General features: G+C 40.6%; 8 protein-coding genes across 16 annotated transcripts; 3 read left to right on the top strand and 5 right to left on the bottom strand.

Annotated features, from left to right (window-relative positions):
- Window positions 1-3,902: 3,902 nt before the first annotated feature.
- LOC122835928 lies at window positions 3,903-9,811 on the top strand. Its single transcript, XM_044125418.1, has 3 exons — window positions 3,903-4,952; window positions 5,466-5,529; window positions 9,027-9,811. The coding sequence occupies exons 1-3, from the start codon at window positions 3,990-3,992 to the stop codon at window positions 9,365-9,367; spliced, it is 1,368 nt and encodes a 455-aa protein (XP_043981353.1). The 5' UTR covers window positions 3,903-3,989; the 3' UTR covers window positions 9,368-9,811.
- A 1,551-nt stretch (window positions 9,812-11,362) lies between these two features.
- Window positions 11,363-16,154, bottom strand: tmem168b (transmembrane protein 168b). Its single transcript, XM_044125394.1, has 4 exons — window positions 14,642-16,154; window positions 13,623-13,765; window positions 13,260-13,534; window positions 11,363-12,616 (listed from the first exon to the last, which is right to left on the bottom strand). The coding sequence occupies exons 1-4, from the start codon at window positions 15,776-15,778 to the stop codon at window positions 12,069-12,071; spliced, it is 2,103 nt and encodes a 700-aa protein (XP_043981329.1). The 5' UTR covers window positions 15,779-16,154; the 3' UTR covers window positions 11,363-12,068.
- Window positions 16,155-16,870: 716 nt separating this feature from the next.
- Window positions 16,871-26,215, bottom strand: bmt2 (base methyltransferase of 25S rRNA 2 homolog). 2 transcript variants are annotated; one of them, XM_044125393.1, is made up of 6 exons: window positions 25,895-26,215; window positions 21,707-21,848; window positions 21,308-21,421; window positions 20,001-20,115; window positions 19,393-19,721; window positions 16,871-19,283 (listed from the first exon to the last, which is right to left on the bottom strand). In XM_044125393.1, the coding sequence occupies exons 1-6, from the start codon at window positions 26,052-26,054 to the stop codon at window positions 19,070-19,072; spliced, it is 1,074 nt and encodes a 357-aa protein (XP_043981328.1). In that variant the 5' UTR covers window positions 26,055-26,215; the 3' UTR covers window positions 16,871-19,069. The 2 variants fall into 2 exon arrangements, with proteins under 2 accessions (XP_043981328.1, XP_043981327.1); XM_044125392.1 differs by having other exon boundaries at window positions 16,871-19,721.
- Window positions 26,216-28,291: 2,076 nt separating this feature from the next.
- ppp1r3ab (protein phosphatase 1, regulatory subunit 3Ab) lies at window positions 28,292-34,985 on the bottom strand. Its single transcript, XM_044125391.1, has 4 exons — window positions 34,187-34,985; window positions 33,670-33,737; window positions 33,466-33,563; window positions 28,292-32,471 (listed from the first exon to the last, which is right to left on the bottom strand). The coding sequence occupies exons 1-4, from the start codon at window positions 34,969-34,971 to the stop codon at window positions 29,865-29,867; spliced, it is 3,558 nt and encodes a 1,185-aa protein (XP_043981326.1). The 5' UTR covers window positions 34,972-34,985; the 3' UTR covers window positions 28,292-29,864.
- Window positions 34,986-37,446: 2,461 nt separating this feature from the next.
- Window positions 37,447-50,549, top strand: LOC122835912 (forkhead box protein P2-like). Its single transcript, XM_044125389.1, has 16 exons — window positions 37,447-37,534; window positions 38,188-38,356; window positions 40,308-40,424; window positions 40,790-40,852; window positions 42,267-42,324; window positions 42,457-42,610; window positions 43,051-43,158; window positions 44,317-44,404; window positions 44,879-44,992; window positions 46,664-46,838; window positions 46,936-47,006; window positions 48,877-48,978; window positions 49,068-49,189; window positions 49,719-49,788; window positions 49,880-50,004; window positions 50,108-50,549. Exons 2-16 carry the CDS (start codon window positions 38,201-38,203, stop codon window positions 50,226-50,228), a joined length of 1,644 nt encoding a protein of 547 aa, XP_043981324.1. The 5' UTR covers window positions 37,447-37,534; window positions 38,188-38,200; the 3' UTR covers window positions 50,229-50,549.
- A 4,459-nt stretch (window positions 50,550-55,008) lies between these two features.
- On the top strand, window positions 55,009-60,117 carry LOC122835913 (myoD family inhibitor domain-containing protein-like). The gene is made up of 3 exons (XM_044125390.1): window positions 55,009-55,054; window positions 57,599-57,847; window positions 59,578-60,117. The coding sequence occupies exons 1-3, from the start codon at window positions 55,009-55,011 to the stop codon at window positions 59,814-59,816; spliced, it is 534 nt and encodes a 177-aa protein (XP_043981325.1). The 3' UTR covers window positions 59,817-60,117.
- A 3,649-nt stretch (window positions 60,118-63,766) lies between these two features.
- On the bottom strand, window positions 63,767-96,370 carry si:ch211-272n13.3 (ankyrin repeat domain-containing protein 26). 8 transcript variants are annotated; one of them, XM_044125380.1, is made up of 42 exons: window positions 96,295-96,351; window positions 95,920-95,991; window positions 95,044-95,329; window positions 94,333-94,447; window positions 93,751-93,924; window positions 93,494-93,600; window positions 93,256-93,393; window positions 91,583-91,734; window positions 91,443-91,469; window positions 90,983-91,019; window positions 90,834-90,900; window positions 90,696-90,747; window positions 90,492-90,616; window positions 88,071-88,227; window positions 87,583-87,644; window positions 87,390-87,489; window positions 85,504-85,568; window positions 85,329-85,425; window positions 84,711-84,995; window positions 84,534-84,617; window positions 84,382-84,449; window positions 80,976-81,139; window positions 80,190-80,372; window positions 78,702-78,726; window positions 78,470-78,611; window positions 77,750-77,963; window positions 77,431-77,614; window positions 76,660-76,806; window positions 76,102-76,564; window positions 75,044-75,549; window positions 74,772-74,924; window positions 74,048-74,223; window positions 73,322-73,415; window positions 72,646-72,723; window positions 71,744-71,878; window positions 71,542-71,654; window positions 71,198-71,315; window positions 70,184-70,474; window positions 69,836-70,071; window positions 69,451-69,694; window positions 64,697-64,742; window positions 63,767-64,604 (listed from the first exon to the last, which is right to left on the bottom strand). In XM_044125380.1, the coding sequence occupies exons 3-42, from the start codon at window positions 95,238-95,240 to the stop codon at window positions 64,474-64,476; spliced, it is 5,952 nt and encodes a 1,983-aa protein (XP_043981315.1). In that variant the 5' UTR covers window positions 95,241-95,329; window positions 95,920-95,991; window positions 96,295-96,351; the 3' UTR covers window positions 63,767-64,473. The 8 variants fall into 8 exon arrangements, with proteins under 8 accessions (XP_043981315.1, XP_043981319.1, XP_043981316.1 ...); XM_044125384.1 differs by having other exon boundaries at window positions 84,711-84,974; XM_044125381.1 differs by lacking the exon at window positions 95,920-95,991 and having other exon boundaries at window positions 96,295-96,370.
- Window positions 96,371-117,430: 21,060 nt separating this feature from the next.
- cfap73 (cilia and flagella associated protein 73) lies at window positions 117,431-121,393 on the bottom strand. The gene is made up of 7 exons (XM_044125379.1): window positions 121,242-121,393; window positions 121,029-121,152; window positions 119,656-119,748; window positions 119,086-119,277; window positions 117,905-118,126; window positions 117,672-117,827; window positions 117,431-117,595 (listed from the first exon to the last, which is right to left on the bottom strand). Exons 1-7 carry the CDS (start codon window positions 121,277-121,279, stop codon window positions 117,488-117,490), a joined length of 933 nt encoding a protein of 310 aa, XP_043981314.1. The 5' UTR covers window positions 121,280-121,393; the 3' UTR covers window positions 117,431-117,487.
- Between the last annotated feature and the right edge of the window lie 14,033 nt (window positions 121,394-135,426).

Genomic DNA, 135,426 nt, shown 5'->3' with positions numbered 1-135,426 from the left:
TGCCCCTTTTAATTATTCTCATTTGTGATCTTGCTATTGGAGCATTTGCCTGCATGTCAGCTAGAACAATTTTATCTATTGTTTGCTCTTTTTTATCTTAATTTAAGAGGATTCCAGTTTTATGTTATCCTGTTGCTGCTTTTGTTATTTTAACATTTGATCAGCTGACCTATTTCCCTTATAGAGCTTCATCCTGTCCTGTGGTGTGCATGGCACGCTTACAAATTATTAGTTTTACCTGGCAGTTATATTGTTTGTAGGAGACGTGTCAGCAAAAAAGCAATTAATTAGAAATCTTACATGTAGATGTTGTCAAATTCATCAAGGTGGAACACTTCTGTCTTATTCATGACAGATGACACAACCTAGAATTGGCTCTTCTGTTTTTTCTTTGTTTTTTTTTTTTTTTTTGTTTTTTTACACTTTTAAACAAAAATTACCGTCCTAAAATTAAACCAAATCTAAAATCCTCTAATTCAATATTTCTTTATGAATTTAATAATCATCAATCAATCAATCAAACCTAGTTTAAACTTCAGTCTAGAAAATGTTATTTATATTCACAATCCTCAGTTTGAAGTAACCAGTTATTTAAATCAAAGTTTCCTTTAATCTTTTATTATATAGCAGTAGACATCTTTTTATAATCATTATTTATTAAATAATTAATAACTTCATCAGTTACTCAGTGCTTGAGTACAGTTTTTTTGTTCTCATAATCACACTAATTTTCATCAACCAAAGCAGCACAAACAGAAACAGAAACATTTATCTTATTTTCAGTTAGTCACAAATTTTCAGTCTACTTTTCTTGTTTTTCTGTGCTCAAATTATCAATTTTATTGAAGCTTCATAAAATTTCCAATATTAGTTAACATTTTTAATATGTTAATATTTATCTTTTAGTTGTCAGGATCTTGTTTTTGGGTAACATGCACATGTATTTATTTTGAACTATCTCAGACATATGTTAGAATCCAGCAGTAACTGAACTACCTGCTGCTACAGCACTTCAACCATTGTAATAAAATGTAAATTCATTTATAGAATGAAATTCTAAATTAACTGTTCAGTTTAAATGCAACAAATACTTTATAAACACTTCAGTCTCAATTATTTTCAGCCCTTAAAACTGTTCAATTTAATTTCAAACTAGCATGTATTACCAGAATATTTCTTCTTTTCTTTTTTTAATAAAGGAGAGAAAGTTTTACAAATCATTATTAGCTTCGACTCTGATAATTTTAAGTGGGTGAAATTTAGTAGCATAAATTTTGTTAGATCTTTTGCTGAACTTTTAGTGATTGTAGATTTTCTTCTAGTTATGCTAGTTATTCCCTCTATTTGCTCACCAACCATAAACAAAGGCCCTATACCCCCTTTTAAATCAAATTTCTTCCTGTCGACCTCGTCTGCCATGCCTGGAGCAAGAATCACCCCTTCTCTCCTCCCTGCCTTTTTGTTTGTTTGTTATAATTTATTACTCACACATACGGCGGAGAGCCTCTGTGTCTCTGTTTTTATTTTTGTTCTTCCCCTTTTATTTTGAAATTCATCATGTTCCGCCAGATAAGTCATTAGTCCGTCTATTTGTTCCCCGAGAGTCACCCAAGGGCCTGTGCCCCACTTTGAGTCGTAACCCTCATCCCTGGAGTCACTATCCATTTTGCAAATTCAGAAATCACCTTATGTTTTGTTTAGTGGGCACGGCGGCACCTGCTCGTACGGCGACGAGACAACACCACAGACAAAGTCAAACCCCTTTTACTGTCCGCACGGCGGCGGGACGACACACAATTGATAACCCAAACACGATCTGTTGTTTCGTGTTTAAATTACAGTTCACAAACACCAGAACACATCACAACATTAAACAAGCAAAGAAGCAACACATGAGAGCAAAAATGTCTGCAGCTCTCACACACACAGCTGACACACACACACTCCGCTCGGCGGCGGAGCTAACAAACAAACAGAGAAGTACACATAAAAGGATCCCCGCTTTTCAGCTCCTATTTTAGCCCTGGACGTTCTAGGTTCTTTCCACACAAAAGAACTCTTTTATCGTCTTCCCACACAGAAGACGTCTTTTCTTCCCACACAGAAGAAATCTCTTATTCTCTTTTCACTTATATTTCGTCCCAGGAACAGATCGCGATCACTTTAAACCTTAATTTTCTCTGTTCCTATGATGGCCAGTTATCACCACTTTTTGTGTTTCTTTAACGGGCACAGACTGGCTACGCGTTCTTTTTAGAGATTCGCTAAATCTCAGGGCTAAAACCGACAAAACCCAGCGTTTACCTTCCGCCGCGTCCGACGAAAAGGTGAGATCGCCACTTCTCGCGGACAGCCAGTCGCCAAACTTTTTTTGTTATATTTTATTATTTTTATATTTTTATTTGATTTTGTTTTTAATTAACTTCCTATGAATATGAGAGACTTTGACTAACAAACGGAAGCACCACAAACGCCAGTACGAACGCACACACACACACCGACAAATCAGCTTACTCCGTTAACCCCACAGAAATTACTACGTCTGATATTTAACTTTAGGCAGCCCCACAACAGACAGTGCAAATGCGTTCAAGGAAAAAGTTTCCTTACTAGATTTTTTGGGCCCAACGCTGTTACACTGTCCGGCCAGGCCGCAGCAGCCCAAACGGCTGGCCAAATCTGCACAACTCTGCACGTGTGTCAACATGCAACCATCCTCTACGCTACCAAGTTGTTGAACCAAATATACTATCGATGAATCGGAAGCATGTGATCACACGTGCAGAAAATCAGCCGACACAAATAATCAGACTTTACTTATTTTATTCTTTTTAGCGCTAAAAAGAAAGAGACGCTTACCCTCACAGGCTAATTGGTTGTGACGTGAATACACCGGGATTAAACAGCATCTGATCAAAAACGGACGATCCATTCTTTATATCTAAGACACGCCTTATTGGTCGTCTGATGAACTACGTCAGCTAAGGAATGTTATGATATCATGGTGTCAGCTTAAGTTTCACTTCTACTGAAAGCCTTTTGTTTGAAAGTGAAACATGCAAGGTCAAGTTCCATTCCTCCAAAAGCTCTCTGTGCATAAATGAAACATACTATGTGTGAAATACAGCTGTATGTGCATGAGTACACGTGCAACCCTGGATAAGCGTCTCAACAATATATATATATATATATATATATATATATATGTGTGTAGGTATATATATGTACATATATATATATGTACATATATATACATATATATGTTTAAACACACACACACATATATATATATACTGTAGATCAGTCGGTTTAACAACTCATGAAGTCGATCTGGGCCTGCGACTTCTTCATTTGTTGAATGAATAGCATAACAGAGGTGGACTGACGTCCCGCATTATTCTTTCACATGAAATGGCAAAACGTCACTTAATCACAGCGTTTCGTGTGAAGTAAATGCAAATATGTTGTAAATGTGACTAATCACATTATTATTGTGGTGTTTCACAAGCCAAGCCCAGCACTAATTACCACCAGACTTGTCAAATCAAGAAATTTACTAAAACAAACAAATCTATCTGGTGACATGAAATAAGACTTTTCAAAGAGCTTCATGCCTCGCAAAGTCTAATGGACAGTGAGGTTCTGTGGTCTTAGATGTGTACCAAAAAAGTTGCTCCCACTATTTTCTAGAAACAGTCCTTCCTGATGGAGTCTGATCATTTCCTGATGTTTTACCACAAGTATGGAAAACCACAAATGCAAAAATTAAATCATACACAAATCTATTAATCTCTTTACATTAAATAAATTAAAAAATATTGATTTTTATTTAAGTATTTATGACAGCTTGAGTCATGGAAAACTGACCTGATCGTTTCCATAGCAACGATCAGACGCAGACATTGCACCAGAAGTCCAGTGACCTCACTAATGAGGTCATAGATGACATCATGTACATCACAGTAGATCAAAGAAGTTCTGATGCTTGAATGCTTGAATCTCAGAGCATCAGTCAGATCCAGACGGTTCTTGGAGGTTCAGATTTGTGTGTAGCAACAATGTTTGGTGTTTCAAAAGCGTTCGTTCCCTTGTTTATCCCACTTGGTTGGGGCCTGGGATATGCTGTGACCACGGGGTTGAAGAAAGTTTTTGATCATTGCTTTCCAGGAAAGGATTCAAATGAAGGTTACCATCGGGAGGAAGAAGACGACTTGTTTTGGAAAGGTCTTCCAACCGACACCCAAGAACAAACCGACCCGGCTGGGAAGGTTTGTTCTGAAAAGGCGACAGAGGTTTGTGGGACCACAGACTCTCACCCAACAAGGACTGGACTAGAAAGTACAGAGGACAAGGGTACTGTCTCTGGGCAAACCGACCCGGCTGGGGAGGTTGTCTCTGAACACCCGACCAATGTCTGTGGGACCACAGACATTGGTGTGACAGAGACGGTACGAGACAGTACCAAGGACAATCGTACTGTCTTTGAGCAAACTGACCCGGCTGGGGAAGTTTGCTCAAAGACAACTGTACACCAGGAGGGTGAGAGAACGGTCGCAGAGAAATCTGACCCGGCTGGGGAGGATTTGTCTGTGGCTGACCTCGCAGCCAAAGCTCTGGCGGAGGTAACAGCAGAAGCTTTGGTTTCGTGGGTTCCAGCTCTGTCCTTTCCAAAGTGCTCTACTCTCAAGAGCACTTTTACAAGCGACGTTCCAATTCCACGTTCCCCGGATGGGGAACGTATCTCAGAAGACGATGGACTGATGAATTTGTCAAAGAAACCCACTCTACATGCAAGGATCACCGTTGCCTTGGAGGTTAACATTTCTCTGGATGTTCAAGCAGAACACAGAGTTGGCTTGGATCTCCCAGATACAGGCAGGACAGCAACTGCAGGAAACGGACAGACGGAGGAGAACTTCTTCAAGTTCTCCAACGAGCTCCAGAACAGCTGGGTGAGTGCTGCCTTCCAGAGCATCCTGAACCTGAGCGTCACCAGCAGGTGTCTCGCTCAGGAAAGGGTATTTCTGGAGGCATCGTCCATCCCGGTGTGCGCGAGTCTCATCCTCTCGGCTGTCTCAGAACCCCGCAAACATTTTTGTCAGAAAGACCTCTCCCCGGTTCTGATGGAGCTGAAGGAGAAGGAGCTGCCGTCAGACGTGGGAGGGGACTATGACGTAAAATGTTTGCTGGAGTCCATGTTGGTCTGGTTGGATTCCTTTGGAGGAGACACGGATAAAGAGTTATACAACCAAAACTCTTGCTCCAACTGTGGGACCACAGACCTTGAGCTACTGAGCAACGGCCCCCTGGTTGCCCTTCCACCGGCAACTTATCCAACTGACATAGCTGATCTTTTTAACAGTTGGTTGGATTTGGGGGGCAGACGTTGCTGTTCGGGTTGCGGGTCAGCCTTGGAGAAGAAACACTACATAACAGATAACAATGTGCTGGTGTTTTTTCTCCAGAGGCAGACCAGGATTCACCCTGTGGTAGCCAATCGGACCATGGACGTTCCTGCGGATTGTGAAGGTGGAAGTGAGAGGTACCACCTGTCCTCCGTTATCTGTGGAGATTTAAAGCCGGCTCAGTTCCACTCCTATTTGATAAAAGGAGAACAAACCGTTAAGGCTGACGACGAGCATGTCTTCACTGCAGACAGCGACTGCAGTGAAGACATGTCTCAAAATTCACTAATCTACATATATGAGAAGGTCAGAAACGATGAGACAACGGATACTACAGTTTCTCCAGCCCCTCCTCTGGAAGGTGATAAAGGAGCCTTTGGAGAGGAGCCAAAATTATTAAATTATGAAGAAGACAAAATTATTGAAGACCTAATTAGTTACTATCTTGAGGCTGGAGAACTGTGATTGGGACCAAAAGATGTCTGACTTAAATGTCTGGAACAAAAAGGGTAAAAAGTTTTGACAGGTTTCTCTCCGGGCGCTCCGGCTTCCTGCCACAGTCTGAAATCACGGCTCCGTAGTTTATTGGTCTCTAAATTCTGTTCGTGTGATTAAAAAGTTTATTTTTGTGACTAAAACCGTTCCCTGGGTTTGAATCCCTACCTGGGTTCTTCTGTCTTGGTGGGTTTGCATGTTCTCCAAGTGCATTAGTGGGTTCTCTCCGGGTTCTCCAGCTTCCCCCCATAGTCCAAAAAGAAAGCTGACCTTTGCCCCATGTCTTCTCTCCTCTCTTTTGTTTAAAGTAGTTTCAGCTACTAGAGCCAAAACTACTTTGAGCAAATGTCAAGAATACATTTTGCAATTAAATTTCATAAATATCAAAAGGTAGTTTCCAGTTAGCAGGTTTCTCTCCGGGCGCTCCGGCTTCCTGCCACAGTCAGAAATCATGACTGTTTAGTTAATTGGTCTCTAAATTATCCTTAAGCATAAATACAAACATTAATTAGTGAATAAAATATAAAACTATATATATGTGTATATATATATATATATATATATATATATGTATATGTACATATATGTATATATGTGCATATATGTATATGTACATATATATATGTATATGTACATATATATATGTATATATACATATATATATGTATATATATGTATATATATATATATATATATGTATATGTACATATATATATGTATATGTACATATATATATATATATGTACATATATATATATATGTATATATATATATATATGTACATATATGTATATGTACATATATATGTACATGTATACATATATGTACATATATACATATATGTACATATATATACATATATATGTTTAAACACAAACACACATATATATATATACTGTAGATCAGTCGGTTTAACATCTCATGAAGTCGATCTGGGCCTGCGACTTCTTCATTTGTTGAATGAATAGCATAACAGAGGTGGACTGACGTCCCGCATTATTCTTTCACATGAAATGGCAAAACGTCACTTAATCACAGCGTTTCGTGTGAAGTAAATGCAAATATGTTGTAAATGTGACTAATCACATTATTATTGTGGTGTTTCACAAGCCAAGCCCAGCACTAATTACCACCAGACTTGTCAAATCAAGAAATTTACTAAAACAAACAAATCTATCTGGTGACATTAAATAAGACTTTTCAAAAAGCTTCACGCCTCGCAAAGTCTAATGGACAGTGAGGTTCTGTGGTCTTAGATGTGTACCAAAAAAGTTGCTCCCACTATTTTCTAGAAACAGTCCTTCCTGATGGAGTCTGATCATTTCCTGATGTTTTACCACAAGTATGGAAAACCACAAATGCAAAAATTAAATCATACACAAATCTATTAATCTCTTTACATTAAATAAATTAAAAAATATTGATTTTTATTTAAGTATTTATGACAGCTTGAGTCATGGAAAACTGACCTGATCGTTTCCATAGCAACGATCAGAAGAGAGACATTGCACCAGAAGTCCAGTGACCTCACTAATGAGGTCATAGATGACATCATGTACATCACAGTAGATCAAAGAAGTTCTGATGCTTGAATGCTTGAATCTCAGAGTATCAGTCAGATCCAGACGGTTCTTGGAGGTTCAGATTTGTGTGTAGCAACAATGTTTGGTGTTTCAAAAGCGTTCGTTCCCTTGTTTATCCCACTTGGTTGGGGCCTGGGATATGCTGTGACCACGGGGTTGAAGAAAGTTTTTGATCATTGCTTTCCAGGAAAGGATTCAAATGAAGGTTACCATCGGGAGGAAGAAGACGACTTGTTTTGGAAAGGTCTTCCAACCGACACCCAAGAACAAACCGACCCGGCTGGGAAGGTTTGTTCTGAAAAGGCGACAGAGGTTTGTGGGACCACAGACTCTCACCCAACAAGGACTGGACTAGAAAGTACAGAGGACAAGGGTACTGTCTCTGGGCAAACCGACCCGGCTGGGGAGGTTTTCTCTGAACACCCGACCAATGTCTGTGGGACCACAGACATTGGTGTGACAGAGACGGTACGAGACAGTACCAAGGACAATCGTACTGTCTTTGAGCAAACTGACCCGGCTGGGGAAGTTTGCTCAAAGACAACTGTACACCAGGAGGGTGAGAGAACGGTCGCAGAGAAATCTGACCCGGCTGGGGAGGATTTGTCTGTGGCTGACCTCGCAGCCAAAGCTCTGGCGGAGGTAACAGCAGAAGCTTTGGTCTCATGGGTTCCAGCTCTGTCCTTTCCAAAGTGCTCTACTCTCAAGAGCACTTTTACAAGCGACGTTCCAATTCCACGTTCCCCGAATGGGGAACGTATCTCAGAAGAAGATGGAGTGATGAATTTTTCAAAGAAACCCACTCTACATGCAAGGATCACCGTTGGCTTGGAGGTTAACATTTCTCCGGATGTTGAAGCAGAACACAGAGTTGGCTTGGATCTCCCAGATACAGGCAGGACAGCAACTGCAGGAAACGGACAGACGGAGGAGAACTTCTTCAAGTTCTCCAACGAGCTCCAGAACAGCTGGGTGAGTGCTGCCTTCCAGAGCATCCTGAACCTGAGCGTCACCAACAGGTGTCTTGCTCAGGAAAGGGTATTTCTGGAGGCATCGTCCATCCCGGTGTGCGCGAGTCTCATCCTCTCGGCTGTCCGTAACCCCGGCAAACATTTTTGTCAGAAAGACCTCTCCCCGGTTCTGATGGAGCTGAAGGAGAAGGAGCTGCCGTCAGACGTTGGAGGGGACTATGACGTAAAATGTTTGCTGGAGTCCATGTTGGTCTGGTTGGATTCCTTTGGAGGAGACACGGATAAAGAGTTATACAGCGAAAACTCTTGCTCCAACTGTGGGACCACAGACCTAGAGCTACTGAGCAACGGCCCCCTGGTTGCCCTTCCACCGGCAACTTATCCAACTGACATAGCTGATCTTTTTAACAGTTGGTTGGATTTGGGGGGCAGACGTTGCTGTTCGGGTTGCGGGTCAGCCTTGGAGAAGAAACACTACATAACAGATAACAATGTGCTGGTGTTTTTTCTCCAGAGGCAGACCAGGATTCACCCTGTGGTAGCCAATCGGACCATGGACCTGGATTGTGAAGGTGGAAGTGAGAGGTACCACCTGTCCTCCGTTATCTGTGGAGATTTAAAGCCGGCTCAGTTCCACTCCTATTTGATCAAAGGAGAACAAACTATTAAGGCTGACGACGAGCATGTCTTCACTGCAGACAGCGACTGCAGTGAAGACATGTCTCAAAATTCACTAATCTACATATATGAGAAGGTCAGAAACGATGAGACAACGGATACTACAGTTTCTCCAGCCCCTCCTCTGGAAGGTGATAAAGGAGCCTTTGGAGAGGAGCCAAAATTATTAAATTATGAAGAAGACAAAATTATTGAAGACCTAATTAGTTACTATCTTGAGGCTGGAGAACTGTGATTGGGACCAAAAGATGTTTGACTTAAATGTCTGGAACAAAAAGGGTAAAAAGTTTTGACAGGTTTCTCTCCGGGCGCTCCGGCTTCCTGCCACAGTCTGAAATCACGGCTCCGTAGTTTATAGGTCTCTAAATTCTGTTCGTGTGATTAAAAAGTTTATTTTTGTGACTAAAACCGTTCCCTGGGTTTGAATCCCTACCTGGGTTCTTCTGTCTTGGTGGGTTTGCATGTTCTCCAAGTGCATTAGTGGGTTCTCTCCGGGTTCTCCAGCTTCCCCCCATAGTCCAAAAAGATGACTAGCTGACCTTTGCCCCATGTCTTCTCTCCTCTCTTTTGTTTAAAGTAGTTTCAGCTACTAGAGCCAAAACTACTTTGAGCAAATGTCAAGAATACATTTTGCAATAAAATTTCATAAATTTCAATAGGTAGTTTCCAGTTAGCAGGTTTTTCTCCGGGCGCTCCGGCTTCCTGCCACAGTCATAAATCATGACTGTTTAGTTAATTGGTCTCTAAATTATCCTTAGGCATAAATACAAACATTAATTAGTGAATAAAATATAAAACTATATATATATATATATATATATATATATATACACACATATATATATATATACACATATATACATATATATATACACATATATATATATATATATATATATATATATATACACATATATATATATATATATATATATATATATACACATATATATATATATATATACTGTAGATCAGTCGGTTTAACAACTCATGAAGTCGATCTGGGCCTGCGACTTCTTCATTTGTTGAATGAATAGCATAACAGAGGTGGACTGACGTCCCTCATTATTCTTTCACATGAAATGGCAAAACGTCACTTAATCACAGCGTTTCGTGTGAAGTAAACGCAAATATGTTGTAAATGTGACTAATCACATTATTATTACGGTGTTTCACAAACCAAGCCCAGCACTAATTACTACCAGACTTGTCAAATCAAGAAATTTACTAAAACAAACAAATCTATGAAGCGATTCGCTTTTAGCTGCATCTTCCAGAATGACGTGAAATAATATCAATGTGGTTGGGGATCATAAGCCGGAAAAGGGTAGACTGCCTTCTCCGCGTCAGAGGGTTTGTCCTGCCCCGAGTGGAGGAGTTCAAGAATCTCTGGATCTTGTTCACGAATGAGGGAAGAAGTGACCCGGAGATCGACAGGTGGATTGGCGCAGCGTCTGCCGTCAAGCGGGCGTTGTACCGGTTTGTCGTGGTGAAGAGAGAGCTGAGCCAAAAAGCGAAACTCTCGATTTACCGGTCGATCTACATTCCCACCCTCATCTATAACTGAACTATCTCTTCACTAGATAAGCAGCCTGTTGAGCTTCTTTGTTTTATTCCAGGAAACTTACTGGACGGTTTCAGGAAATAAAGCGAGTCGTCACATGTGCTAAATACTGCTCTTCCGCATTTTGTCATGTTAAAACCAAAACTTTAATGGACTTTAGGGGGCATATTTTTTAATAACAAAGTTATGTGTAGTTGAAAAATCAAAGGTAAAAAATATGTTTTAATTTTTGCAAAGATCTGAAAAGTGTGGCATGCACATGTCCCACAGCACCATGGTGCCACCAGGTTTTATCTTGGAAATTGGGTGTTCAAGGCAATGAGCGACGTTGCATTGTTTAGCACACGGTTACATCAGTAGCCACAAGTGTGTGATATCTAGCACATCATTACTTATGGAGTACCACAAGGTTTAGTGATCGGCCCAATTCAATTTTTAAATATATATATATATATACACTTTAGTTTTTAATCTGCCATGTATGATAAACTGATGAGGATTAACATCCTTCCACAACTTTAACATTTAACACTTCTTTTAGCATTTTAACAGCTGATATGTTCTATTAAATAAAATCCATTGATGTTTACAATTGAAACATAATTAAAATCTGAAAAACTTTAAAGGATGTGAATTCTTTGGCAAGAAAGAATCATTTTAACGCAGTTAAATTCCACTTATTTTATTGCATAGTGTAATCAATCTTTCACCAATCCTCACCATTAATCACTTTCAAACCTTTCATTGATTCTAAAAAAAAAATAAAATAAATTGCATAGCCTAAAAAACTAATATCCAGAAAGAATATTACATCTTCCTCTGGTTTATTAGAAGTACTGCATCTCTCATTATAGTGCTACCTGAAGAAGCTGGAGTGGGTTTAGGAAATCCTTCTTAAAAATAGTAGAAAACATTCTTAGGGACACAAAGCAGCAACCTGAGCATTTCAGAAGCTATAGGTATGAAAAAAAAGACATCAAAAAGAATAAGGATCATTTCTTTGAGCGTAGCATTCGGTTAAAAACTCATGTAGCCGAGTCACTTTGGTTCAAGATTAAAAAATAGCAGAGCAGGTCTTACATTTTTTGGATAAAAGGCAACATGTGAAGCAAAACAATCCAAGGCGGAGTCGGATTTAATAGGAGAAAATGTGCAAAACGGTGAGCTCAGGCTCATCTGGGAGCAACGAGTTCAATCTCACTGACCAACCTTTTGTTCTAAAAATATATATATATAAAAATCTGACATTTAAAAGAACTTAAAAAAAATCTAAATGGCTAACATTATTTTTTCAGTAACTAACAGGGTGCTGGTTTGGTGACGAGTAGCTGCCACATCAGTGAGATAAATAACAGCAGCTTCTGATTGGTCCCTATGATGTGACCAGTTTGAAGCCCTGCTGGGTGTCCAGGACAGCTGGTGGGAACCAGTTCAGCCTGATTCTCCTCAGGTACCGCAGGAGGAAGTTGCTTTCCCCCAGCAGGTTGAGGCCGCCGCACCACACCGCCAGCTGCACCACCGGGTAGGTCACCCGGGGGAAGTACATGCTCCAGTGGTTGGTGACGTCGCTTCCTGTTGGCAGGTGCAGAGTGTAGTCGCTCCAGTGCCCGGAGACGCCGTAGGCGGCCGAGACGACCCGGCCCCTCTCGGACCAGCGGATGCCGCTGTTGGGGTTGCAGTTGTACTCCACCCACTGAGCGGTGAAGTCCCCGAGCTGCGGGGCCTCCCGCCGCTCCGCAACGCCGGCCCGTTCGAGCGACGCGCCCTGCACGGCCACGTACAGCCCGTTCACGCGCCGGACGTCTTTCACCCAGGGCAGCGAGTGGTCGCAGTCCAGCACGACGATGAGGCGGGAGCAGAACCCTCCGTTCTTCTCCCTCCACCACTCCAAGAGCTGATCCAGGCGGAGGACGTCGCCACCTAAGCAAAGGCACAAAACCAGATTAGAAATCCGTCGGAGATCTCGGGGCATCTGCAGGTTTCAGAAAGCCAAACGTAAGAATTTCTAAGGCCTTAATAATGCCGCCTTGCATGTAATTTAAGACCAAAAAACGATAGGTTGGGCGATCCTGCTGTATCAAAGTTTCTGCAGGTTTCACCAACTCAAATTTAAGCCCCTCTGAAGATTATTTTGAACCTGTATCATGACAAATCTACAGTAGAAAAATTGTGTTTTATAGAGTAGCATGAAGCGTTTTTTTGCCCAGGATTCACTAGCATTGTACACTTTGGGAACAGAAATGAGCCAGTGGTGAACACAAGTCGTCCAGCCAACTGGCCATAAAATACACTGAAATAATAGATGCAAAAAAAAAAGCTACGTAGTTATGATGAAATGCAGTTACTGTGGGTTAGCTTGCAAGCATATATTAGCTAGCCACTGAGGCTAGTTAGCGGTAGCCTCAACTGCCTCAAGTCACAGAACGCAGTGAAGATGTCTGAATTTGAGACATTTTAAGGCTTTAATTTCAGATGACTGAGTGTATAATTGTGTAAGGATGTGCAGACACCCTGTGTCTTTCAGAAAGCAGATGAAGACCGTTCAGTTTGAAGGACGTCCCACCTGCCAGGGCCCACTCTCCGCTAGGGTGCGTGTGGCCGCTGTAGAAGATCACGTATGTGTCGTGGCGAGGCCCGTCTGTTGTGCGGAGCTCCAAGAAAGACTTGATCTTCGCCTGCAGGGTCTCCAGGGTGATGCCGCTGGTGGAGTAGTCGCAACCGTAGTTTTCGATCAGGTGGCAGGCGAAGAAACGCTGCACGCTGCTCAGCATGCCGGTGGAGCGCTTGTTCAGCTCCTGCACCTGGTCTGGCGGCAGCAGCAGGGGCTGGCCGTCGGGACTGACGGACCCAAACGGAAACGGGTTAGAAATTTAGTGGGCCTTGCCGTTAAAACTAAGCGGTTTGGTTCTTTGCAGCCCCCACATACCTGCAGAAGTTGGTGGGGATGACCACAGCATAGCCCACGCAGGTCCCACCCAGACTGTTCCCGAGCTCATAGAAGAGTCCGTGGAGCAGACACTCAAAGGGCAGGATGAGCAGAAACGTACTAATGAAGATACTGCTGGCCTCCTGCCGACGTGTCACACAAAGCAAACGTGAACACTCAGCTCTGCCTTTTAGGACACAAAGGTAGAGGTGTGCGATACAGAATAATTTTAAAATCCGTCTGATGCCAAGTAAAGAACCTATAACAGCGATAGATACATTTTTTTTTTTTAAGGTTTTTTTATCAAACTTCAAAACTTTAGTTGTCTTTGTGATTCATACTTTCAATTATTTTTGCATAAACCTAGGACAGAATTTGGACAAAGATGAGAGGTATCTAAAAAAAATACAGGACTAAGCTTAAGGAGGGCTGGGCATACATTTATCATAAGAATCTTGATTCATCATTCTCCTGATAATTTCCAATTAATATTTATTTTTTAAGAAAACAAAACTGTAATGCCACTGGAATGTTTTTACTATTGTATTGAAAATATGATGAAATGCAGTTACTGTGGGCAGTTTAATGATATAAGTCACATTAACGTGACCGATGGCCTAAAGAAGCGTATTGGAAATGGAAATGTTTTTCAAAAGCAGTATTTGTGTTTGTGGTCCTATGACTGCTGTGCCATGTGTCAGTTACCTTCAAAAGAAGCAATAAACATTGTCATTTTTGTTATAATAGCATCACAGAATATCACAATAATACTTGAATCCCTATTAATGCTATTTTTTTCTAAATAAAAAGAACAATTTATCATTATTGAGCAAATTTTAAAAAAGAAATTGCGGTAGAGGTGAAAAACTACAATACAACAAAAATGAATTGGATTCTGAAACTAAAGTATCGATCTTAGCATCAACACGCTAGTATCATAGATACTGATACCGACTTGGTATGATATTATTAATATTTTTGGATCACTTTGCCAGTCTCTAATGAATTATTGTTCCTACCTGCCAGCTAAAAGCAGCCACAGCAACAGTGGACACCAGAGCGAAGAACACCAGGGCTGCGGAAATGAGGCAGAAGTGCCTCATGCCCTTCGACGCCATGATCTTCTCCAGGCTCGAGTCCTCTGGGCCCTGCGTCCAACACAGTCTCTGGCAGTCACTGAGCTTGTTGTGAAAGCCCCACACACTGATCACCAACACCATGTGGCAGATGGACCAGAAGAACACGCACACCACAATGCCCGGGATCACCAGGTACCACTGGTCCAAGTCCCGGGACTTCTGAGCCGCTACGGCGACGAAGGCCACCTCGATCGCCAGCAGGGGCAGGAGGGTCAGGCGGCGCCTCAGACCGCTGGACACCAGGATGGGCCGCCAGCGCTCGATGACGGAAAGCCCGCTGAAGTGGAAGTCTAGCAGAGGGTCGCAGATGAGCTGGCCGAAGAAGCAGGCGAGAGAGAACGGGTTGGGGTCGATGCTCAAGGACTTCAAGAAGAATCTCCCGGTGATGGCTGTGAAGCAGGCGAAGTTGGGGAAGGCCAGGAAAGCCTTGGTCCGCAGGGTGATCATGACCGCACCGAGAGCCACGACCAGCACCGTGACGCTCAGGGACTCCTTGATGAGGAGCGCCGTGCTGGCTGCCGCGAAGCCGACCAGCTCCAGGCGCTCCGCGGAGGTGATGAAGGCGGGTCGGTACCGGGTGCAGCCCAGCAGCCGCTCCAGCAGCGACCACAACGTCCTCAGAGCCACGCTGGACAGCAGCAGGTAGTTGGCCGCGCGCTCCTTGACGTCGGCCTCCAGGCCGGGCGGGTTGACGAAGCTCAGGAGACCCAACAGGAAGCCGAACCACAGGTGGAGGAGACTCTGGCTGAACCGCTCCATGTCGAAGAAGTAGTACAGCACGCAGGCTGCTACGAGGACCAGCAGGGCCAGGATAAGCACTACAAGAACGATGAACTCCGCCGTTCCGACCCAGCGCGTGTAGAGACCCAAACTCAGGCCCAAGAGCAGGTTCAGACCGGACAGGTACCCGAGCCACCGGACCGACGACCACATGCTCACCTCCCCGTTGACCTCCTCCAGCCGGGTCATGGCTGCTTGGAGGCAATGGCTTAAACAGTACCGAAGAAAACGAAGCATTTTGAGATAATTTCCCCCCGTTTTAACGTAAAACCCCCCGTAAATTTTACGATTTAAACTTTGTTAAAATCCCGCGAGAGCACAGACTCCAGGTTAGCTGGAGGACTTGTTGAGGTAAAACACCAACAGCAGAGCGGCTAACGCAAAGCCGTCACGCTCACGAGTTTACATTTCTAACTTAATGTTTCAGTTCATCTGATATCCAGTAAAGTCAGAAGAGCTAGCGGATACAACTCCGAGAAATAAGCCAAGAGAAGTGCGAGAAGCATAGTAGTTGAAAAAGTTGGTCCCATATAAACTTCAGTCAGATGACAACCGCCATGATTGTTTGCTCAGTATGGCAAGCGCTGAGGGTAAAACAAAAAAGTCGCATACGCCAACATTTCAATTAAGGGTGATGTTTCAGTGTTAAGAGTAGCTGAACATTATTTTCGATAATTTGACGATAGTAAATGTCAATTTAAATATTTAAAATGTCGTTGGGTTGACTAACTAGACTGCTTTACAATTGTTTTGACTAAGTAGTTTCACATTAGATTCATAGTTTCCTGCAAATAAATGTAGTTTTTAACACTTTTGCCGTTTGTCACGTAACAAAAACAAACCCATGTCAACCCTGCACAAAGTAGAGAATGAGTATGTAGTGGAAGCAAAATGGTGTATGGTTTTTAAAATGTGTTCAAAGAAGTGTAAAAATATTTTTTGTCAATTTATAATGTCGCTTGATTCAATACGTGACGATGGCGTTTCAGTGCAAATATAAGTGTTTTCCCATCATTCTGTTGCAGCACAGCTCAAACTCGGGCAGACAAGATGGAGTGTAGCTGTAAATATTATTTTCATTATTTCTACCACTAATTCTCAGAGAATTGATGGCAGGTCTTTGGCTCCAGACTGGGCCAATCTAATATTTTTATGAGCTTTGCCATCTTTTTAAAGGTTTGCCTTATCAACTAACCTGTCTAATGTGTACCTCCGTCTTCCTGATGCTTATTTGTTCACTAAATGTTCTCTAATAAACCTCTGAGGCATAAATTGTGCAAAAGCTTTTGAATATTTCCAAGAAAACTCACATAGACGTAATTGTTTTTAAGTCATTTATAAAACAGTAATACATCCATTCTCTAAGCACACATTGTTCTGTATCTTTGTAAGTGTTGATAATGACAATGAACCATGCAAATAGGCCAGAAGCAAACACTGGAAGACACTTCACAAACACACTTCAAAGTACTTTGAATATGTGCAGTCAATATGTTTTTTTTCATTCAGAAGAATCTTGAAAAAATAAAATCATACAGCATTGAGAACATTGGACTGCACCAAAAACCTTTTTTTTCTGATCCCTTAAAATTATTATTATTATTATTTTTTTTTTTAAAAAAGAGAGAGAGACAGAGAGAGAACTAAATTATTTTGTGTGCAGTTTGGCCAAAGAATTGTCACAATCGGCCCAAGGCACCTTCATATTAATGGTTGTGTTGTCTGGGCCTGTTGTCCCTTAGGAAACGCTCCCCCTGAGGAAAACGCTTACATTTCAGCACCTTTTGGGATGAATCCTAAAAGTGCCACTCACAACATCCTCATTCACACACACACGAACCCGAGCATACTCTCAGGATTGGACCCGTCCAGGGGCCAGAGGGAACACATGCTAGCATTTCATCTGGTAGTGTCTTTAGCTCAAACCCCTCTGTGTGCAAAACAGGTTTATTGGCACCGCAGTAGAGACGACTTTTCCGTCTCTGGCATAATGTCAGACTGAAAACCGAAAGAATCCAACCTTTACTTTGAGTAAACATCAACATCACTGTTTGAGAACTCCAAGAAATACTGGCACTTTTGGCATTTGCCAAAGTTTTCTGGTACTTTAATGGGAAGAGAGTGAGCGACAACAGTCCAAAGGGATCGATGTAAAACAAAGGATGCTCACCGGATGGTACAAAGAAGGATTTGTGATGTTGTAAACCTGGAAACCATGTTAAAAGTGTATGGCATCATGGGTTTACTGAAAATACCAAGAGATTTGAAAGAACAAATACTCTACCAGAAAAATGAAAATGGGGCATCAATGGATCTTTAACAAGGATAATGAGCCAAATTAACCTTCTGCTGCGGTGATGTCAGAGCCCAGGCTGAAACTGTATGGAGGGCAGAACTTTTAAGGTTTCTTTTTCTTTACCACTTAACAGATATGCACAAATTAAAGGTTGGTTTTCAGTGTGAGATTATGCTGATTTTAAGGTGTTTTTTTTTTTTTTAAAAAATATTAGTAAGGGTACCAGCGACTTTGTTCCCATATGTGCAAATGTCTTGACTCATAAAGAAATGAGGAGCTTAGGTTTGGATAATTTAGGCAACCCTTTTCACATTGATATTCCAGATAAGTCGGATTAAAACCACAGATGTGCGATGCTGGAATATTATTTTTTCCCCCAGCAAATTAAAGGAACGGTGACATAACCCAGAGTTAACATTCCGACACGAAGATAAGAGGAGGAGGCGGCGAGTGCAATACCTAGAAGTCGTACCTTGTTTAACAACAGTCACATATTCACTCAAGGAAAGTAACACTAAAAGTGTCTGAAATGCTACAATTAGAAGGGTATTATAAAAGACACAGAAATAATTCAGAAGATCTCGGATTAAAAATGGTGTCACCACACTTTACACTGAACAACACAAATTTTTAGTCAAGATCTGGGCTCTTTTTTTTTTTCTTCTTCTTCTTTTAGGTTGGAAAAACCATCGGTTTAGCTGCATGACTGTGACAGAAGCGAGCGTTCCTTCCCAGTCCCTTCAGTGCAAAAATCAAGCTTCTGTCAGACTACGGGAGTTGCTGGTTTTTTTTTGGCTTTTATACAAGTAGCCTGCAACACTAGCTTATTGAAATAGAGACCAAGTGCAGAATGTAAACGGGCTGAAATGTAATTGCTGAGAGCTGATTGGTAGAGATGGACGTTAAAAACATGGGGTAAGGAGCTGGGCTATCTTCAGGGCATTCAAATTCTTATAAAAGCTTTTGTTTTGTTTTTTTAAAATCAAAATATATCCATCTTAGTGTCTGCGTGTGTCTGTGGGTGTGTGGATATGTGAAAATAATCTGTAAACTCTCTTTCCCACTGTGCAAACTGCATTATGTTTCAGTAGAAGGGTTGGGGAAATGGGAGGAGAATGCAGCAGGTTTAGATTTGGCAACGCCATAGCCGAAGGGACGAAGACGGGAGAGAAAGGCCGGTGGGGGAGTCGAGAGGTCAGGAGGGGTCAGCGGTGGGGCAGAGGGGGTGAGTGCTAGTTCTGCTTAACTCTGAAGTAAGATGGGATCCTCAAACTCGTGAAATCCTGGAACCGAGCTGCTCTGGCTCTCGCTGGAGTCGGAGTCGTACGGTGCGTCCGGCAGCTCGGCGAAGGCCCAAGCCAGCTGGTCGTCCTCGAAGTCGGAGCGCAGCGCCTGCGGCGGCAAGGCGGCGCCGCACTCCTCCTCCTCCTCGTTGGAGTTGAAGTCCTGCGGGATGTAGAGCATCTCTGGGTAGTTGCGGGACACCAAGTCGCTGGTGGTGGCCAGGGACGCCTTCCGGAAGGCGATGAGGTGCATGTGGGAGTACTTGACGTACTTGTAGCGCTTGAAGCCCAGCGACTCCACCGCCACCCGCCAGCTGCGCATCATGAGGGCGTGGCGGTTCTGGTGGGACGAGTCGGGCGTGATGATGAGCAGCAGGCCGTGCAGCTCCAGCAGTTCGTGGGCCTTCTTGCAGCAGATCCAGCGCTGGTACGGCGAGGGGAAGTAGGAGAGAAGCAGCGAGAAGACGACCACGTGGAACAGCTGCGCCGGCAGCGCGTCGATGGGGCTGCGGAGGTGGCGCAGGAAGGCGTCGACGGCGTCGCCCGCCAGCTGGAGGGGCTGCTGGAGCTGCAGGTTGAGGAAGTCGCATTTGTAGACACTCTGAAAACGAGACGCAAATCAGAGAAAGTTGTTGTGATGAAACCGACAATTACTTCATCACACTGGAAGCTGCAGGTGCAGAATGGAAAGTCTTTGATGCTTTGCTTACTGGTGACTCAGAACCTTAAAACCAGCCAACCACAGGCATGGCAACACCTGTACATGAGTCACTTCTGCTGTTTCTGCTTCGTAATGTGAGCGGGAAAGCCTCACGCAGAGATGTAAACACATCCATCTAGTTTTAGTAATCAGAAGAAAAAAAAAAAATAAAAAAAATACCTCAACTGCTGGTACTATGTCGATACCGACGGTCAGAAAGTCGTCGAACTTCAGGAAAGGGTTGAAGCAGCTGCCGACGTCCAGAAGACGAATCTTTCCCGGCTGAGATATTGAACTATGGAAGAAAAAAAAAGATGCAAGAAGCAAAAATATGTTTCATTAAACCTGAGAAATCAGTTGCTTAAAATATCCAACCTTTAGTTTGAGTCCAAACTGGAAGTGCACATGAAGTCTGCGTTCACACCAGTCTTGTTCAGTTTGCTTTAAATAAACTCTGTGTGAGAAAGTCTGGGTCGTTTGCGGAGGAGTGAATGTGCAATCGAATTTTGACGCGGACCAAAAAGCGAACTCTGGTCCATCTAAAAGCTTAAGTCTCCGTTTGACTTCATTGAATCGTGGCTTTTGTGAATGCCAAGCTGGAAGTGGACAATAACGCACGGCATTCTGGGTAAATACAACAAATGTGAGAATCTCACAGGGGTGGCAGAAAAGGCTCTGTGTTTTACCAAAGAAAAAAAAAGAAATCCTACAACCGGTAAAATCTGATGTCGCTCCATTTAACGTTTTGTTTAGAAGGAATTTGCCCTCAGTGTTTCCTTCAGTAGTTCTTGCTGCAGCGCCACCACAGGTGAGGGGTGGGGAGACGGCCTTTTAAAAGTCTTTTTTTAATTTATTTGACAGAAAATGAGGCACACCAGCAGAAAATGTAACAAATGCTGCAACTTTGGTCTCCAATCCAGTCGAGTCCGATGGATTGTCAGGTGTGAAAAAAAAAACCTTAAAGACGTTATTTTTTATTTTTGTTCCCCTGCTGTCAGTGCTTTGCACAGCCATCTTTTTCCAGTCGTACGTCACCTGATCTTCTCCTTCACAAGGTTAGGTGATTACTAGCTGCTCAATTAGACAAACTTTTATTTATTTCTTGCAATTGCTAATTTTTCTTTGGCAACGCTTTATTTGACGGGTTGTGAATAAGACTATCATGACTTTAACTTTAATAACAGAAAGCTACATAATTTTTAAAGTTTAATCAGTAATACTTTTAGAACAAATTTATGTCAGATCATGATTTCTTGGTTAATGCCAAGTTGTCATAACAAAGACATTTTGAATAATGTCACCTTTGTATTGAAAGTGTCATGATTCACCGAATGACACTTTATGACAACAGTCACAAATATTCATGAAGACTTACTCATGTTCATAACAGGTTGTTATGTCATGTTTATGACGGAGTTATGACAGTCTTATTCACAACCCGTCAGATAAAGTGTTACCTGTTATTTTTTCTTTTTACTTGAACCCACCTGGGGACGGCACCGTGTGCTTGGCCACTCAGACCCGAGGCATGTGCAGCGCTCTTTTCATCCTTTTCCAACATCCGCTTCATCCCGCCGTCCAAGAAATATTCCTGACAGACACTGAGGAAGTGAAATCAAAATCAGCAAATGTGTGCGTGTTACACAGCTTAACGTGTTACAATTTTAAAATAAAACACTAAACTTTAAGTAGTACATTTTAACAGGATGTTTGAGAAAGTGCCAGATGTTTGAGAATGCAACCCGTTCAATTTCGAGATTTGACTGAATTCCGGTCAAAGTTCAAATAAATCATAAATCAAAATGAAGCATTTGGTTGATCAATTTGCTGAACATGCAGTTTGTGGTTTCAGCTAGCTTCAAACTAAAACGCACGCTCAGTCGCACCTGCGACACCACTCGATTCGGCCCTCTCCTTCGCACTTTTGGGTCCAGTGGTTGTCGGCGAGATTCTTCATGGCGACGGCGTACTCGCTAAGCGTCTGCTCGTCCTCGCAGTGCTCGCGCCAGATCTTGTTGAAGTCGCCCACTGGAAGGAGGGAAAAGACGGCAAACAATCAACTCAGACTTTCAAAAGGAGCCGAAGTCGCCAAACATCTTTTACTGCTCGGACAAAAACAGGGTTTCAGCAGGTTTCACCGGCTGAGATCTAAGAGCATTCTGAATTTAATTTCAGATCGGCATCATAGCAGAAATGTACAAAACAAGACATACAAAACATACTTCTGAGATTAACTAAAACTCCTATGACATTATTGAAGTTGAAAACATTGATTAATGCTGCTGTTAATCTCCTTATTTGTCTTCATTGCAGCATCTGTGGCTCTCTGGCCTCTACTCCTTTTTGCTGTTCTCATTTTCAGCTGTAAATGAGAACAGCTGAAACAGCTTATCGCAACATTGTTGTGATAAAATTCTTCAACGGGTCAAACTGGTGCTTCACCATCATATTTAAAATCCCCCCCAAAAACCCTCCAACTTCAGAGTTTGTGTTGCACCACATGCTGGGGAGCAAAACGGTAAAAGTTCCTGGATCAGCTTTGTGCTTCTCACACTGCATATGGATTTCTACAGCCTTAATCCCAGTAGCAAAAACTTTTTTAATTTTTTTGCACAGAACAGATTAAAACATCGTATGGGTTGCCAACAAAAGTGAGCCAGTGAGAAAGACGAACTTCGTCCAGTCAACGGGTGATAAATTTGCATCATGATGGAGGCAAAAAAAGCTAGCTAGAGAGCAATCAAGGTTATATTAGCAGCTAGCTAGCTGCAGTCTTAATTGTCTCCAGTCAAAAAATGCAACGTCTTAGTGCGACTTAAACTTTTGCCTGACAGAAAAGTTCCACTAGAACAAAAACCCCAACATAGAATACACAAGATTTGTTAGTCCTGCCATGACAAAATTTGAGACTTGTTATTAATGCATTTAAGGCCAATTGACATTTTTTAAAAATGAATTTAAGACATTTTAAGGATGCGCTGACACCCGGACAGAGAGCAACCATTCACAGCTTACTACTCGTTTTCTTGCTCATCCACTTTCAGAACTTGAGTACTTCTTCGAAAATCATTTTTCAGGTGATTGAACCACAGAAGTTGCTTAGCCAAGATTAAAATAAAAACAAAAAACAAGTCCGCAGAACTCCCCATCAGGAGACCTTAACAGACGCCAGGAGCTCGTGGCATCCAAGCCGACGAGGGGAGAAATCCCATGACCGGGAGGATATATCTGATTTGGAAGAGAGTGGGGAAGGAGGGAGCAAGACAACAAGACGACTGGTTGTAAACAGCAGCTCTCTGAAAGCATGACTGCTGCGAGTCGATGCCAAGCCTTCTGGATCATGCTTTACTTATTAACCAATCATGAGATTTGTTAGCAGGGTGATTTAAAAAAACAAAAAAAACTAAAAACTATTCAAGTCTCATAAACAAGACATGAAGCCAAATTAAAATCCTCAGGAAACATTTAGGATTATGTCTTAAGCTAGTAAAACATAATCACTTATGTTTTACACTTTCCTTTGGTAGCCGAATTTCACTGAAGCAGGAATAATAATAATGTTTGCATAAGCAACAACAACGTCTTGGCAAACCTTGTGCTTAAAATGAAATGGCAAGATTTAGGACTCTTAGAAACAATGCAATCTAGATAGGTTCAAAAATATATATACAAACTCCAAACTCTTTGCATCGTTTGCCAGACAGCTGGCGCAGACAGATTTCTGCTCCAAGTTCGCCTGCTAACTAATTTCCCCAACATTTTGTTTTCTTTCTGTTTTGAGATTTGGGAGTAGAGAGAGGAGGGCGCACGTGTTTTCAATTTAAACGCAATCAAACATTAAAAAAAAAAAAAAAGAGAAAAAAAAACAAACAACCAGTGCAATTTGTAATCTAGTTTGTGATGTTTGCTGCTCTTAAAAAGAGTAAAATGACAGTAAATCCTGGATGTTCTTGCAAGCTGCTGCTGTTTGCCTGCAGTTGCGAGATGACTACGAGTCTTTATTCATCATCGCGAGGTAAAGATTTTCCATCTGCCATTTTGATTTCTTTTCTGCTTCTCGCCCACACAACATGTTCCTGGAAGGACGACGCATTCCCCCGGAGAGAAAAAGCGAGAGCTGGCGAAGCAGTGGCAGCGGCGAGTGCGATGTGGCTGAAAGAGAAAGTTTGAAAACGGGAGGACTTAATGACTGCAATTATTCAAGAAGATGTTGTTGAGCTGTCGGGCATGCAGAAGGCATTAGTCAATGCTGATGGGCTGGAGGAGGGTTTTTCCAAACTTCCTGTTTTTTTTTTTTTTTGCTATGAAGCTGCTGCTGATGATGATGAAAATAAAAATGCAAGCCTGTTTTTTTGGGGGGGTTTTTTGCACGCTCTTATGCACTTTCTGTACAAAACAGCAAAATTTAAGCAAAGCCGACATACAGTGATGTAGCTCCAGGTCACATTTAAACCAGTAGAAAATATCAAGTAGGTGTGAAACTACTCAAATGTCTTAATTTAATTCATTTATTTTTTTCATTTTCTCACATTAATATTACAGTGCCTTCTCCTCACTTTACGCGGCAAGCCGACAGAAAGTAGCAATTAACAGCGAGCTGGAAGAAAACGACTGGTTTTCAAAAATTTCTTACAAAAGAAAAAAAAATCTGAAAAGTGTGGCGTGCATTTGTTTTCAGCCCCCTTTCACTCTGATCCCTCGAAACATCTAGAGAAGCGAATGTTTGCAGAACAATAATTGTACCTCACGAGAAATTCAAACGTGTTTCTGACTCGCCTCTCTCTCTACCATGACACAATGTCGCTACCAGATTGTAAGCTAGTAAAAATACACACCAGGTGTGTTAGAAAGGCAATAAGGCAGACAGATTCCATTTAACTGATCAAATATAGTACTGACTTGCAGAATGTTAATGTATGACACTTGAAATAAAGCTTTCGACCAATTGCTGCCTTCAGGAAGTCATGACACAGGATGTTCTGCACTGTCTGGTTGTCAACTCCGATTGATTATATTATTTGTTTGCCAGCCAAGGTAGCTGGCAAACAAATTTTTCCCCTTTTCAAAAGAGATGGGGACGTTGGTCATAACTAAACACAGGTTGAGAGTGGGGGTTTAAACATAATGCTAAGGTACAACTCAATAGTTCACATCGCGTTTTAGAATGGTATATATATATATAATAAAGACATTAAAACCATAATTTTTCTTCCACTTGTTGGTCTATCACAAGGTATAATTTAACGTCTAGAAATTGAAGCAAGTAAGAAAACAATTGTTTTGTTTGTTTATTTTAAATTATTAAGTGAGATTAGGTGAAAGTTTTATTTGCCCACAACTGCTGACGAGGCAAATTAGGGGTGGTTTGCAGGATCTTTGTATGCCGACTAATTTTCCTTCGGTAGTCGAATGTCCCTGAAGCAGGAATTGTATATTTGACTGCAATAGTAATAATGTTTGCATAAGCAACAACCACTTGTTGGCAAACCTTGTGCTTAAAATGAAACGGCAAGATTTAGGACTCTTAGAAACGATGCCCGTCTAGATAGGTTCAAGCACAATCTGGCTTCCCGAGCATATCTTGATCTGTGGGGGGACTTAATGGGACAACTGTGGTAATCAGGCTCCGATAGATGGGAATCTTCATAAACAAATAAAAGTGCGCTGTAATAATTACACCAATGTTTACTCCGTCTACACGGTTATCTTTTATTGGCGCTAGCAGCCATTCATCTTGGCTCCTTTAATGATTTTCATGAGTAATCCATTAAGTTTTATATGGACTGGGTTTGCACCGGTAAATGACGTACTTGTACTGAGACAGACAGTGGCGAAAACAACAATAACATGTTTTTCTATTCTACATGTAATTGATTTAAAACGGCCTTGCTTGTGTAGAGCAACCAGCTGACTGTGTGTCGGCTGCAGTTTAACCCCCAACCAGCTAGCAAACTCAACAACAGCATTAAAACATGTTTACTCGCTCAAATGTAAGATAATTTAGGATTTTATATTAACTTAATAGCTCCCCTTCTGTGTTAGCGGCTACAGGCAGAGCCAGACAGCCCTCTTACCCTCTCTGTATTTCCTGCGCAGTTTCCTGTGGACGTTTTTAACCACCCCGGACAGCTTCTCCTGCACCTGCTTGCAAGGCGCTTCCCTCGGAATGGGCACACACAGCCTCCCCTGGAGGACCTCCGTCTCCCCCGTCTCGACATTGTCCCCAGGGTTCATAGCTCGGCTCCTCCGACGCTGCCTCGGAAAGACGCTTTTCCCCTTAACAAGACTTGCAACCTGACCCGGCGAAGCAGCCAAGCAACCAACAACGCGAAAGCGGATTGGTTGGCTTTGACTGATGCGGCTCAGAAATGACAGCTTGTCGTCCAATCACAGAGCTCTAGATTCGTCCTGCGGTCTGACTGTATGTCGTGAGGCATTAAAGTACGGCAGTAAATTTCATTGTTTCTACTAAGAAAGGCACAAGGCCAACAAAACAACGTAAAATATTTATGAAGTAGCACATTTTAATTCCCATTTTTCTGGTTTATAGGGATTTAAATGTGAATAAAGTTTTTTTTTCTACCACAAATTAAAAGTAATTATTTTAAAACTTTTTGTAAAATATGTGTTTTACTTGATTCACTTAGGTAAATAAATGAATCACAGGGCAACAAGCCTACTTGGAAAGAAATGCTGCAAAACAAGTCCAGACAAGTGCCCAACACAGCCACGGCGGTCAGATGACCTTTCGCAGTCCATTTAGTGACCAACTGGACTTAATGGACTTAACTTTTCACAGGAATACAGTTTCTTTCATGATAGTGCAACCACAAACCTTAAAGTATTTTATTGGGTTTTTTTTTTGTGATGGAGCAACACAAACTAGTGCATGAATATGGTTGCAGAATATTTAATACAATACCAATAGGTAAAACCCTTGAGTTACCTCATTATAAATCCATCTGACTTATGAAGGCCTCAGTTGTTTGTTAGAGAATATTAGAAAACAAACAAAAAGACCAAGAAATACAGCAGAGGTCGAGTATAGAGTTGTGGAGAAGTTTAAAGCAAGATTAGATTAACAAAAAGCTTGTTAGAGATGGCAAAAGATGTGGATGGAGGTTCCCCTTCAGCAGGACAACACCCAAAGATACAGCCAGGGTTACAGTAGAATATTCATGTACCAGAGGGACTGAGTTGAAGTCTGGACCTAAATGCAACTGAGAATCTGTAGCAACATTTTCAATTTTATTTTCACAGATATTTCCATCCATTCTGACTGAGCTTGAGATATTTTACAGATGAATCTGCAAATGTGCAAAGCAGGCACTGCAGCAACTACTGCTGCAAAAGTAGCTGGAGTGAAAGATGCTCCGATCCAAGTTCAGGCTTTCCAGATTCTAATTTGTGAAAGAATGTTTAAAACCATGTATAATTTTTTCCATCACTTGAAAGTTATGCATTTCTGTTGGTCTATAACATAATCCCCCCACCCCCAGAAAAACCCAAAACATTGAGGTTTGTGGTTTTATAAGTGTGAAAAAGTTCTGGTTGTAATGAGAACGTTTCTAAAGCTCTGTGAATGATAATAAGAGCCAGAAAATTAGTTAGAAAAACAACAGAAAGTTACTTTTACTTCAATGTATCATTGTAAAAAAGGATGTACTAATCACACCCACTACTCATACCAAACCTCAGAAAAGGTTAAACAAATTTAATCAATAAGTATCAGAATGTGTAAGATGGGCAGCTTCTTCAAACAGCTTTGAACGGGAAGGTGAGTAACTAGGAGGACAAACAGGAAGTAAAATGGAAACAGGAAGTGATGCATTATCCCAGCAGAAGTGGTTTCCAAAGAGATCCTTTTCGGAGACTCAGACCTTGATGAAGTTGAATCCTTGAAGATGTAACAGTGTAACAAACTGGGGATTGCTTCAATTACAGGACTGTAGAGAGAATATCACTATATATATGGAAAAAAACATGAATTTAAAAGTTCAAAATTTGTACAATAGTCTTCATGAGACAAAAACGTTTTAAGTTGTCAAGTACATTGCATTATGAACTAATTTTCATTACCATTCCTTAAAATAGCCACAAAAAATGAGAGCAAAATTGGATTTAAAATAGTTTTTTTTTCCTGGAACAGAATATACCGCTTTTCCACTTTCTTCCACATTTAAATGTGATTTTGTATAAAGGAAGGCCAACTATAGCTGTGTTACAAAATGTCAACAGTCATAAATTCTTTTAAAATCCCCCTGACAGTTTGAAACTATTCCTCACCCTCAAAATAACTCTCAACGCATGACGGCCGCATTGATGTTTATTTAGCTGCGCATCTGAGCTCTGAATCCAAATGGACTCCCTGGAACAAAGCTGCTGAGATCCCCGACTGTAGCTCTGACTGTGTATGTTGAGAAAAGATGACCCATTGGTTTTTATGTTATTTTATTGGTTGGCATCATTAATTGAGAACATTTTCATTGCTTTGACTGAAACCTGGGTTAAAATATTGCACACAGTCAAGCATTATAAATGTATGTTACATTGTAGGGAGGGGAAACACCCCTTCTTGTCAAATAGCAAAATGTATTTGGTTGCTAGGTTTTATCTAGTACAGTGTGTTTTATTTATTACCACTACAGTAATGGAGCAGTTGTAAGCAGATCCTATATCTGTCAATGATAAGCTGCCATTCAGTCGGCTGTTAACATTGTAGATACCAGGACAGGTGCAGGGTTCAGAGCACTATGCTCCGACTATATGTATTCCACCTGCACTGCTAGCAAAATTTTCCATCTCTTTTTATTTGAGGGCAATGTCAAACCTCCAAACAAGGTTTTTAAGAGGTATTAAGAAGTCTAAACTCATCGGCCATGCCTAGCAGGTGATATGAGATGTTTGTGCTGATATGCTGCCATTGGATTCTACCACCATGCATTATGATTGAATGCACGGTGGTAGGTCTTCGGGATCATCTGTCTAAAGAACGTTGCCCCAAATGTCTTTCGTTCAGTTTTGCATTTTCAGTCAAATGCAATATTGCAAATCTAACTTATGGCGACCACAGAGTCTCAAAGATTACCCATAGGTCTTTTATTTGTGATTTCTCCAAGTGTGTTACAGTGTCTGATCTTGGGAAGTATTTGCTAGACACATCAAGTGCTGTGAAGACTAGTGTATTGTTTTCTGCTTGTGAATGATTTTCCTTAAGGTGGAATGTCTTGTGGACTCCACATTGTTTGGACGCGGCCTTTCAGTCTTGATGGACAGCATCACTTGTTTTTCTAAGATCACTGGTGACGTTTTTCCTTCCTGAGATAGTGTCAACACACAAGTCCAGCGCAAGTTCAACACTACTACTTTGTTCACAGTGATGAATAATTTACCAAGTTCAGTGTCAGGTTGCCACTTTCCCTGTTAAACATCAAGGATGCTGGTTTCCCATTACAGGCTCAACAGTTTTCTTGACATTATAACTGCACAGTTTTGTTTTTCTACCTCCCATAACATTTAGGCCAGAAACATTTGGTCTTATCTAATTGGGGAATCTGCTTCCACAAGTCTGCTGTACTTCTCAAATTGGTTGTAGTTTACATTAAGTGAGATGAGATTGCCTCTTCCACCCTTTACAATGCACATTTACTGTCACCTTGAAAATGTTTACATGTTATCCAATGGATCCATGTGGACACTGATGTCCTCATGACAGCTAAAGGGTTAAAAATGTCCACACAACTAGGTAGCATTCATGTAATTTATTACCCTCTTATTATATGGTTTATTCCACACCCCAACACAGCAAACATGTAACTTTTATTTACAGCCCAACATGCCGTTCAGAACTAATAATATATAATAATTTTCTGTTTGGGTTACAGCTAATTGTTTATACTCTTGACAACAGAGTCTACACATCCTCCCATAGGGAAAACTCATGAATTATTCTCATATCTAAGGTTTAATGCCCAGGAATTTCTTTGAAACACACTCAAAACTGCTTTTTTTTCCCTGTTTTTTTTTACAGTGTAATTAATTTCTTTACTTGTTTTTAATGGGTTCTCTCTCTCTTTGACAGCACAGCCAAATGACTGATATCAAGTAAAGCAAGAAACAGGCAAGGAAATCATAATGATACGCCACAACTGTAAACACAACCATCAAGGAGGCATACAGCAATGTCTTGGAGACCTTGTCGCAAGAAAACAAGTCTTTCCACCTCCACTCAGTTTGGTGTCTACTCTCCTGTGTGTTGGCTCTTGCCTCAGCAGCTGATTTTACGTCCTCGTAAGTCGCCATAGGACTGCTGTGCTGCTGTTCTTCGTCCAGAGCTTCACTGATAGACGGCATGGATGTCGACGGCACTTTGCCTCGGCTGATAGAGGGCCTCTTGCGTGCTGTGAACCCCGCCTCTCTGGTCTTGTCTGTGTGGACCTGCGGTGCCCTCAGGCAGTGCACGTACAACCGCAGCTCTTCGTCTGAGTCCGACTCTGCAGAAGCGCTGTCAGGTTCCTCCTCTGATTTGCACATACCGCCTCTGGAAGTAAGGTGCCTGGTGTTCGATTGGTCATCCTTCTTGCTTTGAACCTCCTCCTCCTCATCGGACCGTAGGGTGTCCGTCTGGATGGACACATTTTGCCTCTCATTTGGACAGTTCTTCGCTGCTCTGCTCACTAGAGTAGATAAATCATCTACAAACTTGTTTTGTGTAATGTCTGACCCTACTTTAATAGACCCTGGTTCATCCTCGTTGTTTTGCTTTGTCATGTCTGAGTCTGCATCTGTAACTACAAGCTCTTCTGCTTCTCTGACTGGGATTGTTATATCCTGCTTCATCTCCGTTTCCATCTCTTCCTCTTCCTCTTTGAGCCTTGTTTTTTCCATACTCACCCATTGTCTCTCTGTCTCATTCTGTTGCTCTGCTACTTCTTGCCCTTCTATTTTGTCTACTTCAGTACTTTCTGTTCCATCTGTCTTCATGGCCTTAACCTGCCTGAAATCCTTTCCTAGGCATGCCTGACTCTCTGACACCACAGCAATGTGTACCTTTACCTCTGTTGTTTCCTTTACGTTCTCCTCAGTTTCATTGGTCTCTGTTGTTAAATGTAGCATCTCCCTTTCTTCTTTATTTGATAAAACACAGTTTTCCTCCTCTTCAACCATCTTTTCCCAGTTTTTCTCCTCTACAATGTCTATGAGAAGGAAATTCTCATCTTGTTTTAAGAAAGAGGAGTCCATTTCACATTGCCCTGTCTCTTCCACAACATCTTTATGATTATGTCTTCCAGACATATCGGCATGGCATTCATTGTCACTTCTACCGTCATTTATGATGGATTGAGTGACCTCACCAATGCTGCTTTCATTACCTTCAGCTTTTGTTTCTTTTGCATCTTCTTGAGTTTCCGAAGATGCAGCTAGTGAAGTAAGAGTCGTTCTCTCTGGTTCACAAAGATAGACAAGACTATTCAGACAAACTTTGCTGTCAGTCATGTTGGTATTCAATTCATCGAATATCTGTAGAAGTTTATCTTTCACCACAGCTGTTTTCCTACTTTCATTTTCCTTGCTGACCTCTGCCCTTTCACAAATCTTCTCTTGAACAGCATTGACCAGTAGGTCCACCCCTTTGTCTATGTGCTCTATCATAATCCAAAAATCTTTGAGATCCTCTTTACTTTCATCATTTGCAAGTGCTTCCTCTACCTTTGCTGAACTGAGGGAAAAGATTTGCTCTGATGACTGACACTGTGGTGCTCCATAGGCCAAAATGTCCTCCTGTGCTTCTGTCTGGGAGTTCACACTCTCAAACGGCACATTGTCTTCCACAGGACATTGCTGACCCAAACATTGGTTAGATTTCTTTCCCATCTCAATTGGATTCTCCACAATGTCCAAATGCTTTGGGATCTTATTCAAGGTCTTCTTTTCTTCAGAGGTTGGGCTGACCAGTTTGATAGACCAGCTTTCATCACTTGATCCCAGAGCGCTGGTCAGATCTCCCTGCACTTTGCCCATGTTACTTCTAGTGCTAACTGGAACAACGCCACAGGTCTGTGTGGGTTCAGAGGAAACGCTGAAGTCTCCCGTATTTACAGGGTTTTCAGTTGACACCCTCTGAAATGCCTGGCAGTACAGTGGAGCAACCACTGTGCCGAATGTGAAACTGTCGCTCTGACTAATGAGGGTTTCGCTCCTCGCTGTTACTGAGTTGCTAGCGCACGGTAAACTCACGTCTCCATCCTGATTTGTGGTGACAAACTCGCCGATATTTTGCAGTTCTTCTGGGGCGGCCTCACCGTCTGAATCCAGGGGGTTGTTTGAGACATCTGGAGCACTCTTGCCTCGCGCTAAGACAGCCAGGTCAGATTTCACTTGCTTGGTGGATGTCTGGTCACGTGCTTCTTCAAGGGCCTCAAAAACAAACTGAGGACATTCTGACTTAACTTGTCCCACATTAAACGGCTGCAAACCGACAGCACTGTCTGCTGGGGTTTCTTCGTGAGTTACTTGCTTTGTTTCTGGTGGGGTTTCATCTTTGCCAGGGTCATTCGCTCCTTCATCTCTCTGGGTGTAGTAGTCCCTCAGTCTGGCCATCCGTGCTGCTTGTCTTTGCCTTCTTCTGCTGCCGTTCTGTTTGTTCTCCATCTGTCCGTCAACAGGGATAGATTCATTTGAGCGGCAGCTCACACATACTTACAGTTACTTACACTTCTGGCGTGAACATTTCTACATTTGTCAAATTATAACCATAAGTTTCAATATATTTCATGTGGAACTTATTCGTTGCCCCCTAACTCAGTACATTTTTGCTGATCTGTCCTCTGAGTCTATATGTCGTTGCCCATCTATCCATAACAACTGGAACTTTCAATATCTAGCAAGTTATTTTTGCAATTTGCCGTATATTAAAAGAATGCCCATCAGATTTCATTCCCTGCTACGGCGGTGGTGAAATTACAGAAATAACCTGATATTGTCTGGAAAGCGCAACGTCTCCCCTTTTAGAAACCGTTGGAATTTTTCAGACAGCGCAAAGCGTGGCGATGTTACGGCACCGCAAATTTGGCTGGATCGTCGCCGATTCCTTCGTTCTAGAAGGGTGAATAGAGACTGCCGATGTGTAATTTGATCTCAGTATGGATCCAACTGTTCTCTGAAGGCCTCAGAAGTTTGTTCTAGAACATGTGAATAAACGCAATCATGAGGAACAAAGAACAGAGGTCAGACAGGAGGAAGTGGATGGGTCATAACATAACATCATGGAAAGAGTTTGCAGTCAGTTTACAGTAAAAAATAAATAAATGAATAAAGATGAGTCTGCATTTATTGCTACATGTTGTAGTGAAATGCTTGAGCTAAGTGACGAGTTATCAGCCGTGAGAAAATGAGAAACGGACGAAGTGCAAACAGCAGGTGCAAAGTGTCCCGACGTGCATAATGTTATGCCGGTGGCACTCAAGATGGTGTCATGTGACATTCCCACAGAAAGAGCAACCGAGGTCAGGTTCAGTTCCCTGTTCCTCATGTGCTCCCTTTCCTTCCTAAAAATACCTCAGAGGTTTAAAGATGTATTTGCTTTTAGACTGTGCAAAATTCCAAATATATATATGTATATATATAAATAAAATGTGGCACTGACCAGTAGTTTCTCTCCCTCTCGGGTCGAAGTTGTTGATTGTCCTTCAGAGGTTTTCTTGGTTTTCAAAGTTTCCACCTCCGGTCCCCGGACAGACTCACCTGGAGAGCAGAGACATTTTGTTCAAACATTTGGTTCCACATTGAGGACATATTGTTCTTATTTCACTCTCAGCAAAAGTAAAAAAATAAATAAATAAAAATTCACCTGTTGACATATTTTCCTGAGTTGAATCTGGCTCTGATGAGATGTTTTCCACAGTGGAGACACTCTGACTGCGAATGAATCAAATTTAAACCAGGTCACACTCAGTTTGGGTCTTTCCTTCTGCTTCATGTCTTTTTGTATTGAAAAGATCACCAATCAACACAATGGGAGAACGACAGGAGACTTTGTGTAATGTTATCATTGTCTATTCATTTTATGGGGAGGGTACTTTTATTATTTGCGTCAAACCTGGGAGAAATATTGAGCCGAAACCAAGGAACTCTACATTGTGGAGATTGATGACTCTTTCTCACACTAACACACTAAAAATACTCACTAAAACAACACCAGTTTCGATTAAAATGGCTTGGTTACTCATCCTCAACTTCTAAAAGTGACAAAAAAAAATGACCAAGAGTGTGCAGTTAGAGTGATTAAATAAGATTAATTACATTCAAAGTTGAACTTGTGCTGTTCTTAGTGCAAACCCAACCAACGGACTGAGCACATCCCTTACCTGACTGTCTTCAGGCAGCTTTTCTTGTTTGCATTTTCCCTCTGTGGTTTCTCTGTTCCCCCTTTCATGCCGCGCTGGCAGGAGAGCACGTAGTTTCTGTTGTTATTGTTAGCCCAGAATGTCCCCACGGGAGTTTCGTACCGCAGACAAAAGTCGACCCTGACTCCCTGATCCCCGAAAGGTGGCACCAAGGTAAGCTTAAACGAGAAGCTGTCCGTCACTCCATCGCTGGAGCCGGGGACATACTCTGCCAGAAGGTCAAAGTGGGTGGCCCACCTGTCCAAAGATGTTCTTATGTAGACAGACTTGTTGTAGGAGATGTTGAGAACGCGGACCACTCCTTTAAGTATCGTGGTCCCTGGAAGTAACCCAATTGTTTCCAGTTCTACTTTCTGACTCAGTACTTTGGCAAGCACTTCTTCGGAAGGCAGTGGAAGGGAGAACGTTAAAGGCAAGAGGTGGTATTCCACTGAATCTTTGCCCTCGACAACTATGGAGTCGCTTCCCGGTAGTTTGGGTACATCCCATGTGTCAAACTCCTTCACTTGCACCAGACTGAGGCCTTTGGCATCGGCAAACGAAACCCTCCGGGAGCTGCAGTAAGGAGGCTCGGGATCCGAGTCCTCGTCCGAGAACGAGCTCCTTCTGGATGGAATGGGAGAGGATTTAGGTCTGAAACCGACAACTAAATCGCAATCATCTTCGTCTGGGTCCAAGCCGGAGAGGCCTGGGACTGCGAGGTAGTTACAGGCCTCGGAAGATCTCAGCCGCCCTGCAAACTCCATGAAGCTGCACAGTGACTGTCAGCAGGAAACTGTAATGTTGCTCCTTCTGCCGGCTGACATTCGACATGCTCTGACTTAACAGACGGAGTCCGGTTACAGATGACATTGTTGCGAGGGCCAATACTATTAATAGACCAGAAGGAACATAAAATATGTACGGTAGTCTTAAGCTCAAAAATTGGATCTGATGTTCGCTTCTTTCTTTCATCCTAAGGGAACTAACAAATATAAACTACTTTTAGTCACTTTTTCTTTTTTTTGTAAAACATTACCAGTGACTAAAATTTGAGGGTTTTTTTTTCTTATGTAACCACTGTAATTGCTCCCAGTGGAGTTAAACGATAGTTTGGTAATTACCACATCAGCTATTTGGATCTTGTTGTTGCCCCAGTGGGTCACAAGAATTTTAGGGCTATGGAAACAATAATTTCAGATGGTCTTCTCCTTAAAAAAGTAGGTTTTTTTCCTCCAATATAACTCACCAATTTAGATCCAGCCAATATTACTCTGAGCCTCTCCACTTTCACAGAGAAGACACAGTTTCTGACATCCATGTCAGCAGGTTGAAGGTCGGATTCTGATATGGAGAGGCAGAGATTCTCACAGTTCAATATAGCTGTCATGTAAATGAAGCACAGTGGTAGTTACAGTAACTATGTCTCTCCCTCTGAGCACCCACACAATACTCCCCAGTCATTAAACAACATACTGCAGTCTGCTGGCAAAAAGTGCAATTACATCATGCACAAGGTGCAGTGTAGTTTTAAAGGGGGATTGTATTTACTTTATCAGCCATACGTTTTCCCTGGTCCCACGTGAAAAAGTCTTTGCTCCCTAAACCTAATAAGTGGTTGTGCCACGCTTGGTGTGTTTGAGATAGCAGTCAAGAAGTTACTTTGCATCACAATGGAGGATTTCTGGACCCCTCTTGTTTGCAGAAGGGTATTCATGCAGCCCAAGCATCAAGAACCTGTTTCTGGTCACACAATGCTACGTCAGGAAGACCCAGTGGCAAGTTCAGAATCATTGTCCAGCTGGAATGATCCAAGTGTGCAAACGCTGAAGGTCACAAACATTTGGGTGTTTACATTAATTTTGGTAATATTCATAAATTATTGTGAAGTAATGGATCATAATGTATCATAGCGTGATGTAAAGTAATGTAACGTAATGTAAAGTAAAGTAACATGAAGTAATAATGTGAAGTAACAAAAACATAATGTAATGTAATGTGAAGTAACATGAAGTAGCATAACAGAAGGTAAAGTAAAGTAACGTAATGTAAAATAAAGTGAAGTAAAGTAACATAATGTAGCATAACGTAATATAAGGTAATGTATCTTAAAGTAATGTAACGTAATATAATGTAAAGTAACATGAAGTAATAATGTGAAGTAATGTGAAGTAACATAAAGTAATGTAAAGTAATGCAGCATAGCAAAATATAAAGTAAGGTAATGTAGCTTAAAGTATTGTAATGTAAAGTAACGTAACATGAAGTATTATAATGTCAAGTAACAAAGTAATAATGTAACGTGACCTAACAGAATGTAACGGAAAAAAAGCATAAAGTAACTTAATGTAGCGTGGCATATAGTAAAGTAACTTAAGATAACATAGTGCAAAGTAAAGCATTGTAAAATAAGATTAAGTAGTTTAAGGTTAAGTAAAGCAGTGTAAAGTAAAATATAATAGAGTAGAGGTAACTTTCCTGAGGTTCCTGGTGTTTGTTCACTCAAATATAAAGGGAGGTCTGAATGCTAGAAATAACACACTAAAACGAAAACTTATTTAAAAGTTGAGCTCTGTGAAGGACAAAAAAGACATAAAATGAATAATTAAATCCCTCTGTTTCTATTTGCTGGTGCCCCTGCAGACAGACCCCGAGTTATTAAAGCTATAAAGACATACCATCTTCCATTTATCCACAATCTAAAACTAAAACTAAGGACGTATGTTTGGTGCAAAACTATTTGTGCCTTGTAAATGAGAACTTGAACCCTTATTTAGTCTTCTTAGATGTACCTGATGTGCTGTTTCAAACGAGAGCAGTCACCGTTGTAAACAGGCCTTTGATAACGCTTTGACAGCTGTGTTTTTATGGAGCTCTTGTTTTGTTTTTGTTTCTTTTCTCTTTCTTTCTGTCTGTGCATAGTTTCCAATAAAATGCAGCTGAACAAAGTTACAAACAGCCCCACCATTCCGCACATAAAGGCTGATCATTCCCAGAAAAAGCGTTATTACTTGCAAACAAGTTTTATTGGTGCAGATCAAGCAGCTGCAACGAGTAAATATCATAACACGTAAACAGGTCGTTTCCGTTCAATTCCCTCTCTGTTCGCCTCGGCCTGGATCGAAAGTCGGGTGATGCGGAGCCGAGGAGGCAGAATTTAGAGAGCTGAAAGCTTTTTCTCATCCTCGCTGCCGTGGCGTTCAGTGAGGGAAGCGGTGACTCCTCCCCTCCTCAGGTAGACTCCCAACTCCACCAGATGTCTCCTCCCGTCAGTCCGAACCTGCCTCACTTGGAGTCACCATCTCTGTCTGTCTGGTTCCCACGGTAACGGTACGTAGCTTTAGTTTGATATTTAATACTTAAAAAAAAAAAAAAAAGTTTATAAGTTTTGTTCAGCGTTTAGTTTAACGCTGGAATTTAAATGAGTAATTTGTTACTGGAAAAGGCAAAAGGTCTGCCTCCGCTTTTATGCACGAGGACGACAGAGAAACTAAAACATCCATATTAATGGTTATTTGGATCAAATATGTTTCTAAATGTATTAAACAGGTATGGTATATATATATACCTGTTTATATATATATATATATATATATATATATATATATATATATATATATATATATATATATATATATATATATATATATATATATATATATATATATATATATATATATATATATATAATTTTTTTTTTTTTTTTTTTTTTTTGCTAATCCACTCTCTCTTTTAAGGCTATAAATTGCGCTTTTAGCTTTAAATAAAGTCTGAGGCTTAAAAGAGCCAGAGGCGATTTCTTCAACACCTTCTTGAAAAGTGACACTGCAGGTTCCTAAAATAAACATCTCGTCTTGTTGGAACAAGGAAGAAGTGATTCCACCGGGACTCTGAGTCTGAATCTTAAAGCTTATTATTTACTGTTGATGGGGAAGTGTTTATTCTTTGATATACTTTTTTTCTTTCTTTTTTTTTTTTCCAAGGACTTGTGCTGAGATGCCCGAGTCTCCTCTGAGTCCCTCGGCAGCCCGTCAAACTCCAGCCAGCAGCCTGCTCAGCCACACGGACGCCGGCGCGGGGGAGAAAGCGGCTAATGGGGACTCCTGCAGCGGGGTGAGGGTGCAAAGCTGCCAGAGCCTCCTCCACAAACAGGTATCTTCACAGAGTCGGTTTTCAGTCAAATCCTCCTCTGGAAAAGTCGGAAAGGGCAACGTGAAGAGACGCGATGCAGTCTGGAGTTCTGCTGACAGATCAGAATTAGAACTAGATCAACTTTGCAGATCGATCCAAAATATCGATAACATCTAACTAAGTATAAATATCAACGTGGCAAGATCAGTACTTCTGCCTCAGATTCCCTCTTGAGATATTATTTTATCTTTGTAGAGGAGTTTCTCGGCATTTCTTTCAAATTTTTTGTTTTGATTTGCTCTCAAATTATGTTTTTTTTTTTTTGTACATTGTTCAATTAGAAAAAAATGCACAAAAATTTGTTTCGTTTTTCCCGTTGTTTCTGTTGTTAATGCTAACATGTCATTCAAGTATTTTGTAGATGCCTGTACGTTTTGTACAAATTCTGTAAAGCAGAAATAAAACAAAAAACAACAACAAAAAAAGAACTCAAATCAAAAACCATAAAAACACCTACAGGTCAGAAGTTTGGTAATGTATTAAAAACGTAAATAATAAAAAGTATCAGTATTGGCGATACTTGGTATCAGATCAATATCAAATTTGAAATATCCCACATCTTTAGTGTAAAAGCCCAAATGCATTGTGAGCTAAATGCAAGTAAGAAGGCAGCTAAACAATTTCATTATTTTGGTTCCTGTAGACAAACAGTCTGCTCCACAGCCTTTCTCATTTATGTATATATTTTTTAAAATCACCTTCTTTTTTAAAATTGTACTTTTCAAAACTTTTACTGTATGAAAAGAGTTAACTACCATATCAGCACTTTTCCCCTTTTGCTGTCAGCCTGAGGAACTCTACATTAACTTACAATATACTCATCTTAGCTTCACCTGCTTGAAATAAATTTTAGCCCTAATAAATAAATAAATAAATAAATAAATAAATAAATAAATAAATAAATAAATAAATAAATAAATAAATATCATAACAAAATAGAAACCAAAAATGAGAGAGAAAAACACACAGAAGAAACCCCAAAATTAAGAAAATTAGAATAGAAATGAAGTGAAAAGAAACACTAAGAAGAGAAATAAAAAGGACATTTGATTTTATAAATGAAAGCAAAATGCATATAAAGTTACAAATTGTTTGGAACTGACACCAAATGTAACCGCAGTCACGTTTACAGTGTAACTTTCAGAAAGAGGAAAAAACAGATTTACTTTTCTAATCTTGCCATCATCTTTTTTTTACTTTCTTCTGACGAAGCACCACGTAGATCCACAGAGTTCGTTCTACCCGTGTGAATGTAGTCGGTTGATCACGTCATTTTGTTTCCCGTCGCAAAAGTGAAATAACTCGGACGACATTTGGTAGGATGAAAACAAATGTGGCTTCTTTAAACTGCATCTTCGTTTTTGAACAATTCAGAGCAAACTGACGTTTTCAACTCTTGTTGAGACCAAATCGTACAATCTGACGCTCGATTGTCTTAATCTGCTTAAACGTCTTATCCAAAAATCTGAACTGTAGTGGTCCGTTCTGCTGAGATTGTCCAGAACGTTTTTGTTTCTGGTTTCAGCCACGTGGGAGGTGATCAGTCAGTCATTTGTCACTCAATCACCAAGTTTACAGGTCAGTTATTATTCCGGAGGTGTTTGCGTTTATTAATAGCCGTACACTCCTATTAGGAGCCACAACCAGCATGAAATTATGCCGCTAATTAGGTCGGCCCGTCTCCCGTCTCATCATTCGGGGTCAGCGGCGCCGTCCGGCATGATGGTGTTTCACAAAGCCGTTCGCAATCCTGATGTGTAATTGGAAAGATTCCCGCTTGATTACGTTCATTACTGAAACTGCTGACTTCTCTCTGCAGACCGTGTGTGTGTGTGTGTGTGTGTGTGGGTGTGTGTAGGTGTGTGTGTGTGTGTGTGTGTTTTTTTTAATCCTGTCTTTCTTCATCTTCGAGGTGTTCCTGGCCATGATGGCTCCTCAGCAGCTGCAGCAGCTGCTGCCGCCCGGCCAGCTGCAGCAGCATCTGCAGGCTCTGATCCGCCACAAGCAGCAAGCCCTCCTGCTCCAGCAGGTACGTCGGCGCGCGGCTTTATCACGCCGCTTCCGAAGCGAGCGTGGAGATGACAGGGGAGCGTTCGCTTTGTGGGGACGTTTGTGACTCGGATTGCTGGGAAATGCATTGCAAATGTTGCAGCAGAGCTAGTCGGAGTCGTTCCACGGAGACATTTTTAAAAGTGTTTTTAAATCTTTTTTTTTTTAAAGTTTTCCATGCAGATGAAATGAATTGTGCATGTTGAAATGAAAGCTAATTAAATATTATTAATATATTGTGACAAAACTAACCAACATGATTATTGTGCGTTTTTAAAAAAAAAATATATCTTTCTGATATATTCAGATAAATATGTCATAATAAATAATTTGTTCCTGTTTTAGCAACAACTGAAGGAATTTTACCAGCAGCAGCTTCAGCAGCAGACCAGCAAGAAAGTCAAAGAGGTAAAAGCTGCTTAATCCTAAAAATGTGACACATTTCAACACCTGTATGTGTTCATGTGTGACTGGTGAATGTGCAGCTGTGGAAGAAATGAAGAGCCCAGTGAACTGAACCCACTGAACACCTCCTGGTTGCTCCACATTGAATTCATTTCTGAAGTCTTCCTGAGTTAAAACAACATGATTGTTGTTTCTAAATGAAGATGAACCTGTTTTCTGTGCATTGTTTGCATCTTTTCCCTCATTTTGACCATTTCTCATTTTCTGCAAATAAATACAAAATGTTTGCTTGGAATTTCAGAGACACGTTATCAGCAGTTTGTAGAATAAACAAAAAATGTTCATTTTTACTCACACATATATACAAAAAGTAAAATCAGCGAAACTGATCTCTTCCAAATTTTTTTTAGAGTTGTTTATACCGGTAAAGTAAAGCCTTCTGGGAAATCTTCTATTTCGACAATCCTGTTAATATTAATGTTTCTGAGGGGCAGAGAATCTGTGGAGAGAGCTAAAGATTAGGGTGATGGACAGGAGGCGTTCCGACCTCAAAGACATGGAGCTCAGCACCAGAGATAAACTGTCAAAACAGAAGATCTTCCTATCAATGATTACGTTTTTATCATTTTCAAAAATAAAATAGAAATGAAAGGAGACCAGTTCAGGATTTTGTTTGTTTTCATATTTTCACATCCTCCACGTTGTTCAAGAGACGCTTGTCATTTCCTATCAGGAACAAAATTTTAATCTTTAATCAGCCAGGTGTCTGAATAATGGCAGCAGGAAAACATAGAGTGAGATTAAACAAAGTTATGATTTCTACACTTTAAACATGTTTTATTTGTGTAGCTCATTTCAGCAGCAAGGATTTTTTCAAAGTGCTTTGCATCATAAAAACACAAAGATTTTTGGGATCATTTTTTGGCAAATCAATACACAGACATTAAACAAAGTAATAAATATTTTTATTATTACTCAAATATTTAGCAAAATTTACATAAGGTGCAGAAATCATGTATTAACTCTTTAACGTATCATGTTGGAATCGTATATATTGATTTCGACACTCATTTATTTTATAGTCCAGTCAGTAAACGGCTGCAGACGATGTGATTGGTTAGAAGGTCGACCAATCAGAAGCCAGCATCTGTTTGCTGACGGATTTTATGTTTTCATGATCATTGAGATATTCAGCTACTGAAATCATCATAGACATTCATTGATTTAATTTTAATTCAGCGATCACATGTTTATTTTATGATATTGTTTCTATATTTACTGATTTGTGGCACTTGTTGTGTATTTTTTATTTTTTAATCTTTGTAACTAAACATCCAGCAGTCCTGAATGCTCTGATCTCTCGTTCTGGAGCTTTTCAGCAAACTTTCCTCCCTGACTGAAATGTTCTTGCTCTCAGCAGCTGATGTTCCAGCAGAAACCGGCCGCCTCTCCCCCGGGCCTCTCCTCGGGTTCAGGTCAGAACCCGCAGCACGCCGTACTTTCTGCTTTTTCCTCTCTTTCGGGACGTTTTCTGTCACTTTCTCCTCCCTTTTACTGATCAGGACAAAGAAGAAAACTATTTGTTTATAACTTAAATAACTTAACAGGCTATTTCGGACCCGAGGAGATGCAGAGGTTGTGGAAGGAACTCCGCTCGGCTCTTTCCGGCGACAGGAGGGCGATGAGCGGGAACCAGAAAACGTCCGCTCGAGTCGAGCCGACCGGGGACCGGCCGTCTGAGTCTCCTCCCGGAGCGGATCGGTGAGGTCCTTTATTCTGGAGCGGTTCGGCACTTTTCTTTTTTTTTTTTTGTAAACGTCAAAAGACGCGTAGTCCTCAGACCTCCTCTCTCTCTGTCCGAGGGCGACGTTTGCTTTTGAGGATGCGACTCCCAGTGGGCTGCTTTGTTTCGCTGTTGTTTGTCTTGCTTTTTGTTCCTCCGCCTGAGGTGGTTCTGCAAAGAAAATGGGGAAAAAAAAGAGAAAGAAAGTTGACATGACTGGAGAACATGTCCCCGAATCAGAAGTGAAATAGCTTTCCGTTTATTTGTCGGTCTTACCCGCCACCTCTTCCTGTCACTTCATGCCACCAAAACAAAAAAAGAAAACTAAAGTCTCCTGTCAGAAGTCTCTGCTTTGATTTTTAAATTATTTTTTTTAAGTGATGTGTCAGTTTTTCGTTTTTTTCTCTCGCTCGTCCAGCAGCGGCGCAGACTGGGACCAGGCTCTCGCGCGCGCCCTCTTCGGTCACGGAGTGTGTAACTGGCCCGGATGTGAGTCCGTCTGTGAAAACATCGCCCAGTTTGTCCAGTGAGTTTGTTTCCCACTGTAGCTCCAAACGTCTGAGATCTTCCACCTTTCGTAGCAAACTTAGCACTTTCTGAAAAAATAAAAATAAAAAATCTACTGTGATGCTAAATATATCGAACAAATTCTTTACAAAAATGCAGACGAATAGAAAAAAATATAAAAAAAATATAAAATACTGGCTCAGATGAATAAATGCAAGAACAACACATGATGTGCTCAATTTTAACATGTTAAAATGAACTATTGTGTCACTTGAATCGACGCAAATATGTGTTGAAATATATTATTTTGACATGATGTTGGTATAAAATGTGCTTTCATAGATTAGGTTGAATAAAAATGGACATTTTCATTTGAAGCTATAAGAGACAAGCTTTATTAAAATTAAGTCGCACAAGTGTTACAACAGTAAAGCTGCGATATGTAGCAGTAAAATATCGAATTCAAATTAAAATTGACAATTAATTCACCAGTTAACTTGGTCTTTCCCCCCCAAAGTCAAGCTAACAAAAACACATTTTTAAGTTATTCAACACCGCAGCTTTCTACAGTCCGTGTTGCCTGTCCAATTATAAATTTTTTAAACATTTCGTGAACAAGTACTAAAAACAAATGCCGATAAAATTCATAAAAGATTTGATGTAGAAAAATCCCCGTCTTGCCATGTTCAACATTCATCTGTCAAATGGCAACGTGCAAAACAAATAGAAAAACAAAACGTGTTTTTAACTAGAAAAAACCCCACATATTTTTTATTTTACTTAAATCATCCAACAGTTATACATTTAAAAATCCAAGTTATTTCACTGAACACACTGATCGTATAATATCATGTCATTCTGACGGTGTTTGATCTTTAAATAAAATGTAAAATAGTCAAATCAAACCCATATATTATGGATGAAACTTACAATCATTAATCACAATCATAATTTTTAATTAAGAACATCTGGTAACAAAGGTTTTAATAACAACACAATGTAATCCTTTAGCTAAACTTTCCACAGACGTCCGAATGTTGAATTTATTCCATCAGTTGAGTTTTGGCTGCTTTTCTGACGTAACACCATGTTGTCATCTGCAAAGAAGAGTGTTGGACACCTGCTTCTCAGAAAGGTTATCGAATGTTTCTTTTTTTGTTTTGTTTTGTTTTTTCAGACACATGAGCAGCGAACACACTCTGGACGACAGGAGCACCGCTCAGTGTCGGGTCCAGATGCAGGTGGTCCAGCAGCTGGAGCTGCAGGTGAGCCGGAGTCCCGTTAGATTCGACACGAGTGAATCCTTACGCCAGATCTAGACACATTGTAAAAAAAAAACAACAAATAAACTGTTCAGTGGTAAAAGTAGCCATTATGATCCTGTTTTTGTTTCTTTACATCCAAAACGTTTTCTCACGCTTTTTGCCTCATTTAGGTCTATATTTGTTTTTCCACAACAAAAAACTTTAAGTATCGTACGCGCGCAAGAATTTAACTGTTCCGGTAAGAAAAGCACAAAAACAACCGTGACCTGATTCATGGTCTGGTTGTTTTTCTAGAGTTGGATCTGCACTGGTCAGCCAACGCCGACGTTCAGCTGATGTTAAGACGCAGCGGGAAATTGTTCTGTTTTGGAAAATGTGTTTGGGATGAAAGGCTTCCATTCTAATTAGCCGAATTGAGTGTTGTTGTTTTTTTGTTTCGTTTTGTTTGTTTGTTTTTCTCGTCCCGTGGCGCAGCTCTGCAAAGAACAGGAGCGTCTGCATGTGATGATGGCTCACCTGCGCCTGCCCTCCCCGCGTGGCGCTCCGTCTGCGAAGTCCGACGCAGCCGCTGACCGCCGCGGCCCCCAGGTACGCCGCAAAACACGCGAGCCGCAAATTAGTGGAGTCTGCTGTCTTCAAATGAAATGTAGCGAGTTTTACATTTTTAACCTAAATGTGTGAGTTTGTGAAAGATAAACTGCTCCTTTTATTTATTTCGTCAGACCTGCAAGAGTTTGACAAAACTCTTTGGGTTTCTTCTCCTTTTCAGTTTAAGAAACTGAAAGAAGGAGAAGACGGGAGTGGGAGCTATTTCCCAGAATGCTTAGCGGCATGTTTTTGTATCCTGAGATGGAAATGACTTGTGTTGATCTGACTCTAGTGATTTATTAAGGCAAATGTTTGTTTTGATGTCCTCTTTACACTAAAAGTTTTTGAGCAGAACACATTGTGATGGTTAATAAGATTTGTTGTCAGATCAGAAACTTTGCTCATGCGATTTGAAAGAATAATTAAATTTATTCTAACATAAAATAAGTAGTTATTTTGATATTGTGAGTAAAAATAATAGAGAAATGTGGCTCTTTAACTAGATAAAAGCAGTTTTTTTTCTTGCATATTGTAAAATAATTATTTGGCTTAAATTTCAGAATTAAGTTAAAACTCACAATTCAAGATTAATCAACTTAAAAAAACAAAAAAAAACAAAACAAAGTTTAGACAACTTGTCTCTTGTGGTCAAGTCAACTTTGTGAACTTTAATTTCTGAGTTAAAACCAAAATGATTCCTTTTGCATTTTTTAAGGCAGCAGGCGGGCCTTCGTTTTTCAAGGTAAGCCAGCTCCAGATGTTTTACAGTGTGGCGTGATCTGTAAAGGTTTTAAAGCAGTAGAAACATTTTAGGAAAACCGTGGATGCGTTGTGGATGTACTGCATGAGGAGATAAAACGTCATATTCCCCTGCAGATGTGGAGAGAGTCAGGCTGTAATTGAGGCACGTTGGTGTTTTTACAAAAAACGAACAAACAAACCAAAAAAAAAGTTATAGACAGCTTATAGATAGTTATAAGCACTTTATAAATCATTAATAACTCTTTATTATGCATTAAGTAAGAGTGAGTAGGAAACTATATTCTAAGAAAATGACGTTTGCAAATGTTTATTGTGCTTACAAGATTGTCTGAAATGTTTACTGTAACAAGTCAGTTTAAAATATATACAGGAACAGATTTGGCTCATTATTTAGCAAGAAACCGGTAGATCTTGTGTCCTTCTCATCCTTACTTAATGCATAACAAACAGTTATCAATGATCTATAAAGTGTTTAGAGATGAATTAATAACATGTTACCTGTAAGTGGAGCCTTTTTGTAAAGTGGTACTTAGATGAGACAAAGCTGGAAATCCTTACATATTTAGTCTTGTGTGCATTCTTCCTGTTTCTCTCTCCTCTCTCTCTTTTGTAGTTTTGTCTCCCAGCTGTCGGCTCCAGATGGGCCGACGGTCTGCTTCCAGACGGCGGACATGCTCCGATAACGCGGAAACTAATCATTTGTTAATCTCGCAAACACTGAACCCTAATCACAACACTCACCAAACAATTTCACCCTGTAATTAACAGTGATTGGCTTCATTCTCATCGCGGCATTAGCCGCAGCGGGTCGGAGGAGCCGAATCCAATCGCTCCGTCACGCTCGCTCAGAAAATGTCTCACTTTTTCTTTTTTCTTTTTTTGTTTTGTTTGTCCTGTCTGTCTTTTCAGCTCCGTCCAGCGTCGCCGCCCGGCAAAGCGTCTCTCTCTTTGAGACACCAGAGACCGCTGAGCGCCGCCGGCTCCCCGCCGCAGGGCCGCGAGGAAGACGAAGAGCTCCCGTTCAGACGGCGCGCAGTGGCAGCGGGACACCGACATCCCCCTCTGGTGTTCTCTCTGTCTTCAGGTAAACGGTGGACGCGGCTTTCACTCGACGCATCAGGAAAGTAGCTGATTTCAAATCTCCCATTTGCTTTTACACGCTGTGTTTTGTTCTTCTGCAGAGAATGAATATGAACTTTACCAGAACGCTGACATCAGACCACCGTTTACCTACGCGGCTCTGATCCGACAGGTATGAGCAGAGAGGTTATTTGACTTTTCACATCTTTAATATTTTAAGTCTAGTTTATTTGAACAGCATGCTTCAGAAACAAGGCGGGTCAAAGTGCTTTACACCATAAAAACATCATACGGTGTCAAGCGGTAAACATTACATTTTGTCAAATGCCATCATCAAGCACATCGAATATGTTGATCAGTGGTCCAGTTACTGTTAATCAAGGGCAGATCTAAACAGGTGGGGTTTTAGCCTGGGTTTATAGGAACTCAGTGTTTCGACTGTTTTGCAGTTTTCTGGAAGTTTCTTCCAGATTTGTGGTGCGTAGAAGCTGAATGCTGCTTCTCCATGTTTGGTTCTGGTTCTGGGGATGCAGAGCAGAACCAGAACCAGTGCAGGGACTTTAGAACTGGGTGATGTGCTCTGTCTTCCTGGTTTTAGTCAGAACACGAGCAGCACCTGCAGCTGAAGGATTGATTTGTTTTTTTTAGGCAGACCTGTGAGGAAACGGCTGCAGTAATCGATGAGACTAAAGATAAACTTATTTATCTTTAGACTTTCGATGAAGTATTTCTTCATTGGAAGTTAGTCTTTTAATCCTAGAACTTTTCTTCAGGGGACAGAAGGCCGACTTTGGAACTGTCTTCATGTGACACTGAAGGTTCAGGCCTGATTTAGAGCCTGATCGTTAGTTTCCAGCTGTAATAGGGGAGGAAGCATGGAACTACATACTAATATGAGAGTCAAACTGAACTTTTTCTGATGTTTTCTACCACTATCCGTGGCAAAAAATCTAGCCTGACCGTTGCCTTTTTACACGTTTCTGCTCAATTCTCATCACCTTTCAGGGATTTCTCCCATTGCCTTGGATTCTCTCCAACAGAATTGCAACCAGGCCAATCAGAAAACAGAAGGAGAAGATGTGAACAATGATGTTGATTTCTTTTGTTTTAGTGTCGTAGTCAGCCTGTAATTTTATCAATGAGAGTGGAGGAAGTGAACGAAGCCGTTCAGTCCGCGTTAGCCACGCTTCCAAATATCAGATTTCAGCCATTTTGTTCGTCTTGGCTCTTCTCTGTTTGCAGTGGAGAATGTTTTTTTTTTCTACAGCAGCAGTCAAACTGGTGCATTACATCCGTCACAGCCGAACGTTAGTGACTAGGTAAAATTTAGAACAAGAGTCCAGGAAGCAATTGTTTCTCATCAGCCGAAGGTCTAGGTTCTGTGTGCGAAGTGAAACCAGGGTCTCTGTCTGAGCTCCTGAAAATGCACACCTGGTGCTGAACTTTGAGAAAAGCTGTCAGCGATTTGCCAAACTCAGGAAACTGGAGCAGAACTTCACCTTGGGACAGGACAAGAACCGAAAACAAACAACCAGACCTGCAATTGAATGGTTTAGATCAACATTTTCCGTCTGTTAAAAATGTCCTTGTCAAAGTATGACTCAGCTCGAGATATTTTGCAGAGAGATTGTGCAACTGCTTTTGTCAAAACAGAAGGAGACATAATCCAAAACACACGTCACTCTAATCGAAGCTGGTGGTGGTTCAACCACATCTTAACTCAGGAGGCCTGAATACAGACAGACACGGCGCTTCTCAGATGTACATTTGTCCAAAAATGTGAAACCAGACATTGTTGTTCTTCCACTTTACAATTACGCACCACTTTGTTTTGATCTGCTACTTAAAGAAAATGCATCGAAAGTGGTGTGAAACCATTTGCAGGACAGCGTCATGCTGATTCGTTAATGCAAAATGCGTGTGAAAACACAATGTTGAGTGGAAAACAAAAAAGGTATTGAGAGATTTCATGACACACTTCATTTTATTTTCACTTTATGACTCACTGAACGCTTATTTCTGCCCTCCACCCCCGTCTGCAGGCCATCACAGAAGCCTCAGACATGCAGCTAACGCTCAACGAGATCTACAACTGGTTCACCAGGACGTTCGCGTATTTCAGGCGGAACGCCGCCACCTGGAAGGTGAGCAGAATAACTGACCGGGCGGTTTGCGGCGCGTGCGTCTCGGCCGACCCGCTTTCAGCAGATCCGTCTCTGTCACTCTGAACCAGAACGCGGTCCGCCACAACCTGAGCCTGCACAAGTGCTTCGTGCGCGTGGAGAACGTGAAAGGCGCCGTGTGGACGGTGGATGAGGAGGAATACCAGAGGAGGAGGTCTCAGAAGATCGCAGGGTACAGTAACTCCCAGCTACCGACCGCATGGACCCGAGTCTGAGGTCCGATAGGATGATGTTTGATTATTACTGTTCCTTCATAGCAAGAAAACAGTAATTCTGTCCTGAATTACAGTAGTTATGAAAGAACAGCAATTGTATTCTTTCAGAACGGCACAATTACTTCAATAGAACTAATCACAGAATTACTTTGACTATAATAATTCTATAGTGAAAGTTAGATTTAGTGAAATATCACTTTCCCAGCGATATTTGAATTAGACTTGAATTAGAATCTCTTTAAAGACAAAAACAATTTGAAGTGATTAATTGTGTAATTGTTGAAGTGGTTGCTGTTTCATTTGTTTCATTATCAGAGCTCTCCATCAGCAGTAAATAAGAATGAACAACAGTTATTGCAAATTTAAAAGGCTTTCCAGAAGCTAACCCCTTTCATAAAAATATTATTTTATTTTATACATGTGTGCACTAATTACTTTACAATGAATAACCTCCAGCTGCCTCCTGTTGTTCTCTGTTTCCACCAGGAGTCCATCACTGATGACAAATGTCTGCTCCAGTCTGTCTTTGGGCACCGCTCTGCACTCCACCTTCCAGGTGAGACGTGGACGTTTCTGGAAACCTTTTGAAATTAGCGGCTCTCTGAAGACTTGAACTTCTCAGTTTTGGACTTTCAAATATTTTCTAGGCCGCGCTGGCAGAGGCCTCGCTGCCGGGCCTCAAGAGGGAGCGTTCGAGCCGAAGCCTTCGAGGAATCGACAGAGCGGCCGACGGCAGCGGCCGAAAACAAAACCTCTCTCCCCCAGTCCAGCAGTGAGTCGTTCTTAATAAGAAGCTCAATGTAAAACCGAAAACAACCACCAACCAAAATAACTGGCACGGTTTTGCCTCTCTTTTTTTGTCTTGTTTCACTCAGGCAACTTTTCTTTGAGAAAGTGAACAGTGACGACGAGGGTCAGCTGCCGACACTCAATCCGGTCAGTCTGCAGCCTCTGATCCACGGAAACGGCGAGGAGCTTTTGTTTGACCTCGAGTGACCTTCTACCTTTACGACCCAGTACCGCCGGTTCAAGATCTCATTTAGCACCCTGAGATGTTGGAGGTGGTACCACTGCACTTTGCCAAAATGTCCGTGACCTTTGACCTTCCCCGCTGTTTGTAGCCACAATTGGATTTCTTGCAAAATACAAAATTACAAACGATTGATCTGATTTAATCGTGATTAATCAATTGTTGGAATAATCGTCAACTGATTTAGTAATTGATTAATCATTAACTGGAGTGAACAGACTCAGAAAAAGGGTAATTTACCGAAAGAACAACATATTCAGAGCAGTAATTAAGCCAAAACTGGTAAAAAAAAATAATATATATATATATTTTGCATTTAAGATGAAGAGGAAAAAAAAGTCTTTGTCCTCAAGATACAGTTTTAGCTTCACCTACTTCTAATTCTGTAAAAAAAAAAAAGAATTACGTATTATTTGAGTTTTGTAATGTATTTCTAATATTGGACAAAAAAGGCTTACGTGGTTAAAGGAAAAATCTGCTGAATATGACGATTTATTTCAACCGATTCATCGATTAATTGTCAGAATAACTGATGGAAAAATCGATTTCTAAAATAATCGTTAGTTGTCTTACGTCCAGCCGCCTTCCTCTCAACTCTGATCAGCCTCCATGTTCTCCTGCTGATGAAAAGCAACCCCCTCCCGCCCCCCCCACAGCATGATGCTGGTGCCACTGTGCTTCACAATGGATGGGGAGGATTTCTTCAGGTCTCTAGATTCTCCTGCTGTGAACTATAAGACAAAACTTTCTGTCACCAGTCAGATTCTCACACAGCTCTGCCAGTTGCTCCCTCACAGAAAATCCCAACGAAACATTAAAATTTGTTTTGGTATTGTGATAAAATATGAAGTTCAGAGGTCGTCGATGCTTTTGCAAGGCTGTGTAACAGTACTGGATCAAAGAAATGTACTCTTTTGGAAGCTGTTTTAAATGTAATTGTATGGATAATGCAATAATTTAATCTTTGTGTGTCAAAACGTCTGGGTTCGGTCAGTTTGCTACAAACATTTAACTCCATCACTTTGTCAGAGGATCTCTGCAGGAAGAGGCCACGATTATCGCATCGGTAGCTCAAACAGTACTCAGATTCATTTACATATTTTAAGTCCTATTTATCCATCTTGGCATTATGCAACATTTCCCCCTACTTGTGAAAAACCTGCTTTCCTCGTCCAGTCTGTGGAAAAAAGCAAAGCTGTGTAGCTCCTGAGATAAAATCACAATCAAGACAAAAATGTGACAATTGTACGTTTAACGATTGAAAACGATGTTGAATTTTAAATTAAATTAGGCGTTTTTTTGTTGTTGTTTTTTTAAAGTAACTTTGTCAGACTTTTTAAATGCAACTTTTCATTTTCAGATCAAGTGATTTTTTTCTTTTCTTTTCTTTGTGAAAGCTTACTGGGACAGATAATAAACAAAGCACATTTCTGAAAGGAAAAACAAAACATCTGTGTCAAAATGGAGAGAGTAAATACTCTTGTCCGCACAGACAAGTAAAACTCTCACCTGTGTGTTAAGAAGTTGCATGTTAAGTTTGGATTTATTGGACTGTTTGTCGTTCGTGTTCATGTGTAATTACAAAGTGAGCGGGACGGTAGCGTGTAGCAGCTGGAAACACACTCAGGAGTTTCCCTGAGTCTTCCTCCAAACAACCAAAACGTGACCTTTGCGTACCGAGGTCATGTTCCCTGTGGTGGGTTCTGTCGGGCTGGGTTTGTAAATAGAGACGTCGTCTTCTTTGATTATTTATTTTCGGCGGGGTGTGCAGGTAAAACCCGCCGTTTATTTGTCCACTGTATAAAGATAAAGTCAAGTCTGAGCATGTTGTAACGAAAGTTTCTGTCCGCAGGTCACTGAATAAAATATGTCAGCTTGTTGTGCATTTTAATACGCTGCATCTTCTTATTATCATTGCTTTTAACGCACTCCTGGTGTCCTGCAAAAATATTCACACCCCTTAAAAATATTTGCCCCAATATAAAAATTCAGTTCAAACCGTGTCCCGTTCTTGTCCTGTTCATTTTGGTGTTCCACAGGGCTCTGCTTTGGGGACCATTGTTGTTCCTGCTCTACTTTCTCTGATTCTGTCGTCTTTTGAAGGATATTTCCTATCATTTTTTCTGCTGATGACATCCTGTTGTTTATCTCTTATCTTCCAAATGAAGTTTTGAAACTCTGCACTTTACTGAAATGTCTGGATTCAACCAGAAGTTGGATGACTGAAGGTTTTCTTCAGCTGAATGAAGAAAAAAAACCGGAAGTAAACATTGTTTCACCAGAAAAACATAACTGCAAGGATAAAGCAGACCCTTTGACGTCTTGGTTATTAGGCACCTTGGGATAACCTTCGACTCGGGTTTTATTCTGGAAAATCCTGTCAAATCTTTGGTTCCTTCCTGTCCTAATGTCTCCCGTCCAGAATTGAAATTATTTTTCTTAAGTCACCAAAATAGAGTCCATCTATGTGTAGCTGGATCTCACGATAAGTCCAAATAAAACATTAGTGAACAACTGAACACAGCAGATATGTAGTTACAAATGTCCAGTCAATATTGATGGTAAAAAAACCTAAATATTATGTTTTAGATTTGGCAAATGAACATTCTGATGCTCAACTCATTTAGTTTTCTTTCAGAAGTTGCACCATTGCCAAGGAAACAAACCTGACCAAACAAATGTCCTGATCTTTTTGTGCTTTGTGTTTGTAATGACACGCCATAAATCGATTCAGAAAACCTTCTGAAATCTGATTCTACGTGAAAAAAACAAATGCTGCTTTATAAATAACAGCTTCGAGTAAAGTTAGCTAAATACGCAGATTTACTCAGATCACAGCTTCGGTTGTGGTGCGTGTATCTCTGTTTGTCTCTCAAGATGCGTCAATTAGCTCTCATTTTGGCTGACGCCTCTGCAAAACAGATAAATAAAAAATAAAAATGATGAACAGACTGTCCAAAGTGCATCACACTGTCTCACTGAGACGGGCTGAAGCTGCGTCTGTTGGCTGTGGAACAAAAGGCTTCCCGGCTCCCTGTCTCGACTGATGTCAGTAATTGTCTTTGCCGATAAGATGTTTGCTTTTGGTTTTCCGTTTGCCTCTCAGGGGCTGCCTTTGATTCGCCGTCAGCCTCACCGCCTGACATCCTCCTCTGACTGAGAGTTAGCATTGTGCTCGACAACTTCGGCAGCTTCATTTGTGTGTTGCTTTGATGTGCGCAACCAACACGTTGTCAAGTACGGGACTTTTGACAGCCTGTTTTTCTTCCCACCCCCCAACAGCCAATCCAAAAAGGGCTGGTCGGTTGTTCATTCGCTCATCGACATATAGAACAATAACAGTGCCGTCCTTCACGGGACCAGTCGTCTCAACGAGGAACTCGTCATCGCCAGGAATAAAATGGTGGACTGTGGGCCTGTAATGTTTTAGAGATTTGGGGAAGAAGTGGACCGTGCTGAACACTCTGTCTCCACTGTGGAAATTGGTGGGTGAATCATGCTGTGGGGAGGGGATTGAGGGACAGGGGAGCCAGTCAGGAGTGGAAGAAAATCCCAGAAGAAAACCTGTTAGAGGCGGTTGAGTTAAACGTCCTTTCACTTCACAGTGATGCGCTACGTTTTGTTGGCTCACCTCTTAAAATCCAACCCTCCTCCCCCCAAAAAATAAAAGCAGTGATTCAACAATGCATACCGCATTGTTGAATCACTGCTGATAAAGTTGGTGTGGTTGTTTGTGTATTTGGATCCCCAGGGCTAAACACTCTGGGGTCCCCAAAGTGTGTCGGTAACAGTGAGATTTAGGGGCGCACCGATTGCAGTTTTCTTTAAAAAGCTTGACCTGCCAATTACAATTACGATATCTTTGTCGGAAAAACTAGCTAATTATAGCAACAAAGCCGCTAAGTTGACAACAGTGGGGGTGACTGTTGTTAATTGCGCATGTGCATATATAATTAGGTGGTAATAAGTTGTAGTAAGTTATAAGCTTAGCTAGCTTTCACTCTCTAAAGTCGCCAAAGTTTAACCTTAATGTAAAAAAGATTGCTACAATGCTAAGGTTAGCTTAACTTAAGCATGACACTGACTTAAATCTATTTAGCGTATAAACATTATTGTATGAGCTATAGTTAGCTATCATGCTAAGGTTAGCAGGTTAATAGTAGTATTTAGCTATAGTTAGCTAACATGCTAAGCGTAGCCAGTCAGTAGTAGTATTTAGCATACAAATATTATTGTCTAAGCTATAGCTAGCTAACATGCTAAGGTTAGCAGGTCAGTAGTTTAGACTGGTTTCACATAATTATTGGTCATTCACTGATTTCCCGAAACAAAGAAAATCTGAGCCAATTTATATTGGCTATTTAAGATGTTTTTCCCCCCTCTTTTTTATAATATTCGTGCTATTACCGCTTCCCTGGTTGCTATTAGTGCTTGTTGTTAATTACCACACTTGTGCGGCATGTGCCTCCGCCGTGTTAGGAGACTGAAAGCAGAAATGAGGAGACGACCTCTCTGACGAGCCCGGCTAACAAGCGGCCGGCCCACACAGGGTCAGCCGGGAAGGGGAGCGCTGTTAAGGCGCCGAACAACAACAACAAAAAACAAAACAATCTGACACAGAGCAGCTCACACAGTCGGTGACTCATGTCAGCATGCTGGGTGTTGCTGCGGGGGCTTCCTGACCCTTTCCAGACAAAAGGCTGGAGAAGGTCCTGCAGCAGCGGCCGAGAAACATGCGGATCCAACATGCCGCCAGGAGGAAACACGTCCGTGGAAACGAGGCCGACTGAAGGCAAGTGTCGGCGGTCTAACCTGAAGGAAAGTGTCAGTGGTCTAACATGAAGGAAAGTGTCAGTGGTCTAACCTGAAGGAAAGTGTCAGTGGTCTAACATGAAGGAAAGTGTCGGCGGTCTAACCTGAAGGAAAGTGTCGGTGGTCTAACCTGAAGGAAAGTGTCGGTGGTCTAACCTGAAGGAAAGTGTCGGTGGTCTAACATGAAGGAAAGTGTCGGTGGTCTAACCTGAAGGAAAGTGTCGGTGGTCTAACCTGAAGGAAAGTGTCGGTGGTCTAACCTGAAGGAAAGTGTCGGTGGTCTAACCTGAAGGAAAGTGTCGGTGGTCTAACATGAAGGAAAGTGTCGGTGGTCTAACCTGAAGGAAAGCCGTGTTCATAAATGGCAGGCTTGTTTGCTTGTTATCAAAGTTTTTGTTTTCATCTAAATCCACTGAACAGTTTGTGGTTTAATGTGCGTCCCGTTCGGCAAGCCATTAAAACAAAAGTTTACTTTTTCTTTTCAGAATAAAAGTTTAAAGCTGAATCTGAATCAGGGTCAGGTTAATAGATAGATTTAATAGATTTTGTGCCAGCTGTGATTTGATCAATTTTGGGGATGTTGATTTTGTAAATTCTTACTTTTATCATCTAATATAGGCTGTTATACTGGAGACATCTAACTGTAGGTTTGATCTATCAGCACCTTTAATTGGTCAATAGGATTCTAACATTTTTTTTTTGATATGTAAAATTTACCCCTGTCTCATCTTATCTTTTGGGTCTATTAAAACCTAATTTATGACAGTAACTATAAACTCCACCATCCATATTGTAAAACTAAAAATAATAAAAAAAAGTTTATTATATTAAAGGGTCCAGTTCTGCTTACCGCAAATTACTATCCATCTCTTTCAAAAAAATATTAAATATAGCCTGAAAACGTCTTTTAAACAAGTCATTGTTTCTATTTAGGGTTTATCTGGTTCCTGTTGCATCTCTCTCCCTTTTATTTACTTATCATGTAACTTTCTTATTATTTTTATGTATGTACTAGTTCTTCCTTTTGTTTATTATATTTTATTGCCATGGTTCATTTTGTTCACTTTTAATCTCTCAGTTTGAGTTCATCCTTTTGTAATTCTGAATTAGTTACAGTGGGATTTATAACTTAATTTGCACCTGTAACGAATCATGTATGATAATCTAATGATTTACTGTAACTAGGTAGGATTTGTAGTCTGTCAAAAACCTTTTAAAGTTGTTCAGAAGCATCCAACTGTTCCCTGTATGTCACGTTTTTAGTGTGTATTGTCATTAAGGACAAAAATTTTCAGGTTTTTTAAATGAGCATTTAACTCAGACGGTTGTAAAAAAAAAATAAAATAAAAATCACTTTTTTCTTCTTAAATAGCTTTATGCTTGTCTGAGTTTTCCGCGATTTAATTTTTAAACAACTCACTGATCCGGTATGGAGGGTGAAGAGTCCCAAATGTCAAAAAAAATTTTTAAATAACTCATTAAATCAATTATAAATAAAAATTGGCTACATTCTGTGTGAATCAGTTAAAGCTGTCATTATTTTATCAAACACTTAACAACTCGTGTAAAACAAGTTTTTTTTTTAAACAGCAAATATCAAGTGCAAAGCAATATAATGTGCTTTCATTATTGATTGATTGAAGCTTTGGAGGAACATTATTCATTTTAGAAAACAAAGTGGCCCCTTTATGCCCCCCCACAAAAAAAATAAAAAAATCTATTATCTTTTTTCAGTGAAAATCTATAAAATACAAACATAAAATTCAGCCCAGCTTTCCGTAAATCTCTTGAGTGAAGGAGAGCAGAGACGTTTTAAAAAGTGAAGCGGGAGGAGGACGACGTTTTCAGACTTTTGTCACAAACATGCTCCCTCTTTGGCCGAGCTTCGCCTCCAACACGAGTGCAAATACGAGCCGACCTCTCGGCCGACTGAGCTTTCAGCCGAGGATTTCCTTTGAGCGAGTGACCCCCGTTAGCGGAGGAAATACCTGGAGCGCTGAGCTCATGGGCAGCGGCGCCCATGGAAACGGTTCGCACCGCCATGCCGCTCGTCCTGCTTTGTTGAGGTTGCACATCTGCGGAGAAGAAAACGTGAGATGTGTGTTAAGTCGTGTTGTTGTTTCTCTTTTGGATAACAAACGAAAAAGCAGTCATGGTTCTAGATGAAAATGCTGCATTTGCGTTTGGACAGATTGCGCTGATTCTCCTCATAGACTCCACGGCCCGGCTGAGCATTTAACCGCTTTGAGTCGTCATTGTTAGGAAACAGCAGATTACAAAATAACATTCAGGTGAGACACGGTTAGCCTTCTGAAAACAGTGCCTAAAAAAGTATTCACAGCCCTTGATCTTCTTCTTCTTCTGTGTTCTTGTGACTGTAGTTCCAAACACTTTCACTTTCACAAGCTGCCTCTTTAGTATCACAGAAGAAGAAGTTTGGTCTTCTTCAAGACAATCTAATAAACCAAGAGCATCTCAATCTCCTCTTGCTGCCACGTGACCCGCGTCTGTCTGTGTGCCTCAGCCCAGCCTCTGCCGGCTCCAGCCCCCCTGACGGAGTCCTCAGGGGTCCGCGGCGTGTCAGAGACGCCCCGGCGTGACCTCCAGAGGCCGACGTGTCCCCGATGCGGCCTCCCCGTCCCGCAGAGCGGACCGGAACCAGCCCCGTGGCCCCAGAGCCGGCCGCGGGGCTCAGCAGCGTTGGCACGCGACGACAGGAGCCGGAGCGAGAGAGGTGGGCCCGGACCCGACCGACCTGCTCCTGGATCTGCAGGCAAAAAACCCGCATGTCCTGATTAAACAGATCGACAGCAAAAAAAAAAAAAAAATACAAATAAAAACAAGTTACATTCTCAATAAGAATTTAGGAGTTGAATGAAAGTGGAGACGATATGGACAGGCTCGTCTATACTCGCCTAATTGAATGGCCTAGTCAAAGTAGCCAGCTTAATCCACCCGAGTTTAACAAAGGGAACTGGTAATGGATGCATGACACACCTCTCAGCTTGTTACTTGACCTGAGGGAAGTCGTCCCCCCTCCACACACACTTTCATCAAATCAGACAGAACTGGTGTCAAATGTTTGTGCAGCAAATATTTTAGTTTGTGCTGCTTTGGCTTTGAAGATATTAATGAAGGTTTACAGATCAAAAGGTCAACCAGCCTTCGATCCCCCCACCTGCAAGCCCGCCTCCCCCCTCCCCTCCCCATCCACACACACACACACACAACCCTTTTACTAAATCAAAATTACCTTTAAACTTTGATTAATATCTTCAAATCCAAAGCAGCACAAACAAGTTGATTGATACCAATCAACCAATAAAGACAATAGTGGGCCTGGTTGACCTTTCATGACCTCTGGAAACATTTCTTAATATCTTTAAAATGACAGCGGCACAAACAATTTCTTTTTCTGCACAAACATTTGACGCCAACTCTGTCTGATTTGAAGGAGGTGTGTTTGGGGATGAGGTCTCAAAATCTGAGACCGCACGCGGCATAAACACTTCCGCTATTCCACTTCCTGTTGGCCCGTCACGTAAAAAATCCCGATAAAAACACCAAACATTCCCAGCTAGCAAAAGTGCAAAACAAAATAACCGATTTATTCTTTGAGCCCTGCGGTAAAATCTTCAAAGTCGGCCAGTCCAATTGCAACCAAACCCGAAACTTTCCGGGCAGAAAGTTTTCCGGTTCACGAAGTCCGTTTGCTTCCCTTCTGTCTCCTGCGTGTCTACCGGTGGCTTCGCGCCGTCGTCTCTGCGAAGCGCCGCATCAAATCAATTCTGGAGCGACACACAACGCCTCCATTTCATCTGCACACGTCCATTAGCATGAGTTATATGTGGGGGGTATAAATCAGTGGAAGAAGCAGGAAAATGTTGAGCCCGACTCCACAGGGAATTCTGACACCTCGTTTCCTTTTCTTTTCTTTCTTTTTTCTTTTTTACCCTGGGCTTCCTTCAGTAAACAGGATAAAACATCTGGATTTGCATCAGCTCGCTCTCATTTGTCCTCCCACAGATGAAAATAAATAAATAAATAAAATAAACTAATACAGGAGGAACCCAAGACACGCACCGCAGCACACAGACGAGGTCAACGTTTGCAATTTGGTCTGTGCCTAATTTGGGCAGCAGAGCAATTATCATGCGACAGCTTCCTCCTGATTGTTTTCTTTTGTTTGTTATTTGCTTTTTTTTTTAGCCCTGAAAGCCTCTGTGGGTTTTTCTTTTTCTTTTTTTTTTTTTTATTTTCCCTGGAGAATTGAACAAAGCTGTGATTAAGTAAACACAAGATTTTCCTCTTTGAAGTTTCGCTTGACACCGCAAACAAACAAATGCGGGAGATTAATTTGGGTTAATAGAGTCGCCAATCCCCTGTTTTTGAGAACACACACACACACACACACACACACACAAAAGAAAAAAGAAAAAGGAAAAGCCTTTTATGGAACATCAGACCCAAGTCTCCTTCATGCTTGTGTCGTGTCGCCTGCAGACTCGTGCTTGGGGCTGCTGCTGGCGTGCCTGTGGTGCCAGTTCTCGGTGGTGCTGCTGGGCCTGCTGGAGGCCTGCTGCTCCTGCTGCTCCTCCTGCGCCCGCTGCTGCTGCGACGCGCCCGGCGAAGAGCTGGGATGCCCCGCCCACTGCCACTCGGTGCTGTTCGAGTCCTGCTGTGAGCCCATCGAGTTCCTGGAGTTCTGCCTGGACTGCTGCGAGATCTGCCACCGCGGCTGAGCCCCCCCGGGGGCCTGGGGGACGGCAGACATGTCTGAACTGACCCACCGATGAGAGGAAAGTCTTTTCGTCTGATCCAGAACTGAAGATGGTGAAATTACTGGAGCTGAGACGATTAGTCTGGATTCACCCGTGACTCAATCATTTGTTGAAATAATCGTGAGTTAATTTAACTATTGATTAATTGCTAATTCGACTAATCAAACGCAAAAAATTGTCATTTGCAAAAGAAAAAAACCCAAAGTATTTGAGAGAGCAAACTGTACAAAAAAAATGCAAAAGAAACGGCTTCAATTCTACTCAGAATTACTTAAGTGGGAAAATTTTAGCGTCACTCGGATCAAATCCTCTAAAGCAAAGAAAAAAATATTTCCTATTAAGCACTTTTAGCTTTTTAATCATTGATCCGTTAATCCAAAAACTAGCCAATAAATTAGTTCTGTGCTGTGTAGACGTTGAGCAGAGCTTTTAACGTTATTAGCCGTTTTGTTTCTTGGCTGCTTTGAATGCCACATTGTTGCATTTTAAGCAGCAAAAAGTTTTAAAAAGCAAACAAATTATTTTTATTTGCTGTATCTTTTAATGTATTTCAAGTATTGTGTAAATAAAAAGGCTTAAGTGGTTAATAGGACATCTGCTGTTGTCTGACTAATCGATTAATCGTCCAAAACAATCAACAGAGTGGCTACTCGATTATTAATAGAACCGTTTGTTGCAGCCCTAACAATTACACAGGTTATGTCTATATGTACGTTGTGCCGTTACTTAAAATCCCAATAAAATGCCTGGAAGTTTGTGGTTAAAACATAAAAAAATCATAAATAATTAAAGTTCTTTTGCGAGGGAACGTACCGCAGCGCCTCGTGGTCACGTGTCTCTGCTGCATCTGTTGCAGCTGCAGGTCAGAACAAATCCGCGCTGACAAGTGGAACAAACCTGAGCGCTTATTTCACGCCGCCCGTCCGCCATGCTCTAAATTAGATACCCGTTGTCCCCTCCGCCCCCCCACGGCGGAACCCGAATGCATTGTGGGCCACAGAGACGCCTAAATCTGATTCACTTGCTCTGACGTGACTTAAACGAGCCTCTTTGCTCTGCCGCGCAGACTTGACAGCGTCGTCTTTATCGGCGCTTAGGATTTATTTTTGGCTGTTTACTCCGCGTCTTTGCTGTCGTCGCGCGTCACAGCTTTTCTGTTGAAGCTCGCTCAGATCCTCCCAGAGATCTGGAGACAATAAGCATCTTCTTTATGTTTAAAAGTGCCTTATTTGACACACGTGAGAAGGGATTAAAGCGAGAGATGACAAGTTTTGTGTTTGTCCTGTTCTTAAGCTGTAAAAAAGAAAGAAAAAAAGAAAGAAGAGGAGATGCGCAGGAAGGAGTCAAACCTGTAATCTTCCAACACTGGAAGTGTAAAGCCTTTGATGTAAAGTAATAGACCTTCTGCTTGAGGTCAGGGAATGAAACTGTGTTCAGTTTAAATATATATGAAAACACCAAAGTTCAGGTTTAAAAAAAAATGGAAACGGACTGTGTGGACGCACAGGGGCGCCAAAACAAGGATAGAACAATTAGATTATTTTTTAAAAGCAATATTAAAAGAATGATGGATATAATACAATAATAACTTATCCTGCTGTAATGACAATGTCATCATGCGTTATTGAGGTTTCAAACAGACATCTTGTTGGACAGGAAGTTTGAGACAAGACAGAAGATGACCTAATGAAGAGCTTATTTTTTTTAAATAAATAAAACACGCTCCTCTTTATTCAGTTTCTGCCTATTTGTATTCTCGCCTGCCTCCAAAGCTGCGTGACAACGGCAGTAACCTCTTCAATCAAAACAAGGTTTATATGCGCGGTACGAAGTGGCGTCTGCATAAAAAATAAAATAAATAAATAAATAAAACCCGGCGGGGGGGAAATAAAAACACCTAATAGTCAGTCTGTCAGATGTGCCCATCTGCTACAAAGGAAACAAAAATAAAAGTAACCAGATTTGAATATCTTACAATTCGAGGCTGACGGATCAAAGCGTGGAGAGACGCACCAGAGGGGGGTGATCATAAACACGCTGTCTCGTCTTAATAGGACGGGAAAATTGTTTCCAAAGCGGCGCAAACCGTCAGGCTTCGCATGTTTGCGGAGCGCGGGAGGAGAAGAGGAGAGGGGGCGGCTGGTGGTGGGATTTAAAGAACATCAAAACACAACTAATGAGAGTTAGGGTTGAAGATGGTGGAGCATCAAGGCTCGACGGCGAGCGGAGTCTTTCATTTCAATGACACCAACCTGGGACTTTTCAGCGGGTTTTGCGCACAGCCGCTGCGGATCAGGGCGAATTCCCAGAAATGAAGAAAACAAATTAAAAACGGTGAATTTGTTCTTGCTTGTTGATTATTTGGACTTGCATTTTCTCCGAATATGACATAAGTGTCTTCAAGAGTCTGGATTCATTTAAACAGCAGCTGGAGACAATCTTATGCTTTTCCCAAAGATCTCTTTAAATATTATATTTTCTTTTAAAATTATCTTCAGCATTTGGGTTTTTTAAATAAAATTTTTTTTAATACGTGCAATGTTTGTGTAGAACTATCTGATTTTTATCTGTTAACGGTGCTATAACAATGAAAACGTTCAGATGAAACGGGCCAGTGATGACAAATAAAGTTCAGGACTTCTAGAATAACATGCTGCTTCCAAAACAGCTGTTTGGACAACATAACAGAGACCAGAGGTCACGTGTGTGACCAGGAGTTCATGTTTGGTACAAACCAAAGGCTGCATTCCAAGAAAAGAAAATTAATCCCAACTGTGAAGCAGAGTTGGAAGTGTTACAAAGTATAGGTGCAGGTTTTAGCAAGTCAAATTCACAACTTTTTAATTGCAGCTTGAATGAAATTTAAGACAAACTAGAAAGTGTGCACTTCCTGCGAAAATGCAGGTGTGAATGCTGAATGCTTTTGGTGAAAGTGGCAAAAGTCTTTGAAGCCGAGATGCTAAAATACTAATGATAGCACCTCGGCGACCACTAGCATGTTGAATCACAGTAACACATTTCATGCAATGTGAAAAAAAAAACATGTAAAAGCTAAAATTAAATAAAAAGCTAAAGCTAGCTAAAACAGTAATGCTCGCAGCATCTAGGCTATCGCTAGCATGTTGACCTGCAGTGACTTAGTCCATGCTGAGTCAAAAAACCATGTAAAAGCTAAAACTAACTGTAAAACCCAAATAAGTATATATTGTCATTCTCAACTCCGCCAGCAAGGGGAGCTGTTCATGTTTTTCCATTCATTTCTATGGGGATGAAAAAATGCATAAAAAGCTGAATATTATAAAAAAGTGAGGTTATGAATACAAAAGATATAGCCGGCATAAGGAGAGCAAGCTGAGCAAGCTGAAGAGTATAAAAGTTGAATGGTGAAAATGGCAGGAGAAGTGCGACGAAAAGTGTACAGAAGCAACCAGAATAAATAATAATAACAATAATAATAATAAAAAAATACAAGAGTGTGAATTCCTCCAGCATTCACACTATTAAAACTACACACAGGGGAAAATAGTTAGCTAGTAAGAGTGTATGAGCAGCTAGTTACCGAGGAACGTAATGAACAAACTTTAATGTGACAGAAAATACCCACCAGAATAAGAAACAAAATTTAAGACGTATTTAAGGCCAACATGCACATTTTCCGTGAATTTAAGACACTTTAAGGCCTTAATTTTAGAATAATGAATTTAAGACGTTTCAAGGATGCACAGACACTGTGTCACGGTTTGGGAATGCTTTGCTGTAAGATCCAAGCAGCTCGGATCACTTTTCAGATGGATTTGCTGTCCATCATTCTATATCTTCTCCTTCACTGCAAACAAAGAGTCAAGTGAAACAGACTGCACTAAAACAAACGCTGTGTTTCGGTAGAAAATGTTGGAAACAAATCCTCCATGTATGCTCCATGTGGCTTTTCATTTATTCATTTTTACATACTAATATATTCAGAATACAAACTTTTGATTCCACTGTTGTTGCAGCGAATGAAACGTTACTTTAAAAACCCTTTCTGTATATTTAAATATATATGTTTTCCTTTTTTTTTTTTTTACAGTATTATAAGATAATATAAAACAACAAGAAGATAATGGAACAAAATATAAACCGGCTGTCCCTTTCATCAAACCAACAACAACCTAAAATGTAAAACCGTGGTCACCCTGATTTTATAGCCGGAGAGCATTCCGGCTTGTCACGTTCAAGTATATACTGTTCATTACACAAAAGAACAAATAAACCGAGAAGGACACAACTCTATATTAGCATTAACACAGATATTGCACCATTGGATGGCATGTACCAAAAGTCATAAATTGGCAAAAATGATGATAAATACAAACACTAAAAAGCGGCAATTCCAAAACACCAAAATTCACAAATCCAAACTAGAGTTTCAGCCGGCAAAACCAATACTTCTGAGGTCGTCTATAGGTCAGAGTCTTGTCCGTCCCTCATTCTGTGAGGGGGAGGGGGGCGTAAGTGCAACATGCAGTCAAGTTTATTTCTTTCATGACAACAGGATTTAGAAAAAAAAAAAAAAAAAAAAGCGTTAGCTTCTTGGTCTTCGCTTTAGAGTTTTCCGGTGGCGAGCAGAAACCTGCGTTCAGATCCTCCGGTTCTTCTTCAGCACCTCCAAATACTGCTGCGTGGCCCAGCTCAGGGGGTCCAGCTCCACTCTGGAGGCGGAGCCCACCGGGGACAGGCGGGCCGGGGCGGCGTCCAGCTCCGCTGTGGCTGAGAGAGGGCCCACGGTTAACACCTGCCGAGGCTCCTGACCGCACGCTTCAAAATGGAGGAGGAGGAGGAAGAGGAGGAGCTGCGCTTACCTTGTCTCAGTTCTTTCGATATGTTTTTGTCCAGCTCTCTCTGCATCTGGGGAAAACACAGCAGCGTCTCAGGTGAACAGAAACAAAACGCCGGGGTGAAATGTGGGTGAAGAGAAGAGACACTGAGGAGACGTTTACCGGCAGAAACACCACTGTAGAAAACACACCAGAGGGGCAAAAAGCTGGAGAAAATCTGTGAGTTTTTCTGACGTGAAACGCAGGTCATGCAAAAAAATTTAAAGCTCCTCACAGATATGAAAGCTGTGGTATACAAAGAGCTCCTCAATGGTTGAAAAACAAATGTGTGGAAATCATTTTTCAGTAAAATCTGAATAAATTAGCCTCCCTTCCTCAGATGGCGACCAGTACAAACTAACATGCCTCGCTCTGTGTGGGGGTAGAAGTGAACTGCATACACTCAATTTCTGGCTTGTCCAGTTTGATATGTTTGTATTATAAAAGTGATCTAGATAAGGACTTAATTTACATCAGTCCCACTTTATCACTGCTTTATTCAAACTTAGAAAATAGGGCTTTCATGTTTGTGCCTTTTATGTTTGCTAAGGTAACACTAAAATCAAAACCTTGATTTATTTTTTTTTTTTTTTCAGTGTTTCAGTTCAAAAAGTGAAACGCGATACATTAGTAGATTTATTGAACTGACTGATAGGATTCAATCCTCTAGTTGCTAACAAAAACTCAAAAATCCTTCCTTTCAGATACCAGAACATTGCATGACAATTTAAAATGCATGTGCAGTTTTAAAGCCGTGTCGTTTAGCTGTGTCCACCTAAAGGCTGCTGACTGAATGTTTCTCCAGCAAAACAATCACAGAGTTTATAAAAATGTTGCTTTAAAAGGAGCGAATTGTTCAAGCAGCTGCGTTTCCATCACAAATGTACGCAGAACTTAGTAAATATTCCGTCAATGTCGGTGAAACACAATTACGGAAATTGCGGTGTTCCCGTTAAGTGAGAAACGCAATTAAAAGTCACACGTAAATAAGTTTGCTCGCGCGGTGAGTCGGTAAAAAAACATGCAGCGCCACGATCCTCCGACGACTTCCTGTTGTCTTCTTCTTCGTGGTTTGCGCCAACGGAGACATCCGGTGGTTGATCATGTGACTCGGGTCATGTTTTCACTGCATTTTTGCCGAATACATTCATTTCGATATGGCCAAACAGAACAAGCCCGCCTCATCATAGCACCAAAACTGTTCATAAAAAAAAATGACAGTTTTCCCCCTGCCCAGAAATTGGCGTTTTATTATGCAAATTTATTTCTGAAATGTCAAAGTGCGCAAATATATGCTCACGAGCCAGTCGTATCCATTGCGTAAGCTTCAAGTGCGAGTTCCTGCCGTTATTCAGCTGTGAGTTTCTGTTGTTAGGGACCAAGGACAACTTTAGAAGCGTCTTACCTGAACTAAGGAGGAAAAGAGCTGGACTGCTGCTCGGTCAAACGGCAGCAATAAACAAGCTTCAGAATGCTGTCAGTGGAAGACTGTAGACCTACACTGTCACCGAACCACAAACCAACAACATCAACAATGGACGAACACCGCGTTTAGATCCACTTCCTTTTTTTATGGTGCAGTCTCAGAGCTAATGAGTCGTGAACCAACCCGCCTGGGGAATGTTTTGTCTGGGAATGGAAAATGGCAGAGGTGAGTATTTACAACCCCCCCATGTCATGTTTTAGTTCCTTAAAACTGTGTACTAATCCAGTTCAAACTGAATCCATCCATTGAAAGAGATTATTATGTATTTACCTTTTCGCAGCAAGAATACCAAGATGAATGAAGACACACCTAAACACACACACACACACACACACACACACACTCGAAATAACCAAAATAAACCGACTGCAAACCCAGTTGCCGTATTGCTGTTTAACTGTATGCGCTTTCATTAAAATAAAAAAATATAAATGTCACAGTGACAATGTAACAGTAAAAGTGTTATGTAACGTTGTTGTATCCCTAGAAAATTAATTAACAGTTTTATTCTATAGTCATTAAAATTAACACACAACAGAGATTGTGGTTAATATATGACACCACCACCTATTTTGTCAATACCTGCCACTAGATAGTTTTGACAGATTTGATCTTTTAAATAAACTTACTTGTAGTTTTAGTTGCTGAAAGAGTTTGTTATTCAGAGGAAAGATCAAAATAATTGTTTAGGAGGATTTACCGTCAAGGCTCAGATTAATCTTTCTTTGTATTCCCTTGATGTTTACAATGTGATAATATGAACATTATCACCACCTGCTGGCCGGAGCTGAGACGGCCAGTAGCTCAAGTATTTTGTGTTTGGTAAATGTATCATTTTTTTTTCCTTTTTGGCAAAAAAAATGTTTGTTTTTTTTCCTTTAACAAAATTTGTGTGCTTAGGATTATTCTGAGTACATTTTTTTTGCATTAAGTTGCTTAATAATAACTTCTCTCTTGAAGACACACTGACGCTTGAGAACCTCAGTGTTCATGAACTCCAGCAAACCTTTGAAAGCAAATCAGAACCATGTTTCCATGCAACAAAGCTTTAAGATAAAAACTGTTCTCTACCTGATTCTGTGACCAATGACCACACCAGTTACGATCTCAATATTCAATGTGAATTCATCGCAGAAAAAAAGAGAAAAGCTGCAGAGCTTTTCTCTGAATACTACTTTGGAAGAATCAGATTAACTTTACACTGAATGACAAACTGTTTAGGCCTGAGATGGAACCAAACTAAACCGATTCTTGAGTGGAAACATTTTAGCGCTAAAGTTGCTGATAAAAAGGGGCAGAAAGTAAAAGAGGAGAGAAAAACAGAAACAGTGGCCTCCAGCTGCCTTTCAAAGCCAACAAAGGAGCGCCACCTAGTGTTGTTTAAGCTGTACAGGCAAACAGAGGTGCCTTTGCCAAATTAAGCCTAAAATATTCAAAAGATTAATTTGTGATGTAGTTATGGATTTTTATTTTTTTTTTTAGTTTAAACCTTAGTACGGTTTTCCATGTTTGAACGATTGCAACACAATAAGATCGACTCCCATGAAGACCAGTGAAACTCTGTCGACAGCCACTGAACACCTGAGCTTCTATTGCGGATAAAAAACAGAAATATATTGGCAACATACTGTCCAGGGGCTGGCAGAAATAAAATGGGGCAAACAAATTGTAAAAAAAAAAAAAAAAAAAAGAGCCCCAGTACTTGTCAACCACTGGGGGCTTTTCTAGAGGCCTCCTGGGTGATAAAAGCTTCAGGTTGAGCAGCTTTCCTCAAAGTTATTGTTGCCTCCTCTGTTGTACAGCTAAACATCAGCTAATTAAGGCACAGTGCTTGGCAAACGTTTTCTCTGCTGCTGAGTTTTCGTACATTTTGTCGCGTTACAGCCACAAACTGCAAAGTATTAAACTGGGATTTGATTTATGAAGAAGTTCATAAACCAAATAAATCAGTTTTGTCTCACCTAAATAGATCCTAATATGTCTTTTTTTTTTTTTAAGGATAGTTTTGTAGAGTGAACAGCAGCCTGTGGAGCCGTGGATCTCTGCAGCTCCTCCAGAGTTACTATGGGCCTCTCGGCTGCTTCTCTGAGTTTTGTTTGGAGCAGGGGTCTGCAACCCGAGACTGCCGAGGAGTCGGTGGATATTTTTACCCTCCATAATGTGGATTATTAACTTTGCCTAAAGATATTTGCTGAAGGTATTCTTCAGAGACATAAAATACAGCCCTTGAAAAGCACAGTGATTTAAAAATATCTCCTGATAGGAGATTCCTTATTAGAATTTGAACCAGGTGAGGCTAAAACTCTAAAACCTGGAGTTCTGGATAAAACATATTGACAAACAAAGTTTACTTTTTTTTTTTTATCCTTAATGGAAAATGTAAATATATTGTTGGGCAGCTTTGACTTAATTATTTTCCTGAATATGTTTTTTTTTTTATTTTTATAAATGTTCCATCTTTTGAGTCTGTGATCAATTTAACAATTAACCTAACAGTTAATTGAACAATTAATTCAGTTACTAAATTAGTTGACAATATTTTCAATAACCAATTATCACAATTAATTGTTTAGCTCTAATTTTAAAACCGTTGCTTCTTTTTCTCTCCACTTCACTACAATATGCAACTTTGTCTATAAAATAAACTGTAATCACAAAAAAAAAAAAACACTGACGTTTGAGGCTGTAACATTGCAAAACATAAGAAAATTCAAGGGGCAGGCAGAAATTTGCAAGATTATATTTCAGAAAGAAGAGCAAAATATGTGCATTTTTTTTTTTTTTTTTTTTTTTTGTTGCTTTGTCCGGCAGCTTTTTCTCCACTGAAACGCACGAGCAACGCAATGAAACAGCAACCAGTCAGACACTCAGCTGAAAACAGCAACACACCTGGTTATGAGTCTGGCTGAAGAGAGGGGAAGTGAGAAAAAGACTTTTGAGCTAGAAGCTAAAAGAGTGAGAAATACAAGACAAGTTAGCGGTAATAGTGAAAAGACAGAAATATTAAACAGGAGGAAGAAACAAACAAACAAAAAAAGTCTACAAAGCCTAAAGTGTTTGCTGGGTGAGCTGATGTAACTCGTCGAACACAACGCCTGACTGTGAGGTGAAACTACAGAGAAGTCTCTATTTATAGCTAACATCTCCGCAGTGACATAAACTTGTTCTTAAGAAATGAAATCAGGAATATACAAGAACACAAATTTCCTCTTTAATCTCTATAAGTGAGTGAGAGATGAAGGACTGGGCAGACCTTAGCCAGGTAGTCCTCCACCCTTTGGTTCTGTCCGTCTGACTCAGTGCTGGGCAGGGGATATCCCACGCTCATGTTCCTATTGAGGGCCCCCACCGAGGTCCCGGGGTTCGCTGGCGTAGCCAAGGCGTTCATGTCCAGAGAAGGCGCCATCAGGCTTCCGCTTGTAATGTTTCCCATCATAAGACTCCTGCTGCGCTCACTCAGCAACTTGGAGTTGGCTTCGGAGAGGCGGCTGTTGGCCCTGTTCATGGGAAACAAGAAACAGCTAATCACCGCCATCTTTTTTAGCAGCTTTTTAAACTGGCAAACAGTTTACCAAACCTTTCTTTAGTTTTTTTTTTTTTTAGAAAGCAAAACAGACTTCTCTAATAAGCATTTTAACCTCTCCAGTTTGGCAGCTAAGGACATCCGCAGGCGCATCTCTTCGTTGTAGAGGTGTCGGTAGCGCTCCAGCTCGGAGCGCGTGGTCTCTTTCTGGCTGAATGTCTCCTGCTGGATGTTGCGGGCTCGGTTCAGCTCCCCTTCCAGCTCCCGGATCTTCTGTTCCAGCTGGGAGCGCAGGTTGGCCTCGTTGGCGGCTTTGATCTCATCCAGCGCTTCCTGAGATGCCGCTTGGGACTGAGAGAGACACACGAATCGTTGTTAATCCCACTGGCGGGCGATATCAAAGTGCGACATCAGCCTTCTGCTGTTGTGAGTGGATTTCCTCTCTGTTTTCTCAGCTCTTTACCTGTAGGAAGAGGTTGACCTGATCCAGTTTCTGCTGCATCTCCTGGTGGGCTTTTTCCTCCGCTTCACGTCGGTACTGATCCAGCACGCTCTGGTCGGGCTGGATGTTCTCCAGCTGGCGTCTCAGCTCCCGCACCTCGTTCTCCAGGTGCCTCTTGCTTCGCTCCAGCTCGCCGTTGTTTCTGCCCGTGCCTTTCAGGGAGGCCAACTGGTCCTGAAGCTCCTCGTTGACCTGCTCCAGCGTGTAGCGTCGAGATGTTTCCTTCTCCAGCTCTGTCTGCAGATCCTCCACCTGAAGACGGAGGAGATGTTTGAAGGTCAAGAAGCAAGGGGAGCTTGCAGACGATGAACTGCACGGGTGTTCATTCAAAATTCGGTACAAACAACTTGCCTTTAGGGCGGCATGTTGCTGTAAAAATCTTTCGACTGTGGATACGAGCATAAAAATGAGCACGCTCGCCCCTCAGGCCGTATGTTTGTCCTATGTCCCATCAGCCACTTCAGGATGACAGATGTTTTTGAGCCTTTCAAGCCAATTATTGCTTTAAATGTTACACATTTTTTGACTTTGGTCAACCTGTTTATGCAACTTTAATGTAATGATATGCAGTAAAATAAGAAACGGAGGAACTTGGCTGTTTGCGAGTCTCGTGTGGAAAATAATTTCCACTATTTTTTTGTGCTCATCAGTTTAGTGTTATTTTCTTTTCTTTGTGCTTAGTAGCTTAGCGTTAGCTTCTTCTCATTTTCTTTGCGTTTAGCATTAGCTTCCATTAATTCTTTATGTCTAGCGGTTTAGCGAAAGCACAGCGAATATTTTTATGTTTAGCCGTTTAACGTTAGCTTTCGCTAATTTGTTGAATACCTTAGAACCCGGGTTTAGAGCCCTGGTGTAAACTGAGTCAAAGAAAAACTGTGAAATGGTGTCGCTTGATTGTTTTTGAATCCAAAAACTAAAATGTAGTGTATAAGCAGCGCATTAGGTTGCGTTGAAGCCAGCATCAGACCCACAAACCTTGTCGTTCATCCACTCGTCAGCCTGACTCTGTCGCCGTTGAGGGCTAGAGGAATAATTTCCTCCAGACTCTTGACCCTGCAGCTTCTTCTTTGCACTTTTTAATAAAGTTCGTTGCCTTAAACACAAACGCACAGAGTGAATATCTAACCGATCAAGTAAAATATCCTAAGCTTGCAAAGACTAGGCTGATTGAATGTACAAAGTAATTGATTGGAGACTTAAAAAGGATACAGACACTGGTGGACCACAAAGCCAGAGAAGTTGGCTCAAGTGGATCTAGCTGGCTCTAAACAGCAGGATCACCCAGCGCCCAATCAGAGTCCAAAGAGTCCAAAAGTCACCTGTGCATTTCTTTTTGAAGCTCCATGTTTCTCTTCATCTCTTGATCAAGGCGAGTGTCTACCGCTTTCTTTTGCTCTGCGATTTTCTTGGCTTTCTTCTTTTCAATCTCCATCTAGACCAGAATGAGTAACTCAGTGACTCTTCACACCTCAACTGAGTAGCCATCATATCATGCATAGATTATCATCACAGTGTGAACACCTGGTTTGTGAGTTCTCCTTTTTCTCGTTCAAGTTCTGTCAGGCGCAGTCCTAACTTTGAGCGGTTCTTCGTCTCTTCCTCCCACAGGGCCTGAGAGTCCTGCATGGTGTTAGACAGCATGTTCTGTTTGTGCAGCTGTAGAAGAAAAACACACGAGATCAAAGTACGGTTCTGCTCAGACATTTATATTGTAGGCATGGATGTCGCTCATTTTAAATCATTTTGAAAAATAAACCATAAACCTTTAAACCTCATGCACGCACTCGCTTACCCCCCCACTCCCCCAATTGTTCCTTGCTATGCTAGAGCAAGTTCCTTAGCATTCGCTGAGTCTGCCGTGAATGCTAAAGCTACATAGCATGGCCACGTTGAATTGTACGTGCACGGGCATGATTGACAGCGCTAAGAAACTCCTCTTGGCTCTGATTGGTTGTTTCTGACTGGGAGCGGCACTTCTGCAGATGGAGAAGGCAAAAGAGCTCAATGTTTTCTTACGTTATGTGTCTCATACTTTCAGGACGTGGTGACAGTTTTAACAATTATGCAAAAAAAGAAAAACAAAAAACTTTTTTTTAAAGCTACATACTGCAGCTTTGAGGTTTTGTAATGGCACCGACCCTGATCCTATTAAACTAAAATCTGAGCACTCGGTTCTTGTTAATAAAATCAACTAAAGGTTATTGCTTCATAGTGGGTTGTTCAGGTAATCCAACAAAAGTAAAAAGATAATAAAGTCAGTCTCTACAATTGAGTGTATGTAAACCTCTGACGTCAACTAAGGGATTAGGATGAGAATTTAATTTGAGTCATTTTATCGGTCCTGAACTTTCTTTTTCATTTTCATCATTTCTAAAAACAAATAAACTGAAACGTATGAAGAACTGACAGCACCAGCCACCCACCTCTTTATTCAGCTGCTCTTCCAAAGAAATCTTGCTGCCCTGGAGGTTCGATACCAACTCCTCCAAATGAGCACGGACCTAAAGAAAAAAACATGATTTAAAAACAAAACAAAACAAAACAAAAAATTAAATAGTCTTTGTGTTTCTCCCGCTGCTGCAAAAATAAAAATAAAATCAAATTAGGATTTTAGAAAGTTGAAAGCAAACTAAAGGAAGTGACATGCATCAATCAGGAATACATTCACAACTGAAAGAAAGACACCACAGACAAAGATTAAAATAAAAAAATAAAAAAGACTGGGAGACAAAAGACATTTCTCCATCACCAGGATACTTATTCCCACATAAGCTTAGAGTTCTGACACTAAAAACATGTTCAATTTCACTTCATTAAGAGGATTATTTTATCTCTAGTTCAAAAAAACAAAAAAAAAAACGATTAAATGAATCAGTGTACGAAGAGGAAGAACCCCACACAGAGAAACTACGCCTACAGTCACAATACTGACCCCTCGTCCAGGTGAGCAGTCAGCTTGCTGAAAAAAGATTGTACGCCCTTTAGGTTTAAAACCGACTTGAATGCATGAACTCAGATAGTTGATTTAACAGAACTGCACGACACCTTTTAGCTCCAAAGAGACGTGGAGCATTGAGACCAGGTGAACGGGTTACTCACCACGACGGCTTCCTCAGCACTTCTCTGAAGAGCCTCAATTTTATCAGCCTGTTGCTTCGTAATACCTTCCAGCCTGGCGTTCTCGATCTCCAGCCTGGGCGACATCAACACTCTCTTATTAATCAGGCCCAGATACTGGCCTCATGCACCTGTGACTGTATGGATTATTTATGGATGGATAATGATCGTCAACTAATTTAGCAATTGATTAATCGCTGCCTCAAAAAAAACAACAAAAAAACATACAACCGTTTGGTGAAAAAGCAACATTTTCAGCAGTAATAAAGACAAAACTACCAAAAATATATGCAGTTTGCATTTCAGATAAACCCCCCCCCCAAAAACCCTTTTTTTAAATATGTTTTAGCAGAAACTCTAAAAGTGGCTTAGTTTTAGCTTCAAAGGGTTCAGACTCACTGCAGGAATGCTATGTTACAACATATTAAACATAATAAAACATTTATTTTGTTGTTTGAAAAAGGAAAATTAATTACTTTAATGTATTTCTAATGTATAAAAAAAACCCCTGTAGAATGTGCTTTTTAAACAAAACAGATTAATCATCAGAATAATCGTTAGCTGCAGCCCTGACATTATAGACGGAAAATCTGCACATAGTGTCTCATCACATGGTTTGTAGACTTTATGTCAAAACTGTAAACAGGAATAACTACAGAGGATCGCTATGAATCAGCGCTTGTGCTGAAGCCGTGTGTTTGCACTTACTTTAGCAACGCTTCCTCCAACTGTTTGGTGGTGATTTCAGAGGCCAGGAGGGCAGCCGTCTTCTCTTGGAGCTTACGAATGGTAGCGCTGAGTTCCTTTTCCGTTTCGTCCAATTTGATTTTCATACTGCCCATCTGTCGCTCTGCCTGGAGGTACTTCTCTTCGATTTCCTCAAGCTAAGTAATACAGACAAAACAAAACACTCAAGAGCAAAGATAAAAAGTGTACTTCACGGTTTATGTACATATACATTAAGCAGCTACTAATCCTCTGATCAACTCAATGTGCCATAAACGGAGTCGTGAAAATCTTCTTGAAGTTTTTGCCACGTCTTAATATAAAAGCATGATTGTTGTTGTGACAACAACTCACCAAATGGAAGTAATTACTTCTTCAGTAGGAACAAAAGGAAGTCGGATTTGGTTTCCAAAATATTTTACAAATATGTTGGGTGGGGGGAAATAAAGACCAAAGCTGAAATATATTACACTTAGATGTTGTGTGTGTTTTTTTTTTTTGTTTTTTTTTTTAAAAACATGTTTTGCCTCTATTACTTAAAATGTTGTAATGGCACTGCACCCAGCTTTAACATTTGCCAGGCCCTGATCACATAATAAACTTCAACTTAGTGATTCCAATTTATCATATTCGGGCAGAAAATTTATTAACCGATTGTCTCTTAATGAATCACGTTTCAGAGAAGAGAGCTGCGTCCTGCAGTCACCTTTTCTCTGAGTCTCTTGATGTCTTTGAGAAGCCGAGCTTTCTCTTCCTCCAGGTCGTTGCGATAGCGTGTGAGGACCTCCAGGGAAGCTTCACACATCGATAACTTCTTGAGAGAGTCGGCCAGCTCCTGCTGCAGCTGCCGTACAGTGTTCTGTGCAGAAAGAAACAAGATCAGAAAGAAACATAAAGAGGCATCTTAGCAGTCTTACAGGGGGGAAATGTAAGAAGTTCTGAAGAACTTTTAATCAGGCTACGCAGCCTCAGTCTCACTTCTCGCTGATTCTTCTCTTCCTCTAACTTGAGGTTCAGATCACGAAATTCAGCAGCCTTGCTGGCGAGCTCCTTATTTCTCTCCTCGAGCAGCTGAACTCTTTCTTCACAGTCGGCGCGCAGCTTGGTCAGCATGTCGCTGAAGCGCTGCTGGGCTTCCGTCATGGCGCGCTCCTTCGCGGCGGTTTGGTTCTGGGCCTCTTCCAGCTGCTGCCGAAGCAACATGGTCTCGCTCTGGGAATGGGCGAGGCGTTCTTCCGCCGCTTCTTGGCGCGCTACGCTGCGACTGGTCAGCTCCTTCTCTGTTTGCAGAGCCGTTTCCATCTCCTTGGCACGCGTCGTCCCGTAGTCCTTCTCTTTCAGCAGGGCGTCCAGCAGCAGATTCTTCTCCGTCAGTTGCGTGGAGACCCGATGGATCTCGGTCTCCATGGTGTTTGCGTTGGCGTCGGCCATGGCCAGCTTCTGTTTCAGGTTGCTGACTGCCTCGCGCTGAGTGGTTATTTCGTCTAAATCAAACAGGTAAGTGATAAAATGTTTACCAACAGAGAGAAGAGATGTGGATTGCACTAGGAGGAGAAACAGGCTACACAATAATTGTAAAATCCACATTGCAGGCAAGTAAATAAAAAGCAATATTACAGGCTTATAGTACAAATTGTGATTAAATGATTAATTGAAAAAAATCTTAGTTTAGGAGTCAATTAGTTGATTAATAATAATTGATCAACTAATTTAGCAATTGAATAATCAATTAAGTGAAAAATGTGTTAAATAATTTTTCCTCCAGGAAAAAGCCTCTGGAGAATAAAGAGTCAAAAAGGTTATTTGCTGAAAGAACAACAAATTGACAACAGGAATTAAGCCAAAACTGTACAAAAATAGATACAATCTGCATTTACGATATAAAAAAAGTCCTTCCTCGTCTGTAAATATGTTGTTACCAGAAAGTGCCAATTTCATTTTATCCGATTAATCAACAGGATAATTGAAGACTAAAGTAACTGTTAGCTGCAGCTCTGCAAAATTACATGTGCAGACCGGAGGACTTCTCTACTCACTTAAGAGTCGGTCTTTCTGTCTCTGGTTTTCTTCCTTCTCTCTGAGCAGAGCTTTCTCTGTGTCTGCGTGATTCGCCAGGCGGAGTTCGATCTCCTTCACGGCCGCGGCCAAGCGAGACCGAGTCGACTCGGCCTCGGCCTCCAGCGTCTCGCGAGCCTGTCGTTCCTGATCCAGCTGGCTCGTCGTTTTCACCAACTCGGTCTTCAGCGCCGACAGCTGGTTGTTGCAAGCGAACACGGTCTGGGTCACGGTTTCGTTGCTGTGCTTGAGGTCTTGACGAATGTCCTCGAGCTGCTCCTTGAGGGCCTCGTTCTCCTCCAGGAGAGTGGTTTCTTTGAGACTGCTGTCCGTCTGGCAATGTTCGAAGTCGGACTTGACCGTGGCCAGCTGCTCCTGCAGCGCGTTAATCTGACGAAGCAGATCTCTTTCCCTGTCGCTGGCCTCCGTGAGCTGAGACAAAGCCTGCCACGCATCACAACAAAAACATCACCGTAAGTCTGTCTGGATTTTGTGGGGGAACAATCCTGAGAAGATCGGGCTGAAAGTTAGAGAATCACCTCATTGCTTCTGCTGATGCTTTTCCTGTTCTCCGCCTCAATCTCCTTCTGCTTTCGGAGGTGATTGTTGAGCAGATTTTCCTGCAGGGCCCGGGCGGTGCGTTCCTGAGCCAGCAACTTCTGAGTCTCGTGTTGCTCCTCTTCAAGCTGAGCGTTAAGCATATCAAACACGGGCGTCAGAATCACATACACACACGTGTAAGCACAGAGCGAGCCAACACAAATATATCGACATAATGTGTCTAACGAGGGATGCAAACAGGGAGGCAGCTAGCGATCGCTTTAGTAATCGAATATGGCGATGATTAATTGATTAATCAAATAAATAAAAAATAAAAAAAACTGGAAATTTCCACTGATTTTTCAGTCAGTAATTAACAATGTGTTTTTAACAAGGGATGCAAGAGGGTTGCAACTAACAATTATTTTAGTCATCAATTATTGTATTGATTGTGCTGACAATCATTCAGATAAACACATCTGCAATTTCCACAGATTGTTCAGTCAGTATTTAACACTGCTGACACAAAAAGTTAGAAAAACATAAAGATGTATTGTTTTTATATTCAGCATAAAGAACATAAGATGGTCGTCCCTTTTGATACAAGAATAAAGAAAATGGCTGCTTACCAATTAATCGACAGTCGATCGATACAATCGATCGACTTTAGATTAACTTATTAATCGATAACACACATCTCCATTTCTAGCAGAAAAAACCACAACCCCGTAATAAACAGTCGGCGTGTTGGGCAGATAAAAACTACGTGCCTGTTTCATGCTGCTGGCGAGCGTTCTCATCTCCAGCTCCATGTTCCTCAGCGACAGCTCCACCTTCTGCTTGTCCTGGACCTCAAACTGATGCTGCTCCTCCACCCGCTTCAACTTGTCTTTGGTGGTGTCGTACATCATGGAGGCATTCTGCCGATTCTCCTGCTCTTGTTTCAGTTGAAATCTTCACACCAAGTGCAACACAAAGAGATAAAGTAAATAATATATATATACATATATATATATGTATATAAAAAAAAGTTCAGAGGGAACAATTTCAAAGTTAGCCCAAAAAACAACAACAACAAAAAATTCTCACTTGATGTTCGTGAGTTCAGTCTGTACTTCCAGCTGGTTGCGCTCCAGAAGAGCCCTGGCGTCTCTGACTTCCTCCAGTAAGCCCTTCAGCGACACTCTTTCCGCTTCCAGCTGGTTCACCTTCTCTGACATGTACCCATGGCGACTTCGCAGTTTTTGAATGGAGCGCTCGTACTCGTGGAAAATGTTCTGTATCTTTGCCATAGTCGTGGGCTCTGGGGGATGAAATACAGTGAGATGGTCATGGAAGTAGGTCAACTCAGTGTCTTTTGGACCCTTTGTTCGTTGATTTGTGTTTTGGACCAAGAGATGAACCACTTCCATTTTTCGTTTACAGGCCACCAAACTGATCCAAATGATCACGTTTAGTCACCACCACCTACAGTGAACGGCTAAAAGAAAGAGTTCATTTTAAAAATCTCCAGTGTAATAAAAAAAAAAGGCTTCAGATACATCCTTTAAAATGGCTGTTAGAATTTGTGTCACATGTGAACTGGTTAACAACAGTATGTCATTAACAGATAATAAAAGTGTTCAAATTTAATATCTACATTGTTCAGGTCAATTCTGCTCTGATAAAAGAACACACTTATTTTTAGAAACAGCTTCACCACAAATCCATCTGTCTGTGTCTGTCTACAAAACTAGGTCATGTATTTTTATTTTGCAACAAAAAGTAAGAAAAGTAAATAACTCCTCATGTATTGCGCCAGCTTATTACCCAGAGCGAATGACTCCAGCTTCTGCATGAAGGAGGCTGCATTACGGTAGCCTGAGGCGTGTGAGTCCACGTCGTCTGTGTCGGACGACTGGGTGAGGTCTTCTAGATCGTCAGGCACGCTCAAGTCTTCAAGACTCTGCACCTGGAAAGGAAAAAAAATTATGATAAAATTATTCCTGTATCTGTTTAAAAATCCAACACTCATTTATGTAGTCGATCCGGTTGTTTGTACCTTGCTTTTCCGCCGATCTGTAGACCTGAGCCGCACAAACACAAAAACAAGGAGAGAAAAAAGTAGTTCTAAAGATTTGCACGAACATAGTGAAAATACTGAAGGTGTAATGGTATAATGCAGCATATAGTTGAGAAAGCAAATGCAAGCTTTTGCTCTAACGCAAGGCATTTCTGACTTGTATGATAAAAGCAAATTTGACATTTTAATGTCTTTTGAAAGTAATAAAAAGCACAGAATGAGATATGTCTTGGAAGTGTTGGAAGTATTTTTGTTGTGTGTTGTGAATATTTTCTGCAGTGTAATTAAAGAGGTGCGATGTTGAAAGAAGCCCCCTGTATGTTTTTATCACACGTCAATGTTTCAGACCCTCACAACTTAAAGAAAGATAACCTGAGTAAATGCAAAATGCAGTTTTTGAATCATCACTTTAATCATTAAGGGAAAAGCGCTATCCGAAACCTTCTGGTTCCTATGGTGACGCTTGCCTCTGAAACTGATTGTGTCATCCTTAGTAGCAACAACTTCTGAAAGCATTTTGGAAGCTTTGTGTCTTTTACCTATTCAGAGAACTTTAGGTACCTTTAAATCAACGACAACGCCGCTGTACTTCACAATTATCTGCCAGATGTCATGGTTCCATCATTGCAAGTTACTGAACTGTTCTCAAGGCAGTTGTTGCTGCCTGGAGGGGGCTCAATTACCTATTAATAGTGACTAACTAAATGAAAAGAGAATTTTGTATCTACTCAGCTTATCTTTGACTTTTAAAGTTGGGTGGCGACATGAAAACAAACAAACAAACAAGCAAAGCAGAAGCAGAAGAAAAGTTTTAGGCAGCAAAAACTTTTACCGCATGCTATGCTAACAGTAGGGCTGAAACAATTAATCGACTCGTGATGAATCGACTACTGAAATAATCGGCAACTAATTGATCAATCAAATAATTGTTAAGTTGAATAAAGAAAAAGCAATATGCTGTAGAATACAAAATTGTAGGGCTGGAAGAACCAATTGATCTGAATTAATCAATTAACTGAAATAATTGTCAACAGATATAATAATCGATTAATCGTTAACTGGAGTACACAAACTCAAAAAAAGGGGGATATGCTGGAAAAACCCCCAACATATTGGGGGGTTTTACAATATGAATAATTATTCATTATTCATAGGAGTAATTAAGCAAAAACGGTACAAAAAATTAATACACTTTGCATTTAAGATAAAAGCAAAAACCTTTGTCTGTAAATATGTTCAACCCAGAATTCCTCAAGTGGCATCTTTCTAGAATCACCCAATTGAAATTCAGTTCCTAAAATAATTGTCTGTTGCAGCCCTAGTTAACACTTTTATGCTGTCTGTTCACCTATCAACAACAAGTTTTGGAGAGGGAGATTTGTTTCCAGTAACTAGCGTTCAGACTAATAACACCAAACAGATTAGTGGCACAGACATATGTAGGAAAGTGGCGTCCTCCATTTATACCTGTCTTCATCTTCCGATAGGTCAGTTATAGGGCTTTCCTCAACCTCAGGTGTGGCTGGTCGACTACCTTGTATGCTGGCCTGAGGGCCTCCACTTTGCCGGGCCCAATGGACCATCAGCTCCAGCTGTAATTTCCCTTCTCCACCTTGTTTTATACCACTGCAGCTCTGCACAACTGGAGCTCTGTTGGTGTTATGGAGAGCATTAAACCTGATAGTCATTGAACTGTGACTGACTGAGGCCTTTGGTTGAAATGAAAAAGAAAGAACACACTGAAACCAACACACCAAAACAAAAACAAAAACCCTTAAAGGAAGAATTATTTGCACTCTTGGCAAACCTTGTGTAGAAAGCCTGAAAATACAGAAGGAAATGAAGCTTCATCCTGTCATCTAACCAAAGCTCCAGTAGATTGCTTTTTTGAATTCAACATGTTTATTTTTGTGATAGTAGGACACAAAATAGTTCTTTACGAACTTTATCTTGACTCAACGGTTGTTATGGAAAATGAGCGAACCCAATTAGTTGCTCAGTGCGAGTGTTGGGAGTCAAATGACAAATTCATTTTTAGGCTTTGTCTTACACATGTTTACCACGGGTGCAAAGAAATGTGGCAGGAGCTGCCACATTTCACTGAAAAACAGTCTAAAAACTAATGTTAAGTCATACAGATTTAAACAAAACGAACAAAAAGCAACCAGACAGATTGTACATAAAGTCTCAATATAAGACCAACTCCTAATGGCTACTTCCATTAGTATTTTCGCTGGGAACCAACATGCATACCTTTGGCCGGTATCAAGCTGATATTCCTGATTAGATCTTCCAGCTTGAACCAAACTTAAACATACACTGGTCCCAGGCTTCTCCGAGCCGCTTGCTTCACTGGCATCGCGGGAAACGCACAACTTTCGATGCGCCGCCATAGCACCTGTTGTTTTGCTGGCCAGCTGAAAAACAACAACAAAAAAACATACAAGATTTATGTACTTGGCAGGAGAGAACGGTCCAGCTGAGAGAGGCCGAGGCTCGCACCTTAACATGCAATTTGGATCAGTGTTTGTGCTCCTTATCATACATAATTCAGCGTCGCCCCACCCACTGGAGACCTAATACCTTAAGGCTGTTTCTACTTAAGAGTCCATTGGAACTGCATTACCTAGGAAAAGTAATTATGCCCCCTTCAGCATTTTCACATCACAACTAGAAACTTTGATGCATTTTGCTGTGATTTTAAGTGATAGACCAAAATAAACCAGTGAATAATATAGAAGTGGAAGGAAAAAAGAATTTACACAAGGATTTTGTAAGAAGCTCGCAAGTGAAGAATGATGCAAATTTGAGGCCGTTGATGCAGATGGAAACTTTTTCATTCATTTTAAGACCCAAAAATTCACTGATGCGAGTTCTTGGTTTTTCATTTTAAGGATTATTAGTAAATTATTGCCCCACATTTTATCCGTCATATAAAATACACTGAAGTTTGTGGTTGGTTTGGAATAAAATGCAAAAAAGCTCTAGGGATGTGAATAAGTCCTTACTACTTAAGAATATATAAACTAACCCAAGAAGTTTGAATACTCTTGAATAATTAAAATTAAGAATTTGATCTTCAATATCCACTGCGCTATTGCTCAATGTCAACCCAATTTTCTAATAATTTACTGAAGCCAGCGCACATTTAAGTGTTACTGCTGGTTGTCGTTTTCTTTAAAAACAATAAAATGACAATACAAATAGTAGATTATCGTCTGTCCTTTTCTTATTCTGTCCTTTAAGAGATCGATACACCAAAAAGTCTTGGACAATAAAAACTCTTCATAAAATTAACCGTAAAAACTGACACACAGCATGCACAATAAAGGAAACCAAAACTGAAAGTAAAACTCACTCCATGCATTAAAGAGAACTATTGTTCATGCAATCTTCATACATGCAAAGCACACGTGTGACACAAGACTACAAGGAAAAAGCACACAATTGTGGACCACTGGTAGGTTTAGATTAGCTGGCCAGTCACTAGCATATTTTGTCTGAAAATCTGTACCAGATGCAGATATTTTACTGTACATTATTTGTACATAACTGATTTTGCATTTTGAAAAAGATGTGATTGACTTAATTAAGGTCAACTTAACTTTTATAAATTAATTGATGATATTTTCAGGCCTTAATTTTAGACACATGGATTTAGAAATTTAAGATTTTTTTAAGGATGTGTGGACACCCTGCATAAATCTAATAATAAGAATTGCAGTTTTTGACTTTTACAAATAACTTTGTCTACACACAGCTGGTCAGAAAACACTCGAGGGTCCACAGCTGATTGGTTAGAATGGAAAGGAGTTAAAGTGGGCATAAGTGAACCAAGCAGATCTGCATGAAATGAAACCCGTGATAAGGAATAAACATGTAACTGCAGCAATAAGGTCATAGTGCTATGAGCCTCAACTGAAAGAAGAAAGAGAAACATACTCAAGTATTGAATAAACTGAGGAAGAGAGAGAAAGACGAAGTCCAGAAGCAACTGCGTCAGAAGCAGCAATCCTACATCTCTTTCTTGGGCTGGGCCTTTGCTTTGAATACAACTCCCAGTACTCCTACCTCAGGGTTAAACCTCATCATGTCCTCTTCTTCAGGCCCTTCTCCATTAGAGACATCTGGACGTCTGTGTTGCAAGGCCGGCTCAGACGTCAGAACCTCTTCTGAGCCTGCGCTGGACCAGCCAGCTTCATGTAGCAAGCCAGCAGAGTCAGTAGCAAGCAGAGCTACGCCATTATCCTTTGAGGCAGGTTTGCTGTATCGATCGGTATCGTCTTCGCTTTCTTCCTGTGCGGCGGTGAGCTGCGATGAAGCATTGGCCTCGACATCAGCTGTGAGTAGAGCTGACTTGTGATGGATAAAGCTATCGTTAACATCTTGATCACAGTCCGGTAGCGTTTCCTCACACAACGAGCTGCCAGGTGACTCTGCCAAAGACTCCTCCTGTCCTGACTCTCTCTGCTCAGGGATGGTCAGAAGACCAGTACTTTTTGCTCTGGCTGTGGGGCGAACAATGTCCTCTTCCTCCTCGTCACTTGAATCTTCACCCGCAGAGCTGGACGCAGAAGAAGCGTCTTCCGTGGGGGTTTTCGCAGTATGCCTTGATTTAAAAAGTTCGCCAAACCTCTCCTTTAATTCCCCAGTGACGCTCTTAAAGGTGGATTTTACCTCCTTTTTCTCCACCTCTACCCAGAGTTTCTCATAACGCTTCTCCCACGGAGCATCTCCACCTACCTTTTCTTCCGTGTCAGAGCCTGCATGGCCTAAGTCGTTCAAATTGAACTCACATCCATCCACTGCATCATCTTTCTCCTTTGATGATGTGATTTGACAAGGAAACAAACAAACAAACAAACAAACAACAAAAAAAGGACAGAAATGCAAAAAAAAAAAAAGGTTTTGATATAATATCCAGAACATAAGGAAGACATTGAATCCACTTGAGATGTTCAAACTAGGGGTGAACCGATTGCATTTTTTTGGCCGTTCACCAATCTTTAAAAAGTTTGACGTGGCGATTCCGATTTTGGCCGATACGGATGTTTTTAGTCTGAAAAGTCACTAAATATAACGGTGATTATAGTTTCCGTCCATGTGTAGATGTGAACAAGTTTCTTAGCATTGACCAATCACCCAAAATGAAGAAAATTGGGGCCGGTTTATCAGTGCACCCCTAGTTCAGACTGTCTATTTTGAAATGAAAACTGGGTAAAACTTTCCATCTCTAAAATTGCAAAACTGGTAGAGACATAACTCAAAAGCCTGCAATCATTTTCCACACAATGAATAATTTAGGCAATGCACTCTCTTGGTCTATCACATCACAGGTTTTTGACAGAGTGTGAAAGTTCAAAATGCTTTTACAAGTATATTGTACATTTGTGGCTTCTTGCCAGCAACACTTTAGTACAGTTAGGTAGCTGGTTATACCTTGTAAAAAGGATATTCTGCTTTTGTTAAAAATGTTCCAAGATATTCCAAATTAGAAGTCATGAAGGTCTTGCATCCAAAGAATGTGATAGTATTTCACGCTAATATGACTTGCTCACACATTTTTAGAAAGAGAAAGACGCTTACGCTGGAGAAGATGTTGCTAAAAAGGAGAATTGAAGTTAGGAGGCAGAGACAACTCTGTACCAACATTTCTCACCTTCCCCTCGTGCTCTTCAAAATCCGAACCGTGAGTGTTTTCGGTAGTCTGTGACTCGTCAGCAGTACCTGGAGAGAAGATGAAGTCAGTACCCAGAACACTGGGCATGTGCAGGCATAAAGGTAATCTTAAAAAGGACTACTAAATTGTACCAGGTACAAGCGTCAACCGTCGCCGATGCCCAGTTGGAGAATTTTCTCGAGAGCCTCTAGTCTTTTCGATCTCACTATCTGAATCTGGTTGCGGGACAAAGAAACAGATAAAAACTCTTGCATGTTGCATATGCATTAATGGGGATACACACGGCAGAAAAAAAGTCACCAACTTACCTTCGTCGCCTGGCGTCTGAAAGCTTATCTTGGTTGTACGAGGTTGGAGCAGCAGAGCAGAGCTGGAGGGAGTGCTGGGTAGACTCTTCCCGAAGCTGCCGCTCCTCTTAGGTGTTGAGGTTCTGGGAAGACCACAATCTTCTTTCTGTCCCCCACCAGAAGAATTACCGTATGTCTGAAACTCCTCGAGGCCAGAGGAGGGGATCTTCAACCCAGGCGTGGTTCTTTTACTGATAGTGCTGACAGAATCCCAGTCTGATCCATCTGCACCACGAACATAAGATACTTTAAGTCAAGGAAAAGAAAAAGGATTAGTTTGTGGAGCCACTGAGAGTACAGTTTATGTCAAGTTAAACATTACATCCCCCTTCTCTTCTACTCTTAAGCTACAGCCTAAAGCAAAACACGCAAATACAGTTTTTAGTGAATACGTCTGAAGTCGTTCAAACTCCCTTTACTGTTACTGACCTGCGTCTTTTGCTTCAAAACGGGTCAGGACAGAAACAAAAATCAATGCAAAAGTCAGTGGCTAAAACCATTACATGTTGTAGCTTGTTTGATGGAAATCAGTCAAAAAATAGACTAAAAGTCTTTCAATGGACAAAAAAACCCCCTTACCTTCAAGATCGTCTACATCGCCAACACCAAGCTCTTCCATTATGTTGACATTTCCTTTGTGGCAGCTCAAAACACTGAGCATTATAGAACTTTCTTTCTATTTAAAATAAAAGACACAGCTCTGTAATTGCAGCATGTATCAGTTAGGTTCTGCGTCTCAGTCTGTTAAATGTACCTTTTTCTGTACAGCATTGTCTTCCTTTGGAAGCTTCCTTTGATTGTCCTTACTGTCACTTCCAGCTGAAAAAGACAGGATGTGATTTTAATTGACTACTAAAGAGTTCTCCAGGAAGCATCCAGAAAATCCAGATGATGCAGACAGTTAGGATACGGTTAGAAGCATTCCCATGCAAATGAGCTGGAGGTTAGCATGTTTCTGCATCGCCATGCAAACCGATTTATTTGAATGGAACACAACTTCAGCGATGGTCGGGATTAGTAGAGTTTGAATCACAACATTCCTTTAAAACAAGCCACCTACAACTGTCTTCAGTTACTTTATATTTCGTTTTTTTGTTTATTTGTTTGTTGTTTTTACCTTGATAGCCACAAACTTCAGTGTATTTTATTGCGAATTCGGTAGCTGCTTAAGTAAAGGCAGTCGGACATCTTCTAATTTTTCATAAAAATGTTTCATTTCTCATCCAGTCAGCTTCTTCTTCAGTTCTAAACATGGCTTGAAAGTATGAGGCTAATAAGTTTTAGCACGAACAATCAGATTAGTAGAGGTCACTAATGGGGCCGTCCAGGCAGACAAGTGGTTGAAGACAAGAATGAAAGTAACTATCTATGTCTGGCTTAAATAAAACAACATTAAACAGAGGCGGTGAGAACAGGTTTTATCTTTCAACTAAAGTGGCGTGGGTTCGTCTCTCTGGGTTATTTTACCCTCATTCACACTTGGAAATGTGTGGCCAAAACTAAACTCATATGTCAGGATTGTTCGGTGACGTTTCTGGATTAAAACAAATGGAGGGTAGTGTCAGCGACTGCTGGGGTCCCAGCAGTGACCTTAACAGCTTTGTTAGTGTGATCATTTTCATATCCCTGATACTTCCAACCTATTTTTAGGCACTTTCGATTACAGTTGCAAGTCTTTTAGGGTGAGTCTCCTAAGATTGTAAATTTTACCCTTAATCCTTTGCTAAATATCCCACTCAGTCATGGTGGCTTACAGTGTCTCTGAACGTCCATTTTCGAGTACTGGATCAGATTCTCAGTTGGTTTTCGGTCTAGATTTTGACCAGGCCTTTGTAAAACATGAACACGCTTTAAAATAAACCCTTCTACTGTAACTCTGGCTTGATGCTCTACTGGAAGGCGACCCTCCTCCCCAGACTCAAGCTGTGTGTTTGTAGGTTTAAAATTGTGCTGTAAAAAATGAAAAACAACACGTTTTGTGCTGGTCTGCCATGTAAAATCCCAATAAAATCCAACGAAGGCTTTTCTTGTAATGTAACAAAAGGCAAAAAAGTTCAAAACTTCCCCAAGTTCTGAACTTTCTGTACTTTGGGTTTCTTCTGCAAGGCACTCTAAGCTCTGAAAGTACTTAGAGTGCCTTGCACTTTAGAGCCGGTTGACAGGATCAAGCAGGCACAGTGAACGCTGCATGCATCCCCTTATGCGACAATGACGTGATGGTGAGTTTTCTGATCAGCAGGGAGTGAAGACAGGCGTACCCTCTGCCTGGCTGCCTCGAGGCATGCCTGCATTCTTGCGAGGCTCTATCTCTGCCATCCTACTCCCTCCATCCCCTCTTAAAAAAGAAGGAATGTAAAACGCGTCTACAAAAAGAAAAGTAACAAACTGTTGGGACGGTTTTGTTCAAAGGGACACACTTTGCATTTAGAACTTTTAAAGATTCGGACACTAGACAAACAGAAGGATAAATGCCGTTCATTAAAGTGCAAGTGTCTGTAACAATAAATAGGTAAAGTCACACAATTGCTGCTGCATGGAATGTTGCCTGGAATGACTTGGTTGCATCTGGAAGCAAAACAAAAAAAACAAAAAACACTGAAACCATCAATAAAGTGAAAAATAATAAAAGTATACATTTACTTTCTTTGAGTGAATCTTCCACAGGAGCTGCTCCCTTTTTATTTGGGCTGTGCAGATTGGCCCCTTCCTTATGCGGTACGTTGGAAAGTTCAGAGTTTGACTGAAATTTACAAATAAATTTGAATACTTAAGATCGACAAAAACAAGAACAGACATCTGATCAGGAGCAGTACAGCAACATATTTGTTCATACCTCAGAGTCCCATGAACTCTCGTCTCCTTCCCCTTTCTTCAGACCCAGTTCTAACCGGAAGTCTACAGAGAAATTTTGATTAATTAGTATAGGGCTTTTTTAAATAAATACATCAAAAACAGTGATTTTTAAAAGCAGCAGAGCACACAATATGATATGTACTGATGCTCCGACGGATTGAATAAAATGCTGTAAAAATTGTAACAATCCTCTCAGTTTGCAAAACATGACCACCGAGAATCTATGGTACAAAAAGAAGTCATGGCTCTTCTTAAGCAAAAACAAATATATTCATGATAAGCAGTGGTAGGCAGACTTCAGCAAACATTCAGCGAACTTAGCTTCCTCTAAATGAATTTTTCCAGATAAATTCTAAAGAACTAATTTACTTGGACTTGAAAGTCAATCAAGTTTGACATCCGAGTTGAACGTTTTGGTTACATCGACTGTTAAGAACTCTCCAAGTAGCTCCACGTTAGTATTCATACCTCTTTTTTTATCTTTACCAACTTCTACTTTGGGAACAGTCAGAACTCCATCATGGACGTCCCCACTGTCTTGAGATTTATTTTCAGTATTCGATGATTCTTGTTCATCCCGTCCTTTTCTGTCATTGGCTTTTTCATCTTCAGTAAAATTTTGTTTCTAAGGAAAAAAAGAAAATGTATTTAAAATCCCATTTCGTTGACATTTGAGTCCACAACTATTAAACAAATAGATACAAACCAAGAATTAGGCTTTGCAAACTTAGCCAAGTGTTGAAGGTCTTGGCAGAAGTCATGTGAATACAAACCATCCTATTTGACACCGAATAACCAAACATTCTTGTTTTACCTGAATACCAGGCTCGTCAGTGCTTTTTAGCTCGTGCCATCTCAGGCTCGTGTTCTCAGATTGATCGGGTGAGCTTAGGTCCACATCATCAATGTCAGTCTGGGGTAAGGCTTCACCAGAGACCTCTGAAAGTTGGTGTTGCCCACTGGTATTATCATCCTTGATGGGTGAATTGGAAAAGACCACTTCCCCTCTCTGATCTTCGTCATAAGACTCTCTTCTGTCAACACTTGCAGATTCAGTTTCAAGCGGAGCATACAATGTTAGTCTAGCTTCACCTTCATCAACTGACTTTTCACATAAGCCAGCAGAATCATCTCCAACATCAACCAGTTGGACTGTAGCACTGCCAAAGTCATACTGGAGTTTTTGATGCCTGCTGTCAGAATCCTCACTCGACTCAACATCTTTACTCTGATTTTTATCGACGACCAGCGTTTCTCCCTGAGTTTTGGCTTCATCTTCAGCTCCATAATTTCCGTCGATGTAGGAATATGGAATCTCTTCGGCATCGTCTTCAGTTTGAATGTTGTCTGTTTTAGCTTCTTCTTCTTCTTCTTCCTTGTCTGACTCATCACTTTCCTCTTTATAATCATCATCCCAACTGCTACTGTTCTCTTCCTCATTTTTGGAATCTGACTTTTCTTCCTTTAGTGAAGCAGATCCTGTTGGCTGGCCATCATCACAGAGTATTGGGCCTTTTGCGTCTTCACACTCAAGTGCTCCCGACACCACAGGGGAGGGGTCATTGGATTCTATCTCAATACTGTCTTTTTCTTCTTCCTGCAAGGAGCGTTTGTGCGTTTCTTTCATCTCATTGTCTGCTTCGTTTAAATATAGTGATGCAACTTCAGATTGAGCACCAGTGTCATTTTGGTTATCGACTTCAGAGGAATCCCAATCTGATTCAACTGCAGTTGCTACAATTGGTTTGTTTTTGGCCTGAGGAGAACTTGGTAAACCCGGGCCATCAATAACTCGCTCTGGTAAAACACATTGTGTTGAAGAATCCCATGAAGTATCAGGGTGCTCCTCCTTCTCTTCCAGCTGCATATCTGGAGGTTGGACATCATTTTCTTGTTGAAGAACCTCAATGTTTGCCTCGCTCTCTTTGGGTACGTCGTCATCACTTCCTTCTACTGAAGAGCCCCATGAGGACTTACGTCTACCTTCCTCAACGGGTTCCCTGCTTGACGAAGTATCGTCTTCCGCGTCAGACTTGACATTCTTTCCGACGTCGGCTAAAAGCTTCCCTGGACAAGTGATCAAAGTGCTTCCACCAATTCTCTCTGCTTCATTTTCTTCCTCGATGTCACTGTCATTCCAAACTTTGTCGACACCACTTGTCTCGTCGCTCAAGGAATCCTTATCATCATTTTCCGTCTCTCTGTCTGACTCCACTTCTTTAACTTTACCGGGTGACTGAGCCACTTCGGGTGGGATTGGGACTTCTGTTGATATTTGATTTGAATTAAATGTTTGGTCTGATGACCTCTTATATTCCCTAGCAACACTCTCTTCTTCATCGGACAGCTTCGATTCCACCCTAATGGCAGACACAATGCAATCACCTGCTATGTCTAATGTTGCTGGCATTGTCGAGGTTTTTGCATCATCAGGACTGTTGACGTCTGCGCTTTCCGTCTCTGCTTTGCTGATCTCATGTTTGACTGTAGCAGGAATCCCAGCATCCAGAGAGGATTTACTGTGGGGAGAGTTTTGAGTATCAGCTCTGATATCAGTTGTGGGGCAGTTCTGATCGTGATTTTCCTCCTCAGATCCATCTTCTTCTTCATCGCTTTGTTCACTATCATCCTCTTCACCTTCTTCCTCCTCATCATCTTTGTCTTCTTCTTCCTCCTCTTCCTCATCTTCTTCCTCTACGTCTTCTCCAGAGTCCTCTCCATCAGAACCTTCCTCCTGTGAATTATTAGCACTTAAATTTTGCTCTGAGTGTTTTCTTTTCCCTCTTTCAGCTGAATTGTCTCCTTGTTTTTAGGCATTTGGGGGAAGAAAAAAAAATAGAAAGCTGTTACCAAAAAGCACACAGTAAAGCTTTACTACTACAGTTTTACCTTTCTGGAGATACGAAGAGGTGATTTGTAAAGGAATGGAACTGTAGAGGAATCTACTGGGACACTAGTTTTACGTAGTGGCTCTGATTCTGCGTCACTCAGGGAAATGTCGGGTGGAACAGGAGCTACGGGGTAAGCGGGGATAACAGAATACAGTCACAAACTACTATAATTAGTAACAAATGACTAAAAGATTTTTGGTACCTTCTCCCATTTTAGATGCCAAAATTCGGCTTAGGTTCACTTTAAGTGGTTTCTAAAGTTCGAAAACATTAAAAGGAAGTTGGATTAAAAATAATGAATAAATAAGGCAGCTGTGCGTCAAATATAAGCCTCGCCAACCTTTCCCGCAGAGGAGTCATCATCATCTTCTGTTGAGGGCCATTCATCATTAGCACTTTTAGAAGCTCTAAGGAACGAAGAACGATTACAATCAGGAAAATCAAGTCGCAAAATGGAATTGTTGAACGCAACAAGAGAACTCTGCTTACCGACTGACTGACTCTGACAATGAATTGTCTTCTAAATCTGCAACAAGGGAGAAATACGTTTTTATCAACTTATTATGTAAAGAAACTTTACAAAGACATTCCTCCGACATGTGAAAGAGATCCAACGCATTTAAGGCGCACTATAGAAGTTTGTATTCCTTGAAAGGTTTTCACATTTTGTCAACTTTAACTGTGATTTTAAAGTTAAAATAACACACAGACCAACACACAAAATTACATAATAAAAGTAGTGAAATGAAAGGAATTTACTTTGTTTTTTTCCCCAAATACAATCAGCCTCCTTTACACATTAATTATTGACTCACATCTAGAGACTGAAAGTGAGCCAACATGTTTTTTCTCTGTATTTAGTACCATGTGTGAAGGAGCCCGATCTTAATCATTCGTTACAATGGAAAGCAAACTAAATCTGCAAACAAAGTTCATCTAAGCATAGTACCTCCCCCTGCTTCATTTGTCCCAAGCTCTAGATCCAGTCAAGAGGTTATGCATGAGGAATAAATAAAATGATCAGTCAGCCACACAGGGAGTCTGTCAAACTTACTTATTCACTATCCAATTAAAATAAATGTGTACCACCTTTATCAGTGGCTGGTCCTCCCAAGGAAAAGCGTGGTTCAGGATCATGGAAGGGAATGCTTGGTGGTTTTTTCTTCTTGTATGGACCTGGACGTGATGCTGATGTGATACGTGTCCTCTTGGTACTATACTCTGTGATTAGGAGGCAACAACTGAAAAAGAGGGGGGCGGGAGGGAGAAACTTAAAATGCCACAGTGCTCATACCAAGCATGAAAAAATAGATTACTATTAGTTTTGGTGTTGCTCAAAGAGACTATAAAACCACACTCTGCTGTGAAAGTGTATCTGTACCCACAGGTTTCTCCTGCTTTTACTTTTTATTTTTTTGTTGCACTTGGGAAAATAACAAGTCCATTTTAAAATGTAATTTCTTTTATGAAGAGAAAAGAACCTGGAACAAAGTGGAAAAGTTGCTGCACACTAAACCTAAAAACAGCTTGGGCCACTCTTGGCATAAAAATGATATTTGCAGTAAGTCTTTTACATTGTTGTGGACATTTGGCCCAAAGTCACTTAGTAAAAGTTCCCAGTGTGTTCTTTGCTGACTGACTTTCTTTCCTTATACGTTTTTTATGATTCAGTTCAATGTAAAAAAATTACTTCAATTCATCCCTTTTTATATTTCATATTATCCGGTTTTCTTTACAGAGTTGTTGTAGATGCTGATGGATGTGCGCAGAAAGGTTGCAATCTGTATTTCAGCGGTTTTAAAGGATCCTCTGACTAAAGATTGATTTTATTTTTTGTGCAATCACCTCCAGATATTCCAGATCAGTCCCCAAAGCAGAACCAGTCTTCTATAGAAGATGGCTTAGTCTTTTAAGTCCTTGGCTCAAATGCTGCAATCGCATCAGATGTTGCTTGATGTGTTTGTTTGCTTTTTTTTTTTTTTTTTAGCTCTTTTAGCTAATTTCATGTTGTCAGAAAGGTCAGTGCTCAGGCCTGAGTGTGGCCTGTGAAACTGTGTCAGTAACTTTTGTTGATCAAAGTTTATTTGCAAAGTTTGTTTTAGTTTCATGATGTTAATAAATGTGACAAAAACCCATCTTTAATGGAGTTTTTTGTGTAAATACCATAGGACTGAAACACTTAATCGGATTCATCCTGATGAATCAATTATTGAATCGTCAACTAATTTATTAATCAATCACTCGTTAAGTGGAGTACACAGACTCAAAGTAAAAGCCATTTGATGAAAAAAAAACAAACATATTTAAAGTAGCAATAAAGGTAAAACTACCCTTTTTATTCAAATATGTATTCATTTTGCATATAAGATAAAGACACCTTTGTCTGTAAATATGTTTAACCCAAAACTCCTCACAGTTTTAGTTTTAGCTTAATTAAGTTCAAATTCACTAGAGTAATGCTTTGTTATTGAGTATTAGGCAATCAAATTCTTATTTTATTTTATGATAGAAAAGGAAGTGAATATTTGTTTATTTTCCTCTTTTGATGTATTTCCAATACTGTACATTGTAAAGGATTCAGTGATTAAATGAAAAATCTGCACAAAGTGCTAATTTACATTAATTTATCTCAACCAATTAATCAGTAGAATAATCAACAGATTAACAGATAACTAAAAATAATAGTTTGTTGCAGCCCTAAACTACAGAAACAGCATTTTGGTGCTGTCATGAATGTGTAATCATTTTTGAGTTGACCTTACCTATGATGCCCATTTTTTTGTGCGTAGTCATCAGCTGTCCACCCCTTTTTGTCCTGAAGGGTGATGTCTGGATCGAACTGCAGGAGAAGCTTTACCATACTGTGTTGACCGCTGCTGGCAGCTAGCATCAAGGCGGACCTGAAAGTGAAATCAGAGTCAGCCGAAGGGCTTCCAACAGTTCGACCCGTACTACCATTGATAATCATGATTGGCGAATGGTTTCCCGTTCAGTACTGGCCTTTGTTCGTGGTCAAGACAATTCACATCAGCTGTCTCTTTCAGGAGAAACTCGGCCATTTCAATACGGTCTTCACGGATCGCGACGGTCAATGGGGCGAACCCCTCCTGGATCACAGATCAAACGGCATTGACGAAATGCAAGTAACACTTTGCCGTGAATGGGAACTCAAAATCTCAAGAGACTGTGACTGAAACGCTTTTCTGACAAAAAAATACTCGTTTTTGACAGAAACCATAAACTCATACGACAATCACCTTGTTTTGCGCGTTAATTTCCGCCCCGTGCTGCAACAGACGTGTCGCTGTGGGAATGGAGGGGATGTTCGCTGCTAGATGGAGGGCCGTATTGCCGTTGACGTCCGCAAGATTTGGATCGGCGTGATTTTCCAGCAATATGGCCACACAGCGTTCATGCTGGCCTTCTACTGCCTGTTAACCAAACAACAACAACAACAAAAAAAATAAATCAAACATACATTAAGAATTGAGGACTGAAACCATAGCTAGTAATGACACAGGAGGTGGCAAAATGTCATAATGCTTCAACTGGCAAGGTATAAAAAGCCTTAATAATGAACTGATTTTGTAGTGCAGTAGCGTAATCTCGTACTGAGAAACCCAACCTTTAATGTGAGTGCATGTTACTGCAGTTAAAGCACCCGAGACACAAAAACTGCTCTAAAAACAATGAAAAAAAAAGAGTATCAGATTATGCAAAAGATCATTTTACTTTAAGGCTTTTTACGCATATTCAGTAGGGGTGCAATAAATAAATCCAATTATTCAACACCAAAAAAAGGATTCACGGTCTCTCGGAGTGTCATCATGCAGGATTACCTTCATTAGGGCGGATCTGTTTTGATTGTCACGCAGGTTAAGTTTGGCATTGCTATCAATGAGGAACTGAACCACTTCATCATGACCGGTAGCACACGCAATATGAAGCGGAGTTCTGTTAAAGGGAAGAAGAGTTCAGGATCATGCAAATATCAAAACATCAAATATTTGTACAAACCCTTTTTAGAATCTTTATAAAGTCACAAATAGAGACAAATTAATTAATCAACCAGGGATCTGAATCGGATAATTTTATTTCCTTATTCATCAAAATTTCATTTTTTTTTTTTTTATCAAACTGCTCCGTTTAGTTCAATTAAAACTATGCATTGATGCAAGAATGAAGATAATCTTACTGTTTTTAAATGTTCTGCTGCTCATATAGCTTAGAAATTAAATGGAAAGTGGGAATTAAGTAGAGGTCAGGGATCCTATGTACCTGATTCATTTTTTTTAAAGATCTAAATCAAAAAATGATCTCATTTGCTCTGTATTACATTAGCAGGTCATTCTAACAGTTGTTTTCCCACATAAAAATCTTGCGGTACATATATAATTTACTTAATGCTGCAAGCGTTACATAAAAAGCACACTGGACAGGTTGGATGAGGACAGTACAGACTGGCAAAAGGCACAAAGCATTTAGCTTTACTTTAATCTACCAGACAGCTCATGCACGGTTATACTTTACAGGATACTTGTGAGGATTACCTGTTCTCCTTGTCAAGTTGATTGATATCGCACTTCTTAGCCAGCGGCTTCAGCTTGGCCAAATCACCCTGGAAGACAGCCCTGTGAATCTTCCCCAAATCCTTGTCTTTCAAGTCGTAGCCATCAGAAAGAGCGCTGACATTGTCTGAGGTGCCACAGCTCTTCTTTTTCTTAGTAAAGCTCAATAACTTCTTCATTGCATACGGCTGTTCAACCTCGCTCCTTAACCGTCACTACCGTCCTCTCGTTAGCTGCTGAGGAGTCACCACAGGCGTCTTTCCCATCCCTAAAAATAAGACGCAGAAAAGCCGATTAGAAGTGTCGCGAGCCGGGTTTTTTTTTTATTTTTTCTTTTGGTCTGGCTTGGTGATAAAGCTAATGCTGGTCCCCACGCTCGAATTTAGGGCGAAGTAGCTTCTGTGTCTTTACAGCCCGGTAATCGACTCCCATGTAAAGAGGCCACGATGCCCGTTAGGTGTAGTATCTCATTACTGGAGGACGGTGTTGAGTGACGGAAAAAAAACAAACATACCAGCCATGCTAACGACAGGTTTCAGAAGTGCTAACTGCAATTCATCTCCCGACACGGTGTCCTCTAACAGTCCGTAACGACAACAAATGGGTTTAATAATAATAAAAAAACCGCAAACGTTAATATGCCGTTAGTGTTTGCATTCCGAAGCGTTTAAAATGAAAACACGTTAGCTAATGACAGCACTCACCGCAGTTATCGTTATGGCTTCGTGGTTGTTACCATGGCAACATACTGTATAAAAATATTGGTATGAGGCTCTCATAGCGAACTAGCTAGAGCTAACACACAAAAAAATATTCGAATTCTCATCTAAAGCAAGCTTAAAAATAAACATTATTCACCTTTGTTGTTTATGAAGTCGTGCTTAACATCATATTGAGGATTAATGTTGCGCCTCCCACGTCGTCACTTCTCTAATGATGCAAACCGCCACATTTAAAACGAGTTTGCGGTGAGGAGCAGAACAGCAGAGATTTGATTACGACTAGGGAACTGCAGCACCAGGGAACGGCTTCTTTTTGCTCATTCGGTAGAAAAGTATTCTAAAAAGAATATAAGTGCAAAAACCGAAACATTGCTAACTAAATGCTAACTAAAAGTCGCTAAACCCGTTTACAATATTATATATTAATACCTATATACGCCTTAAATGCAAACATTTCCAATAGTTTACGAAGTGTTAATTGTAATAACAACATTAGACCAAAGTTACTAACCTGTTGATTGTCGAATTTCAGTTACTATTATCGAGCTAACGAAAATATGCTCACATAAACGTGCTTCCAATGTTAGTTTCAAGGAACCAATCAGAGATAGGTAGGGGGTGTTACAACTCCGATTAACCAATGGGAGACTTCGAATTAATTTAGAAAGGTTGGTTTACAACCCAATGAAGACTTTGTCGTGTAATAGCAGACGTTTACCACAAGATGGTGCCATTCTTTCAAAGATTGACTACTTTTAGCCTATCAACAAATCACGGTGTTAAGCTTAGTAAATTTCTGAACAGCTGAAATAAATAAATATTGCTATGTCTTTTATTCTTGCATGAAAAAATATTTAATTGAATTCTATTTGAGAACATTATTAAAGGCTCAAAGTCTTAAAAGACCTTCCCTGTTTTTCTTTTTAGAACAGTCCCATGTCTAGAATGGGTTGAACTATTAGAGAACTTGTATTTTTCTAAAAACAAAAGCAAATAAAATAAAATGAGTCACATTAATCTGGCCTTAGTACATAGTGCAAGAGTGCATGGATTACATCAATGTGATGTCATGGCATTAGGTATAAAACTAAGCGGTAAAAAACCATTCTGAACCTTAAAGCTCTGTAGAAGTAGGCTACAGACTTTTGCTATCGCTGTAAGTTATACCAAACAATGCAACACACAAAGAATCACTGAAATCGTTGAGATTCTTTCCAGTAATACTATTCAGATCACATGCCAAAAACCAGCTACCTCTGATGTCACAGAGAGAAGATGAACGCAACAGTAAATTCCCCTGAAATCCACCCTTAAATCATGTTGCATTGCTCTGAGGTCAGCATTAAATATTTATTCACATTGAAAGAAAAATCAAAGAACCTGCTCTAAAAATGTGATTCTCATAAAGTTGAACAATGCTGAAGATACGTGTTGGGTAACCCAAAAACTTTATCTGCGTCGTTGGAGGCGAGAAGTTTTGTCTCGGTTTGATCTCTTTTTGAAAATTCTCTCTGAAAGTTAAGCGAAAAGAAAAAGAGATAAACAGCTTAAGAAGCTGAAGATAAATCATTGTTGGAACAAGACACTCGGGTTCCGCTCGTCTCATTGTCTGCTGGAACCAATTATCTTTCTCGCAGCTCTGCGGGTGCAGAAGAAATCTAGGAGACGTGAAAGTCATACTGCCGATTTCTACCCCCATTAGGTGATCCTTTCCTTTTAACATTTTTTTTTTTCTGTTTAACACGTCTTCTTTACTGACTAGAATTGAAGGGTGACCAAGTTTAGACATGCATTTATGTGCAGGGAGCCTAAAAATTGATTGTCCAACCATGGCGAGGTTATCTGCACTCTTTTGATTGTAAGTCTTGCAGTGTTCTAGTCACCAGAGTGTAAAATATGTAATTCCAGCCAAATAATTGGCTAAACCAATACATCCCTGACACATTTTTGAGGGAGCAAGACTCACAAATTGTTCATGAAGAGGCGCTTTCTGTTGTCACTTTTTTCACAAGAACATGGTAAAGCACCTCATCAAATCGGCTGACATTTTGGAAATGCTTCCACTGCAGCGGCTGCAAAAGGTGATGGTGGTAATGAGGTTGGGGTCCTGATGGCTGTGGTTTCATAAAAAGTAACCTTTCCAGTAATTTGCTGAGAGGTTTCGCGCACTCCGAGAAAATGTAAAACCTGCCAGGTGTTTCTTTGTAACACATTAAAAAGTGCAATTTTTTCTGCTTGTCTTGTGTAGCTCTTTATGCAAATATTTTTAAATGTTTTTATTTTAACGTACGCTTAGAGAGCAGTTTCAGTCTAATGGTATTCACATTCAAACCAGAGGAATGTTTGACAGATTAATAATGTTGTGTATGATAAAACCTTCTTTCGCAGGAGCTTTATGGTAATAAGTCAAAAGCTGTTAAATGGTCATACAAGGGATAATTCATCCTGGCCTCGTCGTCAGTTTAGTAATGAACTCTGCAGCTGATTGAATATTTTGCATTTGCATTTTAATGCTGTTGCTCTGAAAACTAGCAGCTGTGAAAAGATTCCTTCAGGCTCAAAGAGCACAGAGTGTAAAATCGAAGCTCTAATACAGAGAGACTGTATGAACACTGAAAATGCATAGGAAACTAAAAACACCACATTTAGGACATGTATAATAATGCTTGGCACAACACTCGGTGAACCAAATAAACACCTTTACACATAAGCAACATAAACACATGCTTCAGCTCCATTTTATAGGTGGATGTCTGGAGATTAATTAGAAAAAAAAAAAAAAATCTGTGAAGTTTAGTTTACTTAATTTTTGAGGAAACAAATGCAGAAACGCTCTCTTCCTGATATGGTCTTCGAGGCATACGTGTCACTTTAAATGGTGTGTGATGAATTTATCCTTCTGCATGATATTACAGCGGGCGATGATAGCTAAAGAATGGCAAAGACAGAGAGAGTGAAAAGGGAACACTGTACCAGGAGTGGCAAACTTATTTTCGTTTTGGGCCAAACCAAGATCACGAACGCTCTTAAAGGGCCGGTTGTGCCAGAACGTATTGATAAAACCTGATCACAAACTGTTAAAATATCAAAGAATTCATACAATTAAATAATATTATTGAACATCTTCTCAGTCCGTCCAGAATATTATGATTTTTCTTTTGTAATTAAAATGTTTGTGGTAGTAATTTGGAAATATTTGCACTTATTTATGATGGTAAATTTGACTTTTTATTACTCGCTGCATAGATCATGGACTATAATCTGACATCAATTAGGGTTGAGGCAGCTGAAAAATCTGCAATAAACTCCCAGTTATTAGCTCAGACAAGTGCTGGGTGAATTTTGTGTGAATTTCCACGATAACTCTAAAGAAACTGGAGAGACTGTTTGACATAATTTGGCAGTAAACAGACAAAAATTGCATTAATTTGACTGATAACATAATATTTAAGCACACTTAGTGTTTGGTCTAGAATCTGGAGGGCCACATAAAAACCCACGGCGAGCCGGATTTGGCCCACGGGTCTTGAGTTTGACACATGTGGTCTGTACAGTAACAAGAACACGATGACAGGCAGACAGTGCAACCTTTGACACAATGAATTCACTTTTGATGTTAAATTGTCTGAGCATATAAAATTTTCCAAAAAATAAAAAAAATACATTTAACTCAAGTTTATGTTTGTCAGGAGAAACTGATTTAGTTGCAGATGTAGGGTAAAGTAAAGGGTAAAGTCCCATTTGGGGTCCATATTCTGATCCCTACACAGTCTCATAGATCCCTCAGGACCTCCATTGAAAATTGTGAGACTGAAGATTAAAATCTTCCCATCAGCCAAAAATAGCATCATTCAATGGCAACCAACAAACACAGAATAAGAAACTTTATATCTTGTTTCAGTTTTTTACTTTTTCACTACGACTGCTTGAGCTCAAGCTGTGAGATAATCATCAACCCAACTAAATGCAACATGCCAAGGTTAGTGAACCTTCATCAGCGCAGACTGAGCATCTGCATAATGCACTATGAGGAGAAAATAAGAAATATTGGCTAATTTGTGAATAATTTTTGTTGTATTTGTACTTTATTTTAGCGTTAGTCCATATGTAGGGTATACATGATATCTCTAAGTTGTAGAACTCATGTCAAAGGCTGTGGTAACCTGGCTTAGCTACAGAGGAGCCTTATTTACATATGCCATTAAAACATGAGATAAAGATGCAATATTGATGCAGGTTAAAAAAAAAAAACACAAAAAAACCCCCGGCAACAATCTGCAAAAAGCTGACTAATCCTCCTAAACATTTGCCGTCCCAGTTTTCAGGGAAGGAGAAACCGCGTGACAAAGAGACACGAATAAACGCAACAAAATTATCTTCGCAGATGTCTCCAGACGTTTGACAGTGAAACTGGAAATCATGAGACACTCGGGGTCGGAGAGTTCAGTCTGCAGACTCTGCAGTGATGGTGCTGAAAGGCTGAGGTTGAGATGAAGGACGTGCCGAGCTGAGCTGTTGTCATGTGGTGATGAACGACGACGTCCACGGGACGTGTTGCTAAGATATCTCTCAGCGAGCTTCAGACTGCTGTTGTGGAGATGATGGGAACCAGTAGCAGCCACGCGGTGTGAAGCATTACCTGAAAGAAACAAGGTCATGCGTTCGTCTGGCTTGACCCTCTTCCAGGCAGCTCTGCTCTGGAACATCAAGATTTCTGCTCGGACTGGGATCTCTGTCGCACAGTGTTGAATTGTTTTTGTACTTTCTGAGCTCTGTGTTAGAAGACATCTCTTTTTTTTTTTTCAAGCTATACTGTAGTTCTGTCAATCAAGATCTAACATAAGCCGCCGGATACTACGGACACTAGGTGGTGCTGGAGCAGCTGCTCTTTTTTCTCTGGAGAAAAGAAAAAGTGTCCTTTTGAAATTGTGCTATTTTTTATTTATTTTTTTACAATATATTGCGTGTGGTCCGTGACTCTATTTCTGGATTTATATTACATATTATTATATTACTCCACATTCTTTTTGTAACAGTTTTACCTTTTCATCAATCCATAATAATTTATTAATTCTAAGAATTATGTAAAAAACATAAAAATAAAAAATGTTTCCAGACGCTCATGTCACTGTGCCCTACAGGATTGGTTGCTTTCTAGTTGCACTCACTATTACTTGTAGATTCAGATCAGCTTTATTTTTGGTAAATTTACAAAATCACAAAAATAATAATAATATTGGGATAACAATCGATAAAATAAAACATGGGCTGCTCAGTGGCGCAGTTGGTAGAGCTGTTGCCTTGCAGCAAGAAGGTCCTGGGTTCGATTCCCGGCCCGGGCTCTTTCTGCATGGAGTTTGCATGTTCTCCCTGTGCATGGTGGGTTCTCTCCGGGTTCTCCGGCTTCCTCCCACAGTCCAAAAACATGACTGTCAGGTTAATTGGTCTCTCTAAATTCTCCCTAGGTGTGAGTGTGTGTGTGAATGGTTGTGTGTCCTGTATGTCTCTGTGTTGCCCTGCGACAGACTGGCGACCTGTCCAGGGTGAACCCGCCTCTCGCCCGGGACGCAGCTGGAGAGGAACCAGCAACCCTCCCGACCCCATTAGGGAAGAAGGGTGTTCAGAAAATGGATGGATGGATGGATGAAAATAAAACACAACTTTTTTTTTTTACAACACAATAATTTACCAACAAAGGAATAGGCAGACGCCAAGACCTGTACTCTGCATACCCTGAACATGTAAGCAAATGCAGGTACGAAAAGGTTTTCTGTTTCAAATTCATGAAATTGTTCTCAACTGTTTTCTTTGAACAATGTTCTTTTTGTTTTTCTTATGACAGATAACTTTAAAGTTATAAATACTTAAAAAGTATTTATTTTCTTGTCAGTGTGAAATTAAAAATCCGCTGGCAACTCCACGTGTTGTTCAAGGTGCCTTTTTGTTTGTTTGTTTGGTTTTTTTTTTGCACTTGAGCCCCCTCAAAATGTCTGTGCACGGCCCTGGCCTACACCTTCGATTATTTACCTGAATAATGTGAATCATGTGCGGAGCAGAGCTCACGGAAAACCTTCTGTGTGCTGGTGGACCTGTGTTTATTTTTCAAACAATATAATTTGACACAAAACTGCAGTTTATTCTTAAATTAAACACGTAAGAATAAACACGCTAGATTCTATTCACCTCACAGGCTGCTGTTTGGAGATTTGGATCCCACTGCGTCATTTGTTTCCACCGGTACCCCAAATGACTTGATCTGAAGTTTCTCTTTCCAAATAAACAGCTACATAATTGAATTATCCGCCAAGTTACACAGCTCTGTACAAGTCATCCCTCATTAGCATGCAAATTGAATCGCGCAGCAGCGGCGGCGGCAGCAGCAGCAACAGCAGCAGCCGCTTGGCTCCCGTTCAGATTCGTTTCAGCGACCAGATCAGATCAGAGCCGAGGTGGTCTGTCAGGAAACATACAGGAATGTTTCCTGTATGTTTTTTGTGTTGTTTATATATATATATTTCTTTATTGAATCACTGGTCACTTAAAAAAACAAAACAATTGATTTTAATATGGGTGCTCTATGCCTTGTGTTGATGTTTTGGCATGTTGTTTTAAATAATTGACTTATTTTTCTGTACAGTACCTCAGTTTTTATTGGTAGACTGAACCAAATTGGTTGTCAACCGTATTAAAATCTTAGACTCAACTCTTTATGTTAACTTGTTGAGCTTTTCGCAACATAAACCGACTTGGTTTCCTAACTCTTAAATGCGGAACGCTTCGGAATAAATAAAACCTTCTCTTCAAGCCGTCACATTTGTTCCATTACAGTGATCCCTCGCCACTTCGCGGTTCACTTATCGCGGATTCGCTATTTCGCGGATTTTCATAATGCTTTTTTTTTTTTTTTTTTGGTGCATTGTGCTCTGCATTCTGATTCGCTAAAAACTCACTCCCGCTTCTTGTATCAAAACATGCTACGAATTGTGCTATCATTTTGTCGTCTCGTGCAGTTATATGTACGTACATAAAACAGCTTGGCAAATTAACATTAAGTTGGCCAAATTATCTTGTAATTTCGAAGAAGAGAACACTGCAGAGCGCAGTCAGGATGCAGCAGTCTGAAGAGCAGTGAAACGGCCTACACGTGAGTCACTGTATTTGTATACAGTACATGTAATAGTTGCTAATTGTAAAAAAAAAAAGTTTTCTATTCCATGGTTCACTTATCGTAGTCGTTTTGAACGTAACCCCACTGTAATCAATGTTTATAACAAATTCAGTGTTTTTGTTGTTTATTTTTTACCCCACATCTTTGCGTTGGTCCAATCTCTAATGGACTCTGGTCTTGTGGTTTAATAAGACTTGACTTTGGATACATTGGCAGTGACGATATATGTGCTTTCAAAAGAACAAAGAATTTCTTTTTTACTTGAACGCACTTTGCTTTTAAATATCTTCCTCATAAAACTAAGAGATGTAGCCATTTTAATACTGCACAAAACGAACCTACTCAGATATGAACTTCTGTTCCAAAAAGAAAAACTCTTTTCTTGTCACCCCTCCATCAACAAATCGTCTTTATACCAAGTTGTTCAGAGATGGTCTGATAAGCGTTCTAAATGGGTTAAAACAGTATTTCGGATCCATATCGTCCTTGGCGCCGTGACGCCACTAAGCTGCCAAACGTCTGCTGTTGTGGCTGGTCCAACTAGTTCACAACCAATCTGCAGAGCCCGTCTGACGAGCAGCGCCTGCTGCCCTGGCGGTCTGGTGGGACGCAAGAGAAGGAAATCATCAGAAACAGACAAGACGGACACGGCGACTCTAGAGGAGCCGCCGAGATCCACAGCTCAGGTGTGAAAAATCTGTTGACAAACGACTCACGTTAAGCCTGCAGAGAAAGACGTCAGACACACGGGAGAAGGTTCTTTGGGCAAACAAGACCGAAACGATACTTTTTGCCCAAATCGAGCATCCGCAGCAAAAACTTGGAAGTGGAGGTTTGCAGATGTCTGACCTGACTGAGCACCAGCTTTATTTTTCTTTTTTTTTGTTTGTCTCCTGCATACATCTGGTATGTATCGGTACTTAGAAATGATTTATATGCGCATAACATATGAGCAGATGAACATTAGGGGTCACATCAGTTCCTCCACGTGGCATTATGTGAAACAAAACAGTCAGAATAACAAAACAAATTCTCTGTAATTTACGGCTGCGGCGTCACATGAGCCTGCTGTCGAACTGGTGGCTCGTGGCAGGAAGAAGTCTTCATGCACACAAAAAGGCGTGTGAGGGAGGCAAGAAATCGGCATTTAGAAATGTTTCCAAAAAGGTTAAACAGTTTTTTTGTTTGTTTGTTTTTTTTTTTTTCCTAAATGTGTGGAGTTTGCAGAATTGGAAACGGTTTGAAAGTCTGACATTGACTTATTCTGGAAACATTCACTTCACTGAACACCAGCAGAGTTTTTTTCCCATTATTTGAGGAGATGTATGAAACTTAATGCGTACTCAGTAAAAATAAAAAATAAAATCTACAACATTTATAGGGAAAAAGGAAAGCAGTAAAATGCCAACATTTACGGACAATGAAATCCTTAACATCACATTACCATAGAATTACCAAAATTCAAGAAACAGAAATTTCAAGTTATTTTTACAGTCCTGAACTGTTGAAATGGCAGGTTGCCAAAATATAGTTTCATAATGTCTTACACACTAAGGATATATTTACTACAATAAATTCTATCATTTTACAATAAAATGCCATAATGTATCACACAGTTATGCCACATTCTTCCCCACTGATTTAGTCTCATTAGAAATTTTCCATAAACAGTTTCCAGTCCTGAAAGGCTTAAGTGGCGGCTGCCGAGAAATTACATCGAATTATCTTTTACACAAGGGTCATATTTACTCACAGCTGTTGGTATTTTACCATAAATTATGCACTTCTTTTTTCTTCTTTTTCTTTTAAACAGCGTACAAAATTAAAGTTTTATTTTGAATCGCACCATTTGGGATTAAGGTTCTGATTTAAAATCAACACAAACTAGAAATCAAACAGCCTGTGTTTGTTTTTTTAAACGGTGAACATGTGAATAACCTCACACACCGTGACAACCCGGCTGCCATGGGGCCTGTTTTCACCATAAGCAGGGAACACCAGGGAACAGTCGCGTTGCTTAAGTAGGAGAGGAAATCACCGTTTTCTTTCATTTTTCTTTTCTTTTTTTTCGCTTTATGACTCCTCGGTCGATAAACGAGGGTCCATCGGCTGGAACATCTGGGAAGGATTTGCCTGTTTCTCATCATTTACACGGCTGGGAAGCTTGGCTCGCAGTCAGGAAAGCGCAGCAAACAGCCCAAGTCGCATCAGCGGAGAGTCAAAGAGGTGGGAGGGAACAGCAGAAGGGCACGCAATTACTCAACGGACCCATTAATGCTTAATGAGTCAACATGAGAAAACAAATTACAGACAAACAGGACAGAGGTTTTCCACTTGTTATTGGGGATCGTTTCTTTTTTTTTTCTTTTTTTTTGAGTAGGACTAACATGGCAGAAGGAAAGAAGCTTCCAAAGTTTGGAACAAAGTTCCAGGACTTTTCTTGGCACGAAATATGCTAGTGATGAAGTGGTGAAAGAGAAAAAGGAATGCAGAATACATGTCACGTTCTTCAGTTAATGTTATCTTTAAAATTGTAAACAAGAGGGAGAAACAGGAGAATTGGCACAAGGACGGAGAGAAGCACACACTGGTGTGTTCAAAAGTGTGCATTTTCAAAACGTTGCTGAAGCGTGACTTGCTGACAGATTTAAAGGAACAAACATGAACACATCTAATGTCCTCATAGCATACAGACGTTCGACCACGTCCAACTGTTTCCACCTGTTGCATGGGGCGTTCGGGGACCAGTTCGGGGGAGGAATCCCAGCAAAGACTCTGCTCTATGTCACTATTTTTTTTATTTTTTTTTATTTGGAGGCCACTTGGACCTCTTGCGTGTCTTCTGGCGAAACCAGGGCTTATGGGAAAAGGAGAAAAACAAATTAATAATAAATTAACACGTGGGAACTGAACAAAATCTCATGGAGATGAAGATACCCAGCTGCACGAGTTAAAACAACATGCCTGGTCGTGAAGCAGATAAACGTATTTGGCTTCCGCATTTTTCAGTGTCGGTATCAAATATTTAAATATTTGTATGTTATGAGATAATCTGTGAAAAGATTAGTCTCCTACACCTCCTCCCCAAAAACCAACCAATCAGAGCCAGGATGAGGGCCTTAGAGCTGTCAATCATGCTAATGAACACGCTGCTAAATGTGGTAATGGGGGAGAAACAACTTATCATGTTTATCTGCCATCACCAGTGGGTGATTGACAGCGCCAAGACCCTCCCCTGGCTCTGATTGGTTGTTTCTGACGGAGCCGCGTATTTGTTCAGGTGCCAGCAGGAACATAGGACGAAGGCAGAGAAAACTCAATGATCAGTCTCATATTACACCGTCACAAGAAGGCGACAGTTTTCACAGATATGTAAAAAAAAATAAATAAATTCCTTGACCGGACACGAACAGTTTGATTCTTCAGGAACATCATGTTCTGCCTCCCCCGCTGACAATGTTTTCTTGCTGAGCAGTTCGCTGAGGTTCTGCTGATTGGGGTATTTCTCACTGTCGCATTATGACTCAGTAATTTCATTGTGAGTGCATGAAATACATTTAGATAAAAACATTCATGTCTGGAGCCCACTCAGGGATTTTGAACAGGAAATCTTCAGGTTTCACACGATGAACCTGAAGGGAACGCACCGTCTTTCCACAGGCTAATTTGGAGTATTTAGCGCAGGAAAAGAGGTTTTAGCAAGATTTTCCCTTGAGGTGAGCACCGGGTGAGCGTTGTGTGTCAGAAGGGACACGTTTCAGCTGTCACGGTTTTAGGCCATCATTGTGACGGCTTGATACTTCTCTTTGTCGCTCCATACGTTCATGGCAGTGCAAAACCTCTACTCGTTGGAAAAATAAAAAAATAAAAAGCATAAATCAGCAACAAGGATTAAGAGTTTAATCAGGGAATCAACCACTGACTACTTAAAAACGTCCACAGCTAATTAAATGATTGCAAACGAGTTCTGTCTGTCTCAATCAGAGTTTGCCCTGCTCTATTATTCCCACTTTCTTTCTTTTTTTCTGCAGTGGAACAAAAATATTTCCAGGTAACATAAATTGATATATCAGACGTATTTATATCTCGATGATTCTAGAATGCTGCCAGAGACAAAAAACACTTCGATTTACAAATGACGCCGTCAGCCGAGACTTCAAGCTGCGATGTTCTTGTGTGGTCCGTAAAAGCAAAACCATAAGTTGAGGTCGCGTTTCCAAGTCTGGAACAACCTCTGAGAGCCGGTGAGAGTCATGAAATAAAATGGGGTTTGTCATTATTATATTATTATATTTTGTAAGCATTTATCAAGTCAGAGTAAGCAAATTCAAAGTGTTTACCCCCCACCAGATGTCTCCGGATTTACGTTTATACATGTCGGAGATCGTTTAATCATTTAAATGTAAAAATCTAATGATCCAAAAGAGTTGATTTATTTACTTACTTTTTCTCAGGTAGTTTTAAAAACCTCTTGAGCTGGAACAAATAGATACAGCGAGCCCAGAAATAACCTTGCCCTCCCAAGTCTCTTTCGCTGCCATTTTGTTGGTAAGTTGAGAAATGTAAGAGCTGTCGGGAGCTTGGCTATCTTCAGAAAGGATTTGTGATTTAATTTCCAAGGGGTCTGGGTTGCTTAAAACAAACCCTGACTAAAAACACAGAGCAAATAGTCTTTTTTTTCTTTCTTTGTGCACTTTTAACCGATTAAAGATTTTTCTTTTACCTCAAAAAAAGTGACCGCATGCAACATTTTCATAAAACTGGTTGAACCCGTATCTTTCTCCACTATGTCTCTTCCCTCCTTTACTTTAGCTGAAAGCCGCATAGACGGTGCCTCCTTCTCGCCCCTGAAAAACAAGGCGCAACGGCTCGTTAGACGGCTGAGAGTCAAATCGTTGGAGGTTTTTACGCCACGTCGTCGAAGAGAGCGAGAGCCGCACGAAAAGAGCTCGAGCGCACTGAACGCAACAGATGCTAACGGAAGCGCGCGATTCAACAGAGCATGCGCTCAACGCGCTTAATGAAGCGCATTGATATTTGATTTCATAAAAAAAAAAAAAAAAGAAGGAGAGAAAGACAAACTTCCAGAGTTCATGACAAACTGCATTCCCATCGGATATTTCCTCTCACGCGTTTCACTGGTGGTCTGGCTTCACGAAGGCCTCGCACGGATGATGGTTTTTTTGTTGTTTTTTTTCCTTCCCTTTTCTCCCTCCTTCCCTCCGCGCATTAGGTTACACGTCGGTTTCATGACTTCAATGTAATTATTTTTTAGAGCAGCGGTCTAATCTCCAGGAGGTTCAGTTGCGAAGCCTGCATAAAAGCAAACAGCTCAGGATTAGACCTCCCGGATGAGGCCACTGTTCTGGAAAAAGTGCGGCGTTTCATGTCACTGAAGGGTGAAGATACGAAGTGGCGGGGCAGAAGAAGAAATTCATCTCAGCTATTTGACTTCTTCTTTAGACTGTCATGAGGTTAATTTTGTAATGGGATAAAAAAAAAAAAAAGATATCCTCTGTTGTTTAAGGTTGTTGTTTTTTGTTGGGGTTTTTTTTGGTGGGATGAGGAGAGGCTTAAGAATTTCTTTTAATGAGTTTACCAAATTAAACCGCTGCAGCGTCCACATGCTTTTTCCTCCTTAGCAGCAGAGCTAGTTTGGCAGTCGGCCCTGGAACAGCTTTCTCAGACGCACCGGGGTAACGGTGTGTTTGACTTGGAGGCCGTTTCTGGCTTAATTACACAACTCTTTCATTTCACTCAAAAAGAAGTGTGGATTATTAAGATGGGCACCCTGCCTTTCTCTGATTTTGTCTTAGTTCAGCTCATTCCCTTCACCACCGTCTCTACCTTCCTTGGAGTTGACCGAAAAAAACTTGTTTCTGGGAAGATGTTCCCAAAAAAATGCTAGAGGGTACACTCAGTTTTTATCCAATGCCGCTTTCACCGCTAATAATGATCGCAGCTCGGTAAATAAATTAGACCAAAATCATAGAGGGGCAGAGTGAAAAGAACATTACTTCACTGCTGAGGACATGGAATAATATCTATGTCATTTTTAGCACAAACGATCGCTGACCACAAACCCTCGTCTTTAGGCCAAGTAACATAGACATGATCCTGCAGCAGCCTAATCACTCCAGAGAAAACGTTCAGAGTAGATAGTAGACAATCCAAACCATCGATAATATCCGTCCCAACTCGTTATCAGTATCAGGTCGACACAGATTCCCTCTTGAAGTCGTATTGTAGTTACTCAATTCTACTGTAAAAATAAAATGTTGCTTTGATTTGCGATAATTGTCCCAGTAAATATCGCAATAAACAATAATATCGTCTTTGCGAGACAATTTTCAATGAATATATTGATAATAGCATCATAATTCAAGTTTGCCCCCTCAAAGACCAGGTAAAGTTTAATTTGGTAAGGAAGATTTAACACTGGGACTGGAAGATGTATTAAAGATCCAAAATAAACAATATTCATAACCAAAAAACAAATGGATTATGAAGTCTCCTTATGGAAATCGTCTTTCAGAAAAAGAAAATCCGAATGGAAATTGTAGAGTGCATCTTACAGTGATTGCTTGTTGCAGCAGACTAATTTGCTCTCAAATATTAAGTATTAGCATTTTATTTAGAACATAATGCACACAAATGTGTTTGATTTTTCTATTGTTTCTGTATGTCTTATAAATATGTTTTTAGCGTATTTTGCAGACATTTATAAACTTTAGCAAAACAATTCTGTCCAAATTTTAACAAAATAATTCAAAGGAAAATTCACAAAAATAGCCTCAGGTCAGAAGTTTAACGATATATCAAACTGAAATAATAAGTATTGGTATCGGTAATACTGGCTCTCTATTTACTTGGTATTCAAACAAGACCAAACTAAATATCACACACCTCTACTAAACAGCAGCAATATTGAAATTGATTGTAAATAATACATTATTGACTAAATTTGATTAACTCTATCACATGTTCAATGAGATTTAACTTTATTCTCATTGTACATGTGTACAGTGACAAACAACAATAAATTAAATTCAAAATACTGAAATATGCAAGCTATTTCAATGACTTTTGTTTAATTTCCTTCATGTTTTTAATTGGTTCTTCTCGGATCAAGTTAAGACCGTTGAACTTGTCCTTCTCAGATGTTGTAAATGTTGCCTTCCACATGATTTTATTTATTGTTTTTGTTTAATCCTCAAATGAAATTTCCAAACCGCAGACGTCCCATGTCAGATAGTCAAGTGTTCCCTGCACTGATTGCTGCTCGGATCCTACAATGTTACACTTGAGGTCTCCATTTGAGCCGATGATGGCTTATCGCTGAAAAGAAAGCTTTCTTCCTGTGCACAGAACGTCAAGAGACCTCACAGTAACAGCTCATTTCCAGCGTAGTTCAAGCTCATAGAGACTGCGTAATAAAGGGTCCATCACTGCAACGTTAAAGTGTTAAAATCTGTAAAAAGTGGGTGAGTTATGGCAGTTTAAGGATCCATAATTGCTGCTCCAAATGCAGAGTACCATATGGTGGCTCAACACTGGAATGAAAGACATTTCTAAAAGCACATCCATCTGGATTGCAAGAATCTGAAGTTCCCAGCAGAGAAGTGCTGCAGTCGGGCCAAAACCTGCATCAGTTTTTGTTTGGAAAAGTAAAAAAAAAAAAAAAAAAAAAAAAAAAAAAAGTGTTGGCACATTTGTTCAGCTGGAAGGAGTACAATAAACGTTTTATTGGAACAAAATGTGTAATCACCGTTTCGGCAGAGAGTCGTCACTACTTACCTATAAAGGAAATGTTTATTAGAGCAATTTCACGTGGCGATTACCAATTTCTAGAAGCAGCCGAACAAAAGGTCAACAGCAGAAAACATTTCTGAAGTGAGGCAGCTGGACGTTAAGGTGAGATTTTTAGTGGCTGCGCAGCGGCTTCTCGAATCCTCCCTGTGGCCTGTCGTCTCTTCTCCTCCCCGCAGTCCAAAAGCCACTTGATGTCGCCAAATCCCATTGGCTGGGAGGGCTTCAGGAAGCAAGAGGCATTTAAGTGTGGTACATTTTTCTTCCACATTCATCTGCTCCCCCCCCCCCCTCTCCCGTCAGCTGCTCCTCCAGCTGGTGAAATGTAAATGCCTCACATATTGATTTAATCCGTTATTACCATTTACAGAAAAAGATGGCGGTCACACTGTGGGAATGAGGTTAACGGCAGAATCGGTATGCTAACCCTTCGAAAGTTTGCAATAAACATACTTTAAATACCAATTAAAACACATTTAGGTTTTGCACGGAAATAAATGAACCAAGTGTTTCTGATTAGAAACAGAAACCAGAGCAGTCTATTGAGAGGGAGATAGTTAAAAACGAAGAGTTTTATAGGACACCTGAACCACCTTTATTGCTATCGTCCATAGTTGTATTTTTTCAGTAGTGTTGAGGTTCGTAGCTCATGCTGCTGATATCAGTTTATCACTTTTCATGTCTGAAATTGCTAAATACGGCATGGCAGAGTAGTAACCGCGACGCTTGAGCGTCACGAAACTCAAATCAGTGTTGAAACGCCACAGCAACACACCAATAGCAACAAAGTCTTCAGCTCAAACTTTAGTTCATAAAGTGAAGATTTACATCGCCACATTTCCAGGAGGTCAACAGAGTGGTACCTAGAAGACTCAACAAACCGGCATCCCACTGAAGGGTTTAAAAGCCTTCTGTGTTGAGACCATTCAGTTCGATCGTTCAAAACACTACAGTTCAGCTGTTTTTACTCTAATGTGCTGCCAGAATGTTAAAATAATATTAAAAGATTTTCCTCCGTTTTGATTCGCGTGTCTCTAGTTGGTCGCCGACTTGTGTCGTAGCAGCTTCACTTCTCAAGACGTGTATCCAAAGATGAAATCCTAATTTCCTGATTACAGGACTGGATCTTTATGACCTTTAACCTTTTTGGATTGCTTGTGCACATTAGTCAGTGTGAACGTTTAGGGTTCTTGAATTTTGTGACCAGAGATTCGTGGAGTTTTGACAAGAGAAAGGATCTTTGTTGTTTTAGGATTTAGTTAACATACTTACTAACATTATTCTGACTTGTAATTGTCATAAGCTACATCTTTTCAACCAAATAGTCAAAACAGGTTGGAATAGTTCATAACAGGATTATGTCCGAATAACATGCAAAGTGCAAAACCTGCAGATGTTGAGCCATCAGAGATATAAATTAGACTTCTCAGACGGTTTTAGGGCATAAATGGGGAGGACAGTCTCATCACAAAGATAACAGTGAGACATTTTACATCCCTTACAGCAGAAAGTTGAATATTTTTAGATTTTCTTGACAGCATCTTTTAACAGGACTGGAGATAGGCGAACATAATGAAACACGATGAAAAGGAGGAACTGGGAAAAAGAAACAAACAATAAAACACCCCAAAAAAGACATTAGGAGAGAGAATCTCATTTTCTGAGGAATCATTTTAACCCATAAATAAAAAAACACTGGATTTAATTTTTTTTCCCCCACAATCATTTACAAGGAATGTGAAAAATGGAGATTTCTCAGGGTCTGGAAGAGGAGATGATGTGCGACTGGATGAAAGATAATATGCAGATGTTCACCAACAGGAGGAAGTTTACGTCGCCTGACAAATGGTTGCATTAAAGCAGAATGTGAATCCAGGAGGCGGTGAAATTTGAGGCTGTATTCACACCATCCCTGTATTTTCCTCTATAATCAAACTCTAATTCGTTTGCCTGGATGGTCCGGTTGGTTTGGGTTGGTGTGAATGAACTTGAAACTCTGACGTGGACCAAAAAAACTAACCCTGGTCCACTTAAAAAGCCAGGTCTCAGTTAGGTCTGAGTCCGGTTGAAGTGAACTCTGGTGCGGTTCGGATGCATATGCGAACGCCAAGTGGACCGGAAACCTCTCCAGAAGTAGGAAATGGACTATGGCGCAGGTCGTTCTGGGTAAATGCAACCAAAACAAACTAGAGTCTGGCTCTAGAGGAAGAAATGTCTGACAGTCTTTTGCCAAAGACAAAAGAGAAATCCTACAACCACTCAAATCTGACACCACTTCATTTCACACACATATTGTGAAGAAGAAAGTTGTGCTCTGATTTTCATGTTTTTTCCTTCAGTTGCTCTTGCTGCAGCGCCACCACAGGTCGGAGGGGTGAGCAGATTTTTCAGAGGGTTTGGTTTGTTTGGCTTTGTGTTTGTCAGGATCGGCAGGTGCGACTATTCTTCTGATTTCCTCCTAGGTGGTGTCCTCGAGTCTATGGGTTTTGTCACACGCTCTTCCCACAGGCGCGTTTTGGCGCACCTGCGGGTAATCAGCGAGCGCATAAGAGGAGCGGATCCCTGGCACCTCGCTGCCAGAGTGTTGTCGCCTTTCGGTATATCTGGTTCTAGAGTAGAGAATTATGTGAGCTCTCCAACCTCACTGAAAATCTGGAGTATTCGTTCCTGCCTGTGCCGTCCTGTGCGCTGTGCCCACCGAGCGTGTCCTTCCAGCCATCGGACCCCCCTCCCATACTAAGCCCCTCTGTGCCGTGCTACTACTGATTATTGTCAATAAAGCCTTGAACGGTTCTCCTGAGAGTGATCTTTGCATGTGGGTTCGGAAGATCCAAACAAACATGACAGTGTTGTAGAATGCCAGGGAATCCAGAGGCTCCCTAGAGGAGCAACATGCAGAGCGGGCAGTGAGAAAGATAACCAGGTATTACAAACTGCAGCATAGAGGAAGCTGGGACTACCAGTGTAGGTCAAACATCAGGTCAGAGGTCATGATGGGAGCTCAGTGCATACAGACGGACTGTCCCTGCTTCAGAGACCCTTAAAAAAAGAACCAATGTTTGTAAGAAAAGCTCCAGCTGCCGCTCTTACTTTGAAAAGGTTCTAAGTTTAAACAAATTGCCTTTTAAATGTTAAAACTGCTGCAGTTGTCATGTTAACGCCCCAACACTTCTTATCCTATCCGTCAGTCTAACATAGTTATTCCACTGCTGTCAGCAGGTCACAGCAGGTCACTTGAGCTGTTATTGTTGGCCACAACACGAAGATGAGCGCTTTAAGCTTGAGTATAGATCCGAAACTCTTATTTTGAAGTAACAAAGGAAGCAGTTTTTCACTGGATGCCATTATTCTTTGTTGAAAGAGTTAGCTTGGTAAGTCATCGGACAAGCTAACGTTTAACACAAACACGTTAGAAGATGCCACAATTTTAAAAAGTAAGTCCGGAAACATTTTTGGGGCTCAGCAAATGAATGGTCAGTGTGACAGACAAGGTGCTAATTATAGTAAAACATTATAAAAATATCATAACAGACTCACTGTTAGACTGCAGTATCACTGATATTAACTTATAGCCTTTGGATCTTTATGTCAGGACAGTTTTGCTTTTTTATTTATTACTTTCACCTAAATTGGAACATTTTTATTTAAAAAACTAAAACACCTAATCCCATAGCAGGGTTATCCCTACATCTGCTGTGTAATATAACCCTAAATAGGACTGTGACAATGAGTTCAAGTCAGGGCTTTCTGCACTTCAGTCAGTATTGTTTCTTTAAGAGCAGCACAACTTACGGTTTGGGTTACTGCAATGTAAGAGGAGAAAACCATGATTTTCTTTGAACATATCCACAACTTCTGTGATGAACTGGCGACCTGTGCAGGGTGTACCCCGCCTCTCGCCCAATGATCGATGGAGATATGCACCAGCACCCCTCATGTCCTTTCAAAGGTAAGCGAGTTAGGTAGTGAAGGGATCGGTGGGAAATCCACAACTTTCTTTACATTTTGTTATTAGGCAAGACTTCCATTTCAAGACTCGCCGAAGCCACCGCCATGTTTCAACCAAAGCACAACGCTTCTTGGGTTGCAAGTCGCTTATTTCCTTCTCTGAACATTAACAGTGTCTCTACAGGCATCTGACTAAACAACATGGTTCTGGTTTGAGTGGTCATTTCCCAGCGTGTCGGTAGCATACTTCAGTCTGGCTTCAAGGTGTCTCTTCTACAAAAGCTGAGTTTTGTTTTGGGTTTTTTTTGTGTGTAACCTTACAGTCCATCACTGCGTAGAGCTCCAGTGATCTGTGGAGACGTCCCTGGGTACTTCTCGTGCCGTGGTATTTTGCTCGCTGTCTTTGCCAGGGTTATTCACGTGTGTGTGTGTGTGTGTGTGTGTGTGTGTGTGTGGTCCACTTTGAATTTCTTGACGTTTCTTCTTGCGCCAGTTCTTGACACTTGGTAAGCCTTGTTTATCCTTCTCCTGTTTTCATTAGTGTCAACTATTTTGGCCAGTCCAAACTGATGTCTGTTGTTTTTGGCAGACATCAGAAAGCATCTTGCCAAAAACAACACGATGCTATCCCTTCAAAACCCCTTAGTTTGAACCTGATTGCACGAGCTCTGAGCATTAGAAAGTTAAAGAAACTCAATCAACAGGTCAGTTCTTTATGTTGAGGTAATAATTTTGACCTGTGTAACAATAATAATTTCAGATGGCAAAGTAAGAAAAAGCCTCTAAAACGATACAAATATTTTCAAATCTGTAAAAATGTCTTGCTAACTTCACTCTCAATGACTTACATTCAAAGTAATTTAAGACTGGGATTGCCTTTTGCTCACGAAGCCCTAAAATAGAAAAAGGGCAGATGTGATTCCAGTACTTTCCCAGATCACAACGAGTTTGATAAACAGATTAAAACTCGGCTTGCAGGCAAAAATAACGTGCCTTACTAAACACCGTAGGGTAAGCAAACATAATAAATGGTCGTTCATTGCCTAACACTGTAGATTGGAGGATGATACCAGAAACTTGGCAACGTAATTGTTTTTTATTGCACCTATGAATGAGAAAGACTCCCCTTTCCTGGTATCAATTTTCTTCCAGTAGGAAAAAAAAGAAGAAAGAAATGGGAACATCTGCTAAGAAATATGATTTGGACTGTTGTAAGCATGGTGCGCATTCTTTCCTCTGCGTGACCCGCTCGGATTGAGCAAAGGCAGATCCTCGCAAACTGTTTCAGAAAGCAGGTCATGTTAATTCGCTCCGTGTCGTCGCCTCCTGCTGAACCGTTTCTGGATCAGCTCTGTGCCCCCCCCCCCCCCCCCCGCCGCCGTCTTGCGACCTCTCTCTGGCCTTTCCGTCTTATCGTGTGTTGTACGTCTAAAATGAGTGCAGCGTCTGTCGTCAAAGCTAACGACGGCATAAATTGGGCTCAGGCGTCCAGCCACGGTGGAAAATTTTTTTTAAAAAAAGCCCCCGAAGTCTACTTAAAAAGTCCCAGTCTCACCTCATTGAGTTATCTTGCTCTTTTCTGCTAATGTGTGTTAGGGTCACGGCTGATGGCCCGTCTGCGCACGCGCACACGCCGCCGTCACGCGTGTGCCTGACTCAGGGTCTGGTTGTCGTGGTCGGGCTCGGTGTCAGCACCGCATTTTCGCATTTTGTCTTTCACTTTTTGCATTAGATGCAAACTTTGGGTTTAATAATAATAATAATAATAATAATAATAATAATAATAATAATAATAATAATAACAGTGATAAAAAAAGATAAATAAATAATGTGAAAGAATACGACAGAGTGTTAGAGCCATGTCAAGAAAAGAATTCAATAAAAACACGAGACTAATATAATATTCCAAGAAAAAAAAGTTGTGCGGGAATAATGTCATAATAATACAATAAAGTCATATTATTATGAGAATAAAGTCGTAACACTGACATAATATTCAGACTTTATTAACATAGCACTATGGTTTATTGCCGTAATATTCAGACTTTATTCTTAGACGAATGAATTCTTGCAATATTATGAGTTTATTTTAATAATTTTGTGACTTTGTCGTAATTTTATGAATTTGTTTTTTTGTCTTAGCGTGGGTCTTGTACTCCCTCATAGGGAGACAACAGAATATCCCACAGAAAAGAAAAACACCCCACAAGCTGAGTATTCCAGCTGCTGGACCATGGGGTGTACTTAGTTTTTCTGTTTACCTGTTTTAGGTGGGTCCAAGACTTACATAAGGGGTGGGAGGGTGAGAGCCTAATCCTGAGAGCTGCCCATAAATCTTGGGGGAATTCTATCAGGATTTATGTGTTTTTGCAACAGGAACAGATAAAACCAGGACAAGATAAGCTGGGAAATCAAAATGGACCTTAACTCTGGAAGTGCTCGACATGGAAAATCCAACTTTTTAAATTGTTTTGCAGGAATACTTTGTTTCCAATTTATATTGTGAGGTTGCATACGTTTTTTTTTTTTAGAATATTAAATATAATGTAAAACATCTTGCGCAAGCGTTGCACTAGAATCCCACGTCCTACAAACTGCAACGATCGACTTCCATCCAGCTTTTCTATCCGATTGCATTCCAAGACTGAAAAATAGGGTTTGAGTTTGGGTAAAAAAAAAAAAATTTAAAAAAGAAGAAAAAAAAAGAGAGAGAGAAGGAAAGTAATTTGTACTTTTTTTTGTTTGAAATAGACACTTTGTGACAAAGTTAGACAGTTTGCTACTTAATAATTGTAATGTTTTCTGATTTGCTTCCTCTGGCTTCTCGGTGCAAGTATGTGAGATAATGTTTCACAATGTCTGTGTGGTCCATCATGAAGTTCTTGATCTGAGGAGGAAACACACAATCAGTTCTTTCTTTTCTGACTCCGGCTGCCTTACGCTGCTTCCCTCAGGGTGCCTACCGCGTCCAGTTGCTTCTCTGTGTCGTTGATGTGCAAACCGCCCACTCCAATCGTCCCGCCGGCCATTTCGAAGAGGTTAAGGGTCGCGTACGTGATCTGGCCCAGCTCCAGCGTCTTCTTTGCAGCCGTTTCCTGAATTTGGTTCCACTGCCTTTCCTGTGGAAACACACGCGACACCTGAGCGTCTCTCGGAACGTCTTCGGCTCCTCGGCTACGATTAGGCGCTCTCGTACCCATATCAGAGCTTTGGAGCGGGCCTTTTCCAGGTTGGTCTGGAGCTGCGACAGGTGGTTGTTCTTTTGCAGCCACAGCAGGTTGTGCTGGTCCTTCAGGATCTGGAAGGCTTTCTTCTGCTGCTCCATGTGTTCCTGCACCTGAGTCTCCCTCTGGTACAGCTGGTCCCTGATGTAGAGGAGGCTCTCCAAGTAACTTGCGAGCGCGTCCACGTTGGTGAACTGCAAGACATGGAGTTAGGGTCGTCTGATGACAAACGGGAGGAAAAAAATAAATGCGAAGTTCAAAGTAAATTTAATACATTTTCGCACCAGCTCTGTTTAGTCCGCTGTAATTGAAATCCAGTTCATTTGCCCAGAAAGTCCGGTTTGTTTCGGAAGGTGTGAGTGTGAATTCGATCCACAGAGCACACTCTGAATGCATGTCAGAGCGTCAAGCGGACCGGAGACCACTCCCAAAGCGGGAAGTGGGCTATACCGGAGGGCGTTATGTGAGTAGGAAAAGGACAGATGGAATAGATCCCCTATCATGTTTTATTTTTATTTTTTCTCAGATGTGCAAATGCAAAATAAGAATAAAGTTAAAAAAAAACCGAGTCCTGGCTTTAGATTTTTCAAATGTCCACAGTTCAGGTTTTAATCAGAGTTGGGCGAAGCGGCCAAAGATTTTACTCAAGTAAAAGTAAAAAGGTGTTTGAAATCAAGGCTGCATCAAGTACTACGTGACTCAAGCCTAAAATTAGATTTGATATTTAAATATGACAAAAATAAATTCATGTACACACTGTGATATGTCAAAGCGGACTCCCGCCCACTCATCAGAACCGCAAAAAACATGATGTCTGACTTCAGCATAAACCGCTGGCGTGAGTTTCTCTCTCCTGCACTCTTGGTTAAAATGTGTTTCTTATCTTTTCTGATCAGTCTTGGCTTTTCAGGCCAACATTGGAATATGTGGAAGATTCAACAGAGTTACCAGATGAAGGGACAATCTTGGAGGTGTTGGTGAAAACCTGCTGTAATGTCTGTATGGAGTTACGTCAGGTGTCTTTTTGTTTTACTTCATTTAGACTGTTTCAACTGAACTTGTGTCTCAATGTGTCCTTCTTTTTTCCCCCCCCTCATCATTTCTATCAATCAATTAAAAGAAAACTGCGCCACACGTCGGGACACTTCCGTACTTTTGTTAGTTTGAGCACGCGCTCCAAGAACTCCCTGTAGTGTGTGTATTTGAGGGTCTGAAGCTGCATCTCCCGCTTCCTCCTCTTCAGGTTCACACACTCCTCCTTCAGCCTCTGGATTTCCGCCTCCTTCTCCATCGCCTCCTTCATCTCCTTCTCGGCCGTCAACCTGTCGGATTCCGTTTCTTCGTCCTGGAGCAGAAGGACGGATATACTCAGTGTCACAGACAAGTTGCGTAAACAATTTGTGTGCCTTTGGACATTTAGGAGACAAAACATGAGCATGAAGAGAACTCAGAAATTTAGGTAGTGTAATCCAAAACCTAAAGGTGACTAAGTATCCTCAAACAAATCTCACAGCTTGTCCTATTTTTATTCCCCAGCTGCTAATCAGACGTTTGTTGAGGTATTTCTTTTCAGAGAAAAAATAGGATTAAACATTTATATGTGAGCACACCTTAATATAAAAGTAAATATTTAGCAGTGTTAAATAATGACTTACAGAATGTCAAACTTGATAAACATGTTTGTGTGTGTGCGTGTGTGTGTGTGTGTGATTTTTGGAAGTACCCGAAAAAACATTTCCAGCTTGAAGCGTTGCTCACGCGCTTCCTTTGTGGTTTGCTGCAGCTCCTCATTACGCCGATGTAAATAAATCAAATACTGCCACAAAAAAAAAAAAAAAAAATTCAACAAAACAGATATTCAGTTATAGTCCTATGAGTCACACGATACGAGTTTGGACATGGCACACAATGAAAACATCATGATTCTGGATCTAAAGAAGTAAACAAACGGTGCTGGATGTTTAAAAATAAATGTTACATAAATGGCGAATGTTACATCATAAAATATAAACGGTTCTAACTTGCCTTGCCTCGGTGGCTAAGATATCTAAGCCTAAGGCGAAGTTTAAGCCAAATGTTTTGTCTGGCCTGAGACAGCATTAAAATCCATCCTACTGGAACGTTTTTACAAAGCACCAACAATTTTTTTGCATAATCTCTGGTAGAACATAACTCTGCCCAGATTTGAGCTCCCTGTTGTGTTTTTTTAACATAAACCTCTCCTTGCGATCTATTTTAGCAATCAATTGAGCTGTGCAGGTGTTTTAAACTGAACCAACAATAAAGGTGGAATAAGAGAGAGAGAGAGAAAAATGCTTTTATTTATTTCTAAACAAATCAGTTTAATCTTTCTCTGCTGCTTCAGGGTCGTGTTAAGGATGTGATGGAGGTCAGCGCTCCGCGACCTCCAGCTCCAAAGTCACAAGTGGGTCGCAATAACTCAAAAATAATCACAATGTTTCGGGAAACCCTCTGCACCACATTCACTTTTTATTAGGTCACAAGCTGGCTTTCAAACATTTCAGAAATATAGGATTCAAGGAAATGCATTATTCTAAAATCTAAAAGCAGCCGTGATGAAAAAAAAAAAAAAAAGCTTTTTATTGATTCATGTAGCACAACAAAGGGCTGGGAGGAAATTTCGTTTGGTGAGACACAGAAACAGGTTTTTGGATGATAAAGGTTTTTGGCCCCTGATCTAGTTGTCAGATCTGAAACCACACTAAGACAACTACAACAACAACAAAAAAAATTGCTATTTTATTTATTTATTTATTTTTTTAGTTTTCGCAAGCAAAATGATAAAAATCACAAAATTTGAGGTGACGGGGAAGAATAACCAATTCAATAATTCTGTCTGATGTAGTGAACAAGCAAACAAACACAAAAACATTACAGTTACCCTTCACCAAACTGAACAATACAGTGTTTTATGGAGTCTGTAATTATTTTAGAAGCAATCCCGTTTTAGTTTGACCAGTCCAAGTGTTGCGGAGTTCCGTGAATGTTAGTTAAATGCAGCAGAATTAAAACCAGCGTCGTTAGGGCAGTGTCTCCTACAGCTGGATCAGAACCGCTGGACAGACCGTCCCAAACCTGTTTCTGCTCATGGGTCTTCTGCTTCAGCTCATCCAACTCTCTCTCCTTGTCCCTCAGCTCAATCTGCGCCGTTATAAAGTCCCGTCCTGTCATCGCGTCTTGGACAGTCGGCTTCCTGTTCCTGCAAACACAAACAGAACAAACGTGTTGTCCACGATGGACCGGACCGGGTTCGGCTGAGCTTCGCATACGGTTCGGGGGGGAACTTACAGACAAACCGTCCGGTCGCTGGTCATCTTGGAAAACATGCTTGCTCTGTTTCCCGTCGGCCTCCAGATGTTATTTTTTTTCCCCGTTAATGTAATTCCCTTCTACAGTAAACTCTCGAGAGCCTTTTCGTCGTTTCTATGGTAACGGGTCGCTTTCTTTTGAAGCAAAACAGTGATATGTATGGAAGCCCGAGAGTGCCATTTGTAGGCGTTTCAGCTTTCGGGATTAAACGTAAAGTGACAAAAGAATGAGGGCCACAGGAGAGTGAAAGAAAATCAAAATGTGGCCACGGAGGAGTATAAGCCTAAATTTCTGGATTAATTTTGCATAATTGCTAAAAAAAAAAAAAAAAAAAAAAAAAAAGAAAAAAGGAGAGGATATTCTCTCGTGTGGAAAAGTTGTACATTTGCAACACACGTAATAATTTTTTTCATGATTAAAGGTATATATTTATAATATTAGACCTGGAATATTCTCTAACATTGTAAAGCCAGCGTGATAAATAGTCAGTTTACTATTATAAAGTCAGACATTTGGTACAAAACATACCACAGATCTTCTGACATTTAAGTTGTAAATTTTTAGATATACACTCATGGATATTTTCCCAGAGATGCTGTTCTGACACAGAAAATAACTCACATGTACCCTCTTACATTTCGGAAAACAACCAGACATGAAATCACCACCACACCTTAGAGGACTTCTGGTATTTTTTGTTGCAAAAATGCCCTTATGTGTACGGTAAGAGAATATCAAAGTTTTAACACAATGAATTTATTTGTTTAATAATCCACAATTATAATTTTTTCTTGCGAATTTATGGCTATCATCAGCGACTATCCAATTGATTTTTATTGAATAGGTTTTTGAAACATTGTTTTTTCTTTTATCTATGGTGCAGCTAACACGCCGTCGCTAATACTGCTGGGTAAAAAAAACACTGACGTTTTATCTCAAAATGTGCAAAGCTGGCAGAGAAATACCACTTATAAGGACTTGTTCCTGTAAATTGAGTGAAAGATGGTTCAGATATTACGTTATTTGTTTTTATGTGGCAAAACAAAAAACATTTAGCAAGTGTGAATTCGCTGACTTTGAAATTGTACATACTGTAGTTCACGGTATTGCCAAACTCTTAACGGTGTCACATTTAGTTTCTCTACTTTGCCTGGAAATAAACAACAGTCCCATTCTGGAGGACATAAGAAACAATGTCATTGTAGTCTCCAGCTGGAAATAAAACACTGTTCCTTTGTCCTAGATAATTACCTTTAATGTATTCTGGAAGGTTTGCCAACAACAGAACAGACAGAAAAACCCGATTCCCACACTCGGCCGCTTTTCAGTGCTTTTTATTGAGAATTTCTAGAGTCGGGGCAGAGATCAGAAAACCCTGAAATCTTGTGCATGTAAGAAAATCTGTTTTTGATGTAGCACAAAAGAATGATAAATCTGTCAAACGCGACCTCAGCTATTCTAGTTTACGGAGATCTGCAGATCCAGCCTGGGTCATTCCCAGTTCGGATACGTAAAGGCCGGAAAGCTACCTCTCTAAGATATATGCATACATACACACACACACATATATATATATATATATATATATATATATATATATATATATATATATATATATATATATATGAAAGGTGGAAATCACAGATTCAGGAGCGTCAAAGGGATCCGCATGGCAAAACAGACACAGAGTTACCTTGACTACTTCATATGAATTTCAAAGACTAAACATTGCATTTCAAAGGACTTTGAAAAATGTGTGCTCGTCTGTTCCGAGACAGAGATAACAAGGCTTCACTATTCAGATGGAAACTGATTTGGTCAAAGGCCTTTTGATTTTCATTGTACTGTGGACTGAATTTAAATTTTACTGATGAAATCCCATGTGTAAAACTAAAAAAAAGGCAGTCTATGAGAATATAACTCTACTGCTGTGTGAACACTTGAAAATGTAAAAGTGATTTATTTACCGGGCTGGTTACAGAACGCGGCGGCGGCGGCGTTCTCTTTCAGACTCCACGGGTTTCCCAGCTGGGAAACTTCAAGTTTACTTTATTGTCTGAAATCGCAAATGAATTAATCTGTAGGTCTTTCATGTTGTCCAGTGTAGCCTGACATTTAATTTGTCCCATTTACTGCTGGAGGCGACTCGTCCACGAAGACCCCGCATATACTGAGCGTGCGTTGGAAACGGCTGGACACACAGAGTTCATACACAAACAGGAAGACAAAACAAAAAATCTAAACATTTTTAAAAAAAAGAAGGTCTGAATCATTCAGTTACAAATAGAAAAATGACAGGTTAAAAGTATTCATATAAATTTAACATCTGTGCCCTTCAGTTGTCGAATTATAGAGAAATCAACAAAGAATATTTAAATTAAATTTGCCTCATAACCTGGGAATAAATCTCTTGCACATTTTAGCTTTTTTCTTTCTTTTTTTTTTATGAAATCACATCTCATAAATAGCAGGAGGTCAAACTGCTTGTGGGAAGAATAAAATGAGCATCTCACGTATGTAAGAGCCTCGCTGCCTTTCATGATAAAACAGTCACAGCGGGGAGCCAACATGGCCGCGCTCCGCCCACAAACATCACGCTCTACACGTAGGGCAGCAAGTAGCACAAGTAGCACCATCTGCTGTATGTCTTTCATACTCTTTGTAATCTTTTTCATAAGATCAGAGAACAGAGTCAAACTTTATGCAAAACAGTTTCCAACCAGGAACAGTAAAATCATGATGATATTTGCTTTATTCTAATGAAGTCCCTTGAAACAGAAACAAAATAATAATAATTAAAAAAAACGAACTTGCACACTAATATATCTTTGGCTACTATAGAAACTGTGACGTTCACAAAATAAAGAAAATGTGCAAGGTGTTTACGTGAATGAGATTTGAACATTAAGTTGTGCAATATGTAGCACTTTTTGGTACGTTTCCATGGAGACTTACCAGACATTTCTTGTTTGTGAAAAACTCAAAACCGTTTCTTTTATTAACCCCCAGATATGCCTGAAATCCACTTGTTGCCTTTTAATAGTCTAGAGATCTGCTTAGTGTCCGGATTCATGGTGTTTACATTCCAGAGTACCATTCCACTCAACAACGTACCTGAAAAGCAGAAACAACCAACAGGCTCCAACATTCAGTTTACCTGTTGAGAGTTTACATAGCACAGTTTTTAGAGACTGTTGGATCTAATAACATAACAGGCAAAATATAGTCACAAGTTCAGTGACCAACACCTGAATACCAACATCGCGTTTAGGCAAAAACACACAAAAGTCTTTAAATAACATGAAAACCCCAACAATGAGTTCCACTTTAAAGAAAACAACGCAAAAATACGAATTCAAAAGGAATTTAATGAAATTACAAAGAACTTTAGGAACAGTAAAAGTTTACCCATGACGAATAACCCACAATTTCATGTTAGATTTAAAACGTGGTCATCCTGGCTTCATGCTAAAGCTACTTCTGGATCTCACCCACAGGTGGCAGTACTTAAAATAACCTGATGTATTCTAACTTTCTAGAACTTCTTTCCTCTCTTTGTTCTACAACAAAATGGAGCACATCAAGACAAGCCATGTCCCACAGACTAATGTTATGCTGTCAAAAAGAAGCCTTGCGTCAGTAGCCATGTTCCCACCAACATTTTGTTAAAAAAATAAGTTTTGCAAAGAAAAGGTTAATAGAAATTACAAAATTAAAAATAATTTTCTCAATGTCTAAGTCCAAACCTTTGGTCCAGAGCAGAAGCCTGTCTGGCCGGTGTGGCTGTTGAGAGGCACTCCAGGCTGGGATGGAGTCGTGGGTTTGAATCCCACTTCTGACACGTTTGCTTTCATGTAAGTGGACTGAGAAAGTGCATCACGGAGCTAAGACAACTTTAACACACCTGTGAGATGTCAGGATGGCCGAGTGGTCCTTTAGGCCACAGTCTCCCCTGCTGGCGTGGGTTTGAGTCCCACTTCTGACACATCTGCTTGTATTTAAGAAAGTGGCTTACCAGAGGCACGAAAGTTGAAAAAACTGCTAAGTTTAAGCCTCCAGCTGAGAGAGAAGGGCTCTCTGCATTTTTCTGGAATGTGTGGTTAACGTTAGTATGCAGCCTCTACATCTCGTTTGCTACAGTCATTATCTGTCAAAATCACACTTTGTGTTTCCTGGTTGATTCGCTCAAAACCAGCTGATGGAACCCCACCTAATTTGCATTTTCTTATGTTACGACCTTTTTAAAGTTTGCACAAAAGTCACATGGCCATTGGATGGAAACATAGGTTGGTGGTTCAATGTTTTGTCTCTACAGTTGTTTTCCTGTAGGTTTAGGCTACTGGAGGACATATTGACCACTTTTTCCTACTACTCTCCAATTTTGCATTATTGATGAAACAATTTTGTTTTTTTCAGTTATTCTAAGAGACCATCCTTCAAAAGGTTATGATCATCTTTATTAGCCTGTGCTTTCATTATTTCAGACATTACATTGCATTAGGTTTCTTCATACATATCAAACCATAGACCTGTACTGCATTACAAATAAATGTTGTTGTGACCGTAGACTTGAAAACGGTCTCAGAATGTTTCTGTTCAGCTGCGTTTCTCTCCTATATGAAGCCACTAACAAAGTTGCTGCTGCCGTTAACGTTTTACTTTTCTTTAGCATAGAAAGTGCTGCTGAACCGGCACTTCTGTGTTTTTTTTAATTTATTTATTTTTGTTTATATTCTGTTTAGTAAAAGCCCCAGTTTGGAAATAAACCTACGCAATGGAATTTATTTGGAGATTTTTCTTAGTCAGAAGCTAGTTTTATTTTGCACACATGGCTGCTCTGACTATGAAGAATGACACATATTAGTTTCAAAGGCTTGTGCGTGACTGCTAAGCAAAACTGCATATAATTTAACTGTGTAATAAAAGTGGAGGCGCTGAATATTAAATGTTTTGAATATATTCTGTGACATGTCAGATGGTTGGATCTCTGTTTATGTGCTGAGCTGCTTTACGATTGGAAAAGGTTTTCATCAAATGTCGCGACAAAGCCAATAAAATCAGTTCATCTTCGTCGTCTCCACTTGCCTTCACACACTTAACTGAGGTTTTGAATGTCTTATATATATAAAATCATTATCAGAACCCATAATTGGAAAACATTTCGGTGCTGAAAAACAAAATCTCCATATTAAACGACCACATGTGAACATGGCAAAAAATATGCCAGCGCTATTTTTTGCCTGAAACGTTCTCTTCTTTGAACCGTCATGTTTTGTGTATCGTAAAATACCCCGTTCTACTTTTACATATAGCGGATGCTGCATTTGGAGAAGCCTTTATGAGACGGCGCCCCGTTGGACGTGTTTGTGAAACCTTCAGCTGGCCTGTCGTATAAATCTATCCAAACAGCGCTCTGATTGTCAACTGGACCCCAAGTAGGTCTGGACGTAATATTAAAAAGGGTAATATTAAGTATTTTCGTTTGGCTCTCAGCAGTCCCCCTTTTCTTCTAAAGTAAAATACCACACAGCATGATGCTTCCACAACCATTTATAAAAATTTGGATCATCCTAATGCAACTCCAAACAAATTCAAAACTACTGGATCAAAGTTAAAAATCCCTTGTTAGATGAATTTCCGGGTCTTATTACTCTCTCAGTTGTTTTTTTAGTGCTGGAACAAATAAAGCTCTGTAAGATGTGAAGAGGGTTTTGTTTTATATAACATAAGCCTGCTACAAACTTCTTTACAGCTTTATCTCTGACCTGTCTGCTGTGCTCCTTGGTTTCATGACTCTGCTGATTGACTAATGCTCTCTAACAAACTCTGAGGGCCTTACAGAAAACACCTGGACTCATACAAGTGTTTATTACATGTGGCAACATGTCAAACCCATGATAGCCTTTTTGATAAGTTAATTTATTTTTACCGTTTGGTGGCTGGGATGGAATTCAAATGATGCCAGTTTTATCACTTCACTGAATAACAATTCATCTTTACAAAATTTTAATTTTGTCATTTCGAAAATGAAACACAGGCATCGTTTGACAATATAATTTTGTAAACTCTAGAATGTGTCTCAACTCATAATATTCTTCTAGGTTTTTCTCACTTTGTTCCATTTACAAACAAAAACTTGCGTGATTATAAATGGCCAAATTTTCGCAGGTGAAGGTAATGCCGAACAAATTGCATATTTTTCGTCTCCAACCTCAGCGTTCCCGTGTCTTCTTCTGTCTTTTGCTTCAACTCTCCGAAGCCTGAGTGGAAATTTCAGCGTAACTAAACTGAGCGACAGACACGGCTTTGCACAGAGACCCAGACATGCAGTGAGAAGATAAATATCCGGTTGGCTAAAGTCGTTCCCATCTCATTCAAGACGCGTCATTGTGTCTTCAGGAGATCCAAATCTTTTTTCTTTCTTTCCCTCGCGATAAGTTTATTTCCACTGAAATGATTTAAAAGTAGGTTCTTTATCAAGCTGAGCTTATTTAACTCATCTCATCATTCATCAAGTCATCCGCTGCCTTTGTGTAGTTGCTTAATTGAGTTCAGACTTGCTTTCATTTGGCTTATGGAGGGCAGATCCAGGCACCTGATCGCACATCCAACAAAAACGACTGAGTTAAAATTCACAGTAACACTTTAATTAAAGAGGACTGCATAAGACTGACATGACACTGTCATAAACGTGACACAGAAACAGGCATGAACATGAAGGAGTCTTTATGAATGTTTACGACTGTTGTCACAAAGTGTCACTCAGTCAATAATGACACTTTTAATGCATTGTTAAAGGAGTAGCAGTAGCTAAAGGAAAATGCAGCTCAGAGGTTAAAGTTCGTATCGGACCATCATTGTTATTAACACAGTTAAAGGTTTAATGGAGCCTTAGTTCCTGCTAGGTGTGGAAAAAACAACAAAAATTGAGAACTGAACTGCTTCACTGAGATTTAGGTCAGTACAAAATTTGAGTAGCATAAAATCTCACCAGATCTATTTTGTGATAAAAAATATATATACTTTCCCCCCTATTTGGTAAATGTTGCTGAAATCTTGTCTTGGTTTTCATTAAATTATTGCTAATGGTCTAATTTTCTGAAATTGACATCTTGTTAGAAACTAAAGCTTTTAAAGATGTTTTTTCCTTTTATAAAAAAAAAACAACAACAACAAAACAACTAATGATTTTCTTTCCCATTTAAAAATATAACTCCTTTCAAACTCTGCCCTTACAATGTAACTTATGCTAATCCCTAATCCAATAAAAATAAGCGTAAACTACAGATCTTTCTCATTTTTTCTACAAGTACAGCATCTGTCATTCAGTGGATATGCATTTTGGCAGAATAAGTCACCACTATGCAACGCAAAGGCTCCAGAAGCTTTGTTGTGTCATAATGGAAAAAAATAAAAAATGAGAAAGGAGACGATTATAACCGCCAACGCTTCAAATTTATGACCCAAAGGTGGATGTGGTGATGAAACGAGGAAAGTCAAACCGCATTCATCACCCAGCCGTCACAGATACTGTAATAAGTAATCTTTGAAACGAACTTGGAGATGCGGATACAAACACAAGTCAGCCACGGATACGTAATGTTCCACTGCCTCTTCCATCCTCTTATTGTCCGTCCAGCTGTCCTCAAACTGCCGCGGCCAATAAATTGTTTTAATGTCTTTGTAGCAGCCAGTAATGACTTCTTCTGTGCAATCTCAGTTTTATATGCTCGTGCAAATGGAAAGTATTTTATAAGTGTTGTCTGTGACCCGGGTTGTAACTTCCTTTAGCACAAACAGGCGAGACGGCGAGACGGACGGACGGACGGACGGCGAGACTACGTTTTAGTATCGGTGTCGTTTACAAGGAAAGCAAATTCAATTTGTTGTTTCAAGTTGGTATTTTTGATTAAAATGTCTCTTGCCATTTGTAAAACAGAACACTGGCTGTTGATGTTGGAGAAAAAGCTTCGCTATTATGAGTATAGAACTTTACTTTGAAGCAAATGTGATCATGAAACAAATAAACTTCATAGACGGATCCGGAGGTATGAGATATTTTTGACGAGCCCAGAATCCATGAATATAGAAAACAGATTTTGGTTGCAGGTCCAGCGACGTGGAAACCTACCAGAGCACGTCAAACAGACTTTTTCTCTCTCTCTGTTTTCAGATCAACAATCTTCTTAAAACTCTCCGCTTTTCTCTGGCTTTTGACACCTCGAGATGGGAAGTTTTACTCTGTTTAGTTTTTGTGTTTTTATAATATGATGGACGCTCTGATGATGTCATTATGAGTATTTACCCAGTTGTTCCGAAATGTCTTGCCACAGTTGCTCTTGGCGGGTTGCTTCATCCAGCTGACATTTTAGGTTTACTTCTGCCACAATTGATTAAAAAAAAAAAAAAAAAAAAAGGTTTGGACCTCAACGATTGACCATGGAATCAATGATCTGCAGCACGTTAATTACTTTGTGGGTTGAAAATGGTGGTTGAGGTGTTGCTCAAGGAGTTTACGAGTCCTGCCTTCCAACTGCGGGCCAATCAACGAAGGCCATCTGGTGCTAGTGAAACCATTTCCATGTAATACCTGGATGGAGATCAGGTATCGCGACAAAGCCAATACCTTTGTCGCAATACCTGACAAAGGTATTGCGACAAATACCTTTGTCAGGTATTTGACAAAGGTATTTGTCAAATACCTTCATGTGGAGTGATTGAACTTAGTGACATGGTGCCATCAGTAGGTGGTGGTAAGGAGCTCAAAGTGCGGCATCCTGCATGTTTTAGTTCTCTCCCTGGTTTAACGCACCTGGATCAAATGATGACTCATTAGAAGGTCTCTAAGAAGAACATCGACATGCTGAAAAGGTTGTTATTTCCACCAGGGAGAGAATAAAACACGCAGGATGCCCTTGAGGACAGACTTTGGGCATCAGTGCCTCAGACCGTCACACCACCAGGCAGGGTGGATCCGAGCTTTCATCTCAATCTTGGTGATGCTGTGTGAACTGTCACCTCAGAACGATCTCCTCCTTATTGAAGTCAATTTAAGATCATTTTTTTTAAAAGAACTAAACGGTGGGGACTTTGAACAACGGAGAAAAAGGCTTTTGCTAGACTTGCTCTGTGGTGAATGAATTCTTTCTCTCTGCCTCTGATACACACATAGAGAGTTATGTAACGTTTGACATTCTTGTCGGGTTAAGTGGAGGATGTGAAAGCATCGAGAGTCGTGTCCGTTCTTTCCTCTTTCGGCTCGGGGTTCAAAAACAGACCATTAGGCGCTGGTCAAAATTGGGGCCATGTTACATGGTTAGAGCTCTGGACCTGAGGCACTGGTTCAGTTATATCACCGAAAGATTACAACTCCTCCCCATGTTTCTATTAAATCACTTTAGTTGGACAATTGAAGAGGGCAATGGGGGGGAAACAAACATGGTTTCCGTCCCTTAGGACAAGAAGATTCACATTCTCCGTTTTGGTGCTACTTCCATTCTTTAGGAAATGTAATTTTTGAGGGAAAACTCACAGAAATAAGCTTATTGCCTGTTTTTTTGTTGTTTTTTTTCACTCCTAAAATTGTTTTCGATGTCAACTCCGATCTGAAGATTGCTCTTGATGAATGAAATTCTCCTCGATTTTTAATATCTCCGATATTAAATGGCCCTCGGGTCACTGACACACACAGCTGCTGTTTACTGATGGTTATTGGGCCACTTTTCCTCAGCGTGAAGGACCTCTGACTCACTATTTTGACAGGAGAGCGTTGATTCATTGATTTTTGTGTTATATGAGAAGTGCCGGGACATTTCCCCAGAGATCCTCCGACAGGTTTATCAGCTCAGTTTACAAGCGTGACATCAGGGCACAAAGGCAACGACAAGCCAAAGGAAGAACCAATTATCGCTCCGATTTTAGCCTCAGTGAATCGTTTGACGTTTAATTCCTGCTTGCAATGTGTTTTCTTTACATTTTTTTTTTTACTTCGCTCTATTTATTTGGTCACTTTAGTAAAAGAGATACCCATGCTCTGGTACAGCTATCAAATGTTGGAGTCCAATAACTTGTCCCGTCTCAACGCATTTCTCAGAGATGCAGGAAGCAACTGACACGCGTTAATTGATGAAACGTATCACTGCGCTCTGGCTGCGGTTTCCCCTCTAAGCTCCCGTCACGCCGCTTTTGCATATCTTGATAGGTGAGTGTCTAAAATCTAATTTTATCTGGGGACACGAAGGGGTTTTTGTGAAACATCAAGAGAAGTCTGAGCTCTTTTCATGATGAGCTCCAGTCACACCTGCCATGTGAAATGAAGGATGTAAACTTCGTGTGGGTGAAACTGCGCTGAGGGCAGACCGAGGGATGTTTGTCGTGGTCTCAAGCCAGCACACGTTTCCTTTCTCTCTTTCCACACTAAATGTCCTCGTAACCATCTACGATAGAAATGCCAGAGTACATAACCCAGGGACGGTGGGCACAAGTTTGATTCATTTTACTGCAGTGTTTTCTAGTCAATGCAAAATGTCAACACACCTAAGATCTGAATATTTCACAAAGGGATTGTCACGGGGTAATCAAGACGTCAAACTAGAGCAGGAGGCCTTCGCAGCTTTATAGGGAGACGTTGATTGAAAAATGTCCCATAATGCCCTGCAGAGAGGTGTTTGTGTTTGTTACATTAACTTTAAGAAGTTAAAAAAAGTAGGGGTTTGCAACAAGATAATTCAATTATCTCATGTTTTTTTTTTTCATTATATTTGGGTATTGGTAAATATTATATATATTATATATATCTGGATCCTTTGAAATTTGCAACTGTGAATAAAACTAATTAATGATGGTCTCTTCTGTAGGAGGAGCTTCCTGTGTAAAGTCAGGAGGGTGAAGTACAGGAACAGAACCACCGCCACGGGCCTGATGCTGGTTTATGTTTTGTAACAAGTTTAGTTCTATGGCTTTGCAGACACTGGGAGCTTGTTTCTTGGTCATTTAAAAAATAAAAAAAATTATTGTTTTTTTAGTTGCTGTAATTTTTGTTCCCCTTCTACAATCTTTTATTTCTCTCTGCCGGGAAGAGAAATAAAATAAAAATCACACCACAAGCTGAAACGTCAAGTCCTGAGTCCCTTTTGGACATTTGGCCGAGCGTTACAATTTCTAAATTTCTTTTTCTTTTTTTACCCTCAGGGGAGGCTGCAATCAGGTCGCAGCAGACTAGCCCCCCGAAGGCGTAGTTCGAATCCCATTTCTGACAGCGAATCTGCAAAGCAGAGCTGTTCTCGGTCCTCCCTCGCCGTCTTGCACGGCGTCACTTCTGTCAAACTGCCCCAGGGCAGCTGTGGCTCCAATGCAGCAGTGAACGTGTGCATGAATGACTGAATACAGGCTCTGGACTAGATAACACAACCTCTAGTAAAAAGAGCCACTCTGAAAACCATACAAAAGTATGGAATCATTTAAAGATAAGTGCCAAATCCCACTTCATCTGACCCTCTTAGTATTATCCTCATCATATTCTTTAGATAGTAGGGAATCCCAACTGATCACTCTCCCAATAGTAAAATAAAATAATCTAAAAATATGTTATCGCAGCTAAATGTAGAATGTTTTAGCGCTGTCAATTATCCTTGTTTATGTGCTGCTCTTACCTTTCTCCTTGCTCTCTGCTACGGTAAAGCTAGTCCACCACACTAGAGTCAAATCAGAATCGTCACGATGTGTCACTCTTCCTCACCTGAACGTAAGCGGCAGATCAGTCCTGGATTTATTTACCGTCTACAGAAATCTGGCCAAAGATACAATCTGGACACATCCTGGCTGTCGTCCCATTGGACCGTTCAGTAACTCGGCTTGATGTTTATTTGGTGGCGCTCATTGTTCGTTTATTATTGTTTGTCTGATTACGTGGTTGCTGCCGCCGCCTGTGCAGAGAGATGGCCACTGGGAGCAATAAAGATCTCCGTGATCCTTGAATCCGGACGTATATTAGTGTGTAATGAAAAGAGCTTGGGCTTTGTTTAGGAACCATAAACTCTACAGCCAGATGCTGTTGAAAAAAGATCAGTCTCTTTAGCTGCTCGGCTCGGGGTTGAAAGAATAAAATAAAATAAACCAGACGCAGCTGTGTTGTGGTTTGGATTTGGTTAGACTCAATAAAACGGGGTTACGATTAAAATAGTGGCTTTAAAATAACCCTTCTATGCAGCTCATAAGTGGAATATGTAATTTAAATGAATAAACATAAATAATAATAAATTACAAAAAAAAAAGGAAATGAATGCTTTTCACTCCTACTGCAAGTTATGAGCCAAAATATCAGCACGTTAAATCACAACAGAGAGGAAGTAAGCTGACAGTAGCTCGCAGCTCTTTGCTGTCCACATTAGGTGTGTTCAGAACGCCATGTTATTTTCTCAAGCTGTGTCAGTTTCGGGTCAGAGTGCAGAGCAATGTACGGGACCTGAGAGAGGACAAAATGTAGTTGAAAAATAAATATGTAAAAAAAAAAAAATGAAAACAAAATTCCGCAATGTGATAATAGGTGAGGGAGTAAATTTACAAAATGTCTGCAGATCATGTGTAAACGTTAGATTCTGAATCTTAAATTATTGTCTTAATTCTACAAAAATTTAGTTTTTTTTTATCTTTCTTATAAACAAATGCTGACATATTGTGTCACATAAAAATACTTCTAGAAGTACTGTGTGATCAGAGCTTTTCTGGGATAAAAATGCTTAATAGAGAATTTGCTGAAAGCAACGTTGAGTATTTACCAATTTTCACTCTAAATTGCTCTTTATTCTACTTTGTATTATGAGCCTCAGTTGTTTTAGTATTCCAGTGTTTGTCCATGTGTTATTTATTGCAAACAATAAAAGAAAGGTGCTTGATTTGTTCAGTCGTGAAACACAAGTTGAAACCTACTCTAAAGTTGGAGGGCTCCAGACACGTTACTCTCCAGGATTATTTTCAAAACCTCCTTTAATCTGCTCGTAAACGAACCCAATAAAAAGGATTTGCTCACCAAAGATTGTCAAAGAACTTGGAGATTATCTACAAATCGGGTTTGGAGCTTTGAACATGGAAGTTTGTAAAATCCCTACAATACGTTTCAGGGTAATTATTACGTTGATCTTTTCATAGATGTAACAAAATGTTTCTAACTAGTGCAGTTTGGGGATTATAACCATCTGAGATGGAAAAAACAAACAGTTTCTCATTCCTTATTAGGAGGAGAGATCAACTGGTGCGTGGCCCCACGATTCGCGCAGGACGATCAATATTTACCGTACTTTATAGGACTCCTGCAGCGGGATTCCGGATATGAAACGGAGAAGCGACACTGTTGCCCAGAGAAGGCTGCGTTGTGACAAACAAGCAGAGCGACGCCGAGATCGCCTCTCTCGACGGCCGGGTCACAGAGTACACATTAAATCGTCCCTGATGAGAGGTGGAAATGTGTGCTCTGACAGCAGCAGCGCCATCCGACTTTAATAAGGAATGGATTGTGCACACACACACAAAAAAAAATGTGTGATGTGGAAAAATATTTGCTGTTCATTTTGTGGTAACAGCTGTAGATTTAGTTCAGTTAACTCTGCTGCATCTCACCTTCATTTAAATGGCAAGTGTTAAAACACGGTTGGAAAAAGTCAGCTCAAATGAATCTGTTTCGGCTACAAAAGTGTCCAGTCTTCCCCACTTTGTGTAAAATGTCATCAAAATATATATATATATATATATATGTTTTTTTTCTCTTTTTTTTAACCACCAAATTATAACCTTTGTGGTTTGAAATTGGCTGCTCTGAAGTGCCACCTTCCTGCTTCCTGCAGAGAACGGGGGCCGTGCTCAGCTGGAAGTCAATTGATACACTTTACAGATGAGTCACCAGTGCGCCCTTTCATGGAGGCTCTTAAATCCATTTCCTGTGCTGGTCTGCTGTAGAGGAGCGCGGTTGCCACAGTTACACACTGATACGGGGTGAGAGATATAAAAAAAAAGCCTGGGGACGGAGCACCATCTTACACAAGTGTCTGTTTTCCGCCGAGACCTTAAAAGAGAAAGGAAAAAAGTTGGGCTCTATTCGCTGTAACTCTGAGCTAAAGCTGGATTGAAAAACCAGTGACGGAGTACGTTGATAGAGCAGCAGATAACGGCT

This window comes from Gambusia affinis, linkage group LG08 (assembly GCF_019740435.1).
Source record: "Gambusia affinis linkage group LG08, SWU_Gaff_1.0, whole genome shotgun sequence".
Lineage (NCBI taxonomy): Eukaryota > Metazoa > Chordata > Actinopteri > Cyprinodontiformes > Poeciliidae > Gambusia > Gambusia affinis.
This window is presented reverse-complemented; position numbering and strand designations above follow the sequence as displayed.

Bases quoted from the DNA above. Each gene is read 5' to 3' on its own strand.
- LOC122835928 (XM_044125418.1), top strand. From the start codon at position 3,990: ATGCTTGAATCTCAGAGCATCAGTCAGATCCAGACGGTTCTTGGAGGT. The intron at 4,953-5,465 runs GTGAGTGCTGCC...TTTTTTCTCCAG, and splicing joins ACGAGCTCCAGAACAGCTGG to AGGCAGACCAGGATTCACCC. The intron at 5,530-9,026 runs GTGGAAGTGAGA...TGGATTGTGAAG, and splicing joins CGTTCCTGCGGATTGTGAAG to GTGGAAGTGAGAGGTACCAC.
- LOC122835912 (XM_044125389.1), top strand. From the start codon at position 38,201: ATGCCCGAGTCTCCTCTGAGTCCCTCGGCAGCCCGTCAAACTCCAGCC. The intron at 43,159-44,316 runs GTGAGTTTGTTT...TTGTTTTTTCAG, and splicing joins AACATCGCCCAGTTTGTCCA to ACACATGAGCAGCGAACACA. The intron at 46,839-46,935 runs GTAAACGGTGGA...GTTCTTCTGCAG, and splicing joins GGTGTTCTCTCTGTCTTCAG to AGAATGAATATGAACTTTAC.
- ppp1r3ab (XM_044125391.1), bottom strand. From the start codon at position 34,971: ATGGAGTTTGCAGGGCGGCTGAGATCTTCCGAGGCCTGTAACTACCTC. The intron at 33,564-33,669 runs GTGAATTTTTAT...TCTGCTCTCCAG, and splicing joins TCAGGAAAATATGTCAACAG to GTGAGTCTGTCCGGGGACCG. The intron at 32,472-33,465 runs GTCAGTGCCACA...GTTGACGGACAG, and splicing joins GAGAGGGAGAGAAACTACTG to ATGGAGAACAAACAGAACGG.
- cfap73 (XM_044125379.1), bottom strand. From the start codon at position 121,279: ATGTTTTCCAAGATGACCAGCGACCGGACGGTTTGTCT. The intron at 119,749-121,028 runs GTTTGGGACGGT...TTTTTGTGGCAG, and splicing joins AGACCCATGAGCAGAAACAG to TATTTGATTTATTTACATCG. The intron at 118,127-119,085 runs GTACGGAAGTGT...CATGTCTTGCAG, and splicing joins GCGTGCTCAAACTAACAAAA to TTCACCAACGTGGACGCGCT.
- LOC122835913 (XM_044125390.1), top strand. From the start codon at position 55,009: ATGCCGCCAGGAGGAAACACGTCCGTGGAAACGAGGCCGACTGAAG. The intron at 55,055-57,598 runs GCAAGTGTCGGC...TGTGTGCCTCAG, and splicing joins GGAAACGAGGCCGACTGAAG to CCCAGCCTCTGCCGGCTCCA. The intron at 57,848-59,577 runs GCAAAAAACCCG...TGTCGCCTGCAG, and splicing joins ACCTGCTCCTGGATCTGCAG to ACTCGTGCTTGGGGCTGCTG.
- bmt2 (XM_044125392.1), bottom strand. From the start codon at position 26,054: ATGAACCCTGGGGACAATGTCGAGACGGGGGAGACGGAGGTCCTCCAG. The intron at 21,849-25,894 runs GTAAGAGGGCTG...CCCTCCTTCCAG, and splicing joins GCGCAGGAAATACAGAGAGG to TGGGCGACTTCAACAAGATC. The intron at 21,422-21,706 runs GTGCGACTGAGC...TCACTTCCTCAG, and splicing joins CGAATCGAGTGGTGTCGCAG to TGTCTGTCAGGAATATTTCT.
- tmem168b (XM_044125394.1), bottom strand. From the start codon at position 15,778: ATGCTTCGTTTTCTTCGGTACTGTTTAAGCCATTGCCTCCAAGCAGCC. The intron at 13,766-14,641 runs GTAGGAACAATA...ACACGTCGGCAG, and splicing joins TGGCTGCTTTTAGCTGGCAG to GAGGCCAGCAGTATCTTCAT. The intron at 13,535-13,622 runs GTATGTGGGGGC...TGGGTCCGTCAG, and splicing joins ATCCCCACCAACTTCTGCAG to TCCCGACGGCCAGCCCCTGC.
- si:ch211-272n13.3 (XM_044125381.1), bottom strand. From the start codon at position 95,240: ATGAAGAAGTTATTGAGCTTTACTAAGAAAAAGAAGAGCTGTGGCACC. The intron at 93,394-93,493 runs GCCAGTACTGAA...TTTCACTTTCAG, and splicing joins TGTCTTGACCACGAACAAAG to GTCCGCCTTGATGCTAGCTG. The intron at 64,743-69,450 runs GTCTGCCCAGTC...TGTTTTCCCCAG, and splicing joins TGGAGGACTACCTGGCTAAG to ATGCAGAGAGAGCTGGACAA.